The following is a 141,565-nucleotide window of genomic DNA, read 5'->3' as shown; positions in this document are numbered from 1 at the left end:
ATCCTCAGAAATATTGAGAGAAAAAAAAACCTTAGTCCTAAAATCATGAAAATCCCAATCCGTGGGGTGGGGGTGTGGGGGGGGGGGGGGGAGTATACCTATAACGGTAATAAAAAAAAAATTCCCTACCAAATTATATCTTTTTTAAAATCATGAAATTCCTAATCCGGGGGGGGGGGGGGTGTTAGTATGCCTATCACTCCAACTTCTCAGTCTATCAAGGTTAATGAAGGAACAATTATATTTCCTGCGAAAAAAGTGGGGGGACTGAACCCTCTATTCTGCTATGTGCCTAATGGATACGTCTAACTTTGCAAAAAAAGTGGGGGGGGGGGGCTTAGCCACCCCCAGCCCCCCCCCCCCCCCGGTTCCGACGCCTATGATCGCTCACATTTCGGTGATCTATTGGGGGGGTGGGGGGTGTGGGATGTTCTGAAATCGACAAACAGGAATTCATTCTTTACAATCTATTTTCCATCTTTTTATAAACTTACCAAAAAAAAAACAGCATCACGTTGCAGAAAAACATTAAGGAATAAAGAATATTTCTTTGAGTATTATGAGGTGATCAAATACGGTCAGGCGTGCTCAAATCCCATAAGGCACGAAGGGCTTTATGATAAATCGATCACACCCGATTGTATTTGATCACCTCATAATACTCAAAGAATGATTCCTTATGAAGTTATCACTTATATTTACTTAATTTTTAGCAATTGTACTATTTAGTTTTAAATTGTTATTGATGAACTGTATTGGACTATATATAAAATTGATGAGTAGTGTTATCACAGACAAATGCACTGGAGCATGTAAATAAATGATGTATTTGGAATAAAAAAAAAATAACCAGTAAAACGAATTTTTGTTTTGAAAGGCATAACTAAAGATAGGTTTTATTTGCGAAGGTTTGCTCAGTGCCTGTGTACTATCATGTGTACTATCATGCTGTGTGTACTGACTGTAGAGATCATTTCTCCATACAAGTAAAGCCTTCCATACGTTTCCATCTGATTCAATTTATATGAATACAGTGTAGTCGTTTAATTTGTTCTTTAATGAATATTCTTTTGGGGGTTTTTTCTTGTTTTTTTTTTAGGGGGGGGGGGGGGGGTGAGGGGTTGATTGCCAGTAAAATATAAGTATGTATTTTTTTTTTGTTTTTTTTGTTTTCACATTGAGCAGCTCTGATAGATTACTCGCAAAACTAACGGCTTGTGTATTCAGATTCTCTTTAAAAAAACAGCCAACCCTCCTTTATTTCTAACCATTTACATGTATATACTAAATATAATGGCAATTATTCTTATTGCACATATCTGATAAACTAGGATAAGACATGTTACATGTATATTCATTTTTAATTTGATGTAATCAGTTAACAAATGGGAGTGTTAAACCCCGTGAATTCGTTTTTTCATTAAGGAAATGATATATAACAAATTTTTAAAGGTACAACATGTAGGCATAAATGTAAAATCACAATTACTATTTGTGTATATGGACAGGGTAAAAATACAGCCGATCATAAGACTGTTGAATACTGTGCATACACCCAACGAATTGATCTTTATGTATTATAACTTCAATATCATCAGGCCCCGGGGCCTAAAAGTTAGACGAGCTCACTTTTGATCTTAGTTTCACTTTTACAAAAGGAATAAAAGGAATAAATAAAAAGGAATAATACAATTGGAAAAGTGAGACTGAGAACAAAAATGAGCTTGTTTAAGTTGTATGGCCCCCAGGCCTGGAATATCTTCCTTGACTTAATTTACAATGTACATGTAGTTCAGGAGTTTGACATATGATTGTAAAGCAATGCATGTAGAATATACCGGTACGGTTAAAGTGAAAAGCCATGGACGAGCAATTTGATTTGTTTTAAATTGTAATTCCTTTATCGGATAAGTTTACAATTTTAAAATTAGGAAAATGACACTGAATTCATTTTACATGTACAATTGTTATAATCGTGTTGACTGTAACTATATTTTACTGTACTTAAATGTACATATCCAGATGTGTATGTCCTAAGCCATTCCTTACTCCTGTTTAGGCTTTTTACATACAGATTCAAGATCAGGATAACTTTAATTAACAGTAAAGAGAATTTCGAAGGAAAAATCATACTTTAATTTTTTTAAAAATTATAATAATACTATTTACATGTATAGTAACAAATAAGCAGTAGAATACCTTAGTTTGTGCTTTATTCAGATCTCAGAGAATATCAAGTGTTCTTTTCTACATAAAAAAACTATACATGAAAAATCTTGCACAATATAAAAAAAATACTAGTAAATGGATGGAATAATTTATCACATATAAATAACTGAACAACCACGAATTTAATTCGCAGAAAAAAATCCTTTAATAGGCATTGTAGTCAAATGTGTCCTGTGTTTTGTTACTGTGCACTTCCTTATTCTGCGAAGTTTTGTCTTTCAGTTTCGCCTGGAGAAGAACGTGTTCCACCACTCCGATTCGGATTTCCATCTGGACGTTTTCCTTCCGGAGGTTCTGGATGGCTTGTTTGATCTTCACCAGCGGAGCTCCGTCTGTCATGCTGCTCCCACGGTCCTCCATTTCCATCTTGACGCGCTCCAGTTCCTCCGTCACGTCGGCCAGCATGCGAGATCGTTCCGTCACGCCTCCACTTGCCTGGCGGTATCTGTAACACAGTGTTACATTTTTTTAAATTAAAATATTTGTGTTTTTTTGGGAACTCATTTATTACTCATTCCAATTATTCACTCACATAAATGTACGTTCCAATTTTAACAGGTTTTTCAAATTTCTTTTCTTTTTAAAAACTAAAATATGTTTGTATCCTGTTTAGATACAAAAGTAATCATGACATACCAAACTTTTTCAACCTTGTACCGTACTACAAAAACATAGTTATGGTTATCTATTTCTCTCAGAAAATATGTGACATTACATGTACATATAGTTGCATAGATGTTGACTGTGACATGGAACATTATACTTCTCAATGTCTATGTATTCAAAAGGATAAAAAAAAAATAATCACTGCCAGGAATCAATTACAAATTAGAAGGAATGTCAAAAATATTATATATATAATATCTAACTTAACTATAAATTTGTCTTATGATTAAATAAAACCAGGCTTGATAGGCATCTACTAATGTTTCATTCATCTATTACAAGAATAAATGCCAATTTCAAAAGCAGGTGAACTGGATAAAATAGCCATGATAAACAATGAATATATATACTTTATCTATTTAAGATTAACACTGAAAAATCCTCACCTTTCTTTTGTTTCTGAGAGCTGATCCTGAGCAGCACGGTATTCTGATAGCAAATGTTCCAGTTGGTTATTGATGTATTTCTCTCGACTTCCAATTTTTTCTAGAGTGCGGCTAATTTCGTCATGGAGTTTGTCAAGGTAGGATTTAGTTTCCGTCAGCGAGGATTCGATGCCATCCTTGTGCTGATGCATCTGTTCAACATGATCTCGCCAGTCTTTGTTATCTTTCCTGATTGTCACTTTAAGCTGGGGTAAGACTCGTTCTACTTCTAGCTTCCAAGCTGCCGCATCGGTTGTTGATTCCATTATTTCTTCTGGTTTGGAATGTTCCACTTGTTGATTCTTCTGGCTGAGTCTTTTCAGTCCTTCCAAATCCAATATTTGTTCTTCTTCTTCAAACTCTTCCTCCTCCATTTCGTTCTGAAAAATGGACTTTTCCACTTCATTCAGGGTCAGCTCTGCATCATCTTCGACAACATTTTCCTCTTCGAGTTCTTCCTGTGGATAATCAGGTTTGTCCCAGTGAAACCCAGAAGACTTTAAAGCCTCATCTGCAAGTTTATCAAGCACATAAATACAGTGTTCACCGCAGCCTTGCTTTAGTTTTGATGGCGGAAAGTCCACCGAATGGCCAAAGTGACGAAGCTCTTCCAAGATACTGGATATGGTAGCATTGGGGTCATCGTATTCCTGAGGTTGTTCAAAATTCCGCCCTGCTTTTTGAAGAAGCCATGCACATATAGATGTGAACATAAAGAACTGTTCGCCGGGGTTTGTTGGGATGGCAAAATAGTGTCTCGAAATGGGTTTCATTTTCATCTTCATTTGGAATTGTCGTTCGTAATCGAGTAGCCTAAGTTTGTCCAAGATCTCCTCCATGATAACAAATGGCATATAAACAAGACCAGGACCCCCATCCTCCACATCTTCTCCACGGCGTTTGTCTTCTGACATTTTCTTAGCTCAAACAAGATTCGCGTCGACGGTCGTTAACAAATATTTCATCAAAATCGCGGATGTACGCATTATTCACGTTGGAATTCTCATATCATTAAACGCTTTATTGATCTAGAAATTGCACTCAGTTTGCATTAACTCGTACGAAAGATTTTATTTATGTTAGGTTGTACTGTGTGTATAATAGAGCATATAATAATCATTGCATGGCACCCGATGTTAGATATTTTCTGAAAAACACATAATAAAATATATACCCTGTACGTTTATTAGGTAGACGGTATAATGAGAAACATAATCGTATATTGAGAGTATAATGAAAAAAAAAATATAACGTCATGTGCCCGTAAATATGTTTAAATTCTGGATAATTTTTGAAACAGTTAATGTGATTACCCTAAAAATTGTATCATGCTTCACTCAGCACGTCACAATTTCACAATTTCATCCGGCAGTTCTTTGTAGCGCAGTGTATACAGCTTCATTCAACTGACCCGCAGGTCTGAGTTCGAATACAGCAGGAAAAAATGATTAATTTTAAAAGTTGCCCCCCCCCCCCCCCATTTTTTTTTTTTTTTTTTTTTTTTTACATTTTCTGACATTCTACCGCTAAAATAACGGCTAATGCCAGAACAATCATTATCCGTTACATTATGAACTTTGATATGGGCTGGTATATGCGTAACTTGTAACCCAAATGTGTGAAGGACCCTTAAAAATACGGACTTTAATCAAGCCCCTAAGCATAGCAGTAAAAACAGATATAAGAGTACATGTAATTATGTAGCCACGGTGTTTGAGTGAATTCATTTTTTGTGGACTAATGGATATAATGTATTATTTTGCTCATTTTTTTTTTGTGGGTGGAGGGTTAGTGCGGGCGTTTTTTGTTGTTGTTGTTTTTTGGTTTTTTTTTTGGGGGGGGGGGGGGGTAGTTTTATGGGTTGTTTCATTTTTGGGGCTTGTTTGTTTGCATAGTCTATTATTTTTATTTATTTGGTTTTTTTAGCTAGTTTTTGTTTTTGGTATGGGTGGCTGTTTTTTTTTCCTGGAGGTGGGGGGGGGGGGGGGCTTAAAATGCTAACTTGAATGGTCGCAATTTAATTGTTCTTACAAATTAATAGCAAGAAGCTAATATAGAGCTCACAATGCTCTGATATTTACTCGTTATGTTAATAATTTGGTCAAAAATACTTACGAAAGTCACAAGTTTCAAATTGAGAACATGAATATCGTTAGTATGCATCTATAGGTCCTAGAGGTGTGGGTTATCAACGGAAATTTTCAGCAAGCTTTGCATATGGTGCTTCATTAAATTGGAATGATAAATTTTAATTAATCCCTATAATTTTACATTGTACATGTACATCCACATAATACTGAGTCACATAAAGAACGCATATTGAGAAGTTTTAGTATACATATCCGAATTAATGTTTACTGAAAAACTCAAGAGATTATAATTCTAGAAAGCATTCATATAAACGGCTTCCATATTCATGTTCAAATTTCTAAAAATAGGTTCGGTGACAATTGAATATACATGCTTGTATATCATTTACTATTGCATATGCACAGTGCATGTCTTCGAGTGCAATGTTATGATTAATCTCATGCGCGCATGATGAGTTGTAAGGGGATTAAGATGAAATCTACTGATGCATTGCAAATTCCTTCTATAACGTCAACAGGGAATTTGATCAGTCAACATGTGTGCGTATACATGTTATTGTATATCAGGTACATTTGACACTTGAAAATATGTGTAATGAAGATAATAGGGCGTTAAAAAATTTACTAGTCATAATTTCACGTCTTTCATGTTGAACTATAATTATACAGACTCCTTTATAAAAAGAGAAGAATAACATGTATAATGTTTGCAAGTTTGAAATGTACTTATAATTTACATGTGACGGTCGACTGGTCAGACCAGTGAGTATTTAGCACCTGACTATAGAGATTCACGGACCGAGGTTCGAATTATTATTTTTCCCTTCGCCTTAATTAATAATCAATGACCAATTTAATTATATTACTTTTTTTTTTAAATCTAAAACTTTCCATGCAATCAATTCATGAGGCATTATGTGCAATCTGGATATATATCTAGCATGCATTTGCACGCATATGTTTGCAAAGAAGTTAAAGATCGACCGTTTTTATGTTCATAAGGCCATTCGCATTGCATAGGCGTCGGAACCGGGGGGGGGGGGGGAGGCTTTTTTTGGCCAAGTTATACATAACCATTACCAAAGTCTTTTTTTTCTCACTTTTAGCATGTCAAGATATTTGATAAGTCTAGCCCTCCAACCCCCCCCCCCATCTTCAATTTGCTTCTGATGCCACTGCATTGTACTTGTATAGTATACAATAACATGCATGTATAACTATATATAGTAGAACTCAACTTTTAAAGTATAATTCGACTTTGAAATTCGGGTTCCACCACCTGCTAATCTCTCTCTCTCTCTCTCTCTCTCTCTCTCTCTCTCTCTCTCTGTATAATTGCACATGTATAATTCTAAAGTCTACACAAAGCTTCAGATTATAAAGTCGCGTCAGTTCATTCACAAACTTTGGTCGACAACCTTTCCACAGTTCCACATGACTCCGGCGGATCTCCCATTGGCCCACGATACAACAAATAATCTCAACGACCTACAATCGCGCTACCTCTCATAACGACAAAATTCGTTATTGCAGATGAATAAGTTTAACATACATATAATTGCATAATGTTACGTTGTCCCAAATATACTGAGTATATAGATAGATCTAAGCCTGAATCGGAACAGCTATACAGTCTGCCTGTCTGTTTGATATAGAGCTCCAAACTTTGTTATCAGTTAGATATCAAAACGCTCTGGATAATTGTGCACTTGTTCCTTCCTGTTATACCCTCCATTTCAGAAGGAATCGCTCGGAAAGATAATTTTCTACACGTGCTTTTAAAACGCAAGCTCTTTTTTATTATAAGTGGAGAAGAAAAAAAACCATTGGGTGTTTTTGAAATCTCACGAAGTGCATGTAAGATAAGGGTGTTTCTGTAGATTTAGAATTAGATATTTTTACGATTCATAAAGCTTTTGAATGAGCGAACATTCCATGCATCGATTTTTAACTTTCACTGCAATATTTTTGCCAGAATTTGGATCCGCCATTTTGGCGGGAACGAGTGATCTTTTACGACTTTTATCAGTGCAAAAATTGTGTCTGTTCAATATAAGCCGCCCATCGTTTTTGAAAAAAAATTAAAAAGAGCAATCTGAGATGAAATGATGAAGTTTTCTTTTCCTCGAAACAATAACGCCACATAAAATATTTTCGGTTAGGAGATAAAGCTTCATAGGGGGCGCTATCAAACGGTGAAGGAAAGGCATTTTGTCGGTAATGTGTTTTTCCACATCACAACAAGGAAGAATAAACCGGAATTCATTTGCCACAATGCGTTGAAATCCGATGTCACTAATCCGTTCGTCAGTTTGTACGAGGTATGCTTATTTATTCAAATCAAATCCCACTTAATATTGAATCGACATAACTTCGAAAACTACATATTGTAACCTACTTTCACTTTCACAATGGTTTATTTAATATTTTTGCAGTTTTTCTTGTCCCACATTTCATTGAATGACTGACGTGTCTAACGAAAGTAGTTGTGTATATTTTACTATTGAGTTATTACATACTATTTTAGACATAGTGATATTGTGTTTAATGGTACTAATAAGTAATTTAAAAAGTGAAAGTTGACTGAGGTTAACTCTTCTTCCAGTGTTACTGTCTTCATAGGCGTGACGAAAATCTACTTCGTTATCCGTGGGAATAAATTAATGTCATTTTGATTTACGATGTTGACAAATTTTCTACCTGTGTTGGTTTTGTTGCAATGTTTTGTTTGATATTTTTGTGTATGGGTGATGATAGCTAGTGTGTGCACATGAAATCATTCTGAGCATTTTTTTTTCTATAGATCTAGTTCTTTTTTATAAATAGAGATTTAAACTTTACATTTTAAAGTGGATCACTAGTCAAAAGGTAAAATGTTATGCATAAGAAAGCTTTTTAAAAAAATGTGACTTGATCTTTTGACTCTTAGTCGAAACAGTTAGGGGCATTATATAGAACACTGGGGGTTGTTGTAAATCTAAGAGCATGCAAAAAGTAGAGTATTGTTTTTTTATTCACTCTGAATTACATAACCAATCTATTTTTATTTTTATTGTTTGTTGTTGATGGTTTATTTCTAGTTCAACTTATACTGAGCTTGCACTTATTCAGAGTGTGCAAAAAATCAACATTGAAACATTTTCCAAACCCACTGGCATCTGCTAATATTTATTGACGTTACATGAGGCCCTGATAGTAAGATTGAAGTTTAGGACCCTGTAAAAACTGGACACTGAATATGCTATAGCCACATACAGTCAATAAATTTACAAGTTATGCCATCATCCCAACATCGTGGGTCTTAAATGAGGCCACTTGTGGCTGAAAAACAAGAGGGATAAGGACCCCTGATGTTGTGACGATGAAGTTAGAAGGAAAATCATCATAACTTTAGCAGAACTAATTGCTATTTTTTTGCCCAAATTATGCTTTATTAGTCTAAATATAATATCAATATTTCTGGATTTATTGATTGTTTAAAATTAAGCAATATGAGCTGTATTATTTAGAATTTTATATTGCTGCAAAAACCTGCTGGTATGATAAGTCTGCGTATAGCTTAAACTTTTATGATAAATAAGACTTGAAAAAACATTTTTTTTTTGTCAGAAGAAAGATCTCTCTTCTAAGGAATATATAGCAGATTAATTTTGTACAGCCTGTGTCAGGACGACAATAATTCAATTTTGCTCCAATTAAGGCTTCTCAATGGCTTCTCCCACAAAAATATGACAAACAGAAATTTAAAAGCCATGATATTTTTTGTCATTTTTGTAGAAAATAACATTTTCGTTAAAAAAAAAAAATCAACACGAAAATTGCAGTTCATATTGCTTTAAAGGGTTTTTATGGAAAAAAAATTAAATCTTGTAGTACAATCACAGTATTTGACGTATTATACTACATTTATATATTTATAGTTTCCTTCCCCTTTAATAACTCAAAATTGAAATGTAACTTAATGATAATACTAATAATCGATTGTCATTTGTGCCTCAAAGACTTTGCCGTTAGTAAATTCTTACAGTATGAAGTTTATGCATGCAGTTTCTTATTTTACTTGTGTCAACAGTATACAGTTGTTGACTGGGGTCGAGGGCAACAGTTGATCTGTCGGACCGCCTCGCAAACTGTTGCCAGCAGCCTTCGGCCTTGGGCAGTTTGCGAGCTGATCCGACAGATCAACTGTTGCCCGAGACACAGTCAACAACTGTTTTGTTATACCCCTTCTAATCAACAACACGTTTTCGCGGATTGTGATGTCACCAGTCAACAGTCCTTTTTAACAGTCGATTTTAACAGTTCCAATCTAACAGTTCCAGTCCAACAGTCAAAGTGCTGGCCTTTTTTTTTCGTATAGAGTTATATAGTAACTGTTTTTCAGGGGTATAACAATACTTTTTGCTATTTGCCTTCAGATTTTGCAGAAAAGATTTTTTTTAAGAATTAAAATGTATGTACTATGCATTATTTGAATGTGAAAATAATTTTCATAATTACAGACAACCCCATTATTTACAAATTTATACAGTCTCAGACATGTGTATAAAGCTCTGGAATCATCGATCCAAATGTACTGCTTAGAATGAGATATATATATAGAACATGATAATAATTATCTTCAAGATGCTTTTTCCTGTGAATTAAGGAAGATTAATAAACAATTATAATATTTACATCTAGCAAGTATTATTCCCTCTATTTCTTACGGAAACTTATAGTTAATTCATAGCTCTATAGAAACAGCCAGACTGAAATCTACACACCCCATTTATCGATTGGTCAAAATCTACAGTGGCTGAAACTGACAAGAAAATGACAGGACAGATATCGACACGCCCTGTTTATCGATTGGTCCAAACCTATAGCGACCGAGGAAAAATCACGGACTGCACGAAATAATCATGACGATGTCAGACTCAAAGTCTCACAGGAGGCGATTTGGCTGTTTCTTTTAGCTAACTTACTCACATACATCAACAGTAATTTAGTGAATTTTACGTACTTTTCCTAATCAATTTATCGATTAGCTTAAAGAAAGATGTTAACATAAACAATGAAATGCTTTCTTTGATGATTCATTCGGGTTATGAAGGTAGTGATCATTGCAGAAAAAATGTACATAACCCGCTAACGCGGGTCATGTATTTTTTCTGCAATGTCACTATACCTTCATATCCTGAATGAATCACCAAAGAAAGCATTTAATTGTTGAAATAATCACCAGCCATATGTGTTAAAAATGCAAACTTTTGTACTATATGTATATTTAATATATGCATAATATGTACAAACTTGCTATAGGTTAAATAATTCTTGGAGATCATCATCAGGTTTATTTTTTTCTTCCCCTATAGTTTTCATCTTTGTCAACTGCTTTCTTAATTGTGGAAAATAGGCTTATGTTTAGCAGTTTTGCTTGTAATGGAAGATATACATGTACATAGTACATTCACAGGCACCTGATTTTTTATCAATCATTCACCTATTACATGGAAGTCAAATATTAAAAAATTCTACATCTACTATAAATAAAAATATCTGATAGTGTATTTATATATAGTAGGGGTAGAATTTTTCAATATTTGACTTGTTAAGCGACTGATTGATAAAAATTCAGGTGCCTGTGGTATATTCTAGGGGACGTTAAAAAGAGTGTGTGTGACAAAATGATCCTTGTTTACATTGCAGACAATATAATTGTTGATAGCAGTAATTATCTGAGCCAAAATGGAATTGCATTTCCAATTAAATTTGAACTTGTTTTCAATTGTTTTTAAATAAGTAAATGATAAAAATATGAAAATGTTACAATGTACTTTAATGTACGTTATAAACACTGTTCTCATGGAAAAAGTTGTTCGAGAAGGTCACCTCATTATTCCGTATTGTGCATTAGATACTAAGGATATTAATATTTTGGAAATGATTTATACACTGTAATACGACATGATATTGATCAATTAATTGCTTTTCTCAAAGGAAAACTGGAATAAAGCTAGGCCACCTGTCATTAATAAGTGTCCGCTTTTAACACTGCCATGAGGTGGCCACTTAAAAACAGGTTTGACTGTACATGTATTTCTGGGTAAAAAAAATAATACATACACTGTATATAATTAACAAAATATTTCGATAAAGGAAAATTACCATGAAGGAAGATACTTATACAGGAATGTTATTAAAAAAAGGAATTTAACAAATTTTTCCTGGAAGGGATATGCTATGATTTCAAATATATAAGGAATAAGGAATCATTCTTTGAGTATTATGAGGTGATAATTTCGGTCGGGGCGTGATCAAATCTAATAAAGCCCGAAGGGCTTTATGATAGATTTGATCACGCCCCGACCGAAATTATCACCGCCTAATATTCAAAGAATGATTCCTTATTACTTATATTTATATAATTTTAAGCCATCATAAGATTAAATATATACATATGAATTAGCAAACCCCGCTGGCGCCTCAATTTGGCGTAATTTGTATTATGGAATTTATAGTACAAAATCGATACGTAGTGTTATCACAGGCAAAGACACTGGAAAATGTAAATATACAAGGATATTTTTTGATGTAAATTAAAAAAAAAAATAAAGATGCAAATAAATGTTAAATTTATTTTTTAAAGGGAACTGTATGTGAAACCACACACATTCTTTAAATTGTACTGACATTTTAAATTGTATTTTTGTTGTTGATGATAACCACGAAATAAAATTTGATTTTTGCCTGACAATATTAAGAGACATGATTATAGGGGTGTATGAATTTAAAAAGTAATGTATCAATTTCATATTCTATTCTATCCCAAGCAAAAGAAAAAAAAAAGGAAAAAAATTCCCCTTCCCCTTCTTAAAAAACAGAACTTTGTTTGAAATGTAATTCCTTCTCAAACTAAGTTGACAGTGACACAGTGGTTTTTTGATTGGATCTAGATCAGTGCAGCGAAAAAAAAAAATCAATACTGGTTGTTATGAAAGGTAAACTAATCCTCTAAAAAGACCCCCTTTTCCCCCTTATTTTAGTCAGGTTTAGGTTATCCATCATTCTAATGTTGTCATGCAGGAACCAGTATCTCTGTTTTGAGTGACCTCTGTCATCTTGAGAAAAAATGACCCCTCTGGTTTGAGTGTATTTAGGTAGCCTAGCCGGATTATTCAAAGTCACTTTTCTTACATCGATTTACTTTAATACACATGTATATAAACATACTGTATGCAGGGTTGTTTTTGCCCCATGTTTTTTTTGTTGTTGGCCTTACTACACTTGTGAACATATATTTTTGCCCCGTCTTGAATTCGCCCAGACAATGGGACATATGAGAGAAACACTCTCTAATATTAAAACAGCACTTGAATTAATTCTCCCGGTCTAAAATTTGCCCGCCGACCAGGAGGACGAAAGAGGTGAAAATAAGATGGGGGGTGAATATTGCTTTGTACACAGTTTATATTCATCTTGTAAATTTAACTGTTTATTAAAGTACTGTAATACGTACGTCTTGATGTGAAACTTCCTTTTTTTTTGAGCCTGAACTTGCTTGACCCAGGGTTGTCTCTAAGACCCAGGAGGCGGGGAATTCCCCCGCCTATCATGCCTTAATTACCCGGCTATTATTGCATTTCAAACACAATGTAGCTATCAGGAAGACCCCGAAACCCCCTGCTACTTTTTCATTTCCTCCTTCTACTTCAATTTTTAGAGACAACCCTGTCTTGACCTTTATTTGTCAATCAGGAAGACAGAAGAATAAATATGACTCGAGATTATGCATGTAGTTTTATCACCAGCTGCAGACCTCATCATGACATGATATCATCAAGGAAATTGGTTAACTCCTGTTGCTTTTCACAGATACTTCAAATCTTTTTAAAAACTGTTGAAAAGCTCTTACTATATGTGATGAGCCTGAGATGTCTTTTTAATGTGAGAAAAAAAAGTTACTGCTTCTTTATATTGGAACAATGTAGTTCTGATACGATGAAATTTGACAATTAGGTAGATAAATGTCAGAACATCATCAACTTACTGCTTAAATATCACCTACCCTTAACATCCCTCTCCCCGCCAAGAAAAGGAATAACACCCCCCCCCCCCCCCCCCCTGGAAAAAAGGGACCCATATCACAAAATGGAAAGAAAAACAAAACACCTGTGCAATATCCAATTTAGATGAAAAAGATTGTATTTGAACATGTTGAAAGATGGGGGCAACTGTTACAATATTTGAAAAAAAGAAGATCTCTTTGATTTACTTGGTATTGTGGAAAAAACATTTATATGCAAACTTTCAATAGAAATCGAAAATATTTCATCTAAAAATTTTTTTAGGGTGGACAGGATTAAATTGTCTCTAAAAATTGAAGTAGAAGGAAGGAAGAAGTGAAAAAGTAGAAGGGGGTCTGGGGTCTTGCTTATAGCTACATTGTGTTTGAAATGCAATAATAGCCGAGTAATTAAAGGCATTATAGGCGGGGGAACCCCCCCCCCCCCCCCCCCCCGGGTCTTAGATTCAACCCTGGGTGGAATATGGTTTCATGCTCCTGATTTTTGCAGATATACATATATATATATATATAAATTATTTGTCAAAATTATGTATATATAATTTCAAATTTGTGTTCAATACGAAAAAGGTGTATTGGGGAGGGGCTGGTGGGAGTATTATAATGAAATTAAGTTGGTCTTCAAATAAACATTCAAGATTACCGGAGAATCAAATGTATTTCATTTTCTTGTTTGCAGATAAAAATCAGAAGACAAATTGAAGCAGTTAAATGTAGTTTGACTGGGGGGGGGGGTTAGGGTTTTTATGTCTTATTTATTAAATGGCAAATTCACTTACAGTAATTGCCTATTCTCTAAAGGTTAAAACCTCCACAAGTTACCTGTATCTGTGTTACTATTAATACATAGAAGTATATATTGTACATTATCAGCATGTACAATCCATTCTGTTGTGGAATGCAAAGTTAATGTGTGTGTAACTAGGTTGCATACCACCTCATGTGAAGCTCCATGCATAGTTAATAGGAAAATTGACATAATTGTGTTTGCGTAAAAATATTTTTGATCATGAGAAATGTGTTTCACTAATGTGCTACATTAGGTGCAGATCTCAGGCTAGACTGTATGATGTATGGCTATGATGTATGTGATCATGACTTTTACATACAAGTACTTATAATGCTCTGTGAATTATTTTGATATACAAAAACTTGATTTTATTTTGTTTATTAGAAATGATATAGATTATAGAAGTGATAGTTGAAGTACCTGTAACATTATTACATGTATTTCAAGGGCAATAAGATGATACAGGAAGTGCTTTATTTTGAAAAAAAAAATAACTGGAGGAAACTGATCCATTTCTCTTGAATATTTGAAAATTTTCTTCCGTAAAGTAATTTTTAAAAAAATTTAAAAAAAAAAAATTGTATTAAGCATTGCAAATCTTAGAGAAATGTAAGGATGAGCATGTTGAGTGTTCCTAATTGTTTGATGAAAATTTCTCTTCAAAGTCAAAATGTTTTGATGCAATTTTTGATGAAAAAGATTTATCTTTAAACAAAAATTTACAAGAATTTGTAAATGATATTATCTAAACTGAGCCAGCGTGGCAAATCCCTTGGTAATGTTTGAAAAAGTTTTTCCTTTAGAATGTTAGAGAAGGGTGGGGGAAGGGGGTTAGAATATTTAAATAGATTGATCTATCACCTTGGTAACTACTATAAATTGCATGTGCTTTAATATGATCGAGTCTGTTGCACTTCATGAACTTGAAGGTTAAAACTTATAGATTTAATAGTATAAAAATGCAAAAATATTTTAATGATTAAGTTAAAAATTGTTCTTCGAATCTAAGGCACTGGACTTGAAATCATCACACCTTTGGGATATATGATACCTATTTACAAATTAAAAAGCAGCTTTATAAAAAATAATTGTCTACGTTACTTACCGGTATATATGTAATGTTGCAAACGTTAATAAAACTGAGTAGCGTGTACATGCATATATGTAATGTGGATATATATATAATGTGACTCACTGCCTAATAAGACATTTCATTATTGAGAATTAAATAACAGATACTGTTTTGCTGTTCTGGAGAAGGTAGTAGCTTGGGTATGGTCCATTGAATTTTCGCAGGCATTTGATATTCCAGCGATAATCACTTTAAGCCATTGTATAGGAAGTGTCTATACGAGGGTTGAGTGACCCTATAAATAAGTGTCACAACTGTTGACTCACTGGAAAAAGCCTACTTGTGTTGTTTATAAAAGGAATTTAAAAAAAAAAAAAAAAGAGAAGGTGCGCAGCATGCAGACTTAATAACAATCTGTGTCATGTGTTTAAGTGGATAGGACCTTACACACGCGTGTGTCAAACGGGAGACAAATGTACGAGTGTACGTAAGTATTATGATTACATTGGGCTATAAATTCATTCTCTCTACCTCTCTCTCATATATTATCTTAACTAACAAACCATGACCATGCAAATGTTTTGTTAACTTGTTTTAGTTAAAGGAACGGAAATTGTCACTGACTGAGGGAAAAAAAAAAAACCTTGTGTGTTTATGCAAGGACCAGCCCTGTACAAGTGTAATACTCAAAACTATCCGAAATATTTAAATTGCACCAGTAAATAATGTCAACAAGAGTAGTCTAGTTTACCATATTTACCAACTGTTCTCTGAACCATGGCCATTCAAAAACCGCCCTCTCTCTCTCTCTCTCTCTCTTTCTCTCTCTCTCTTTTTCTTTCTCTCTCTACCAAACACTGCCAACTGTAAGTCAACAAATTCTGGTTCTCATATACCCCTTCCCCAGTCTGCAGTTGTACCCTTATAGTGTCTAGCCTCCCCCTGAATGTTTTAAGCATTACATAAAATGCATATTTTGTCTGTGATATTTAAAATCTACAAGAATGTAATATTTTTCATCCTACTTTCATAAGCGGAACACTGCAGTTCACCTCCTAATTTTACTGAATTATTTTGGTTGACCCCTCCCCAAGTAAACAAGGAAGACATATTATATTCCATCCTTGCTCCTTCCATACACCAGAACATGTGGAATGCTGCATTTTCCCTTCCAAGTTGATCAACCCCTCCCCAAGTCTCAAACACTGTACAGCTTTATTAATTTATTTATCAGTTATTTCGACTAAGAGGATATGAGCCAGAAATATTCTTTAAAAAATGATATTGTTCTGTTTTCTCTGAATTAAAGTACATTGGGGAAGGGCGTTGAAAGTTTAGGGGGAAAAGTAGAGGTGGTTACAGGTGGTGGTGGTTACAGATGGTGGTGATTACAGGTGGTGGGGGTAGAAGGAGGGGGGGGGGGGTTAGTCGCTAGATTCTTACTGATCATTTGGAGCTTTCAGCCAGTGCATAAATTTATATATAGTCACTATTAGTCAGTTTAGAAGATTTCAGTCACACTGGATATTTGTGACTGACTTAAAAATTACTTAACCAAAGCAAATCATTAACAAAGCACTAGCTTAGATCTAAGAATTTGTTGGGACCCAGACCATTGGTGGGACCATCTATTATTTTGAGTGCTGCCTTGAAGAATGGAGATGGAAATTAATTAAAGAAGAAAAATTAGGTTTTGATATTTAAAAACTAGGTGCCTCTTAGTGGATCATGCCTGTATTCCAGTTTTCTGTTTTTTAACAGCTGAAACATGTATGAAAAAATTCAAGTTCATAAAAAACAGTTTTAAATGGAAGGATTGACCTTGGGGGGAAAAAATCAGCCAGAGAAAATACCAGTGTGTGTATTCCATTGTGTCAAATGTCTATCTCTGTCTTAATGGCATTTATATGGTTTAAATTGATTTACTATTTTATCACCAGAACTCTACACCTGGGTCCTGATACATTAAGATAATGCTTGGTAGATTTGAGGGGATTTCAGAAGTTAATTTTCTGACTTCCACATGTTTGAAGTGTCTTTGATAAGTTTCTGGGTTGTTTTTTTTGTGTGTGTTTTTTTTAAGGTAGGCTGAAGGTGTTCAGGGAAGAAGAGGGTGGGTTTAAATGAGAAGGGGGGGGGGGTGCTATTTTTATTGTTAACTCATTGTGGTTATAATGATTTGAATATTTTATAAACTAAATATATATAATGTATGAATGCATTAATGCAAACTACATAGGCACTTGATACTCGTGAAACTGCATGCAGTTACATAACACAGCTGCAACACTTAAGATTTTACGAGTGTCATTATATCTCTTACTGAGCCTCGTTGTTTACAGAAAATAGACTCATATATATTTCAGTGAGAGTATCACCTTTATATGCATACGTTAAAGCTGGTAACGGAAGTCACACTGTCAGTTTAACATATGTGATGGGTCATGAAAAAGGAGGAAGTTTGGAAATACATGTATTATGCTCCATTATTTTTTTCTTTAAAATTGCTAAGAAAACGTTTGGTTTATAGAAAATTTTGTTATGTACCGACCGTCTTTCAAGTTTCTTTGACCCTCAGCCTCAAAGTATTTTTTTGTATCATGAGTTAATGTTATTTGTCCCTTAAACTTTATAAATGAAATAAAATAAAAAGAAATTTATTGATAGTATCCATGCATTTTACAAAGTTCTTGCAAACGTACTTGTCCATAATATAAACAATTATGGAATGAATATGCAAGTTGAGATCAAATCTTAATTAATATAAAAAAGAATTTACTGGTGCATCAGTGGCTTGAACTCTTTTACCGATATGTAGTAGTTCTCCATGAAACCACTAAGCCAAGCATTTCATTAAGGTCTTCCGTTTCCAACGGAAGACCTTATAGTGATTGTAATGTTTCTTATTAGGGTCTTCCGTTTCCAACGGAAGACCCTCTTGTTATTCTATTGTTTCTTTTTATTAAGGTCTTCCGTTTCCAACGGAAGACCTTATTGTTTTTCTTCGGTTTTTTTTTCTCATTCTTCTCCTTTTTTTTTCTTACCGATTTTGTGTCAGCGATTACTCGGAAACTGTTTGTTTGATTTTGATAAAATTTTCAGATCTTATTGATATTAGTTTAAACTTGATCGGAAATTTTTTTGGTTGGTGACGTCATTTCCGTTTTTGAAATATCGACGTTTTCTTGATTTTCAGAGGGACGGCTTGTCCAAGAGAGTTATCAAAAACTACAAGAGATATTTAGTTCAAAATTTCAGGAATGATAGACAAAAGATTGTAGATATGTAATAAGGCATTAATCACTTTCAGGCACAAAAGGCGCTAAAGCTCGGTAGGGCTCGAAAAATGAGATTAAAAAAGCGTTGTGATTTTGCCTGGTTTTCTTTGATTATCTTTTTTCTCACAAATATTTTGTTAAGACATATAGAAGAAAAAAAATTCATATTTACAAGATCTTTTGTTTGACACCTAAAAAAGGGGGCTGGCCCCTCAAATTAAGGGCCTAGAACCCTTCAAAGTTTTCACTTTATAACTCAAAATTGGTTTAGATTTCGATATGGCTGTCGCTGCAAAAGTTGTTCATTATGATCTTATTAATGTCGTAACAATAATATTTTGTTCGGGTATTGCGTAATATGAGTGAAAAAAGCCAGACTTGTTACCATGTATATGTGTTTTATTTGGCAAATAAACGGGGTATTTGTGCGTATAACTGACATAAAGGGTACTAGTTTACATACGGAAACATTTTAGTTATTTTCCAGTGAAACACATTATGGATAAAAGAACTGTTTGTATGCAATTCATTTGAGTCGCATTTAAAATCTAGCTGTATTCCGAGCTGTGTATGTGAACAGTTACGTATCCACCATTGCCTGCAGCCGAGGAAGTAGGTCACGACTGGACTAGCGAGCGGGTCTGCCGTTATCAAATACACAAGATTTGCGTCTTGCTGTAATGCACACATGGGTTTTTACATGTATATGTAGCTGCAAACACGAAACTTCCGATTTTAGTGATTTTAATAGTAAATAAAAAAAGATTATACCTTTACCTACTACCACAGACAGTGTACTAGCTTAAATTCGGAAAGTATTGAAACAGTTTAATTCTTTTCTAGGAAAACACATTATGGGTAAAAGAATTACTTCTATGCAATGTATTTGAGTCGCATTTAAAATCTAGCTAGCTGTATTCCGAGCTTCATGTATGTAAACAATTATACGTATCCGATCCTTGCCCGCGGCCGAGGAAATGGGTCGCGGCTGGACTAGCGAGCGGTCTACCGTTATCCGATACACAAGATATGTGCCTTGCTGTAATGCACACACGGGTTTATTTATTTTGCTGCAAAAACAAAGAATTCAGATTTAAACGATATTAAAGAGTAAATAGAAAAAGATTATACCATTACCTACGAAGTATTGCTGTTTTGCTCTCGTAATTAAAAAAAAATAGATTGTATGACTGTCATTGAAAAAATGGCGTTCTTTGTGATCTTGTCTATGTCATGAAATAGTTTTATTATTGGAAAATAAAATTTATTTATCAAACCGCTAACATTTCAAACTCACCACGTTGAGTGTATATTTTCATAACACGGGCCGTGGAGAAGCCGCGCTAGAGGACAGCCGATTCGCAGTAGGACACATGCTTCTCGTGTTTATACGTTATCACACATTTCAATGCTCATTGATTCGTTGTTATTTTCATTTCCAATGATATCGGTTAACGATGCATCAAACCATTGATTTAAATCATAGTTCGTGAAATAAAGGAAAAAACTGCCATCAATGAATATAATACGTTTTACAGTCGTACGATTTGAAATGTAAATAAATTCACCTGTGTCTATTTGTGACATTTTGCTACTGAGAATTAAATGCATTAAACTTCCAATTTCAACAAAATATAGGCGATATTCACATAAGTATATGTAATCTATGATAATGTGATTCTTCATTTGTCTAACAAAGTATTAGAATTTTTTATGAGTTATGAGAGAGAGAGAGAGAGAGAGAGAGAGAGAGAGAGAGAGAGAGTTAAGCAGGGTGTAGTAAGTAAAAGTTGAAATATATTTAAAAAGCGTTCGAGATAAGGCAGCTTAAGAAGTACAATGTTACATGCTTGAGGTAGGTGCGGGCACGATAAAACTAACCATTTTTAAAGAAGCTGAATTATTATTTACATTCAGGCCGTAAAATAATCAGGGTCACAATATTGGTATAACCTCTTCTCAATGGTGGTCAGATTCATTAAAAAGCATACCCATTGCTGATTTTATTAATTTTTTGTACATGTGCATTCATTGTAAATATTTTGATTGTATTCGGACAGTTGAAAATCGAGTAGAGAACACATGGTTAAAAATACTACTATAGAATTGGCTTTAAAATTTGCATATTCAAGCTTAAACTTAAATAGTTAATACATAGATTATATATATATTAATAAAAACGTCTGTATGCTGTATTATGTATTTGCTGTTTGATTAGGACTATTTTTCCCAAAAAAAGAAGCGGTCGGCAATCGCGTAATTTTTTAACGTTCCGTAAAGTACAACACCTGATTGGAGTTCATGCTTATATATATATATTTTTAAAAATGTTTACGTTTAACTGAGCGAAATTGTAGATGTCATGGAGTCAATAAGCAAATCAAATTCGCCAATCAGGCAATAGCAGTTATCTAATGCCTATGATTGATAATTTTACAAGGTAAATTAATACAAGTAAATATGAATTTTAAAGCACTCCCTGCTCCCCTGTTAAAAAAATCCCGTTACCTGCTTTCTTTTATTAACGATTTTTGTGCAACATTTATTCGGAAATGGCTCAAATTTTGTTACACGGGCCCGATAAAAAGATGAAAGGATGACCCCTAAAATTTCTTTCCCAAATATTTCAAGAACGGTCTTTAATTTCAAACACCGGTTGAATAACATATAACTTATTTTGTACAAATTTTATGTGCATGAATGACAATGTTCCTGTAACTTAACAAAAAATGACACTTTTTGAAATCTATAAGTTTCTGAATTCATCATTAAAATTATTAATGTTAGACGGCCCATGCAGCAAGTTTTTCTAGTCGAGTCTTTCGTTCAACAGCGAATCGATTGTGAACATTTCAGCGGGGTTTACAACAAGAGGGTGAAACGACCACGAATTTTGACAGGTTTGGCTAAAAAGAGTTAAAAAGAGATGGATACAAAACACAGGTGCGATTATATCTTGTAGGAGATAAAAAATGATTAATTTATGTTTGCCAAAAATACAAATTTTTATCATTAGAATACTTTAACATATATATCCGCCGAATATTTCCATTTCTCATTATTGTTTGGTGCCTGATTTGAAATAACGTTTCGAGGTATAATAAGTTTAGAAATTTCTTTAAGCTGCATGTTCCGATTTGTCGGCCATTACATTATCAAATAATTTTCCTTGCAAACCAAATGAATGATCTTACAAAGTTATAGATGTATTTACACGGAATTGCTCTCCCTTCAACGTTAGAAATATTCAAAGTAAATAAAAATAAATTTTGGACACCCCAAAACCCAAAATACATCATTGGAATCTTTAAAAAAGAAAACCGTTGGGTTTCATCCTTCGAATGATTGGGTTTATTCATCCTGCATGTTTTGCAATGATTATAAACAACGTAAACATAAAAAGTATCAATGAACAAATGTACACTGCTTTATTTTTGTTTAAATAGTCATGCTGGATATTTCATATGTTATAATAGATTACAAAATGTAATAAAAAAAAGACAGATGTCAAAGTCGTAATACAATCATACTAGCTTCGACGTAAGGGGCCAGTTTACACACGAGGCGAAATAACGCAAAACCCTTTTATGTCGATTATTTTGTGGATATACACCAAAAATTGTCTAATCCGGCGGAGGGTAGTTCTGAAAAAAATGACCGGATTAGGCAACATCCTTTTTAGAAGACATTGTTGCAAATTAATTTAAGTATTTAATGAAGTAGGTCCTGATCGTGTATTCTTGTAAAAATTTAAATTGTTCTGAAATATTTTAGATTTCATCGATCTTATTTATACGGTACCAATTTTCATTGAAATTTTTTTTTTGAAACAATAAATTCATAACGGAATACATACGATTGAAATACTTTTTGAATCAAATCATTGTTATTGATAATTTTTCAAACATCCAATCTACCTGCAAAGTGCATGCTTAACCGTAAATTGTTAAACAAAACATTAAAAAGTCAACAGGTGGCTGAAACACCTGATGGCGAGAACTGTTATGATGCGGGGAAACAATGGATAAATATTAATATGATGAGAATTTTATTTAAAAAAAATTGAGCATTTTGACAGAATAATATGCAACTCTGTATGGATAGCCATACAACGGGAATAACAAACAATATCGGCAGTCTTACTCTCACAGTATCCTGAATCACGGCCTGAAAAAATGGGGTGAACTTTAATATAATTATCTAATTTTTGCAATTCATAACAAGACTTTACGGTATTAACTAAAATGAGTTGCTAGTTTTGATCTATATTTACAGTTATTTAAATCAATAGCAACGACAGAAAAATTGGTCGATAATTGAGCATTTGAAATATCTCGCAGAAGGCCGACCGATCGATAAGTAGACGGACTACGGGAGATAACTCTCACTAATTATAAGCAGTATGTTTTTTCATTTCGCCGGTTTACAGAATAGACAGGATCCGGATTGCACAGTTTTTTAAAACAAAAATGATTAGAAAATGTCAAGGGGCTGAATAATGTCGCCAGATTGGGCAGCATGCCGTAATACACAACATCCGGATTTAACGAGTTTTAACATGTACATAATTTTTTCATTGAAATATGGCTTAATTGATCGGGAAAACTACTGCAACGTTTATTATTGCACACATACTTAGCATAACCATCGTTTAAAAGCGTACAATTATTTTATTGAAAATTGGACCAAGCAGCTTTAACATGAAGATTTACATGTGTAAGACACTTTATTTGTCATATGCATGATCATGTGCATTAATTATGTTCAATACCCGCTTATTCTCCAAAATGATCTACAATTCCATTCACAACTATGGTCATTCAAAATCACATGAATTAATCAAAATTTTTAATTTTGTGTCGATCTCAACTGTTATGTATCCAAGAAATCTATTGATTTTATCATGTGTTACGTAATTATGTACTAACGTTTTTAGGGGGCATTCACAGGATCGAAAACAGATATCCTATGGAGATTAATAATGGGGAATGTTTACATCTTTTCTCAATTCGGAAGTCTCACGGAATATCCAGCACAATTTTTCTACGATGTCATCCGGGCTTTATAGTGGCTGATGCAATGCAAAATCCCCGTGGACATTCTTTTTTAGCCGTGTATTGAAACCTGACAAGCTAAAAGGGGGCGTTACAAAAGGGAAATTTTTCCTACTATCGAATGAACCTCGTCTTAATCAAGAAATATTTACAAATATCGAATAATTTGAGAAAATGTGTGGCAAAAATATCTTGGGACTATGGTGGCATAGATCTGCCACCACTTGTCAGATAATTATGTCGACTTGTCAGATCTTGATGTCGACTTGTTAGATAATTATGTTCACTTGTAAGTTCTTTAAGTCAACCTGTCACTTATTCACGTGTTTAAGAATTCAACACTTTAACCTTTCCACGCCCAATTTGTGTCATCCATTTGAAATAATATTTTCTGACAAGTCGACATAATCATCTTTTAAGTCGATATAATTATTTGACAAGTCGACATAATTATCTGACAAGTCGACATAATTATTTGACAAGACGACAAAACATCAGACAAGACAACATCATTATCTGACAAGTCGACATACAATATGAATGATAATATTGTTTAAACTAGTGGCCATATTATTTTTTCTGTCAGATAATAATGTTAACTTGTCAGATCTTTATGTCGACTTGACAGATAATTATGTTAACTTGTCAGATCTTTATGTCGACTTGTCAGATGATTATGTAAACTTTTCAGATATTTATTTCGACTTATATGAAATAATGATGACAAGTAAATGGCAGTTAGTGGCACTAACACTCTTTTACAAAAAATATTGAGTTTCTAGTCAATATGGTTATTTTCTGACAAGTCAACATAAAGATCTGACAAGTTGACATAAATATCTGACAAGTCGACATTATCATATGAGAAGTTAACATAATTATCTGACAATTGGTGGCAGATCTATGCCACCATATGGGACAGACTTTATGTGTAATACGTTTACATATCCCAACAATATAATGATTTTCTCATGCGTTATTTAACTAGGGATATTAGGGGCCAGAGGTAAAATAATTTAATCTTTTCTATTTCAATTGGAAGAAATGCTATTTAAAAAAGCAACGTAAGAGAACTTATAAAAAACATTACACGAAAGCATTAGTACTTCACCACTATTTCCATATCATGTTTTGTTGTCGAAAATTAAAGTCGATGACGTCATTTCACCTTCTAAAAATCGGACGGAAGACCTCCTCGTTGCTCGCAACGAGATCGTGTCTAGTTATTATTATTATTCTTTTTCTTTTCTTCTGACTCCTTTTTTGCTTCATAACTCAAAAGGTTTTAAACCGATTTTGATGAAATTTTCAGAGATTTTTGCAAGTTGGCGTCCCTCAAAAATGTAAAAGTTTAAAAGAGAACGTCACCTCCGTTTTGACGTGACGTCATTTTTAAAAATTTCAAAAAGTCATTTTGTCCCGGACTTTTCTCAAAAACGCTTTAAGATAGAGGCTTGAAATTTTCAATGGTTATGATTTGGTCGATTTACCTCTGTAATAAGGCTCAAAATGAAAATCTGTCACTTCCGGTCGAAACCGGAAGTGAAACAAATTTTTCGAAAAAATGAATTTTCTGATCAAATCAAAAATAAATATGTTTTTTGTAGAGCTTATTAAGCTGAATCTAACACTGAAAGTCGTTTTAAAATCGGACGATGCATTAAAGAGATATCGGGGTTTAAAAATTGATTTTTCCGGAAATTTTGATTCCCCGTCCTTGGTTTAAAAAATAGCATAATGTTTATCGTAAAGTTAACTCGTACCAAAATTAATTGTTAAGTCGTACTTAAACACATTCGGATTTTTTTTCTTAAGTCGTTCTTAAAATCAAAAAGGTTTTTGTTAATTCGTACTTAAGATCATTCGGATTTGTTAAGTCGTACCAGGAATAATTCGATTTTTTTCATCTTTTTCTTTTTATTACTCTTGTTATTGGTTTAAGAGCTCTGCTTCTTACAGGAACTTCCAGCTTTACTTCTGACATTAACGGAAGACCCACTCGTTGCTTTGCAACGAGCTTTGCTCTAGTTATTATTATTATTATTTTTTTTTGTCCGTTTTTTGTCCACAAGATTTCTCAGAGATGGCTGGATGGATTTTCTTGAAATTTTCAGGACTGACAGAAAATTATAATATCTCCAGGCGTTTTTTTCATTTTTTCAAAATTCACTTCCTGTCGTCCGTTTCCTGTCCCGCGACAAAAAGCTATGGACAATGAGATCTCAGAAAGGATAAAGACTTGAACCTCCAAACTTTGAGGGATGATAGACCTATAGTTGTAGATGTGTTTAAACTATTTTGTTTTGTTCGTCGTAACTTCCGGTCGTCACCGGAAGCTCTTCAAAAATTATGCTTTTACGCATTTAATATATTTCTCGGAGAATTGAAATATAAGTATAAATGCTTACATATGTCATCTATCCGATGATTAATAAACATAAAAATTCTACTTCCGGTGAGATATCTCAAATATCTCATGAAGCCTTTTTTAAAGTAAATGTTTGAACCCGGAGATCTCAGAAACTGTAAGTGATCAAAACACGAAACTTACAGGGATGATAGACATTTGATAGAAGATGTGTTTAACCGTTTTTATTTGGTCGACCGTCACTTCCGGTCCACACAGGAAGAGTTCAAACAAATCAAGTTTTTTAAAAGTTTAACTCGATTTTTCAGAGATGCATGGATGAATTTTCTTGAAATTTATAGGACTGATAGAGAACGAAAATATCTCTAGGCATTTTTTTCATTTTTTCAAAATTCCCTTCCTGTCGTCCGTTTCCTGTCCCGCGACAAAAAGCTATGGACAATGAGATCTCAGAAAGGATAAAGACTTGAACCTCCAAACTTTGAGGGATGATAGACCTATAGTTGTAGATGTGTTTAAACTATTTTGTTTTGTTCGTCGTAACTTCCGGTCGTCACCGGAAGCTCTTCAAAAATTTTACTTTTACGCATTTAATATATTTCTCGGAGAATTGAAATATAAGTATAAATGCTTACATATGTCATCTATCCGATGATTAATAAACATAAAAATTCTACTTCCGGTGAGATATCTCAAATATCTCATGAAGCCTTTTTTAAAGTAAATGTTTGAACCCCGAAATCTCAGAAACTGTAAGTGATCAAAACACGAAACTTACAGGGATGATAGACATTTGATAGAAGATGTGTTTAACCGTTTTTATTTGGTCGACCGTCACTTCCGGTCCAAACAGGAAGAGTTCAAACAAATCAAGTTTTTTAAAAGTTTAACTCGATTTTTCAGAGATGCATGGATGGATTTTCTTGAAATTTATAGGACTGATAGAGAACGAAAATATCTCTAGGCATTTTTTTCATTTTTTCAAAATTCCCTTCCTGTCGTCCGTTTCCTGTCCCGCGATAAAAAGCTATGGACAATGAGATCTCAGAAACGATAAAGACTTGAACATCCAAACTTTGAGGGATGATAGACCTATAGCTGTAGATGTGTTTAAACTATTTTGTTTTGTTCGTCGTAACTTCCGGTCGTCACCGGAAGCACTTCAAAAATTATGTTTTTACGCATTTTATTTGTTTAACACTGAAATGATATAAAGGTATAAACGCTTTCATATGTCATCTATCCGATGATTAATAAACAAAAAAAATTACTTCCGGTGAGATATCTCAAATATCTCAGGTAGTCTTTTTAAAACAAATATTATGACAGCGAAGTATCATAAACTGTAAGTGACCAAGACACAAAACTTACACGGATGATAGACATTTGATAGAAGATGTGTTTAACCGTTTTTATTTTGTCGACCGTCACTTCCGGTCCACACCGGAAGAGTTCAAACAATTCATGTTGTTCAAGAGATTTGCTGCTTCTGTTTGACAAAGTAAGACAAATTGATAGTCAATTAAGTCCTGTTGTCTAATGGTTATGAAATACTGAGAGAAGCAATGTCTTACAGTTAAATTGATACATGTATATCAAAACGGAAGACCTTTTTGTTGCTTTTGCAACAAGAGTCTAGTTTAATAACTAATCGTAATATTACGGTAACACTAGAAGACATATTAAATTTGTTTATATAAAAGGCAGATGTATATTAAGCGGTGCGTCTTTTTACCCCAATGAACCCCAATGAACCCCAATGATACCCCAATGAACCCCAATGTTACCCCAATGTTACCCCAATGATACCCAAATACACGTAATGATACCCCTATGATACCAAATGATATCCCAATGATACCCTAATGAACTTTGAAATATTGATACCCCAATGAAACTAAATGTGTGCATAGTTAAAAGATCTTCCGCGCAAGCATGTGAATAAACACCGGACATGTATATAATTAATATCAAGGGTTTTTTTTTCCTTTTTGTTTTTGTTCATTTTTGACCGAAAGTTTTTTTAATTCTTTTTTTAAAAACTATTCTTTAAAATTAAAATAAAAAATCCAAACCATGGTTGAATATTTAGAGGAGCTGGCAGGGTTTTAAACACTGAAATGGATGATATATACAATTTGTTCCAATGTCAAATTTCTCTATAATTATTTATTACTGTCCCAAATAAGAATTTAAAGCAATTGGGGAGCAAAATTAAAAAGCAATTGGGGAGAGAGGGGGTTATCTCATTCAACTTTCCTTTTTCTGCATTCATCATTTATTCGTGAAGACGTAGAACACAATCCGTTCATTGTTTACAACTAAAGTATAAGTATTAACTACCAATCTGACGTGCATCTTCCCAATTCAAGGGTTTCTGATCCGCAAAGCTTCTCAAAAATCGGTTTATATATAGCGGAGCGGATCAGAAACTCTTGAATTGGGAAGATGTCTGTCATGGTATAAAAATGAAATTATTAAACGCTAGCGTATGCGTGTTTATTTGCATCAGATTTGCTTGATCCAAAGTATCAGTCCAATTGTTAACTCGCCTTAAACATCCGCGTTCATGAAAATTTATACACACCCCACCGACAATCTTCAATTGTTATTACGCACCCCTTTCCACAAAGCATTGGCTATTATGATGTACAGTTCGGTATGCGACGTTCAACTCCGATCTCCGACTGTATGTCGTCAAATTTTTTTAAGGTCAAGATCTAGTAAATGAAAGGTGCCTACAGGTTTATGAAATTCAAGATATAAATTCTTTTAATGATGCTTCATAACAATATCTTTGTTTCATAGGGTGTACCGGGGCTTAGATTTTTGGTAAGCGCAATAAACATCTTGTTTTAAACAACCATTTTCTATGAAGTATGAAGGATAAAAGCAACATATCTAGGAGTTTTGTCCATTTATATATAGAATGCCTACAGTCTCTCCAAAAACGGCATTGAACAAGCTCTTGACCTCCTCTTTAAAATGATGTCAAATTGAATATAGGTACCGGGATTACTTCCATGGCCGGGCGGATCCAGGATTTGAAGATTAAAAACTTGAACATCCCCTTTCTAAGTGCCCGTACACTTACAGTTAATGTTATAAGAAATCAAATAATATATGTTATTTTACAATTTTTGCGACTACCTTTTGACCAAGTTTCACTGATGTTTGAGTTGAAATAGGAATATGGTACAAATATATTTACCAAGCAATAGAAATCTGACAACGACTTTACATTGAATTTGACGTCAAGGCGGCGCAGCGAATATACTTCAAACTGGTTGAAATATCAGAAGAAGACCTTTTAAGGCCAAGCAATTGCTTAAACAAAAACTATACGATGACAAGGGATAGAGAGCTTCAGTTCTTCATATTTTTTTTTCCTGATGGTTTTAATAGAATTAAAACAAAGGGACTAAATATCAAGCATTTTTACACGATAACTTTTGTCAACAGTTTTAAAATAATTGCATGTATGTACAAAATGACTGAAGGAGACATTTACAGTAATTTTACTTTTGTTTAAAAATAACCCGAAATTTTTTCCACAAAAATTCAAGAATGAGAGAAAATGTAAATGATGACATCTTGAAATGAAAACAAAAGATGAGAAATAAAGAACAAGTCTTCTTTCTGTTCGTTTGTAAGGTGTTTAAAACACAGGAGCAATGAGAAGCGTTAAAATGACGTTGCGAAAAATTTGCAGAACTTGCGCCGGGTCACTGGTCCAAGGCACGTTGAACAGCTAACTAGGGATGATCTTATCATGCCGTAGACAGAAAACTTTTCACATCAATAAACTTTATCCTTATTTCGATTTTTGTGAAATTTCAAGGGTTAATCTTTGTTCCTAAACGAATAAGAGAACATGTCTCAATAATTACTGAAAAACCCTCGTATATAAAGCACTAAAAATGGCTAGCGACACGAAAAATTGAAATTGTGAAAATCCGCGTTGTTAGCCATTTTCAGTGCTCTATTTATTCAATTTACTGGCTAAGTATCTATACATAAGACCCGACACGTTAAAGGTGCCTTGTGTTATTCATATTGGGGATATGTTTTGTATAATTTAATACATCTATACAATGTACTTTGATCATGTTTGATTTTTTTTACGAAACTTGAGGTACTGCGAGCAAGCTCACAAATGAAAATATCAAAACTGAAGTCTTTCTCTAATGGAAAAGAATCGATACGTCTTTTTTTCTTAAAGTTATGTTGAACTAGCACAAATGACCAAAGCTCACATCAGGACATAATTACAGGTCACAATCTCTGAGTCAAATTTTAGCTTAAAATATTCTAATCATTTCCCATTACAAGATATGGCCCTATCGGTGAAAAAACGGCACGTAGTTGAAATTTCATTTGTGTAACATGTTGTTACATAAAATTCATTAAGTGTATCAATTATGAACATACTTAGTATCATTTGGGTATTTCAAAGTTCATTGGGGTATCATTGAGGTTCATTGGGGTATCATTGGGGTATCATTGGGGTTCATTGGGGTATCATTGGGGTTCATTGGGGTATCATTGGGGTTCATTGGGGTAAAAAGACGCACCCTATATTAAGTGCAATTTTAAAAAAAATCTGCTTAATTTAGAGTTATTGAGCATGACTGAGGATCGGAGATCGTTGAAAAGTAGTAATTATACTTACAGAATTAGAAAAAAAATTGATGTAATGATAAATAGATACTATTTCAATGAAAATGTTAAAATAATGATTTTCATTGCAGTTGTTTGTCCATGAATGTGTTAACTAAAAATTTGTTATGGTGGGTTTGGGTGTAGGAGCCTTAATGATTTGGTTGGGAATCATGTGTAGTTCCAACAGTTTCAGCTATTGTATGTGTCAATGAAAGGTCATTGGATCAAGAAAGAAGGAAGTCTAGAACGGACACTTTACTTTAAGACACATTTTTTTTTTATGGCTTAATTGCTGACAGTGTCATCTTCTTAAAGCATCTGTAAGGAGATTAAATTACCAAGAAAACTGGGTGGTTTTCCTTCCGTGTTAGCCAGTAAAGATGAATGCTTTGGGTGGTAATGTTTTGCATATAATGTTTAGCATAAATGTAAGTGTTAAGAAGTATCCTGTTTCTTAATAATTAAAGTGTCATACTTCATGTAATTTCTGAAAAAAAGGGGGAAAAGAACCCCCAAGAAAATGGGCATTTGACTTACAGTAGCTCTATATATAGACATCAACAGTAGCAGGACATATAGACATCAACAGGAAGTTAAATGTCATTGTGTATTTGAGTGGAGCTTGGTTGTTATTAGCATAGATTAACGGTACTTATATATACCTATTTATTATAACTAAGAAAACAGCAACTCTGTAACAATTAACACTAATATTTCTTGAAGATATAATTATTTTTGAGCTTTAAAGGAATCATTGGTTTTTAACCGGGTTTTCCGAAGGAAAAATCCGGTTATTAAAATGGTGAAAATGGCGAGCGGGCGGCTGCCAAAAGGGTACCCTCATTGTACGGATAACTCCTCCTACAGTTTTCAAGATATGAATAAATATTGTACATATATCAGAGGTATGCATATTGCTAGGATTTTGATTTCCAATAATTTATGAAAAAAATACCAGCTTTTGAACTTAGCCATTTTGGGGCAAAATATTGCATATAGGCCATTAGAGTACCCTCATTGTACAGATAACTCCTCCTACAGTTTTCAAGATAGGAAGTTGTTCTTTTGCAGATCAATTGTACATATATCAGAGGTGTGCATATTGCTAGGATTTTGATTTCCGATTATTAATGAAAAAATTACCAGCTCTTGAACTTCGTCATTTTTGGGCAAAATATTGCATATATAGGGTACACCATTTCACTGAATATGGGTTGACATGGATTATGGATACAGTTCACATAAAAGAAAACCCGGTTTGCTGTCACATTGACAGCTTTTCATTTGTTGAGTTTTAAGGGCATTTTATTTATATCATATGACACTCATAGGTAAGTTTTATTGTCATCAAGTTAATGCATGTATGTGAAGTGTATACAAAGTGGAATTTGTTATTTAGTCCCCATTAGATATGCTAATTGTCACATGACTTTCCGGACCAATCAGATAACAGGTAAAAATTAAAAGATGAACTTGATTCTCATCTGCAACATGCATGTGTTAAAACAAGTCCATGAATAAATTCATTAATTATTTCATTTTTTTCTTGTAGACTGTGAAAACTGAGAAATTCAAATTGGACATCAAGTAAGCACAATAATGGCTTGAGAACTCTGGATACCAGTGAGGAAAAATCTGACTATTTAAGGGGGCTGGATCCAAACCATCGGTAAACAACCAGACATGGAAGCTTCTGTGATAATCCAAATCCTCTGTACACTATGGTTCTGTTTAACCATTTTAACTGAAGGACAAATCAGTGGGAAGTTAGAGACTCAGTTTAAAAATCCTTTAGGAAACTTTCCTCTACTCAACATTGAGATTGATCACCAAACTGGTAATGTCTTTGTGAGTGGTATGAATGTTCTCTACAGGTTTAGTATGGATGGTACCAAACTGATTCAGAAGGTGGCCAAAAAAACTGGTCCAGAAGCCAACTGCTTGACACCTGAAGATAAGGAGTACTGTAAGGACTACAATACAGTGATGGTTGTGACACCTAATAGTTTGATAACCTGTGGTACATTGAGAGGTGGACTTTGTTTAACACGTGATAAAGAGTCTCTAAACATTACCATCACTTCCCCAAGTATCCGTTTAGTATCAAATGAGCAGGCCTCAGCCGTGGGAATCTTCCTAAAAATTAGAGACAGGAGTTCATCTGGAAGTTTTGAAAACATTGTTTTGTTTGCAAAACAATACACAACTTTACCACTCGGTGAATCCACTTTTGGTACAGTAGCCATATTCTCAGCTTTACCAGACCTTTCAGCTGTCAATATAGGTTCTTCTAAATTTGGAAAAATATTTGATATGATATTGAAAACACCAAGGAATGTTGTAATGGACTATAGAGTGGTGATTGAAAATGACAAGTTTGTTTTTCTTCTGGTGAATCAGGATTCACAATCAAAGCTTGTTAAAATCTGTAAGTCCATAGATATTGCACCGGTAGATCCAAAGAAAGTGTATGAAGATATTCCTATATCTTGTAATTCAGAAGGGACAAACTTGACTCATGTCAAGCATGGAACCTTTATTTCTGCTTCTGGAAAGAAATACCTAGTTGGACTTTTTTCAAGTTTGAACCCTACATTGTCTGCAGTGTGTGTTTTTGAAGAAAATGAGATTTATCAAAGGTTTTTGACATCAAGAAAACACCGATATGGGTGTCCAGAGCATAATCTTCCAAAAAAGGATAGGATATTTCTTGGGGATAAAGGAGAACAACTAAAATGTGCCAACACTACAGTTGATAAAAACAATCAGGTATGTATTATATGCTCTCAAACTAAACAAGCATTCTGAGAGTATTGCATAAGCAATACAAGTCCCCTACCGGTTTGTAGAAATTTGTGAAAACGATGCACTGTTATGCAGAATATCACTCTTACCGTCTTCTGTACCCTGAATCAACAGACCAACCCGATAACAAACCTGATTGTAATAATACAAAAAACCCTGTTGATTGAATTTACAACACAATGCTTGACACTATTTTACAGAACTTATTTGTTTGTTAGAAACAATAAAAGGAATGGTCCAAGTAATGCAGCTGAGGATATTATTACAGACTACATACTTTCCTGGTTTATTCAATACACACCGAACCCAATAACGAACCCAAACATTAAATCAAAGTACTGAAAGACAGGGTCTTTAAAGTGAATTCATGTTTTCCTCGAATACAAATCTATGTTAAAATTCGGCTTTTTTGCAATTGCCTGATACTTAGTCAAAGTTTTACTGAATCCTGGCCGGGACTGTCCTTCATAATATAAGAAAATTGACACAACGGTATTTTATTTGAAATAAGACCCCAAGGAATTTTTTTTATAAAAACTACAACTAACCGATAAAATTAAAACAACTATATCAAGGTAGATAATTTAAATCATTTGATTTATTTAATTTTGTGATCATAGGGAAAATCCACAAGTCGGACGGTATCCGTTATACAAGGTCTATGAAAACTCGAAAACTCTCAAACTGCTGAATTACCGAACAAAGTTAACTATTTCTTTTTACAATAAAATTATTCCAAGTTCTATAACGTCATGGTCGCCATTTTGATTTTTTAGAAAGACTTCTCTGACACAATTTTTCTTGCAGCGATTCATGAAAAATAAATAGTTAAAAATAAATCCGTTTGCCACTTACTTCTTTTTTGTGTAAACTCGTGCATCATCCACACGAATTGCAATTCAACCATTCCTTTCATTAAAAATCATACTCTGAATTCAGTCAAAATGATAAAACTAGAAAATAAAGACCGAAAGTGAATGAATCACATCGAATGATAGAGACATTAACTGATAAATGTACATAGATAAGCCAATTAAAGGACTGGTTAGAAAAAATAAATAGAATGTCCAGATCAGTCACTTAGTGCTAACGTTACGTAGGAGAGAAGATGTCATGCCTAAGAAACATAAATCACACGGCGCTTATATGTTTTATCGACAATTGATAAAGCAATGTTTATTGTATGATGATTGTAAATTATTAATGTTAGCTATTTATTCAGAATTATTTGATTTTAGAATTTCTAATTTATGCAAAGTTGACGCCTTTAACAGAAAAATTAACAAATGTTGTAGGGCATTGTCATTTCAGGGATCTGTGGCCTTTCAATACACGCTCGTCTATTAAGCGCAAAATTTCATGCGTGTCTTGGAAAAAATTAACTTAATTTCGAAAGCGATTTAATTTGATTTTTTTCGAAGAGCTACAATAAAGGATTTGTAATTCAGATTTTAAAACTACGATATAAACTATGAGTTTTTCTCTTCTTGAGATAAGTACTATTTCCATTTACATGTATTACCACACTGTAAATTAAAAATTTAAAACATGCATTATCTCTGAATTCATATGTGTAATATTGGTGTGAGATATTTACCGATTGGAGAAAGATCAACTGTTGATAGATATCAAAATATTGATGAAGATTTTTTTAAAATCATGAATGTGACTGAATTTGTCCATTATAAAGTATAGGGAAAAAAGTGTAAACTTATGTCTTATAACATTAAAAAAAAATTTCATACATGTATATATTCCAAATAAGCCGGACAATATGAACATTAATTAACATTTAACTTGGTTCTTTAAACGATAAGATTGTATTTATTGTTTGATGTATTAGTCATCCAAAATGTATAATCTATATAGATTCATACAATGCATTGTTTAAAATTTAAATTCAGTTTAATTAACTTATTAAGGAAAGAGTCAATGGACGAAAAGGCAAATTCAGATTTGTTTTTATTTTCTATGTACAAAATTCCTTAAAAAGTGAATAGCAGTCATACCGCAAGTTGAATAGACTGGAAGCCAATGAAACGCCTATTTAATATGTAAGATATCAGTGTATAACCCGTCCAGATTTTAACTTCGGTAGTATTAAGAGGATAGATTGCTAAAATAGAATTCACAACTTTTGAAAAATAGCACATTGCGTTTGGGAACATAATGAGCTCGTCCACCAACTAAATCGTCAACGGTGTTGTGCATTCAGTTACGTAACTCATAACATTCCACAAATCGCTACAACTATTAAATCTGAGCAAGAATATTTTGATCAATAAAACTATTTGTGTTTTCTTTACATAATTTGATTTATACATAGAGGACTTCAAAAGATTTACTGCGTGTTTTTATAATATATATTTACTGAAATGCATGAAAATTTTCTGCACTTATTTCTTACGCGTAGACTAAATTCATGTGTTCTGTGCGTGCCTTCCGGTTTGAGACTTTGGCTGACAGTAAACCAATAGACCAATAAATTGGAATATAAAAAATTAATTTTCACGAAAATATGTCAACCAAAAGTGTAAACTTGATCTGTAGTTTGACATTTTGAAGCTGTTAAGCAAATTTCATATTATTCCTCAAACGCATAAAGAAAAAAAGTGTGGAAAACTGACGTGGGACAGACAGACAGACAGACGCAGAGGAAAGCCAGGGGTGAACAATTACCGACGCCCGGGGCTACCGATTTTAGAGGTCGGGCTAGCAGAAATCTTCACTGTGGTAGCCCTTCGGGCTAGTAAATAAGAACGATGATAAACGAAATCAGACTTTCGTAAGTGTCATTATAACGTCGACTGATTTTATGTACGACTTAACTGTTATGCAAAATCAAGATCTCTCATTCGCTTTAATGTATGTGCATTGTGCGTACTAATCGCTGGTCCGCATGACAATGACGCTTTGTTTCAAACATGGAGAAGTACCTGACGATAAGTAAGCGTAAACGTTTGTTTGATCGCCTTGATGACACAGAAACTACTGAAAAACAAATTGATTAAAAATAAAATAACAGTAACTATATATATTGTTTGCATTATTATCTATTTGACATTGTTTACAGTTTTAATTCAACTGATATGAAGAAAATGTTGGGCTAGTAAGTTTTAACTTTGGGCTAGTAACTTTGCTACTGCCAGTAGCCCCTGGGCTAGTAGCCAATTTTTGTAATTGCACACCCCTGGGAAAGCTATAATCCCCTCCGGTGAAAACTGGAAGGGGACTAATAACTAGAGCTGCAATGCATAGTGATGCAATTAGACCACTGATAAAATTCATTGTTTAGCAAAGTGATTGATTAAAAATAAACATAAGAATTAATATTTTTGGTACATTTTAAGCTCACCGATACAAAGTCAGGGGAGCTTATGCTATACCCCTGGCGATTTTGTTTTTGTTGCAGGTCCTGTATCTAAATAATTGCTTCACCAAACTTGGCAATGCATGGATGATGCACCTGGACTTACATGTACTTTTGGACTTGAAAGACTTGGATGCTGAATCTGGGCCCTTAATTTCAGATGCTGGAGGAGGTTAAGGTTTCTGGAGCAGGTTAATGTTTTTGGTGCAGGTGCCCTCTGATGATGATATCTTAGTTACTACTGGTCGTAACTTTATCAAACTTGCATGGATTGTGCGTCTTATGATACTGATGCACCAGACAGGCTTAAATGCTGAATCTGAGCTATAGGTTTCAGATGCTTGAGGAGGTTAAGGTTTTTAGAGCTGGTTAAAGTTTTTGGAGCAGGTGCCCTCTGATGATTTAATCTTAATTATTACTGGTTCTAACTTCATTAAACTTGCATGGATTATGTGTCTTATGATACTGATGCACCAGACAGGCTTGAATGCTGAATCTGAGCCATACAGGGTTCGCTACTAACTTTTTTATGCATTAGTCCAGCTGCATTAAAGCCTGTTTATTTTAACTTGTCAGTTGGCAATTTTATTTGCATGTCAAAAATAACTAATAATGCATTACCCTATTTGCCTTATATAATACCGTAATGTCTTGTGTATAATACGCATTTGTGTATAATACGCACCCCCAAAATTGACCAAAAAATGGCGAAAAAACAGCAGGTCCTATGTATAACACGCACCCAAAAAATGGCGAAATCAATGGCCGCCATTTCCCCCAAAACTATTGATGTTACATGTTAATTTTATAATCCATGCGCAATTTCTTTAATTTTGTGATCAATTTTCAATTTATTCTCTCAAACCATTATCATACAATGGTACATGAGGTACAATAACATATTTGCATTAAATTGTGATGTCAAGGGTCTAATAAATTATATATAAATTATAATACAACATAGTATTACATTGTGATTGGAACATAGCACAGACAATGAAAATTGACGGCCGCCATTTCCCCAAATAACTATCAATGTTTAATGATAATTTTATATCCCAAGCGTAAGTAGTGTAATTTCGTGATCGGATCATGGCCTTAGCGATATTAGAGTAAAAGTTCTTACAATTTTACTTTAAAAGAACGGCATGATTTACATGGGCGGTATCAAATATCATTTGACACTTCGTAAAGAGTTTCTTACACAACATCGGAGAAGTAGAGGATCATCATACGTAGAGAAGAACGGCAACCGAGCTTAGTGCTTAAAAGTAATAATGTTTACAGATATAAACCAAAAAAACTTCAAAAGAAATGATTTCATTGATTAAATATAGTCAAACCCTTTGATTGTTGTTTAAATAAACATTGTGAAGAAACGTATGTATGTCGTATATCGTCATTATCAAGTCGTACAAATGATCGATGTAATAATTTTAGCAGTGTCTAATATAATGTAAAGCAATAATGTTTAACTGCATAACTGGACACAAAGTAATTAAGTTTAATAAAATCAGAGTAATTGCTTATCTACATGCACTTGAAAACACCCAATGAAGTCCGACACGAGACAGGTGCATGCCTCTGACACCGGAAATTGTTAAACAAACATTGACCACGCGCCGAGTCAACAGGTGGCTGGTTAGGTAATGGGGAATTCACTGGAGATATTTAAACTTGTTTGATGCAAGAAATAGTGTTAAAGAGGATAAATATCTCAATACTTGAAAAAAAAACTAAGAATAAGGTATTTCTGATGCAGTAAATTTAGTATACACTCATTCAATTTGCATAACACGCTATATCGGCAGTCACTGTAACTCCCGTGGTATCAAGAATAACGGCTTGAAGAAATTGGGTACAATTTTTGTCCTATGTACAACACGCACCCCCACTTTTGATCAAATTTTGGCTGAAAAAAAGTGCGTGTTATACACGCGACATTACGGTATGCACTTTTTAAACAGAATTTGTGAGAAAGGGGTGCATAATATATACCATAATGTTTTTCTTACAGGTGTTGCACTGGTTTATTTGCATTGTAGTCATACATAAGAATGAGCTGCGTATTCAGTATTTCTGTATACATGGAGTATACCACCCATTACAGATGTTAAAAATAGATCTGGGCTATGAGCTACGTTGTTCTTTTCATTGTCTAAGTTCTTTAAAAATCCATTTAAAATCATAAACAATTTTCAACAAATGTTTTAAACACAATTCAGCTAAATTAAACATCTCACAGAGGATTCGTTTTACTTTTTAGCTCACCGTGACGAAGTCAACGGGAGCTTATGCTATACCCACTGTGTCAGTGTCGGCTTCTGAACCTGGTTAAAGTTTTAGTTGCATGCCCTGTATCTAAGCTATTACTTGTCCATCTATCTTCACCAAACTTGCATGGATGATGCATCTGGACTTACTTGTAGAATGCTGAATTTGGGTCCTAAATTTCAGATGCTGGAGGAGGTTAAGGTTTTTGGAGCAGGTTAAAGTTTTTGTTGCAGGTGCCCTTTGATGATGATATCTTAGTTACTACTTGTCCTACCTTCACCAGTCGTGCACGGATTATGTGTCTTATGATACTGATGCACCAGACAGGCTTGAATGCTGAATCTGAGCCATAGGTATTGGATACTGAGGAGGTTAAGGTTTTTAGAGCTGGTTAAAGTTTTTTAAACAGGTGCCGTCTGATGATTATGTCTTAGTTACTACTGGTCCTAACTTCATCTAACTTGCGCGGATGGTGCGTCTTATTATACTGTTGCACCAGACAGGCTTGAATGCTGAATCTGAGCCATAGGTTTCTGATGCTGGAGGAGGTCAAGTTTTTAAGAGCTTGTTAAAGTTTTTGAAACAGGTGCCCTCCTCTGATGATATCTAAGTTACTACTGGTCCTAACTTCACCAAACTTGTATGGATGGTGCGTCTTATGAGCTGACAGCTCAAGTGAGCTATTCTGATCGCATTTTGTCCATCGTCCGTCTGTCTGTCCGTCCGTCTGTCCATCTGTAAACATTTTTACATTTTAAACTTCTTCTCTAAAACCACTTATCCAATTTCAACCAAATTTGGCAAATGCGTTGACATTTTCACCTTTGACGGTGGTTTTAGCTTGTTTTGATTTTCGTTTCGTTTTCATAAATTATGGTTTATAACTTAGGGGAACTATCGCCTGTATTTTGTAATTTTTACGTATCAATCAAATATAGACATCAGAAAGTAAGACAGCTGACTGTTACTTGCAGAAAATAAGATACATTAACAGGTACGGTACTTTAACAACTAAAATACAAATTCTAATGATAATACGGTATGGTCTTTGCGTAATAGCTGATTACTGCAATGTATTTTAGGCTAGTAAGTATTTTCTTGTCTATTCAGTCTAAACGGAGACTAATATAGCTGATGGAAATACTTAGTGTGTGTACATGTAGCAGAAACATAAATAATTGTTAGCTTGAAATATACAGAGAAACATCTTCTCAAAAATCAATCGGCCAGAAAAGCTGTAACTTTTGTGGAAGCATCCTCAAGTAGTGTAGATTCAAGCTTGTCCAAACCATGATCCCCGGGGGTACGGTGGGGCTCCTATGAGGGATCAAATTTTTAGATACAAATGTATAGGGAAAAATCATTAAAACTTTCTTTGCAAAAACCAGTTAGCCAGAAAAGCTGGAACTGTGGAAGCATCTCCAGGTAGTGTAGATTCAAATTTGTTCAAATCACGATCCCGGGGGGTAAGGTGGAGTCACAATGGGGGGTCGAAATACATAGTGAAAAATCTTTAAAAAAATTCCTTCTCAAAAACCAATTGGCCAGAAAAGCTGTAACTTGTGTGGAAGCATCCTCAGGTAGTGTAGATTTTAAAGTTGTGAAAATCATGACCCCTGGGGGTAGGGTTGGGCCACAATGGGGGCTTGATGAAGCTTTATATCCCATATATAAACAATTATTAAGGATCTTTTTGAGAACTGCAATACTCATCATGTGACATGACTATAAAATCATCCTGTTAGAAAAAGGACATGATTATAAACATAAGAATATCCAGGGGGAAAATGGATTTTATTGTCCCCCGCCGCAACGCGGTGCGGGGACATAGAAATGCCAGGCGTCCGTCCGTCCGTGGGTTTGTGTGTCCGTGGGTCCGTGTGTCCGTGCGTCCGTCCGTCACACTTTTTGTAAGCGCTCTCATGCCTACAAATTTTGAAGGATTTTCATTAAATTTATACCAAATGTTTATACCACTTATACCTTGGTCAAGTTCGAAAATCAGCATTGGTCGATACTTTTTGTTGGAGTTATGGGACTTCGACCACAATAATGACTCAGTTTTATCCAAAAATTGACCTTGTATTGAGCGCTCTCATGCCCACAAATTTTGACGGATTTTCATAAAATTTATACCAAATGTTTATACCACTAATACCTTGGTCAAGTTCGAAAATCAGCATTGGTCGATACTTTTTGTTGGAGTTATGGGACTTTGACCACAATAATGACTCAGTTTTATCCAAAAATTGACCTTGTATTGAGCGCTCTCATGCCTACAAATTTTGACGGATTTTCATAAAATTTATACCAAATGTTTATACCATTAATATCTTGGTCAAGTTCGAAAATCAGCATTGGTCAATACTTTTTGTTGGAGTTATGGGACTTTGACCACAATAATGACTCCGTTTTATCCAAAAATTGACCTTGTAAGCGCTCTCATGCCTACAAATTTTGACGGATTTTCATTAAATTTATACCAAATGTTTATACCACTAATACCTTGGTCAAGTTTGAAAATCAGCATTGGTCCATTCTTTTTGTTGCAGTTATGGGACTTTGACCACAATAATGACTCAGTTTTATCCAAAAGTTGACTTTGTAAGCGCTCTCATGCCTACAAATTTTGACAGATTTTCATAAAATTTATACCAAATGTTTATATCACTAATACCTTGGTCAAGTTCCTAAATAGCCTTGGTCGATAGACTTGATACTAGTATACTGCTTGACCGGCGGGGGACCCAGGAATTCTATTCTTGTTTATACAGGAATAACATGTATTATTGTACATTGTCTGTATTATGACTTCATTAAGCTGATTTCATACCTATTGTTCCTCAGGTGAGCGATGTGGCCCATGGGCCTCTTGTTTCAAACCATGATTTCCGGGGATAGGGTGGGGCCACCATGGGGGTCAAATTATGGTGGTGCGTATAATTCGGTATTATCTCTACGTAATAGTTGATTAATGCAACATGTTCTATTAAGATGTTTAGCAACTTCAATCTAAACGGAGATTATTCTCGCTGCTAGAAATATATAACTAAAGTATATATATATATGAAGAAAAATAAATTGAGTTTTCTCTTTGTATTAGTGCAGTTTTCTCTTGTTTTAGGTGTTTACAAATTCCTATAATTTTACTAACCTGAGAGTCAAGCTTAAAGTTATCAGCAAGATACAGAGCTTTGCGCAGAATGCTACTATATGTTTGTACACAAAGCTGAGGTCATGCTTTAGTTTGTTTATATTTTAAATGCAGCTGTGCTGAATAGGAAATACAAAGATTAAAATTCTTAAGTTGAATGTAATAAACTCATGTGAACAAAAACATGACTCAAACCAAGCTATGTCTCTTGCTTATGATTCTACAATTGACACTGAAATTTGGGTTTATCAATAGAAATGTCTTGCTAAAAGGATGATATGCTGTAATAACTTTCTGTTGCCCCTTCTTCAATAATGAATTGCATAAAATCTACACAAATTTTTGATAGTTTTTCAAACACAAGTAAATGAAAACAATGCCTTTTAAACAGTTTCCATAGGCCTGACACATTATTATTATGAGGATAAAAGCATTATCGGTGTTCTTAATAAATTATTGCAATGGAAAATCATCTTTGTTTGTACGCATTTGTTGTTTTTTAATAAAGATGAAAATAATGGAAGGGCCTTAAATGGTACAATAGAGCGACATGCCTGCCAATACATTAATTTGAATTATAGCTCTTTAACATATGTGACAACATTTTCAGTTAAGTTTATTTTCTTCAATCAAGTGAGTAAGGATATGAAAGGTCATACAAAATGAATTCATGCCTGGTAAATGACAATCGTCTATAATGGAGAAGGCCAATTAAATTTTTCAATATTTTCAATTTGAGGAATTGAGCGCATTCATTCTGGTGCATTGAGGTACACTTTTCTTCTTTCACATATAGAATTTTTTAAAATACAATAAGTAGCAAGTAGTGGAGGGAGAAAATGTACCTTTATGCTCATGAAGGTAAATATGTCAAAGATTAAGTATATGCAAAAATAAGTGAAAATTTGGATATTCATTTTTGGTTAATCTACCGAGGGGCCACATGGCACAATATCCTTTGAACGCCCATTTAAAGCCAGTGTTGCTCAGGTGAGCGATGTGGCCCATTGGGCCTCTTGTTTGGAACAGGTCACATGTTTTTATACATAATAGCTTGCATAGTTGATTTAAATATATTATAATAAATGAAACACAGAGGTACAGTACAGGCAACGCGGATCCCGTATTGGCCCGCGTTACCGTCACGGTATTTTTATCGTTCCAGCGATACACCATCGCGGTTTTTGATCGCTGTATGGATTGCGACCGTGATGACACCCCAACGGTGTTATTTACCGTTATTCCTGCTGCTGCTTGTTGTTGTTACTTTACCTGTACTGTACATTACAGGCAAAGCAGGTCGCGTAAATCCACGTCAAATATGCGACTTCAGATTTAAGCATAACAGCTGCATTGTAGATAAATTGTGGTCCATATTATTATAAAATTAATAAATTATAATTATGAAATAGAATTTAATGAAATCGGAAAGTACATTCTAATTACAACATAACATGATTATTATGCTGTTAAATTTTGTGATGTGTAAATAAGAACACATATCTTTGTATTTGACGTGCTTTTTTCAGTTATTATTTCTATTAGTTGATAATCCTGTTTGTAAACAATCTTAAAATTAAATATTTTCATAAGATGAACTCGTATCAATGCAGAGCAATTTCATCTTCTCATTTTATAAGTTGACACGCATAGCGCCGTAAACTGTCAATACATGACTTGTGTATGTTTTAAATTGAGAAATGAACAAATCTCGGGAATCAACTAAGAAATCTATTTTTCCATTCAATAAAAAAATTATCATTCATATATAAAGTTGGTGCTGCGTTCAAGCACATGGAATCATAACGTGTATCAGTATGCGTTTCCTGTGTATACACATAAAGTTTAAGTCACGCTCATTTTCTGAGTATGCATGTAGTGATTAACAAACTCAGGGTAGAAAAACGACATGCCCTTGAGGGTTTTCACACCTATTCACGTCAAAAGAAAAAGTCTATATCGCGCACGGCTTCGTCTAATCGCACAACACCTTACGAGAGAGAGAGAGAGAGAGAGAGAGAGAGAGAGAGACGTTTAGGCGTAATTTAACGTACACTTATGTGAAATATACTAATATCCAATACTAAATATTCATAAAATTAGTATTCATAAAAGAATATGGTACACTGTGATTGAATCCATCATGCAATTTCAGATTTGAGTCCACGTGCTGCACCTGTCAATCAAATCCACCTGCTAGCTCTACCACGTGTTTCCTCCATGATAAAGTTTCATTCTATTAGTTTTATTTTTAATCAAGAAAATAAGAAGTATGTCTAACAGTTAAGTTTTTTTACAATGTTCGTGATGCATGATATACTGTGTTTGGAAAGTTTAATTCGTTGTGTTTTTTCTTTATCTCTCGTTTAGTTTATAATGGAGGTTTTTTGCGGGAAGGAACATCTTCAAAACGTTTAGCGGTTAAAGAACGCAGTAACATGAATCAATTATTTGATATAACTATTAGTAAAATTGTTTGATATGCATGTAGAATTCTTCTTGGTCAATCGTTACACAGATTATCTACCTGCCTCATTCCTGTGTATTCTGTGCGTTCAAGCATAGAGTGATTTCCTGTCAGTGCGACGGTTTCACACCATTGTGTAAAACAATTGGGACTTAAGTCAAATAAAGTTAACTTTGACAGTCATAAAGCGGTGGGGGGGGGGGGGGGGGGGGGTTATTAGGTTACGATAACGGGAAACGAGTTTATATATTTGTAGTAGCTTAATATTCAATAAGATTACATGTACATGCCCACATAAAATGATATCAATACATTTACTGAAATGTTTAAATGATTTTTTTATTGGCATGAAATGCAAAACTTTCAAAACATGTTCTTAATTTCCTTAAAATGTGTAAGAACATAAGAACGGTTTAACAACATTTCCTTCTCAAATTTTTTTCTAGTTATTCTGTTGAGAGAGAGAGAGAGAGAGAGAGAGAGAGAGAGAGAGAGGGGCTCGGTCGCGAGCGAACGCTAACCTCCGTCACGGCAGGTAGTTGGTACACCATCACGACACCATGACAAGGGATACCCACAATATCTTTTGATTACATAATTTTATGCAACTCTGGGTATCTCTAAGGCTCCTTACTCTCTCAGTCAGACTGAGTCTTGAAGAACACACGGCTTCGCACTTAAAGATTGTCGTCGCAAACGCAACGCACTAGAAAGTGGGAATCCTCGCGCAATGACAAACGACGAGCCAAACATGTACTTAAAGTAACGCAACACAAATTCACTAAAACGTGAATTCACAAAAAATGTACTTTACACGTAGTAGACCTTGTAAGAAATGAACGCAACATGCTAAAAATACCGGGTTGGTAATTTTATAGGAAGCCCTAATTTTTAATCACTTGCTCATCATTAGCTGACACGAATGGACTTCAAAACAAACAATACAAATGTAGGGGGACCAATTAATTGTTAAGAAAACACAATCACACTGCGTACACATTTATAATTTTATTGGCAATTAAAATCATTTCATGATAATTTTTAATTTAACGACCTTCTTAAAATATGATAATGGATTCGAAAATATTTTATTTGCAATTGCTGCAGAAGTATAAAATTAAATACTTTTATAATTCATTTAATAGCTATCATGAAATAAAAGAAATAGTAAAAAAGACTTCAAGTATTTCGATTATAATCTCTGTCAAAATCTTGTTTAATATCATCATTAAATATAAAGAAACATGCAATTTATTTATCATTTGAGTAGATAACTCCCGCTTGTATACGATACTTTTTCATCGATAATTTTACCGTGGCGGGGACAGGTAGATGATGAGTTTACCGTGATGGGAACGCGGTATACCTGTCTCACCTGGCCGATCACCTCAATGTGTTTATACCGTGACGGGGCGCGGGAAACACGGGATCCGCGTTGCCTGTACTGTAGCTTCAGATGCAGAACCTGATCTCCATTATCAAGGATGCTAAACAAATCTCCTACCTCACTCAAACCTGCTGGATAGATAGATGTGGTTGTTGTAAAATGATACAACATGATTCCTATGATATAGTATTGTATGATATGAAACACTATTGTTTGATGTGATACAATATAATATCATTTATTATACTTTCATGTTAAATACTGAAATCTGATTGGATTAGACGCAGTTGGTAATCCGTTCTATTAGCCTCAGCATTAGCAACACACTTGGCAACGGGTAACACAAGGAACTGTTACATGCGTGTAAATTATGTGCCTACGGTTCGCTGTAGAATTCACCTCATAACTATATAAATGCAGTAAAATTTTCTTTAAAATTAAGACATTCAGTATAATAAATAAATAGTGCCTGTTTGGGAGGGTAACTGTTGAAATTGACACCCAACGAAAACCATTGTCAACCTCTGCTTTGTGTCGGTTGACAATGGTTGTCTCGGGGTGTTACCCTCCCAAACAGGCACTGTTTATATAGTATTATACTAGTATCACATGAAAATGCCAATATTTACACCAAAGCTTGTACTGGTGTCATATAGTTTTTTGATACCGTAAAATATTCAACACAAAATAACATAATAGCAATGAAAATCAGAGGCACCTGGGGGCTTCAATAATAGCAGCCATATTTTTAACCCCTTATCCAATGAGAATTTGAAAGAGGAGGGAGGTTTAATATATTGAGGCCAAAGTATTTTGAACCCCCTCTTGAATAGAAATAAGAGGGGGTTTCAATACTGTATATCTGGTAATTTTCGCAGTCATCTAATCTTCGCTTTTTTTGCAATGTCTTTTAAAATTGTTTAGTACGCGGAAATAATAATCTGTATTATTTTCTAGACCTGTATTGTCATAAAAACTATAGACAAAACTGTTTTTGAATCGCAAAAAAAGGGATACTGTAAACAAACTTTTATTCGCGTACGAGAAATTTTTGCGAGGTTAGAGAGAGCCTTGTTGTCGCAAATATTCTCGCTGTGAACCAATCCTTTTTCTATAGTTTTTATGACAATACAGGTCAGGAATTGATCGCAAACCACTTTATTGGCAGTTAAATGGGAAATAAAGATTGGTTTATGGTATACGGTATATCATGGTCATAATATTTTGAACCCGACCTCTTATTGCAAATGTAAATTAAGGGGGGGGGGGGGGGGGGGGGGGGGGCGGCCCCGGCTCAATAAATCACGGCCATAATATATTGAGGCCTGAGGGTTCAATATTTTATGGGGGTTCAATGTTTCACAGCGATATTTTGAATCCAGGTTCAGTACATTGCTGGGTTCAAAATATTATATAACACCAGGGTATATATAGTGAGGATTCTAAATAGTTTAAATAGTTAACACCTGATACCTACTTAAAGGGGCATGGTCACGATTTTGGTCAAAAATTATTTTTTCGATTTTAATGTTTAGAGTGCATTCCTAAAGCATTGCAAATAATAAAAACATAAAAATAAAATTTGACCAAAATCGTAACCATGCCCCTTTAAACCCCAATAGTTTAAAGATTAACATAGAAATATATAGGAAAAAATCTCAAGAACTACAATTTTTAGCTCACCTGAGCCAAAGGCTCAAGTGAGCTTTTCTGATCACAATTTGTCCGTTGTCTGTCGTTGTCGTCGTCGTTGTCATCGTCGTCGTTAACTTTTCACATTTTCATCTTCTTCTCAAGAACCACTGGGCAGATTTGAACCAAATTTGGCACAAAGCACCACTAGGTGAAGGGGATTCAAGTTTGTTCAAATGAAGTGCCACGCCCTCTTTAAAGGGGAGATAATTGAGAATTATTGAAAATTTGTTGGTATTTTTCAAAAATCTTCTTCTCAAAAACTATTTGGCCTGAAAAGCTTAAACTTGTGTGGAGGCATCGTCAGGTAGTGTAGATTCAAGTTTGTTCAAATCATGGTCCCCGGGGGTAGGGAGGGGCCACAAGAGGGGGATCAAGTTTTTCATAGGAATATATAGAGAAAATCTTTAAAAATCTTCTTCTCAAAAACTATCAGGCCAGTAAATCTCAAATTAAAATGGAAGCATCCTCAGGTAGTGTAGATTCAAGTTTGTTCAAATCATGGTCCCCGGGGTTAGGGTGGGGCCACAATTGTGGGATCAAGTTTTAAATAGGAATATATAGAGAAAATCTTTAAAAGTCTTCTTCTCAAAACTATTAGGCCTGAAAAGCTCAAATTAAAATGGAAGCATCCTCAGGTAGTGTAGATTCAAGTTTGTTCAAATTATGATCCCCGGGGGTAGGGTGGGGCCACAATTTGGGGATCAAGTTTTACATAGGAATATATACAGAAAATCTTTAAAAAAATTTTTCTCAAAAATTATTAGGCCAGGAAAGCTCAACTTTGAGTGGAAGCATCCTCAGATAGTGTAGATTCAAGTTTGTTCAAATCATGGTCCCTGGGGGTAGGGTGGGGCCACAATTGTTGGATAAATTTTTATATAGGAATATATAGAGAAAATCTTTAAAAAAAATTCTTTTAAAAACTTTTTGGCCAAGAAAGCTCAAATTGGCGTGTAACCATCCTCAGATAATGTAGATTCAAGTTTGTTCAAATCATGGTCCCTGGGGGTAGGGCTGGGCCACAATGGGGGATAAATTTTTATATATGTATAGAGAAAAAGTCTTCTTCTCAAAACTATTAGGCCAGGAAAGCCCAAATTTGAGTGGAGGATCCCCAGGTCATAAAGATTCAAGTTTGTTTATTAATAGTCCAGGGGTAGGGTGAGGCCACAATGGGGGATGAATTTTTACTTAGGAATATATAGAGAAAATCTTTAAAAATCTTCTTTTTAAAGACTATTTGGCCAGAAAAGCTTAAGCTTATGTATAGAGGCATCCACAGGTAGTGTAAATTCAAGTTTGCAAAATCACAGTCCCTAGTGGTAGGGCGGGACCGTGATGGCGATTTGAATTTTTACATAGGAATATATAGAGAAAATCTTTAAAAATATTCTGGGGAAGTTTTCGGTCCAAAACTCAGTACTTAGTGTGAAAGCACAGGTTATGCAGATTTAAGTTTGATGAAACCATTATTCCCTAGAGAAAAGTGGGGCCACGAAATGGGGAGGGGGGGGGGGGTATATAGGAATAGAGAAAAATCTTCTTACAGGTACAACAACAAAAGGGGCTTGGTATTTACCAAAAAGCAAGATCTACTGTACTCAGTTGTCAAGATATTTTGATACTGCAATGGTAATTTGATCAGAATTAAGGCAATTGTTGCTCAGGTGAGCGATGTGGCCCCTGGGCCTCTTGTTCAGATTACTATGCAAACATCCTCAGGTAGTGTAGATTCTAAATTGTTAAAACCAGTAGAGGTTCAAAGTTCTAATACTTGGGCCCCAAGAGGGGTTCAAATTCAACATAAAAGTATGTTACTGTTTAAAAATCTTTGAATGTACGAAAATTTTTGTTTAACAATGATTCAGAACCCCAGGTCGGGGCCAATATAGCCAAGAATTGAAAATGTATTAAATCTTAAATCTTTTTCTCTTCTTCCATAGCAGAGGAAGATAAACTAAATGTATGACTATGATGCTTTTGAAGCCTGTTACATAAATTTACAAATTAAGTTCAGACTTTTTATTGGAAGGGGGGGGGGGAATGAAGCAATGAAAAATAAAAAAAGCATTTACCCATAGCCATGTTTTACTGTTAGTATTATAAATGATTAATACTTAAGTATTGTGAGTGCCTGTGAACGTACAGAGAGCTCATGCAAAAATGGGAATCAAAAGTAGAACTTATCAGGGACTATATCCTTCTGTGATCCTTTACGCTTAAAATAAAATAGTAATCTATATTTATATTATCAATTTACACTTCATATGTTAATATATTTTATTTTTGTTTTGTTTTGTAGTCTATTCCAGGATTGTATGATGCTTTTAACAAAGGAGATTATTGTAATAATATAACAGGGAGCGTATCTCAGTTTGGTATTATTGTTGGACTGTTGCCACTAGAAGGTACTGCAATATACTCTACCAAGTCTCATCGAGTCACAGTTGTTGGAAGTGCAACTATTAATAACCTGATAACACTTTATATTGGTACGGACAATGGACATGTTATTCAGGTAAGGCAGAACTATATGAACATGCAGTGCATCTTTGTATTTGTTATTTGATGATGAAACAATTGTCACATATCATCTATTATCAGTAGTTCTGAGACCTATGATGCTAATAAACAATTATCATACTAATATATCATACAATATAGTATCATATGTTATAATATTTTGTATTATTATTTGATATTATATTGTATCATATGATACTATATTATTTTATTTGATGTATTATGTGATCAAATACAATAATTTATTATATAAGACAATACGATACCATTTATATTTAATGATACAATATCATATTTTTATACAATGTCTTATATGTAAAAATATCTTATTGTTTCATTATATAATACAGTATTATATTTTATTGTATATTTCATTTTACACAATAATATATAGTATCACTGGATGTAATATTTTGTATTACTGGATTGATCAATATTGATTAATATTTTATCTCATACGTGTGGTGTATATTACCCATGAGATAAACCTTTGCTATATCAAATGGGTGATGCTATATTAAATACTTCCGTTACGAACTATTTTTGACACAGCCCCTCGCTTCAACGCTTCAGTGACCTATTTTCGAAGATTTGCAAGTACTTTCAACATAACTATATCTACTACAAAAATTGTCATTTTTTTGGTCAATGATTTAGATTACAAATATGAAGGAAAACACATAACTGCGTAGCACAGGTGTCGAAACTGGCGGCGGGGGGGGGGGGGGGGGGGGTCTTAGCACCCCCCGCCCCCCACTTTTTTGCAAAGTTATACATAACCGTAACTAAATGATCCTTTTTTCTTGTATGTCCAGATTTTATTTATAAGTTTAGCCCCCTTCCAACTTTCAATTTGCTTTGTGTAGTTTATAAAACTGCAAATTACATTAACTATCAGGGAGTTCATCCTCACAACGCGATGAAGGTTGTGTTCATGATACTTCATATACAAGAACTTACCGAAATAATGTTTTAAAAGACTTTTATTCCACCACCAGTAAGCATCCTTATCTACTAGTTTCAATTTCGAATCATTATGCTTGTGTTTCTTTTGTAAAACATCAACAACTGTTCCTCGTTCGAGTCAATTCAAACTAACGAGCATTCCCAACTTTGTGTATGTCAACAACCTTGACTATTCAAATCTTCTGTACAGTATTTCCATTTAGCCTAATCAAGTGAATAAGCACTAAGAAAAATTATTTAAATCTAAAAAAATATTTCAAAGTTTATTTCAGTGAAACTTTACATCAAAACAGTTAGATTTATTTCAGAAATGACGTACTAAATTGTATTGCGCAAGGTCACAATAACCGCATAACACAACCTTGCATCATCGTATATTCATTGAAAAAAATCAATTCGGGTCATATAAGGGGCTGTCTCAAAAGCTTCATAATATAAATCAAATTGTATGAGATAAATAGAACATTTATAATTGTGTGATTTTATATTTGCTTTATCCAACTCGTTGAAATGGTTATATTCGCTCGGCAAGCCTCGCGAATATATACACCTTTTCAACTCGTTGGATAAAGCAAATATAAAATCACACAATATAGATATCCTCTATATATTATACAATACTGTATGAAATTAACATATGATGATCAAACAATTTTTGAGTCGGCTTGCTTCGCGAGCAAGTCCTTGTTATCATGGCCGTTTCTGCGAATATTTTGCACTACATTATTCATGCCCTAATGAAAGTAGTGCATGCATTAACCTCTTTTGTTTGCGTGATTGTTAATTTGAAATGGTTAAACGATCTCAATTATCTTTTTTTACACCTATATTTTTAAAGTTTTTCTTGATGTTTAAAAAATAAAACAAATCAAAGTAGTTTTTGTTCAATCGCCACCCATGAATTCGACAAGTTACACAGGGAAAACCTTGTTCCATATTAAGCGTAAAATCTATTTTTAGAAAAACCCAGCCCGCAAAGCGAGAAGACCCTTTCTGTCATTGGATCTCGTGGAGTGGATTTTGAGCCCAAGCGTGAAGTGATAATGAGCGATATAATGCAAATAGCTCTTATTTTTTCGTCATTGAATATACTGGTCCTTTGTCTCTATCCTACAATATTATGCATTGCCAGTCTGGCAGGCATTGCCAGTCTAACATTGAAACGTCAACAGCATTCAAGATTGTAGCTGCTACGTAGAGCTACATAGTTGAACGATAAGCTTGCCTAGCCGCTACATAAGGCTACGTAGTTGAACGATAAGCTAGCCTACCGCTACGTAGATATTCGTAGCCTAAATATTTTATGCTAAGCATCAAATTCAAGATGCCCACTTAGTTACCACTTTATAACGAACATGAAATCTATTCATTTAGTGATATTTTTTCGTCTTTTAAGTTATGATAAATTTAAATATGTATATTTCGGCTTGAAATTAACAAATTATGTCGATGTAGTTAGCCTTTAGTTGAATATTTCCAACTTCAAATCTAAGACCTAGCAGTCCGTTCAACAGAGCTAGATATCTCAGACCTAGCAGCTAGGCAAGCTGCTACGATCTTGAATGCAGCCCTGAACAACGTGTTGAATCAAGGTACTGAAAGTACTGAGACGAGTTGATGATTCAGGAATCAGACATTTATTGACCCTTTTCTGCTTTCAACATGCAGAATTTGAAATAATCATGAATTACATATTAATAGAAGTTTCTTATTATCACTGGCTACAACATATCAAAGTTAAAAAAAATCATGAATCGTGAAAGGTAAATTTTTGAATTAAAAGGATATCTAAATATTATTATCATATAATTTAATATGATAAAGCTGGTCTCATAAAGATGATGTCTGCCACAATGAGCCCTGTAATCTTTGTTCACCTATGTTTAATTTATTTACAAAAGAAAGAATTTCTTTTATGTATTAATAACAATGTAATAAAAACAAATACATCAAAATATTGACAACATGTTCACAGCGAGTCGAATCTTAGGCCCTTCAGGCCTTTGATTAACATATTATTTTTGATAATGATCTTGTGTCAAACCACACCACAATATCCATGAATATCCATGATCATTAACTATGATTGCATATAATATGATAAAGTTGGTCTCATTAAAGGTGATGCCTAATAAAGGTGATGCCTCATCTCGGTGAGCTTTGTAATCTGTGATTTCCTATGTTTGTATTATTTTGCAGGTTTTCTATGACCCAGTGAAAGATAAAACAATTGAGCTTCAGCAATTTAAAGTTGACAGTTCTAAGATACGGGCCATTAGAAATCTGAATGAAGAGATGTACATCATGTCTCAAAACAAGGTTTTTATATTATTTGTTGTGCGTGTCTCTTTAAAAGGAAATGTTTTATTTTGACACCTTGCAAATATTGCTTTATTCAACTGAATTGCTGTTAAATTATCATGATTATATTGACTTTTAAAACTAGATGCTGTCAGTAGACAATAAACCTGCACCAAGTGTTTACCCCTAAATAACTACGGAAATATACTGTGGTTTCATCAATATTCGTTGAATACCAATTTTCGTGGATTTTGTTGTTAAGTTGATCCATGAAAATTAAATGTTCATTGAAACCCAATTTCTATTAACATTTTGTATTGAAAGGGTCATTGGCCACGAATTTACGTATCCTTGAAACTGTGATTTTCACTTTATCCACGAAAATTGATACCCTTGAATATTAATGAATCCACAGTATTGGGTTGATCAATCTCATAGACGACTCGGCTTCGCCTCGCCATCTATGAAATTGATCAACCCAATATATTTCCGTAGTGAGTCAGTAACTAACCTAATAAGTATAATAAAATGATGATAGGGATACTATAGGTATTTTTAAAGAATTTTTTGATGTTGTTTCTTGTTTTTTAAAATTATTTTTTAAAAGACAGCTATTAACAAATTGAGAGAAATTTTTTGTCATATGATGGATATTTCCTTCAGACACATAAAAAAAAAAATAACACTTCTTAACATTCAAAAATGTTATTATTGCAATTTTATTTAGTATTTCCCCAAAACATAATTTTTCATATTTTCTTACTCTGTTGACAAATCATCTAAAGAAGTTGCTTAATGTTATAAGAAAATGTATTTTAATAAATGTGACAACAAAAATTGAATGAAAATCATTCCAAATAAACACAAAAAATATTTTAAATTTTATTTGGTATGAAAGTTCCTAAGGTAAGGGTTATCGTTCCTAAGTCCCAAGGCCCAAACACCTTGGGAACTTTTCATTTCTTAGTTGAAGAAAATTTCCTCAATATGATAAATACATACATATTTCATTATAGGCCTTGCCCTGTATAAGTGAATATATGCAAAACTAAGTCAAATAAATAAAGGGGAAAATTGACTAGGCTAATAGGATTTATGTATCCCAACCTGAGAGAAATTCAAAGCTAACCTCTCATCCCCTTAAGGTGTTGATTTTAATGTGCATTAAAGTATTGCGACGTTTTTCTCTTAAGGCCCCAAGAGTCAACGCTAAGGGATCTCCTTGCTCCAGCGTCACAAACTTTTGTGGGTCCTGTGTTTTACTTTAAGAACCAGTAGATCTTGATAAATCTATCAAAGACGAACACAAGTTTCTGTTGAATCAAGTGTATTATACAAACAAGTTGTAAATGTACATCAACTGCCTCTTTCTCCTAGCTCTCTTCCTTCTGGCTCTGGCTGATCTCCCTCACATTCTCTCTCTCCCCCTTTTATACTCTGCCCAGAGACCAATGCTAACAATGTTAGGGCATTAGGGCAGCAGGCTCCGGTACTGAGGCCTGCTACACCATTAGGGCATTAGGGCAGCAGGCTCCAGTATTAGGGCCCTCTACACCATTAGGGCACCTGTTAGGGCAGCAGGCTCCAGTATCAGGGTCTACTGCACTATCAGGGCACTATAATTAGGGCACCAATTATACAACAAATTACTTAACAGTAGTTATTTATAAAACAGGAATACATAAAACAAAAACACTACATTATATTATAAATATTTTCACCGGTTTAGAATTTTCTTTCACAGTATTCAACCAAAAAATACATTTCAGAAAAATTTGGAAATTTATTGTTAATAACTGGAATCGAACTCACGACCTACAGGTTTGTAGTGAACCCACTAACCCACTGCACCACGTTGTAACATCGATGACAGTAAAGAAACTACCGTAATCTGGTGAATATAATACACACTTTTTTCCCAGGATTTTTTACTGTGAGAAAGGGATTCTGCCGTATTATTTATGCTGTTCACAGACAGGACTGATACCCCTCTATACATTGTAACATTATATAAATAGTGCCTGTTTAGGGGGGTAACAGTTGAAATTGACACCCCGAGAAAACCATTGTCAACCGACGCGAAGCGGAGGTTGACAATGGTTTTCGAGGGGTGTCAATTTCAACTGTTTTCCTCCCAAACAGGAACCAATTATTTTGTTATACTTAATGTTTTAATTTTTAAGAAAATTTTACAGCTTTTATATAGGAATAACGTGAATTCTACAGCGAACCGTACGCGCATAGTTTTCGCGCATGTAACAATTTTTAATGTTACCCGTTGCTAAGTGCGTTGCTTACGCTGAGGGTAATAGAACGGATTATGAACTGCATCTGAACCAATCAGATTTCAGTATTTAACATGAAAGTATAACAATAATCATTATCACATTTATATTATTATTTAACCCTTAGGAAATGATTGTCATAGCGTGTAATTAAAGAAAATGTATACGTAAAGTATGTTTATAAATAAACTGTTTCAAAATGGCCTTTCAAAATTAATTTGAACTGCCCATTCTTGATCTCCGTGTATGCCGCCATTACAGCTGTTATTAATAGAATACGGGCTTGGAGGGCCACGTGCCATTTGTAACCAATCTTTGAAAACAGTTACACATCATTTGGCTCATTTTTAATCATTTGCATGTAATGCTAATTGTTTTATTGCAAATAATTATAAATATAAATAATTCTATAACCTATTCCGTTAATTGAAGCCATTGAAACAGTTGTGCTCCCCCACCGCTAACGCTTGACACCTTGGGTATCTCAGACACTCCCCTTAGGCTATGTGTACTATACACAACACAACTATTTGTGCACATATTTCATTATGTTCCAGGCCTCTAATTGATCACTTTGATCGGAATCATTTAAGAATTTAATTAGGTCCGTAATCTCCATACCTGTACATCGTCCATTTTTCACTACACAGGAGTTGTAATGACTAAACAATTATATAACGCTTGTTTAACATGTTAAAATTAGTTGATTTTATTTATGGTAGAATATTTAATACTAGGTCTATTTAAAACATTGATTATGAAATTAAGATATTACCGCGATGTATTAGTAACAATAAATCCGTATCTAAAAAAATATTGTGTTTTTCTTATTTCCGGTAGTGTATTCCCGCAATGAAGTTGAGTGTGCATACAAAGTATAACTGCTTTGTTGATACTCAAGATCACCGTTTGGGCAATTTTTTTGATGCGTATTAAACATCCCAACAAGCTTTTTTTCACCACTTTCAGGCCCAAAGTGGGGGGTGCGTATTGTACACTACTGCATATTATATTCACCGGATTATGTTTTTTAAAAAATTATACTTGATTTTATTTTGATAAATAATACCACACAACGTGTAGGTGTCACATACTACATTAATTTTCCTATTATCAAATTAAATCTATTCATTTAACAAATTTTTCACAAGAGCGGTCCCCATACAATTCGCCTTATTTTAAATCAGCCAGTACCGGAATTGCATGCTTCCAGATTTACTTTTTTGCGTACTGCGTCATCAAAAGTGGTGTATAGAGCCACCTTAAAGCTGTTATTTACCTAATAAAATAGTGCAAGAGGTTTTGAAGAATAGGTCATAAAAGAACATGCATGTTACAAATATTTTAATAACTGATCTTTGTCTGAAGTTATGTACAAAACACAGGTCTGCAGGTCTCATTAGCGATTAATAGTTTTACCCAGCTCTTCGGTTAAATGGGTTTCACATGGTGTATACATACATGCATGTATGTGTTTTCCATATGCAGAAAAGGATTAGTTAACATGCATAAACATTTCTTTTGTGATGATCAGCTAAAGGTGATTCATATTGTGCTCTATTTGGATTATCATTATGATGTTGACCAATGTACGTACTCATGATACATACATGTATAGTAGCACAATATTATGAGACACTGGTATGTACATAAGTATTACTTTCACTTTCTAAATAAGTGATCTCCCTTTGCCAGCATACTGTATCATCATCTTTTAATATTTGAATTAGCTTATCATCGTTACCTATCCTATTGCATTTGTAAATTAAGTTTCTGTCATTTTAATTGTAAAAGTTTTTTTCATTTGTCAGACTTACACTATTGAGTTCACCCCATATTGACCCTGTAACAATTTTGAATCATATTAATTTTGTGTATTACATGTAAGTAAGTGTAGTAACTTATCATTTTTAGCTGGGCTCAGCTGAAAGCAGAGTCCTGGCTGTAGGCAGGTAAATCGCCAATGTTACTATAAATAGCACAACTTCAAAAGTAAACAAAAAACCAAACACCGTCAAAGTAAAAGCTTCTGCTATACCAAATAGTTACACAAAGAGCCACGTTTTGTAAAAAGTGTTGGCATTTTGCTTCTTTTTTTTAAATTTCAAGAGAGTTGTTTATCTTTTTTAGTTTTCTTATTAATAACGTGTTAAAAACAAGACTATGCATTTTGGACACATACAATGCGCATATGAATTTCCATGAACTACTTTGCTAGGCGTTGAAGAAATGGGGATTGAATATAATATAACGCTTGTTGCAAAATTCAAGGCAGCAACTGTTGAACGTTTTTCTACTAGACATACAAAATTTGGTCGCTCTGATGCTTTGCCGACATTAAAAGCATGAATGAGAGAGAGAGAGAGAGAGAGAGAGAGAGAGAGAGAGAGAGAAATTTTCAGTCTTTACTACACAATATGCATAAAGAGACACCAAAAGAGCCCGGCTTTCAGTACTTCAGTACTTTGAGGAAGGAAGGAGTCTTTCTTTCTTAATGTATTATAATGCATCAAATACAATGTAGGTCATGACCCTATGAGATTGTTCTGACCCCATGGAACAGAAAAATTCTAACGTCATTATGATGCATCAAATGGTGTAAAGTACTTTTGAGATCCTCACTCCTAAACTATATAATTTATTCATGCTCTTTGTGTCATTGCGCATCAAATTGTATATAGGTTAAAATTATGCCCCCCCCCTTGGAGACACCCTGATATTCTAGAACTAGAAATAATAAAGTATTCATATGTAGTGTTTAATCCATGTGGGTAGCCTATTGATGACACTGCTTTGCCCCAAATAGGCGAATACACATGCATATAACATTTTTTTAATAAATCCTAAAAATTAAATTAAGCATTTTCCAAAATGTTAATGTGCATTAGGAGAGAAAAAGCAATCAAGAAATGATTTAAAATTTGCCACTGTACACATGTAAGAATGTAAGAAGACTGAATCTTAAGAACCATGTTTGATTGGGGGGGGGGGATGGATGTAGGGTATAAACATTTAGAATTTGCATCATTTATCTATATACAACTTTATTAAGATAATAAACTCGAATTTTTGGGATTTAATACCGATAAATCGGAAGAGTACCGTCTTTTGTTTTATATATTTTAAACATCATTGGCTTGAAGATTACCAATTTGAATTTATATTTTCTCCACTAAGCTTTGCTAATTTATAATCAACGAAAACTCCTCAAAAAATCCAGAAAATCATCTAGATTTTTTGGATTTTACAATCGTGCGCATGCGCATTACATTTACTCTAATGGGATCTTTATTTCCACAATATCATATTTGCATGAAAAAACTCAGAAACGATAATACAAATAAGTGTAAATTTTCATTGGAAATTTGCCACACTCACACACACACACACACACACACACACACACACACACATATATATATAAATATATATATATATGATTTTCTTATGAGAGAAATTATACATAGAAATTTAGTACATGTACTTACTTTAATTTTGTCTTTGTGATGGCAAAAAAATATTTGATTCCATGCAAAAAATTCATATTTATTTATATTTCTTATGAGAGTGAAGATAGAATGTTTTATTGTTAAAATGATAAATGTCTTACGGACCCGGTTTAACGATAGAATGTGTTCCATGTATTGTCTCTGTAGCAAAGAAAATATGTGTAAGTTGGTGAAAAAGTGTTTAATTCTTCCAATATATTGATTAAATTTTTAGATGAAAGGTATTTACAGTCTCAAAAACATTTATTATGATTAATTTTCAATGTAACTTCAATGTAATCTTCAATGCAACTTCATTAATTTTTCTAAAAAATCGTTTTGGAGCGATTCTGCAATTTTCTGCTGCATTACTGGTATATGGAAGGCATTCTAACACACACACACACACACACACACACACACACACACACACACACACATATATATATAAATATATATATGATTTTCTTATGAGAGAAATTATACATAGAAATTTAGTACATGTACTTACTTTAATTTTGTCTTTGTGATGGCAAAAAAATATTTGATTCCATGCAAAAAATTCATATTTATTTATATTTCTTATGAGAGTGAAGATAGAATGTTTTATTGTTAAAATGATAAATGTCTTACGGACCCGGTTTAACGATAGAATGTGTTCCATGTATTGTCTCTGTAGCAAAGAAAATATGTGTAAGTTGGTGAAAAAGTGTTTAATTCTTCCAATATATTGATTAAATTTTTAGATGAAAGGTATTTACAGTCTCAAAAACATTTATTATGATTAATTTTCAATGTAACTTCAATGTAATCTTCAATGCAACTTCATTAATTTTTCTAAAAAATCGTTTTGGAGCGATTCTGCAATTTTCTGCTGCATTACTGGTATATGGGAGGCATTCTAACTGTGGTGAGGGCCATTCCCAAGACACAGTTAGATTATTCTAACTAAGGAAAGTGTAGTGAAATTAAAAGCATTATTGTAGGCTTAAAGCTTTGTTACATAAATGTCAACAATACTGTGTGTCGATGTATCTATTTCGTAAATGTCCAATATGTAATGTCAACCCGTGCACGCATGGGTCAAAAGGGAGGTGGGGGGAGGGGGGCAAGTATACCTTTCTCATCTTTTCAAGGTAAATTTAGGAACAATTATCTTTGCTGTGAGACAAAGTGGGGGGACTTAACCCTCTATGATGCTATGTGCCTAATGGTTAGGTCTATATTGCAAAAAAAAGTGTGGGTGCACACCCTTTTGATAATAATATAGGGTTTTATAATCATATATTGACTGTTATTGGCAATATATATATAGGGTTTATTAGATCTGACCCCTGAGGTCATCCCCAAGAATTGGAAATTACCATCTATCTCTGAAACTGTTAAAGTCATGACCCCTAAACCATATATATTCTTGTTCCTTATGTCAAGGGTCAGCAAATGTTATGTAGGTCATGGGCCCTGTGGGTGGTCCTGACCCCCTCGAACAGCAAGTCTCTTAATATCTTCAAAACAGTTGAGATCCCCACCCTTAAACCATATATATTCTTGTTCCTTGTGTCAAGGGGCATCAAACAGTATGTAGGTCATGGGCCCCGGGGTGGTCATGAACCCCTTTGAACAGGAAGTGCACAGATATCTCGAAAACAGTTCAGATTCCCACCCCTTAACCATATATATTCTTGTTCTGAAGGGCATCAAACGGTATGTAGGTGGCCCTGGGGTTAAATTTAATTTTTCAAAACCTTAATGCACATCTAAAGAACAGTCCCTATGATATCCCAAGACATGATGTGTCTATCCATTAAATCATAAGAGGAGTTCTGGGATCTATGTTTTTTTTGAGTGATAAATGTCAGTTTTCTGCTACTATTTGACTCCCTGGATGAAATTTAAATTTTTAAAACCTTAATGCTCATCTATAGAACAGTCCCTATCATATCCCAAGACATGATTTGTCTATCCATTAAATCATAAGAGGAGTTCTGGGATCTATGTTTTTTTTTTGGAGTGATAAACCTCAATTTTCTCCTACTATTTGACTCCCAGGATGAAATTTAAATTTTGTAAACCTTAATGCTTATCTATAGGACAACCCCAATTATATACCAGGAGATGACGTAGCTACTCCAAAAGTTGTAAGAGAAGTTCAGGGAACCATACTATTTTTGCAAAAAAACTTCATTTTTGGCTGCCCACTGATCCCCTTAATAAAAGATAAATTTCTGGAACCTGATCACACTTCAAAATGACACCCCCAATCATTCTCTAGATCATTTGGCTACTGCAAAAAATGTTGTCGTTTTTTAAAACAGTTTTTATTGTAAAAATCATTTTTCAGCCATTAGATGACCCCCAGGACAAAATTCAAAATTCCAAAACCTTATTGCGCATCTGTAGAATACCCTAAAACATATTCCAAGAGATAATTTGTCTACTGTTGAAGATATAGGAGGAGTTCGAGAAAAAACGTCATTTTTTACCAATTATTTGACCCCCACTTTTGAAACCTTTTTACAAAACAACATGACACCCCAATTAAACTCCAAGAGTTTAGTTTGCTGGTTTATAAGATGTAAGAGCAGTTTGAGAAAGTAAAACGTGACAGACGGACGGATGGAACAGGGTTACAAGAATATACCCGAACTTTCTTTAGATAGTGCGGGAATAATAATAATTTTTTTTTATAATACATGATTGTATTATGTATTAGGTTTTCAAAATTTCTTCATTGCCTAATATTTGACATAAAGCTATTTACATCCAACTTAAAATCTGTACACCCATCTATTGTTGTTTTGTTTTCAGATCGTGAAATTGATTCAGGAGACCCAGTGTGGAGAGTACTCTGACAACTGTCAGCAATGTATGGACGTCAGAGACGCTAACTGTGGGTGGTGTGTGACCAGCAATAGGTATATACATGTACTATCAAGATTTTGGGGGGAAGGAATGAAAAATAGTCCTGCATACAGTAGATTGATCTTGCTAAGTAAGAGTATTGTAATGATATGTAAAATAGTCCTTCAGTTTCATGACTTGGTGGTTTTGTTTTATGTAGATGTACCACAAAAATGGAATGTGCAAGTGTTGGTACTGATTACTGGCTTCCATCTGTGAAAAACCAATGTCTGAGTCTGGAGTTTAAGGATTATCCATCAGGATATGCTTACAAACTGGATCAAACCACGGTATGAACATTAAGAAATATTAGAATGTTTGAAAGTCCACCCGAATATGAACTTGGTTGGTCACGTGATCAAATCCTTTGAAGCCAGAAGGTCTTCTTAGAAGATTTGATGACGTACAAGCCAAGTTCATATCCCTTTGAACATTTTAACATTGCTGTTTATTACTTAAATTTATGTTTGAGTAAGCAAATTGTTTAGAGTTATTAACATAACCATGTTTTTATATTCACAATAATGCAATCGTACAACGATAAGCATGTTCGTTAATCATTGTGACATCATTAAAAAGTTAACACAAAAATAAACATTTTTGCTATTCTATAAGTTCATGTTAGGAAACATATTTGAATACTCTTTAAGGGCAGGCATGGGGGATGGGGGTGGGTACAGTGCAGTCTCAGTTATCGGGATGCATTTGTTCCCATGTCAAATCGTCCGGATAGGTGAAGCATCCAGATATATGATATGTGTCTATTGTTCTCACAAATGATAAAGTATTTGATTGTAATGAGAGTTAATACTGTTTTGTTTGCCTTTAATACAAAGTAGCAACAAATTAAAATTGTCTGTTAAAATTCATATTTTTATACAATTACCGGTAAGAAACATGGCTTAATATCGTTACTTTATGAGGAAAAATATTAATCGGACTATAATTTTAATAATGACTGAATATATCTAAACTCGTGTGATAGGTGCTTATTTACATGTACATTATGTAACATTTTTGCCTTAATGAGTTCGTATAAGATAGGATGAATTCAATCTGATCTTTTACAATTAAATTCTGGTAGCAAATTTATGCTTGGTAAACCTGGTAGAGGTTATTTTGAAAGATATCAACAAGCGTCACTTGCTAGATTTTATAATAAATTCCCCGAAATTCAAATAAAGTTCAATTATAGTAAATTTTCCTTTAAGTATAATTTCATAAAATACACAAATTCAATTACCTTGCCATATTGGGCTCGTCTGGTTACGACTTTGTAAAACACTGTCTGGTAACAACTTCTAAATAATCTGACTTCTAAACCTAAAAAAAAAACAACTCAACTGACTAACTCCAAAACTAAACTAAACTAAACTCAATGTCTTAAATGCTCACGTTTATATATGAGTCAAACAACCTAACGTGAGGTTGCGCAACCCATTCGATTGACTTATTCCAGGTAAAAGCTACACATGAGTTCCTGCAACCGGAAGAATGAGAATATGAAAGTACAAAACATACGATAAACATGGGATGTATTGCAAGGTTAACTATGATATACAACAGATAATAAATACATTTTAGACATATACAGACCCTGAAACGTACTACTACCCCACACGCTCGCTACACGCTCGCGAAACGGTTCACACGAAACGCTGAACGGTTTACACGAAACGCTGCACGCTTTGCCCGAAACGCTAAACGATTTACACGAAACGCTGAACGGTTTACACGAAACGATTTTCGCACGAAACGATTTGCTCGCTTTTCACACGCTTTGGACACGCTTTTATCCTGATCGATTTTCGTTTCCGTCGGGACTTCTCGGATTTTTACCCTGACTCTGTTAGTAAGAATTAAGTTTAAAGAAAACACGAAATAATAGAAATACTGATATTAGAAACATATAGGTACATAAGTATTGAATTGATTAATTAAATTGATTTGGTACTAAAATTCAAAGCAAATAAATATTTGTTCACAGAATTAGCAAAAATACTACTTCTATAAATATATCTATTGGTTAAAAAGAAATAATCATGATTCTTATTAGAGCCGTAAATAATAAAAAATCAAGAAAAACAGTTACCGAAACTCAATATTCAATACCAAAAATAAAATCCGTATGATTACAAACTGAAATCGGTTTTTCAGTCTTCGACAAGATGTGTTTTTTTCTTCTCACATTAGTATTTCTATTGGTTTCAGACAATACGATGTAAAAATACTAACAGTAAATAAACCCATGATTATTTACATTGATAATTTTGAAAGTTATGTAAAATTAAATTTGTCACAAAAGTTAGAAAAAAATGCTATAAAACAACCGATTGATTTATTTCTTGTGTCGTATCATTCGGGTAAATAAATGTCACAGACAAAAATCCATCGATTAAACAATAAAGAATGTTGTCATTACTATTTTGGATTTCGGAAAGAACAAAAAATAAAAATGATTTAAATTTTTAACTCAATATTCGTATACATAACCGGCGCCCCACATAACGGCGTAAAGAGTATCTATCATAATTCTTTGAATTAAGTACCATGCATATAGATTCTCATAAGAATTAATTGTATGTGTACATTTTAGGCAAATTCCAGTGTGTTACATGTAATTACTTCTAAGATTTGTTGTTTTCCGGTATAAGTGTTTAAATAATTAAGATAACTGTGGAAATATTTTTAATCGGGATTCCCGCATTTTATAGATATGAACAGTATATTTTTTTCTTTTTATGTTTATATTTAATTTTGTTCAAATAAATGTTAAATAATATATCATTTAAATTGTGTGCATCATTGAATACTAATTCTGACTACCTTGAAGTCATTAAATTTCTATTGGCTATTGACAAAAAAAGAGACGCGTGACCATCCAATGAAAACGAATACACAGAGTTTGATTGACAGGTTCAGCCAAAAGCAGGTCTTACCCGATGTCCGAGGTCATTGTGTGCTTGTTGTACACAGCCAAATAGTCTCAGTACATTGTAACTAGTCTTCTTTTAATACGAGTACCTTTCTTTTGTTTGTTAAAAATTAATTCAATTTGTAAAAAGATAAATATATCATTTCTTAAAGATTTTTCATGAGTATACCTACAAAGAGAATTTTGCTAATCACAAACAGTTTAAAGTAATGTAAAACACGGGCGTTGTTTTGAAACAATTAAATTGTCAGAGAGTTCCGAATGAAATCTGATGAACGTTTCACACGATTCTCGCACGCTTTCCTCGAAACGATTTACACGCTTTAACCGAAACGCTGCACGGTTTACACGAAACGCTTCACGATTCACACGAAACGCTAAACGGTTTACACGAAACGCTAAACGGTTTACACGAAACGTTTCTCGCACGAAAGTCGCACGCTTTTTTGGTGTAGTAGTACGTTTCAGGGTCTGTAATAATGAGGAACAATGCTTCCGGTTGTTACTAATATACAATAATGAATATGAAATGCATTTTATAAATACAAATAAACAATCATACATCAAAAATTGTTACAATTATATATTTTTTACTTTACATTCCACAACATGCCAATTTCCGCAATAGTTGATGATTTATTTTAAAAAATTATTTTTCAATCATCATTAAAGTTATTTGTTACTTGCTGGAAAATTGCAAGATCCACAAATGCACTTATGATGGGTTAACACGCTTTCATTTTGTTTTCTTGTCTACTTCCTGCTTAATCCAACAAAGCATTCATGAGACAATTTGTTTAAGATAAATTCTTTGATTTGATTGACCACCAAAATATGTAAAACTTTCCAGTTTTTTAAAAATTAATTTTGCTAATTCATCTTTTGGAAAAAGGATGCTTTAAAAAGGGATGACACTTGACAGGTATACAGGTAAAGATACCCAAGCCATGTACAGTGATCCATCACTAATCTTGTCTAACTATAAGCACTGTCAGTAGTTTGAGAGTTAGAGTGTTTATACAAACTACTCATGAGGGTCTAACACCTGAAAAGGTGTAAAACTCAATTGACGGACGTAAAATTTCTGTAGTATTAAAATTTTACAGTCCGCCTAAATAAAACAAAATTGATAGTTGAACTGTGTTTTTGTGGTAAAAACAGGCCGTCCATATCCGGAATGCGGAATCCCAGATAAATGAGATATAATAACGTATGATAAATCTGTTCGCATATAAAATCATCCGTAAACTGATGTGTCCGGATATTTTGCTTTCATGCATAACATTGGTACAAACTAACTTCATCCCTTTGTAATTCAATTTTCTATTACACGTAATAAAAGCAGAAAATAAAACCCATTATTTTAAAAAATGATGTTAATGTGTGTCATATTTTGAGGCATGTTCAGTTATGTTTTACGTTAAAGATGAATAATTATTTTTTTAGCTAATTTCATGCTATATTTAACTAGAATTGCATTATAAACTGATGTTTAGTCATTCTAATAAATGATATCTTTTTATGCAGAAGCCAGTAACATTGTCTGTGACTTTTGTGCCACCACTTGAAACTAATGAAAACATGACATGCAGACTTGGTAATACATCGATACAACAAGATATTACACCTGGTTGGATTAATTGTACAATACCGGAAGAAACTAACAGTGGCAGAACAGAAAGGATATCATGTAATGTATCAGCAATTCAATACAGTAACTTAAGATTCTAAACTTTATATAAATATAAATAATTATTATTTGCTAAAAATTGCAAGAAGCACAACTCTTGGACTTTAAAATCAGCTTGCTATACCTGTATATTCATTATAGTATAATGAATATACAGATATTATCCAAATTCGTTATAACCATAATATTTTGCAAAGATTTCTTAAGAATTTTACTGGGGACTCAAAAAAACGTCGCTATATCCGAGAATTCGTTCTATCTGTGTTCGTACTAAACGAGTTTTACTGTAGTGCCGTTGATCAATTATCAATTGCAATGTTCAGGCTCTTCGATTTCTTTGCTTCACTGATAGATATTTTTTTATGATAAACAGTAATGTAATTGTAATGTAATTCAATTTGTTAATTGTAAAGTTTATTTAGATATTTTTATTGGAAGTTGATTTTAATTAACTCTCCTATGCAGTTGCTCTGGTAAACCAGAAGTAAAATAGTGTTTGGACCTAACCACAAATCATCAAGATTTAGTACTTGAAGATAATCATTAAGCTCAATGTAATTTATTCAGAAGCATTGAATTTTAATGAAACTAATTTTAATATAAATACCTTGAAAATATTCAGATTTTTTATGGTACAAACAATTTTTTAAATTTTTTCTAGTGGTATGTATTCATACAACAGAGTTCTATAAGACTGATTACCAAATATTTAAGCGCCATTTCTACAGCAGTAGCTAGCGTTTGGAATCAAGGGCAGAGTATCCAATCTCAAAATAGAACCAGTACTGGGGTAGACTATACTTAAATTATTAGTCCCCTACCGGTTTCACCGGTGGGGACTATAGCTTTCCTCTACATCTGTCAGTCCATCTGTCCGTCTGTCTGTCCGTCTGTCCATCCGTCCGTCCGTCTGTCTGTCCATCTGTTTGTCCCATTTCAGTTTTCCACACTTTTTTTCTTTATGCATTTGAGGAATAATATGAAACTTGCTGAACAGCTTCAAAATGTCAAACTACAGATCAAGTTTACACTTTTGTAGCGTCTGATTGACATATTTTCAAGAAAATTATTTTTTTAAATTCCAATTTTTTAATGTTCGGGTTAGTTATCGGGTTCGGTGTGTATTGAATAAACGAGGCCAGTATGTAGTCAGTAATAATATCGTTCGTTACTTGTACCATTCCTTTTATCATTTCTAACAAACAAATAAATTCTGTAAAATAGTGAAAAGCATTGTGTTGTAAATTTAATCGGCAGGGTTTTTTTGTATTATTACAATCGGGTTTGTTTTTGGGTTGGGCTGTTTAAGTGTTTGGTTTGATTCGGGGTACAGAAGACGGTAAGAAATGATATTGTGAATAACAGTGCATTGTTTTCACAAATTTTTACCAGCGAATACAGAATAGACTTGGCGAGATGAAATAAAGAGTATTATTTTACCTATTTTGTACAGTATTTAATTTCTATATCAACTATATAGTTTTAATTTCCTCTGTTCTTTTATCTCTGATTAAAGCATGACATCTCGTTAACAATAGCTCTGAAATAGTTGTGTGTTTGGAAGCTTTCATAGAATAATACAAACCGGTAGGGGACGTGTATTGCTTATGCAATACTCTCAGAATGCTTGTTATTATTTCTTTGTTAAAAAATTGCCTGGATAGTATTTTCAAGAAATATTTTGAGTACCGGTTCTGATACCTGCCATTGTAGAGTTTGATGGCCTTACACAACATGAATTACTTGATTCATCCGTTTTTTTCCTCCTATAGCTCGGAATTCTTGCTGAAAAAACCTGAGAATTCATATCCGTATAAAAATGTTTGAAATTATTCAAATACAGCTAAGAAACTACTTGTCATGTGAAATTATGTATTGTTGATTTTAAAATGAATGATAATCAATAAAATCAACTAACGTCAGTACTTCAGTACTTTGAAACTTCATGAATCATGAATTTGTATCATGAACTTCTTTAGCGAAAGCCATTGCATGTGAATATCTTGTATCATGAACTCTTTAACCATAAGCCACTGCATGTAGGAAAAATAAGATTTTAGTAATCGGACAATTTACAATTTTTATTATTATTTTACAGAATACAAAACTTCAAAATACATGGCTAGAATTACAGTCAATTTGTAACCAAACTGACACGTACCCAAACAGACTTGTAATCAAATTGTTGAGTAAAAAATGACTTCAGTTATTAAATTATGCCGGCCTTCAAAGAGTAAGAAGAAATTATAAATTTGAAAATTCAATTTATTCGTTTTTAGCTCACCTGAGCTGAAAGCTCAAGTGAGCTATTCTGATCACATTATGTCCGTCGTCCGTCTGTCCGTCCATCCGTCTGTCTGTCTGTCTGTCTGTCTGTCTGTCCGTCTGTAAACTTTTTACATTTTGAACTTCTTCTCTAAAACTGCTTATCCAATTTCAACCAAATTTGGCACAAAGCATCCTTATGGGAGGGCGAATATAAATTGCAGAAATAAAAGTCTGATCTGTATTCAAAGTGGAGAAAACTTTGAAACTGTAGAAAAAGGGGGGTGTATTTTTAAAAATCTTCTTCTCAAGAACTACTGAGTCCAATTCAACGTAGTTTAGCATAAATTATCCTTATGGGAAGGAAAATATAAATTTCAAAAATTAAGGGCTAATTCTGTTTCAAATCTGAGTTATTACAAAAATAATAATAAAGGAAAGGCGTGTTTCAATCAGTTTAATAGCTTCGGATTTGGCATCCGGTAAAATGGGTAGGCAAGACTTGGCCTGGGCAAAACAAAAGATTGACAGTTATAAATCTGCCAATCTCATTAAAATTTCAGGATATTTGATGGACCAGTATATTTGCATTCGCTGTAAATATTGCTGCAAAATAATGCGTATTTGGAATTGACGATTGCCGATCTGCCCCGGCTTTTATTTTGCCACGGCCCGGGTTTGCATACCCATTTTACCAAGACTCGTATTCCATACTTCTAAAAGGAGGTTCTTTGTTTAAAGCAGCCATGACATTATACGAAAAAGGGTCGATCTGACTAGTATGATGAATTTGCTTGTTGTGCTACAGTTCGCGTATGAAGGGAAATTTTGAAACATGCAAGATATATTGGTGCCGATTTTGTGAAGTAAATTGAGGCTAGATATTTTAATGCGTTGACAGTTTTCACACATGACGTTGGTGTTAGCTTGTTCTGATCTCGTTTCGTTTTCATTATTTATGCTTAGAACTATCGTCTGTATTTCGTGATTTTTACGTATCAAATCAAACAGAGACTTCGGTAAATCAAACAGTTAACTGTTTACCTGCGCAAATTAAGCAAAATCTGATGTATCAAAAAAGTACTGAAATACAATTCATTCTATTGGTAATTCGGCATTATCTTTTGCGTATGGGTAGATTAATGCAATAGGTTTTGTTGAGATGCTCGGCATTTTCACGAGTTTATTCAGTTTAAATAGAGTTTGATATCACTGACGGAAATATGTAGGTATATACATGTATATATATGATTCATTTCGAAAAAATTAATTGTGTCCTTTATTTGTTATAGTGCATGTTTCTTGTGTTTAATTGTTTACAATTTCTATTTACTAACCATATTTGAGTGTTAAGCTTCGAATTATAAGCAAGATACAGAGATTTGCTCACAATGCTATGATTGTACACAGATCTTAAACACTAAAGATTAAAAAAGTAAAAATTTTGTCAATATTTATTAAGAAAATTTTTGAAGTCTGTTCTTCCAGAAACCAACTTAAACAGCTTATTGTATTGTAAACTTAACCTTTTTTCGTCATCATTACTCTTACTGTACATGTGATCCTTGACTCTGTTTGTGTACATTTGTAGAAACTGATTTTGAACCTCAATTACCAGTGAACTGGTCTTGAGTGAATAAAAAAATTGAAAATCTTAGGCCATTCTTTTTTTCGATTTTAAATGCTGAATAGCAAATACCAAGTTAAAAATCTTAAGCTGAATGTAATAAACTCATGTGAACAAAATATGACAAACCTAGGCGAACTGTGAGCTCTGTATCTTGCTTATAATCCTACGATTGACGCTGAAATTTTGGTTGAACATTAGAAATTCTATATGAATTGGAGTATGTTAAATACTTGTACAAACAAAATAAAAGAATGATATTCTGTATATACCTACTCTCTGGGGCCCCCTCTTTATACAATAAATAATGTGAAATCTACATCAATTTTGATAGTTTTTCAGACACGAGTAAATAAAAACGACATCTTTAAAACAGTTTCCATAGTTCTGACACATTTCTGTTGCGGGGATAAAGTAATTATCGCTATTCCTAAGAAAATATCACAGCGGAAAATTATCCTGGTTTGTACGCGAAGTAAGTAACAGTTATTTAATTATAATGGAGAAGACAAATAAAATTTTTGAATGTTTTTAATTTGAGGAATTGAGCACATTGAGGTACAATTTTCTTCTTCACATCTATAAATGTAGGATTTTTTAAATAAAAAACAATAACTATTATATATTTTTTAAAAATGCAATAACTAGTACAGAGTTGATAAAAAAAATGTACGTATATGCTCTCATATATTTTGATCGCTTTACAAAGTGTGGGGGGGGGGGGGGGGGAGGGGGGGGGGGCAGAAAGAAAATATAGGGAATTGGAAGTTAACAACTTAACAGTATACCCCTACGAAATGTTTAGTTTTATATCTTGCGTAGGATTTTCTTATTCCGGTAAAAAATAGTATTTCATGAAGGTACAATGTCAAAGATTACGTGTATGCAAAAATAAGTGTAAAATTCGAATACTTTACAATATTTATTTTTTGTTATTCTACCGAGGGACCATATGCCACAATATCTTTTGAACGCCCATTGTTGCTCAGGTGAGTGATGTGGCCCCATGGGCCTCTTGTTTATAGAAAAGATGGCATGTAAACAGAAATTTCCTATCAAATGTTGATATAGGGACCTTTTTGGCAAACTTATAGGAAATTACATTATATTATCAAACATACTGCATTCATTTAATATCTCATCATTTCTTAATTATTGTTATAATATCAAAACCTAACCTTTACAAATTACTTTTTTTTTAGTATCATTGTTTACGACCAGCCAATGGATTATTGGTCTGTTTGGGTACGCGTCGGTTTGGGTACGACTTCACTTGACTCCCATTGCTGCATGTACTTTATTTTGAAATCATTTCTGTTACTGTACCTGTTATTATTGGCTAAACTGAGAGTTTGGGTTTATAGCACGCGACCGTTTGAGATATTTTTAATTCAGTCATCTGTTTCAAATAAAGAAAAGTAAGTTTGCTTGACAACTTTCTTGAATATGTTTTAAACATGAGCTTAAACAATCATTGTTCATTGCTATAAATTTACATCTTTGCACTTGCAGCAGTTGGGGATGTGACGTGATATTTAAGATTAAAAATATAAGAATATAACCTCTTTGTGATACGTTATTGTATCCCTTCTTTATAGTGTTCTGATGGGGCCACTTTGACCTTCGCCTTTAGGTCGAGGAGCGAGACTGCGAAGTTGCGAAGGCGAGAGTGCGACGGCGAAGGAGCGAAAGTGCGAAGATGCAACGGCGAAGATGCGAAGGCGAAAGTGAGAAGTTGCGAAGGCGAAGAAGCAATACTACTATCACTCCTTCGCCATCGCAACTTCGCACTCTCACCTTCGCATCTTCGCGCTTTCGCCTTTGCCTTTTTATTAGCTTTCATTTAAAGACAATTTTAGCTGTATAAAGAACATCTGAGGCAGACGATGAACTTTTTAGAATTTATTTTCAACAGCCTGCGCGGATCCATATCTTTTTCTAAAGGGGGGGGGGGGGGGGTTTCGATGGATAATTATATTTGTCGGGGGGGGGGGGGGGGGGGGGATCTGGGACATATTTTGGAGAGTGTATTATATATAATTAATAAAATTAAATTTTCAGGGGGATGGGATCTGGACCCTCTCTCCCCCTTTACTGCATGTGTGAAGTTATTAATATTGAATTTTCCGGGGGGGGGGGGGGGGGGGGCGGGGGGGGGGGAATGTTATTAGAATGTTACTGTGTTTGATCCACAGTAAACAGACAGCTGGTAAGTGACAGGAGTCTGGAAGTGCAGATGTATACATTATGGCGGACATTACATTTTATGTGGAGTATATAATGATTAGGCATAGCCAGCACTGGTAAACATTTATGTCACATATACACATTAAAATATTCATAGTAAGCACAATGGCATAGCGCATGCATACCAATAATGGATTTATCAGAAAACCTTGGCGAGTACGGTGCCTGCATCAAATTCTATGTAATCGACCGAGATTTTCTGAATGCTATCAAAAAAGGCGAAAGTGCGAAGTTGCAAAGGCGAGAGTGCGAAGGCGAAGGAGCGATAGTAGTATCGCTCCTTCACCTTTGGACTTTCGCCATTGCATCTTCGCGCTTCTTTTTCGCTCTTTAGCCGTCGCACTCTCACACTTTCGCCTTCGCAACTTCGCACTCTTGCATCTGCGACTTTAAGGCGAAAGTGCAAAGGTCGAAATGGCCCCATCGGAACACCATACTTCTTTGATTTGGCTTAAAATATCGATACATACAACTTGTATTTAAACAAAAGGAATTCACTAAATTCTGAGAGATTCATAGCTCAATTAAACGTCTGATTGCAAAATTATGTACTCAATAGTCTACGATTTGTGTATTACAGTACAATAACAAACGAAGAATTTTGTGAGTTCTGTTTATGTATCGTAATCCCAACAACCTTTAGTCTGACCCCACAAAAGGCATAATTCAAATTTCATTTTACAGAGAATAAAATCAACATGTAAAGGGATTTTACCACGTTATCATCATGAGATTGATAACTGGTACAGTAAATTGCTAAAACTTGGTAAACTAGGGGCTTGCTAAAAAGCAGAAAAACAAGATGTTTTTGGTTGTAAATAAAGATTTAATCTAATAGATGGATGAATAAGCTAGGAGTTCATCATTTAAAGTATATCAATTTTTATCAAAAAATACCCAGAAATAAGAAAATATGAAAAGAAAACTTTAATTTTAGCGATAACTTGTACTGTGCCAGTGGGACCCTGCTCTGCGAACACTCTATAATGATCAGTCTATATTCCATCCTTCCATCCTTCTGTCCATCTGTCCATCCGAGATCTCTCTTCTCTCCCCTTGGTCCAATATTGCTTTTACTTCACTCACAAGAGTGCCTATGGTCAAAGGGTGTGCAGTGACCTTGAATGAAGTTTAAGGGTCAAGATCATATCAGACAATGCTAAAATCCGTTTTAAGAGCATGTACTCAACTCTTAGTCCTATCTGGCTCAAATATTTTACGTAAACATAGTTTATCAGCCAAAACAATTTTGTAAAGCTTTTTTTCTTTAAACCAGCAAGAACAAGTTTTTTTCAATATTTGCCCTAAAATCCAAAAGTTGATTAAATACCATAAAAATGCACATGTACCATCTTGAACATAAATATATATATATATGTGTTTATAAAAAGTACAATGTTATGCACTTTTATCTTGTTTCAAAAAATTATTAGGACTTCAACATTTTGGCATATTGCTAAGATTTGGTAAAAAAATGATGAAAAATGGCACATTTTTTTATAGTTTTTTTTTAAAGAAAAATGTGTCTGCAGTCATCGCCCACAACAAAATTAATATATTTTATGTAATATCACATGATAAAGTTACAATGTAAGTTTCATAATGGGCGACAGCTGCGGACATAATTTGCTAATCAAAAAACCTCTAGGGAACTGATGTCTTCTGCTCATCAGTTTTATGAAAATGACGGGAAAATGCATGGTTTAATTATGACGTCACAATCAACCTTGTGAAAGTCTAATCATGTAATTATATATAGATTTTAATTTATGATTATTCTTGTGTAAATAAATGTTACATTTCAATTGTTTGTGATATTTTTAAAATTCACTATGAAACAGGGCAAAATATGACTGACCTGTACCTTGTTCTTTGCAATTTCAATCATAAGTATAAAACATCAGAAAGTTTACCATGTACATTTTTTTCAATACTTCATATTCTAGACCAAGAGGGAGATATTCCACTCCAGATCTTGCTGAACAGAAATGTCATAGCAGAAATAAAAATACTGTTCTACAGATGTTCTAATTTTACCAGGTATGACTGGAGTCTTTTGTAGATACGATAACTGTTATGATTTTTATGGCACAGTTGAAAAGATTGTAATGTAAGTGGAAAAAGATCAAAGATTTCTTTAATGTCATAGAATTGATATTATAACATCCTATGAATGGACTTTGTTTTAGTACATACTAGATGATATCCCGGGCAAGCGTTGGAATTAACTCATATTCACATTAATTTGACTAGACTTCGCACGGGTTAACATTGTATATGATACAGAGGGTTCCACTTAATCTGATAGTCTGTTTGTCAGGCAAAAATTATCAGATTAACAGATTATTTGATTAACCAGTTAAGCATTTCATAAAGGAAATCATGAAATATAAACAACCTATATGTGCATTATTTTCAACCACACTTCTATTTTAACGATTTATTGTAATAAATATCATAATGAAATAATTACCTGGTATTTTTATTGGCTTTTTTAATCGCTATGCAATAAAATTTAACACCATGACAATCTCTTTTTTCGATTGACCTCCTTCACAACAACTATTTTTTTGGAAACACTGAATTTCAGCACTACATAAATCATTGTTTCAACTTTTTAGTTGTGGAAAATGCATTGAGCAAGAAAGAACAGATTGTTACTGGTGTACAGAAGAGGCTACCTGTAACAGAGCCGCGGGTAATTGCGGTAATTATGTAAGTAAAACAATTTTAAAAAAAACTTTTTCCAGGCACATATTATCATTGTGAAATTGCCTTCAAATTGGGGGTACATCTTTGAAAAAATTTCAAATATACTATATATGCCAAACGAGTTGGGATAAGTGATATTTTTGACAATTTGTTTTTATCATGCTATGACCTATGATTCTTTTCTTTAAAAAAACCCAAAACATTTCCCATCATACCTTTAGTCATTGAGTTATTTAGACCCTGCTCTGCCTGCACACTATGGTGATAAATATGTCAACCTATCCAAGATCACATGCTTAGGGCATTTTCTTTTTCTTTTGGCCATTTATCTGGATCATATTTCACCCACACAAAGGTCAAGGTCAAACCTAAAAATAAAAGGGGGAGAGCTAATTGTACATATAAATGGATCTGATGTATATGTTGCAGATACAGTGTACTATAACACATCAGTTCTCAGAGGTCATGGTCAAAAGTCAAGGTCAAAGGTCACACACCCAAAACAAAAGGGGAGTGTATTACATATGTGTTTGGGATATCAATGTAAACGTGAATTACCACTAGAAGGGGACATTGGATCCTTTTGAAAGGAGTAGCCATAACGATCACTTCATACACAAAGGGCAATAACTTTGTAGGTTCTGGGTGTAATCAGGCCAAGGGTCATTAGGTCCCATAACTTTTAATGATTAATCATGTAAAGAAAAAATGTTTCAATATATCTTCAAATAAAAAAGCTGTCCTGGAAATAGGGCTAAGAGTTTACCTTGAAAAACTTTCGAAATCTAAGGGTATGGTAAATGCAGACCTAAGTATAAAATCCATATCCAGACCATAAACTCTTTCTCTCACAGTGAATGACCCAATCTCACTTCTACCTCATTCAGGTAAAGCCTTTGGTATTCTGTGATCTTATACAATATTTCTAGGTCCAAAGTTTAAGGTTATATCAGACCTCTGTAATAAAATTAAGAAAATCTTGTTTAGACCATATACCTTGTTTAGACCTCGCTTGACCACTCTCTCATCTTTGTCATACATAACTTAAAAGTACTGTTTGGTAAAGGGTGTTCTGTGACAAGGTCAGATCTCATAAAATTCCATGTTTGAACCATAATTTCTCTCACTTTAGCGCAGTCCTCTTTGACTTTACCAAATTACTGCCAGTACTGCCCTGTACAGAAGGGGTCTGATTCACTTTGAATTGAGTTTCTGTGTCAGATGTCTGGGTAAAATTCTTGCCTGGACCATATTTTTCTTCTCTTTGCCATATTTTCATAGTCCTTCACAATTACCAGTATATTTTTTATGCCTGATCTTTAACTGAATTATTAAGTCAGAGGTCAAGGTCAAAGCAAAATCCTCTTATATGCTTCCCATCCTAGTGTCCTTTATTAAAGCTAATCCATCATAATTAGATGGTACTATCTCATTGATGACTAGTTTTATTTGTGATTTTTTGCAGAAAAAAGCCATTTATAAACCACAAACTCCGGTATGTATAAATTTAAAATGAATAAAAATACAAACACATGCTTCTGTTTGAATATTATTCCTAAACAAACGGTGGCATAGAATTTTAGAGAGAAAATAAACCTTTGCTCCATTTTTAGGTTTCTGATTGCCCTCAAATTTTAAGCCAGACTGTGTTGATTCCATCTGGACGGTCAAGGACTTTAGAATTCAGGGGCAAGAATCTTTCAGTGCCTGAAAATGTAAGATTTTTTTTATTTTTCTCACATTGCTTTGTGCCTGAAAACAATTGTGGTAATGATATTCAAGCTGGCTTGTAAAAGATTTTTACTGTGCATGTATATACTGTATACAGGGTATTATGCCCTGTGTAATATAAATTTGCCCTTTTACAATTACAATTAGTTTCGCCTAGTCTTGAATTCGCCCAGACACAGTAACTGTTGTGTTTGAAGAAAGAGAATTTGAGACATTAGAACTCGCCCAGTCTTAAATTCACCTGCTGACAACGAGGGCGAAAGGGGCGAAAATAAAACAGGGTCGAATATTTTCTTGTATGTATACATTATTCTTTGCACATTTACATGTTAAGTCAGGTTTTGGGGGGATAAGAAAAATCCAGAGTAATTAAGAAAATTAGAAACTAACCTTTTTTTGCAACGACTTCATTGATTGGGGGATCAAGTTTTACAAAGGAATATATAGAGAACATTTTTAAAAATATTCTGGGAAAGTTTTCGGTCCAAAACTCAGTACTTAGTGTGAAAGCACAGGTTATGCAGATTTATGTTTGATGAAACCATGATTCCCTAGAGAAAAGTGGGGCCACGAAATGGGAGGGGGGGGGGTGGGTATATAGGAATAGAGAAAAATCTTCTTACAGTTACAACAACAAAAGGGGCTTGGTATTTACCGAAAAATAAGAGTTGAGTAAAATTGGCAGATTTTCAATTTTTTTTAGCAAGATCTACTGTACTCAGTTGTCAGGATATGTCAGGATATTTTGATACTGTAATGCTAATTTGATCAGAATTAAGGCAATTGTTGCTCAGGTGAGCGATGTGGGCCCTGGGCCTCTTGTTTTGTATAAGTACTTGCTTTAATTCGTTTAAAGTCTTGACAATGTTGCATATGAGACTTGTCTCATAAAACAATGGTATCCAAGATAGAGTTAAAATTGGAATATCATTTTAAAATAGGTGGAAATCAATAAAATACCACTTTTCATGGATTTCTTTGTCAAGTAGATCGATGACAATGATGTTCATTGAAGTGCAATATTTACTAACATTTTGGGTCATTAGGATCATGGGCAGTGATTTTACGTATCCTTGAAACTGATTTTTATGAAATCCACAAAAATTGATACTCACAAATACATGTATTATTGAAACCACAATATAATTATGTAAGACATTCATGGTTCATAGCAAAGGCCAGTATTAATTACTTGTAAATGTTGCAATGTGAACAAACATTATAGATGATCAAAACTTGTTATATTTGAAAAATTGGAGAAAGAGGAGGGAATAATAGATATTTTTGTTTAAATGCATACAGTTTACGTACCAGTGTTGCATTGATGGTTCAGACGACACTTTTAAAGGGGAGAAGATACGAGGAACAAACAACATACGATGTTTGGATATAAAGGTAGGATACTTAAGTACTGTATATCAAATTATTCTTTAGTTGATGTATATTATTACTCTCGTATAAAAGTGATAATTCATTTTTTAGCTCACCGAGACGAAGTCAGGGGGAGCTTATGCTATACCCTCCGCGTCGGCGTCCGGACCTGGTTAAAGTTTTTGTTGCAGGTCCTGTATCTAAGCTATTACTTGTCCTATCTTCACCAAACTTGCATGGATGATGCATCTGGACCTACTTATGGACTTGAAAGACTTGGATGCTGAATCTGAGTCCTAAATTTCAGATGCTGGAGGAGGTTAAGGTTGTTGGACCAGGTTAAAGTTTTTGTTGCAGGTGTCCTTTGATAGCAATATCTAAGTTACTGCAGGTCCGTACTTCACCAAACTTGCATGGATGGTGTGTCTTATGATACTGATGCACCAGACATGCTTGAGTGCTGAATCTGAGCTATAGGTTTCGGATGCTGGAGGAGGTTAAGGTTTTTGGAGCAGATTAAAGTTTTTGTTGCAGGTGCCCTTTGATAGCAATATCTAAGTTACTACTGGTCCATACTTCACCAAACTTGCATTGATGGTGTGTCTTATGATACTGATGCACCAGGCAGGCTTGGGTGCTGAATCTGAGCTATAAGCTGCAGATGCTGAAGGAGGTTAAGGTTTTTAGAGCTGGTTAAAGTTTTTGTTGCATGATTATATCTTAGTTACTACTTGTTCTAACTTCACCAGACTTCCATGGATGGTGCGTCTTATGATACTGATGCACCAGACAGGCTTGAATGCTGAATCTGAGCCATAGGTTTCGGATGCTGGAGGAGGTTAAGGTTTTTAGAGCTGGTTAAAGTTTTTGAAACAGGTGCCCTCTGATGTTTATATCTTAGTTATTACTTGTCCTAACTTCACCAAACTTGAATGGATGGTGCGTCTTATGATACTGATGCACCTGACAGGCTTGAATGCTGAGTCTGAGCCATAGGTTTAAGATGCTGGATATGGTTAAGTTTTTTGGAATAGGTCACATGTTTAATAGATAATAGTACTTTTTCAAACTTGCATAGTTGATTAAACTGTAATATGAATGAATCACAGAGGGAGCTTCAGATGCAGAGCTTGATCTCCATTATCAAGGATGCTAAAAAATATATCTTAGTTATTACAGGTCCTAACTTCACCAAACTTGAATGTATGGTGTGTCTTATGATACAGATGCACCTGACAGGCATGGATGTTGAATCTGAGCCAAAGGTTGCGGATGCTGGAGCAGGTTAAGGTTTTAATTGCTAGTGCCCTCTGATGATGATATCTTAGTTATTACTAGTCTGAACTTCACCAAACTTGCATGGAGATGCGTCTTATGTATACTGATGCACCTGACAGGCTTGAATGCTGAATCTAAGCCATATGTTTCGGATGCTGGATGAGGTTTAGTTTTTTTGGAACAGGTCACATGTTTTATAGATGATAGCTTGCATAGTTGATTTAACTATATTATAAATGAAACGCAGAGGTTGCTTCAGATGCAGAGCCTGATCTCAATTATCAAGGATGCTAAAGAAATCTCCTACCTCACTCAAACTTGCCCAATAGATAGATGTGTTTTTTGATAAATGATATAACATGATTCCTATGATATAGTATTGTATGGTATGAAACAATATTGTTTAATATGATACAATATAATATCATATGTAATATTATAAAAAGTTATATGATACGATATGATATTGTCTCAATTTTTTGATATTTTATGTTATGATATTGTATCCTGATATCGTTATATATAATATTGTATATTATGATACAATATTGTATAATATTATATTGTATTATGAATTTATTATTTTATCACATGATACTATTACATAAGATATTGCAAAATATAATATTGTATCCTATGATACAATATTGTATATTCTATAATATTGTATCATACGATATTGTATAATATGATATTAGTTTCTGTTATATAGAATTATATCACATGAAATTGTATAGTATGATACTATAATATTATATAATATCATATCATACGATATTGTATAATATGATATTGGTTTATAATATGATATATTATCACATGAAATTGTATTGTATGATATTGTAAAATATATTATTGTATCATATGATACAATATGTATAATATAATATTGTATGATATAATATTTTACTTTATTACATAATATTGTATCATTTGATATGATACAATGTTGTATCAAATTATATTGTATCATATGATACAATATCATATTATGTATCAAAAATGATACAGTATGGCATACAATATCATACTATATTATACAATATAATATCATATGTTTCAATGTTATGATGTATTATGTAATATGATATTGTTATATAATACTAAATTGTTTTATATATTATGATATTGTATTATGTGATCAAATACAATAACGTATAACAAAACAATGTCATATCATACGTTACAATATCATATCTCATCATTGTTTATTATGGTATGTTATTGTATTATATGATATATGTTGTAAATATGATAGGATGCAATACTTAATTTTATATTATTGTATTGATTAAGGTATGAACATATGATTATCATACAATTTTTTAACAGATGATATACGATATTGTGTCAAAACAGAATCCATGAATATCCAAGATCATAAAGTATGATTTTCATTTAATATGATAAAGGTGGTCTCATTAAAGTGAAGTCTCATAAGGGTGATGTCTCGTCTCGGTGAGCTTTGTAATCTGTGATTACCTATGTTTAAAAAATGATGAGATTTAACATATAATAAATGTTCTGCTATGTGAGTTATTCAGGCATTATATATATATATATATATATATATATATATATATATATATATATATATATATATATATATATATATATATATATATATATATATATATATATATAGACACACACACACACACACACAAATTCAAAATGTCCATTTTCACAAAATACACTTAGAGAAATCAACTACATAATTTTGGTCAATTAGAAACATTTTTAATTAATGTATTTGCAATCTTGAGAATTTTTTTGTTCACAGACGAAGAAGGAAGGCTTCAAAAGTGTGGAAATCAAATATGGGCCAAGCGGGAATGTTTCTTTGGAAGTTTTTGATGGAGTTGTTGCTCTGTATGGTGAGTTATTGGAGAAAAGCACTCAGTTTGCAAATACTGAATACAATGGTAATACAAGGGGATATTTAAAGCCCATATATATTCAAACGTTTTTTTTAGCATTCAAATTTCTTTAATAAATTTGATATTAATATAACCAAGTCTCACTTTTTAGCAAACAAAAAGGAACTTTAATTATTATATGTAGATGATTTAATTTATAGTATTATTTAAAAAAAACCAGCAGTTACAAATTTTGTAATAAATGGCTATTGAATATCCTTGTGAACAAAGAAAAATCAATAAAAATAAATGGCATAGAGATAAAGTGTATTACAAATGTAACAAAAACATTAAAAAAATTTCAATATATAATCTTCTTCAGATCTTATCCTTTCGAAGTGGCAAGCAAGATTGCAATTGTGTAATAATAAAGTTATGAAATTCTCATTCAAAGTAAACAAAACATTTTATATTAAGAAACCCACCCATTAAAGTTTTTTCTCCATCTCGTTGATCATTCATTTAACCAATCGTTACTTATGATTGATAAATGTGGGTTGTACTGTCAACATCAAGAGTTGAAAATGGAATTTAAAAAAATTGGATCAGAGAAGAAAGTTTTAGAACCATGAAAATTTGCAGTTTGATCAATCAGAGCCTTAATTGAAAGGCTACCTAATATTTTACTCATAGGCTATTTTTAACAGCAAAATATTTAACTAAAAAAGCATAAACTTTCAAGTTTATTTGTTTATAAATTTAGTATCTAATGATTTCATTCCTTATGATTTATTTTTCTGTACAGTTATTTAGTGTAGAAAGCATAGCAATTACCAATGAAATAAATTGCCTAAAATTAAAATGTAACACTGTCTTTTAAGCTATTTTTGTTGTGACTTAAGGCACCACTCTAAATGATACAAATTAATATTTCGCTTTATACTGATACAAAGTCAGGGGGAACTTAAGCTATACCTCTGGCGTCGGCGTCGGCGTCCGGACCTGGTTAAGATTTTTGTTGCAGGTCCTGTATCTATGTTATAACTTGTCCTATCTTCACCAAACTTGCATGGATGATGCACTTGGACCTACTTAAAATGGACTTGAAAGACTTGGATGCTGAATCTGGGCCATGAATTTCAGATACTGGAGGAGGTTAAGGTTTTGGGAGCAGGTTGAAGTGTTTGGTGCAGGTGCCCTTTTACTGGTTCTAACTTCACTCAACTAGCTGCCAGGCATGGATTGTGCATTTATGGGTTTTAGCTGTTTAAAGTTTTAAGTTTTAAGAGCAGGTGCCCTTTGGTAGACAAGTCTTAGTTATTATTGGTTCAGTCTTTATCAAATTTGAATAGATGATGCATCTTGTGATTCTGGTGCACTCCACAGGCAAGGATGCTGAATCCAAGCCATAAGTATCAGATGCTGGAGGAAGTCTACTTTTTAGCTCACCGAGACGAAGTCAAGGGGAGCTTATGCTCTACCCTGGCGTCGGCGTCCGGACATGGTTAAAGTTTTTGTTGCATGTCCTGTATCTAAGCTATCACTTGTTCTATCTTCACCGAGGTGAGCTTATGCTATATCCCCGGCGTCGGCGTCCGGACCTGGTTAAAGTTTTTGTTGCAGGTCCTGTATCTAAGCTATTACTTGTCCTATCTTCACCAAACTTGCATGGATGATGCATCTGGACCTACTATTGGACTTGAAAGACTTGGATGCTGAATTTGGCTCCTAATTTTCAGATGTTGAAGGACTTTAATGTTTTTGGAGCAATATCTAAGTTACTCCTAGTCCTAACTTCACCAAACTTGCATGGATGGTGTGTCTTATAATACTGATGCACCAGACAGGCTTGAATGCTGAATCTGAGCTATAGGTTTCGGATGCTGGACGTGGTTAAAGTTTTAAGAGCTGGTTAAAGTTTTTGTTGCAGGTGCCCTCTGGTGATGATATCTTAGCTATTACAGTACCCGCAACGTTATTCTTTACAATCCTATCCTATCGTATCGTGCGTGTTTACTGTTCTATCATGTGTTAATCCTATCCTATCGTGCGTTAATCCTATCAGGATTATCGTTTAATTTTAACAGTTTTTCCGTTTATCCTATCGTGTTAATCGTTTTATGCCTGTATATAAGCAAGTACAGTCATTTCAAAGTTACGAGTGAATCAGTGCGCCGTATACGGACATTTATCGAACAAAAAATGTAAATTCCTCTCCAGCGTTCTATCCTGAATTCTCAATTCTTTAGATCAAATTAACCAGTAGTACATGTAAATCATATCTGTAAGCAATGGAAGTGAAAAATGATTGTAAACTAAGTTCTAAGGAACAAGGTAACATATTTTCCTGTATATGGAATATATTAAATCGTACACGGACTGTAAACCTGTGTAAACATTAACTTGTGTGTAACATAATTCGTTTTGCACGCATTATTGTTTATAGGAACAAAAGTAATTATTATATAAGTAATATTTACTTAAAACAAAATTATTAATTTAATTGAACCCGCTATTAATTTTCCGTGTGATATTTGATCTCGGGCTAAAATGTTCCCGGCGATAGGCTAGGGTGTGCGGTAATGAAAGCAATGTCAACAATTTTTACGCGGATTTTTTTTAACGTGTGGGCAATATAATCTTTTTTTAATGCCTCATTTTTTATACAGAAATAAATGGTTTTTTTTGAAAGATTTTATATTTATTTTGAGCAAGAGTTGTATTTTCATTGAGTCCGCTATTTCCGTGATACTAGTATTTGCTCTCGGGCTAAAATGCGCGGCGATCGGCTGGGTTGTTCATTATTGAAAACAATGTTAACAATACAAATAATTGATCATTTCAGCTCATTATATTTGTTAAAAAAAATTTAACTGGTCATTTTAATACATTATATAAATGATGCAGCGATTATAACAAAGGGGCATTTGTTGATAACAGGAAATGTCATGTATATCTTGATTCAAATATCTTGATTGATATCTTTCTCAAATCTCGTAGATCGTTAAACGCAGTCATACGTTTATCATGAACATCGTTCATCCTTTCCTATCGTGTATCAATCCTATCATATCGTGCGTGAATCCTATCCTATCGTTTATCTTTTAAAAAATAACGTTGCGGGAATTATACTACTGGTCCTTACTTCACCAAACTTGCATGGTTGGTGCGTCTTATGATACTGATGCACCTGACAGCCTGAATGCTGAATCTGAGCCAAAGGTTTCGGATGCTGGAGGAGGTTAAGGTTTTTGGAGCTGGTTAAAGTTTTTTGAACAGGTGTCCTCTGATGATTATATCTTAGTTACTACTGGTCCAAACTTTATCAAACTTGTGTGGATGGTGCGTCTTATTATACTGATGCACCTGACAGGCTTGAATGCTGAATCTGAGCCATAGGTTTCGGATGCTGGAGGAGGTTAAGGTTTTACGAGCAGGTTAAAGTTTTTGTTGCAGGTGCCCTTTGATAGCAATATCTAAGTTACTGCTGGTCCGTACTTCACCAAACTTGCATGGATGGTGTGTCTTATGATACTGATGCACCAGACAGGCTTGAATGCTGAGTCTGAGCCATAGGTTATGGATGCTGGATAAGGTTAAGTTTTTTTTAACAGGTCACATTTTACATAGATAATAGTACTATTTTAAACATGCATAGTTGATTTAATATAATATGAATGAATCGCAGAGGAAGCCTCAGATGCAGAGCTTGATCTCCATTATCAAGTATGCTAAAAAAATATATCATAGTTATTCGAGTCCTAACTTTACCAAACTTATGATACAGATGCACAGAACAGGCATGGATGCTGAATCTGAGCCATAGGTTGCGGATGCTGGAGGAGGTTTAGGTTTTAATTACTGGTGCCCTCTGATGATGATATCTTAGTTATTACTTGTCCTAACTACACCAGACTTCCATGGATGGTGCGTCTTATGATACTGATGCACCTGACAGGCTTGAATGCTGAGTCTGAGGTTCCAGATGCTGGATATGGTTAAGTTTTTTGGAACAGGTCACATGTTTAATAGATAATAGTACTATTTCAAACTTGCATAGTTGATTAAACTGTAATATGAATGAATCACAGAGGAAGCTTAAGATGCAGAGCTTGATTTCCATTATTAAGGATGCTAAAAAATATATATTAGTTATTACAGGTCCTAACTTCACCAAATTTGAATGGATGGTGTGTCTTATGATACAGATGCACCTGACAGGCATGGATGTTGAATCTGAACAATAGGTTGCGGATGCTGGAGCAGGTTAAAGTTTTAATTGCTAGTGCCCTCTTATGATGATATCTTAGTTATTACTGGTCTGAACTTCACCAAACTTGCATGGAGATGCGTCTTATGTATACTGATGCACCTGACAGGCTTGAATGCTGAATCTGAGCCATAGGTTTCGGATGCTGGATGAGGTTTAGTTTTTTTTGCATAGTTGATTTAACTATATTATAATGAATGAAATGCAGAGGTTGTTTAGATGCAGAGCCTGATCTCCATTATCAAGGATGCTAAAGAAATCTCCTACCTCACTTAAACCTTCTTGGTAGAAAGATGTGGCTGTTGTTAAATGATATAACATGATTCCTCTGATAAAGTAGTGTATGATATGAAACACTATTGTTTAATATTGTATAATATGATTTTGGTTTCTGTAATATACAATTATATCTCGTGAAATTGTATTATATGATATTTTAATATTTTATATTATCGTATCATACGATATTATATAAATAGTGCCTGTTTGGGAGGGTAACAGTTGAAATTGACACCCCGAGAAAACCATTGTCAACCGACGCGAAGTGGAGGTTGACGATGGTTTTCGAGGGGTGTCAATTTCAACTGTTATCCTCCCAAACAGGCACTATTTATTTTGTTATACTGAATGTCTTTTTTAAAATTTTTAAGAAAATTTTACTGCTTTTATATAGGAATAACGTGAATTCTACAGCGAACCGTACGCGTATAATTTTCGCGCATGTAACATTTTTTAATGTTACCCGTTGCCAAGTGCGTTGCTAACGCTGAGGGTAATAGTAAATATTATTAACTGCGTCTTAACCAATCAGATTTCAGTATTTAACATGAAAGTATAACAATGTATTATATATAATGATGTTGTACATGTATTATGTGATCAAATACAATAAGGTTTAACACAATACAATGTCATTTCATAGGTTACAATATCATCATTGTTTATTACAGTATTTTATTGTATTATATGATATATATTGTAAGTATGATAGGATGCAATATTTAATTTTATATTATTGTATTGAATATTATATGAATATATGATTATCATACAATTTTTAACAGATGATATATGATTTTGTGTTAAAACAGAATCCATAGATATCCAAGATCATAAATTGTGAGGTTCATATAATGATAAAGGTGGTCTCATAAAGGTGATGCCTCATTAGGGTCATGCCTCGTCTCGGTGAGCTTTGTAACCTGTGATAACCTTTGTTTTAAAACAGGTCACATGTTTAATAGATAATACTACATATCATACTTGCATGGTTGATTTAACTAAAATATAAAGGAATAGCAGATGTAGCTTCAGATACAGCACCTGGTCTTCATTAGCACGGATGCTAAAAAAAACTCCTTCCTTACTCAAACTTGCTTGATAGATGATGATATGTTAACATGATTTCTATAATACAGTATTGTATGACACACTATGTATTATGTGATACAATATTACATCATATAGTATTATATTGTAAAAAAAAAATTATATGATACATGTAGTATATCAAGCTTTTTGTATTTTATGATATGATATTGTTATATATAATGTAATTGTGTATTATAATACAATATTATATTATATGATATTGCATTATAATAATATAAATATTTAATTTTATCTCATGACATTGTATCATATCATATAATACAATGTTGTATCAAATTACATTGTATCATATGATACAATATTATTCTATGTATTTTACATGATGGAATATCGTGATATTTTATTGTCATAGGATACAATTTTTTATTTCATATGATATATGATACAATATCATGTCATATGATATCATATATTAACATGATGTAATACTATATCGTACAATATACTATCATATATTACAGTATTGTGGTGCATTATTTTATATTATGTTGTATAATATGATATTATATTATGTTATGTGCTCTACTGTGTGATCAATTACAATACAACACTGTATCATATTTTATGATACAATAACATATATTGAGACATTATCTCAATTAACAATATCATATTGTTTCATTATATAATGATGTAAAATATTGTATCATATGATATATTATATGACAAAATAGTGTATAGTATCAAAGGATGCAATATCATATTTTAATATAATACTGTTTTGAGTTATATTGTATCTTACAATACTGTGTGAATTAACATATGATTATCAAACAATTTTTTAAACATATGATATACAATATTGTGTCAAACCACACTACAGTATCCACAATCATCAACTTTGATTTTCATATAATATGATAAAGGTGGTCTCATAAAGGTGATGCCTTGTCTCGGTGAGCTTTGTAATCTGTGATTACCTATGTTTTAAGGTAATAAAATAGCCTGTTTCAACCATGCTTTGATAACATTATGGTAATTTGAAAAATAGATTTAACATTTTTGAAATTTTTCATATAATTATGTCATTGCAAATAGCTGTAGAATTTCTACCGCCTGTTTTGTAGCATACAAATGTGAGTCACTTTCTTCATACCGAGAGGACTGTAGCACCTGCCACTTCCTGAATCAATCCAAGGGATACGAGTGTCAGTGGTGCCAAAATACAGGCTGTGTGGATGTAGATAATAACCAGTGCAGCCAGGCAGACACCTGTGGTGGACCTATAGTTACCAAAGTGAGGATTTTTCTTAACTTTTTACTAAAAATGGAATCATATTGATCTTAGTGTGTTTGCTTCTCTGTTCACCTTCACCTTTCACAAAACCTTCACCTTATGCTCAGCGTTTGTTCAGTGTTCACTTATCGTTCAGTCAGATAATTTTATATTTAGGCTGGTAACAATCATACATGTAGTTTATTTTTTATTTTTTCCTGATTACTGATGAAACACAATGTTGAATAACTCCAGAGGCACTTCAAAAAAATCGTTTATCTTGCGTTTACATAGTGTTCACATATCATTCACCATTCATAAGCGTTCACCAAATTCTGTTCAGCGTGCCCTCATCGTTCACCCAGAGTGCGCTCACCGTTAACTCACTGTTCAAGTGGGAAAGAAGAACGTTTCAGGGACTGTAGCCTTGGATTCATCTTCGAAAATTACCTTTACCAGCTGTTAAATATTTTGAAATTTGCAGAATCTTAATGATAAAGTTGGAAGACTCTTGGCATAATTCTAAAATTTGGTTCAAATGCTCGAATTTATGCCCATTACTTAAAAAAAAATTATGAAATTAAAAATTTCCAATATTTTAGTCATTTATAGCTACCGGTATAGCTATAAGTATCAATTGCTGTGATTGATACTAAATTTCAAGGTTATATTAAGAAAACTTACCATAGTTCCTGCATTTTCAATGTGCTTTATTGATTTTATGAAGTGAAATATGTTTGCTTTATTTCAGATTTCTCCAACAGATGGTCCTCCAGAAGGAGGGACAGAGGTCACTATAGAGGGATTCAACTTTGGAATTAAGTCAACTGTAACAGTTACGATCGCTGGGGTGCAATGTAAAAATGTTACATTTGTGGATCGGAAGTATGTGAAATACCATGCAGAAATCACCAAAGTCAGAAATTAGTTAATATATAAAGTTTAATATATTAAATATACCGGTATATATGCTACTTTATTCTGAAGAACTTTGATAGTTTACATTATTTTTCAATTTCACTTCTTACAGAAATGATTTACATGTAATATTTTTCTATTTTGATCTAAAAAAAATTAAGCAATTACATGTAATATCATTATAGAATGCTGAAAAGAATTTTACTTTTTTTTATGGATAAAATATACAGTGCGACAGGAATGACTTGTAACTTTGAAATAAATTTACATATTAATGTGGAATTATCAATGTTAGTGGCTTTCATTGGTAACACACACCAATTCAGATAGGATTAACGCAAGATAAAACAGTATGCACACACGATATGATAGGATTGATACACGATAGGAAAGGATAGATACATGATACAATATGATAGGATTGTGAAAAAATATTGTTGTAGGTATTGTTTGTTTTGTTGGGTTGTTTAGTACTTTATTTTTGTTCATACAACTTCCCATGGTGATTCATACATGCTATCAAAGTGAAAAGCATTGTATACAATTTTTGTAACTCATGTCTGGATTGTTAAATGGAAGTATCCGCACAATACATATTTGGATCCATCCATCATGGATATGGATCAATCGTCATAAACAATGATGTCTTTGTCAAATGCTCCAGTGATTTAAGAAATAAATAGCAAGTTAAAAAGTTCACCATGATATGAACCTGGTTGGTTACGTGATTAAATCCTTTGAAGCCTGAAGAGAAGATTTGATCATGTACCAACCAAGTTCATATTTGTGAACTTTTTTACATTGCTGTTTATTACCTTTATTTACAATTAAAAAAGGCAAATTGAAATTTTTAATTAACAGAATTGTTAAAATTACCCAGATTTTAGGTTTACAACAATCCATGCGATAAGCATGTGTCATGATCATTGTGACGTCATGAAAAAAGTTTATACTGAATTGAAGGTTTTTGCTATTCTTTAGGTTCATATAAGGAAACATATTTGCAAATATAAATATATTGTTTTAAACTACACTTTATAAAAAATATATAAAGCAGCACAACAAAATATTTAGTTATTTCGTTGATGAAATTTATACAACACAGCATAAAATATATATAAAAAAGCAAAAACAGATGATCAAGTTATACAGTTACTTCAAGTACAGTGAAATCATTAGAATTCATGGGTATAGTCCTCACCCACAAATTTACAAAGTGCTGAAGATTACTAATCATAAAAGATTTAGTTTTCCACTGAAACTGAAAACTAATGCATCAGCGAAATTACATCCCCACAAATTAGCAAAAAACCCGTAATTCATGAAAAATGGCCCTCATGAAATTATCACATTCTACAGTAAACAGAGATGAACACCTAGTTATCAATATATCACATGTATCTATGGCAGGATGAGATGCATCACACTAAGCAAATCTTTTGCTTCCACGGAGAAGTCTGAGGAAAGTGGACAGGTGGTTGTGATGGTGGATGGCATGAACTCGTCAGAAGACATTCAGTTTACTTACAAGGTAATAAATATTCAATTTCTGTTTAAAACAGGCAAATGGTTCAATGACCAAGTAAAAAAAATTAAGAAAAATAGCTACATGTATGAATTGTTTGCTGATTGTTATAATAGGAAGGCCAACAAATAAATTTTGTAGAATTTATTGATAAGGATGTTAATTTGGTCAAAAGGACTATATACGGTTTGAGCCTAAAATGGCCCCCTAAAATGAACATTGTCATTTTACTGTAATTCTTTATTTCATTTGTACAAATATACATTTGAAGTTTTTTCATAATTTTCATTTTGATTTTAGTGCCCACAATTTAAAAATATGACATCATAAAGTTTACCTTTTCCCGCCATTTTCTCATTTTTAGCATAAAACGGCTTGTTTTGAAGCAGTTTTTCTTTAAGGAAACATTGAGCGACTGCTTGAACAAACATAATATTTTCAACAAAGACGTATCTCCCCAGTATTTATAATTGACAAAAAGTTCGTTCTTGTTCAAAGAGGAGCTCTATATTTCCCATTCGAAAAAAGATAAGAAAAATGTCAATTTTTGACTGATTTTGATTGAATTATGAAAGTTGCGTCACTTCTGACGTCATATACTGCCAGTGAGTGCATAACAATCAAATAAATAGGCAAAAAACATATTTTATGTCAACTCTTTTATAAAATAACACAACAAATTAATGTACCTGAATCACTTTAAAAATAGCGAATTATTGGGGCCAAATTTGACTAATATAATATATAGTTCTTTCTGTACTTTATGATATAAAACTAAAAGGAATTTATTCAAATTATGAATAAATTAAGAGTTTTCAATCAAATTGGCCTTTTCTAAATTATCTTTATATCACATTTACAAACAGTCTAAATTCAAAGGTACACTTTTTTGAAATGTTGGTTGATTTTTCACTTAACTTGGTTTAACAAGGGATTTACTACGAAATGCGAATGTTTCTTGATAAAAGTAGCAACAGGATTGCACAGTAAAAAAAAAAAAGAAGAATTCAAAATGGGGAGTCAAAGTTTAACATAGGAATATATAGAGTAAATCTTTAAAAACCTTTTTCTCAAAAACTAATCAGCCAGGAAAGCTGAAACTTGTGTGGAAGCATCCTCAGATAGTATATATTCAAAATTGTGAAAATCATATCCCCCGGGGGTAGGGTGGGGCCACAATGAGGAGGGGGGGGTTGAAGTTTTACATAGGAATTTTTAGAGTAAATCTTTAAAAATCTTCTTCTCAGAAACTAATTATCCAGGAAAGCTGAAACTTGTGTGGAAGCATCCTCAGATAGTGTAAATTCAAAGTTGTGAAAATCATGATCCCCGGGGGTTGGGTGGGGCCACATTGGGGGGGGGGGTGTTAAAGTTTTACATAGGAACATATAGAGTAAATCTTTAAAAATCTTCTTCTCAAAAACTAATCAGCCAGGAAAGCTGAAACTTGTGTAGAAGTATCCTCAGGTAGTTTAGATTCAAAGTTGTGAAATAATGACACCCCGGATGTAGGGAGGGGCCACAATGGGGGTGGTCAAAGCTTTACATAGGAATATGTAGAGTAAATCTTTAAAAATCTTCTTTCTGAAACTAATTAGCCAGATGATTCTTTATAATTGTTAAGACTGGCCCCACGACAATTCTTCGGCCTCACAAGAAGGTTCAGAGTTTGATGTAGGTTTATATCCCATGTATAAACAATTGTTAAGGATCTTTTTGAGAACTGCAATACTCAACATGTGATATGACTATAAAATCATCCTGTTAGAAAAGGGACTAATGATTATAAACATAAGAATATCCAGGGGGAAATGGATTTTACTTATACATGATCTATATGTATTATTGTACATTGTCCAGATAGTTTGTATTATGACTTCAGTAAGCTGATTTTATCATTGATACCTATTTTTCCTCAGGTGAGCGATGTGGCCCATGGGCCTCTTGTTAAACAGTCCCATCTAGTTTGAGATATCAAAGTTTTACTGTATGTCAGTCTGTGTTCTGATTGGTCATTATAGGTTCCAAAGATAACAGATATCAAACCAAAACAAGGTATCTTGTCTGGAGGAAGGACCATTCATTTAAGTGGAACCAATCTAAACATTGGCAATATGAAGTATGCAGTGGAGTTGATCAATGTAGACAAAAACAAACCACAATTACCTATAGGATGTACCATGTAAGTGTGCACTTAAATAATTTGATCAATTTACTTCACTTTCTGTGTTCTTAAATCCAGTAGTTGGACCTAGTATGAAGAGAAGGACAGGGGATATATCTTGTAATTTCAAAAAAGTTTATATTTTCACATTGTATAAATTTAAATGATTGAAAATATATATGCAGTGAACATATGTCATCTGCAGAATCAAAGGATTGCCAGGTAGAGGGGACATAACCTGTAAACCAAAAATGGCAGTGGACGTAGGGAAGTATAAAGTGAATGTTACCTTTGACACCAATACAGAAGTGGATAGTAGCCTCCAGTTTGAATATCTACCAGACCCAGTCATTAAAGCAACTGAGCCTGCAGAGCTGAAATCAATCAGCAGGTACATATTTAAAATTTGAAAGAACTGAACAGCGATAAGTAAGTTTGTTGTCAAGTTGTGTGGAATATTTTCATTTAAAACTAATTATCCAGTTAATTATTTGTCATAAAATATGTTATTTCATTGTCCAATCTTAGATCAAAACTCAGTAAATGCCTGCTTCATAAAAAGTAACAATCACTATATGAGATTTAAATTGGACACTCTAGCTGTCACTCTTGTTTTAAAACAATGTGATATACTAAGGTCCAGCTTTCAGTACTCTTAATCCTCTGATTCATCAAAGATAGCGCTTTGACTAAGCATCTAGTGGCGTAATAGATTTGGTTACACGACATTAAGCATTTAGCATAATTTTATAAACAATTACCTAAAAATTGGGATTGGGGCTGTAGTGAATGCCTGGGAAGAGGTGAAAAAATTTAACATAAAAGAGCAAATGTTTAGTACTGAAGAATTGTCACCCTCGTAAACATGCCTTAATTTAGGGTTTACCCTGGTTATTTTTCTCAAATAAAAATAGAAATAAAACTAGATCGTTCTCGTTGCGAGCAACGAATGGGTCTTCCGTCCGATTTTTGAATAAATGAGATAAAATCCTTCACTTTTAAGACTAAATTGTTAATCAACGCAAAAAAAATTAAGAAAAAAATTTTCGGCACCTGAAGTTTGAACCCGGGTCGCCTGGGCACATGTCCACGACTCTAACGACCTAGCTACTCAGACTCTCGCTTCAGGACTTTGATACCTAATATCTCGGGAACACATCAATCGATTTCAAAACAAATTACATATTCTGATTCAGTAAAAGAGTCTCTATCAACCCATTAGAAAAATATATTAAAAGCAAAAAGTTGAAAAAATCGATTTTTTATATTTCCTTCCGGTGACGACCGGAAGTGACGGCGGACGTTTTTATGACCATGTTGCAACAGGTAAAAGTGATGTCTATCTTCACTGAAAATTTCAGCCCTATATCTTTATTCGTTTTTAGATCTCTAGCCGACAAAATTGACTTTTAAAAATCGTAAACGGACGATAACTTCCGACCGGAAGTGATTATCAAGAAATCGAAACGGCGGTACAAACTTCAGATGCCGACACATCATCCCTTAAAATTTGAAGAAAATCGAATGAGCCATCTTCGAGATATCGCCTGCACAAAATTTGTAAGACAAAAAAAGAATAAAAAGAATAATAAGACTAGACACGATCTCGTTGCGAGCAACGAGGAGGTCTTCCGTGCGATATTTTGAAGGTTATATGACCTTGACTATGATATTTGACCCTTTATCTCCTTATTGGGGCAACAAAAAAAAATTGATGGTTGAATTTTATTAGGAACATCATTCTCAGCATTTTATTCTATATTGATTTTCAAAATAATTTTTTTAAAAATATTTGTTCTGTTTGAGGTATGTTATCAAAGTTTGGTACTTCTGGCCCCTTTAAACCCATTAAAACCCCTTAATACGGAACACATGATAAAATAATTATAATATGTTGTTAAATAAATGTGAGATGAACATTTTTGCTTCCTAAACATATAACAAAACATTTTTCAGTAAAGTGCTATGGAAGAAAGACTTTAGAGCCCTTTTGGTCCCTAAATTGAAGGACCAGCCCCTTTTTCTTGGCATCATACGAAAGTTCTTTTGATATTAAACATATTTTGTTCAACAAGTGTTTAGAAATTCTTTGCTGTTTTTGAGCTATCTGGGATATGACGTTTTAGGGACCGACCCCTAATCTCCTTATTGGGGCCAGATAACGAAAATTTTATGATTGAATATTGTTTAAAACATCATTCTAAACATCTTTTATTCTATATTGCTTTTTAAAATATTTGTCCTTTTTGAGATATATTCGATCGAAGTTTTGGACTTTTGGCCCCTTAAAACCCTTAATTACGTAACGCATAATAACATTTTTATAATGTATAGTTTAATTAGTAAAAGATGAACATTTTTGCTTCTTAAACATATGACAAAATATTTCTCAGTAAAGTGCTATGGAAGACAGACTTTAGAGCCCTTTTGGCCCCTAAATTGAAGGGCCAGCCCCTTTTTCTTGGCATCATACGAAAGTTCTTTTGATATTAAACATATTTTGTACAACAAGTGTTTAGAAATTCTTTGCCGTTTTTGAGCTATCTGGGATATGATATTTAAGGGGCCGACCCCTCATCTCCTTATTGGGGCCAGATAACGAAAATTTTTGTGATTGAATATTGTTTAAAACATCATTCTAAGCATCTTTTATTCTATATTGCTTTTAAAAATATTTGTCCTTTTTGAGATATATTCGATCGAAGTTTTGGATTTTTGGCCCCTTAAAACCCCTAATTACGTAACGCATAATAAAAAATTTATAATGTATAGTTTTATTAGTAAATAATGAACATTTTTGCTTCTTAAACATATTACAAAATATTTCTCAGTAAAGTGCCATAGGAGAAAGACTTTAGAGCCCTTTTGGCCCCTTATTTAAGGGACCAGCCCCTTTTTCTTGTTATCAAACGGAAGATCCTGTAAATATAAATTTTATTTGCTCTATATGTTATGGTAAAATATTTTCAGGAAAGGAGATAAAGAACGAAAACCATTAAAAATTACGTCGTTTTTTTAAACTCGATTTTCGGGCCCAGGCGAGCTTCGACGCCTTTGAAGCCAGACAACCACAAATGCCTTTAAACACAACTACAATCTTTTGTCTACAATCCCTGAAAATTTAAATTCAATATCTTTTTTCGTTTAGGAGGAGATAGCAGGACAAAATGGCCCTCTAAAAATCACTAAAACGTCAATATCTCCCGAACGGAAATGACGTCATTAAAATAAAAAATTATATATAAGGTTTTTATCAATATCTACAAGATCTGAAATTTTCACGAAAATCGGTGAAGTCGTTTTCAAAAAATCGCTTGTACAAAAAAGCGTAAGAAAAAAAAAAAAACTAGAGCAAAGCTCGTTGCAAAGCAACGAGTGGGTCTTCCGTTAATGTCGGAAGTAAAGCTGGTAGTTCCTGTAAGAAGCAGACCTCTTAAACCAATAATAAGAGTAACTAAAATAAAAAGATGAAAAAAATTGAATTATTCCTGGTACGACATAACAAAATCCGAATGATTTTAAGTACGACTTAATTAAAACCTTTTTGATTTCAAGAACGACTTAACAAAAAAAATCCGAATGTGTTCAAGTACGACTTAATAATTATTTTTGGTACGAGTTAGTTTTACTTTAAACATAACGCTATTTTTTAAACCAAGGACGCGGAATAAAAATTTCCGGAAAAATCAATTTTTAAACCCCGATATCTCTGTAATGCATCGTCCGACTTAAAAACGGGTTTTGGTTTTAAATTAAACTTAATAATAGCTTCTTTGCTACTTTATGATTAATATCAAATTATTGGTCAGAAAAGAGTTATTATGAAATGACTTAGCAGACCTTCTGGCCCCTAATTTGAGGGGCCAGCCCCTTTTTCTTAATATCAAATAAAAGGTCTCGCTAATATAAAAATATTTTGTTCTACAAGTGTTCATGAATTTTAAACCGTTCTCAAGATATATGTACAAATGCGTTTTAGGGGCCGACCCTTTAACCCCTTACCGGGGCTACTAACAACAAAATTTTTGGTATCATATTGTTCAAAACATTATTGTGAAGAACTTTTGTTCTACATTGCTTTAAAAAATATTTCTCCTTTTTCAGATATAAATGATCAGAGTTTTGAGTTCTGGCCCCTTGAAACCCCTAGTTACGTAATATATGACTTAGGTATGGTAATGTATAGATGAACAGCTGTACAATGAACATGTTTGCTTCTATAATTAATAACAAAATATTGTTCAGTAAAGAGGTATTGTAAGAAGACATTAGAGCCCTCTTGGCCCCTAATTTGAGGGACCAGCCCCTTTTTCTTGACCTCAAATGAAAGGTCTTGTAAATATAAACATATTTTGTTTAATAAGTGTTCACAAAATGTTTACCGTTCTTGAGATATCTGTACAAATGTGTTTAAGGGGCCGACCCTTTAACTCCTAAATGGGGTCATAAACAAAAACATTAAGGTAGCATATTGTACAAAACATTATTTTGAACAACTTTTGTTCTACATTGCTTTTTAAAATATTTCTCCTTTTTCAGATATTAATCATCAAAGATTTGAACTTCTGGCCCCTTGAAACCCCTAACTACGCAATATATGACTTACGTATGGGACTGTATAGATAAACAGCTGTACAATGAACATTTTTGCTTCTATAATTGGTAACAAATTATTGTTCACTAAAAAATTATTGCAAATAGACTTTAGAGCCCTCTTGGCCCCTAATTTGAGGGGCCAGCCCCTTTTTCTTGATATCAAATGAAAGCCCGTTCAAATTGAAACAGCTTTTGCATTACATGTTTTAACAAAATATTTATACGTCAAAAGATATTCCGGAAAATGTGCGAAAATGTTGTGAAAAAATTTGGTGCTAATTTTCAGGTTCAGGCGAGCTTCTAGGCCTTGCGCATTTTTCGCAATTTGAAGCATGGAGGGAAATCTACAGACATTCATCTACAATCCCTGCAAATTTCAAGGTTTTATCATGATTAGTTTCAGAGGAGATGCGTGGACAAAATGACCCTTAAAAATTTACAAAATCGTCCATATCTGAAACCGGAAGTGACGTAATCATTTGAAATTTTAATAATTTGTAGCGACATTGATGCTTTATAACTCCTAAAAGTTTGGTGTAAATCGGTTGAATAGTTTTTGAGAAAAAACGATCCAAAAAAGTCAGAAAAAGAAAAAAAAGTATAACTAGAGCAAAGCTCGTTGCAAAGCAACGAGTGGGTCTTTCGTTAATGTCGGAAGTAAAGCTGGAAGTTCCTGTAAGAAGCAGAGCTCTTGAACCAATAACAAGAGTAACTAAAATAAAAAGATGAAAAATCGAATTATTCCTTGTACGACTTAACAAATACCGAATGATTTTAAGTACGATTTAACAAAACCCTTCCCGATTTCAAGAACGACTAAACAAAAAAAATCCGAATGTGTTCAAGTACGACTTAACAATTATTTTTGGTACGAGTTAATTTTACTTTGAACATTAAGCTATTTTTTAAACCAAGGACGCGGAAACAAAATTTCCGGAAAAATCAATTTTAAAACCCCGATATCTCTTTAATGCATTGTCCGATTTTAAAACGGATTTCAGTGTTAGATTCAGCTTGATAAGCTCTATAAAACACATATTCATTTTTGATTTGATCAGAAAATTCATTTTTTCGAAAAATTTGTTTTACTTCCGGATTCCACCGGAAGTGACGGATTTCTATTTCCAGCCTTATTGCACATGTAAATTGCCAAATTCATAACCACAGAAAATTTCAAGACTCTATCTTAAAGCGTTTTTGAGAAATGTTGGGGACAGAATGACTTTTTTTAAAGTTTAAAAATGACGTAACGTCAAAACGGAAGTGACGTTGTTATGGAAACTTTAAAATCTTTGAGGCATTATAATTTCACATAATCCCTGAAAGTTTCCTTTAAATAAGTTGAAAACTTTTTGAGTTATAAAGCCGAAAAGGAGTCAGAAAAAAAAGAAAAAGAAAAAAAATAATAATAAAAAGAAACCGAAGAATAACAAGAGGGTCTTCCGTTGGAAACGGAAGACCCTAATAATAAAGAAAAAGAAACCGTAGAATAACAGAAGGGTTTTCCGTTGAAAACGGAAAACCCTAATAAAAGGGAAAAAGAAACAAAGCAATAACAATAAGGTCTTCCGTTGGAAACGGAAGACCTTAAAAAGTGAAAAAGAAACAATAGAATAATAGTAGGGTCTTCCGCTGAAGACGGAAGACCCTAATGATTCTTCATCAATTAAGATACAAATCACGTGATGCTGCCATTTTAATGTTTTCTGGTTAACGTTGCATTAAACCCTGATGTTGCAAGGAACAAACAGTAAAGATATAATGATATAATACATGTATAATAATCGGTTATTTTACAAATTTTTAAAATGATCTGTTTAATTAGTAATAAAAATTTGGTATAACCTATCAGTTTTTTGAAAACAAACATTGGGCACAAGCTTGTTCTAACACCATTTTTCACTACGATATGCAAAATGTATGAGAAAATGGTTCCAGAGCAACATGTTGCTCACTACCTTCTACTAGCTATTGAATTTGAAGAAAATTTGAGGATTATTTTTTCACGTTTTTTTGGTTGTTGAGAAAAGCAGGAAATGGCCCATTTCAGTGACTTCATTATATTAAGCATGAGAAGTGGATGAAGTTATCAAACTTCAAGATTGCTCTGACATTTTTATTAGATTTATTTAAAATTTCTGCATATGATCAGGAAAGATGCAAGACCTTATTAAATATAGTCTTTCTGAAAAGTGTACCCATAATCAAATTTTTTCTCAGTCATGTAGAGAAACAAAATTTGAATTTATGAGTAAAATGTAAATTAATTTTTTTTTCTTAGTGGAGGAACAAATTTCAATGTGATTGGTGAAGGATTTACTGCCATTGATAGTCTAACAGTGGGAGTTGAGGACAGTGAGGTAAGATTGATGTGGAATTGTTGTATTTTAGGGAGCCAGTTTTCATAAGTAAATTATCGGGTCTGTGACTATATAGAATTTTTGCTCTAAGGCAATTTCATTGCTGAAAATTGATTCGTCTAAATTATTAATTTTTTTTTTGTATCTTACAGGAAAGAGACTCAACATGCAGAATTCTCACCCTAACTAAACTTGAATGCAAATATCCAAGAAACAGAGAAAGCGAAAAGCGACGGAAAAAGAGAGCTGCTAGCTCCAATATTGTCATCTACCTTGATGGATTTTTCCATAAATTCACTTCTAGTGTATTGTATGTGGATGACCCTCTGTTTGTAGCTTTCAATGGTAATACAACATACAACTTTGATCCAAGTGCTGAAGAATCAATCACATTAGTGGTAAGGTTTCAATGTGTCAGCTGTTTTTTCAATGCTGAGGAAATGTTAAAAACTGTATACAGGATAATTTTAACCCCATGTAATTTTCCCCATTGTACACTTGCAAACACTTTTGCCCCATCTTGATTTTTCCCAGACACAGTTGTGTTTAAAGAGAGATGATTTGCGACATTGGAATTCACCCATTCTTAAATTAAGCCACTGACAATGAGTGTGGAAGGGGTGAAAATAAAATGGGGCAAATATTTCCCTGTGTACAGTTGTCATATTAATATTCATAATGAATTTTCCACAAATTTCATTTTTTTTCTATTAAATCCTTTTGAGAATGTTATCGCAAATCTTACATGAAAGTATTCGCTATGACTGATGTAGCCTTGTTTTGAGTTATCACTCACAGCGAATACACCCGTGTAAGATTTGCGATAAATAATCATTTGAAGTATCAAGTCATAGAATACCATTTTTACCTAAATTTTCAGTTGAAACAAGGATGCTGATATATTTTGTCTGAGATTTATAGACCTGTTCATTCTGAAAAGAAAAATTGTACTTTAAAATAATGTTTGTTTTACTTCTGTTTATGATATGCAATTGGAAACAAGTTTCATTAATTTTTATCAAATGTCTCCATGAATATTTGATCCAGTCAGTATTTGAGTCAACAGATTGTGCTGCCTCTTGTAGGGTAAGGGTTTAGCCACTGTAACAAAGAAGCAGGATTATCAGGTGCTTGTCGGCTCTGGAGAATGCGCCATTACTAGCTTAAATGAAACAGAACTAATTTGTCGACCCCCCAATAAAGAACCATCACCGAGGTTCAATGAAGAAAAGTTATTCATCAGGGTAAGCTCAGAATTGAACAAATTTTAATTTCACTGTAATTTTTCTTTCCTAATCTTGATAATGAAAAAATAAAATCCTTCCTGATGCATTATGTTAGAAATTTTTACATGCCTGAGAAACTAAAGAACATTGAGTTTTGGCTATTATTAATAGTTATTTTTTTAATTTATTTGGTGTTAAGGTAAAAGTTGGTAATGTAAACAAAATTTTTGGAGTAATGGAGTATTATTAATAGTTATTTTTCAATTTATTTGGCCTTTAGGTAAAAGTTGGTAACGCAAACAAAATTGTTGGAGTAATGGAGTATCATTAATAGTTATTTTTCAATTTATTTGGCGTTTAGGTAAAAGTTGGTAAAGCAAACAAAATTGTTGGAGTAATGGAATATCATTAATAGTTATTTTTCAATTTATTTGGCGTTTAGGTAAAAGATGGTAACGTAAACAAAATTGTTTGAGTAATGGAATATTATTAATAGTTATTTTTTAATTTATTTGGCGTTTAGGTAAAAGTTGGTAACGCAAACCAAATTGTTGGAGTAATGGAGTACGCGACCGAAACTCAAATCACCATCATCATCATTGTGGTGCTTGTTGTCTTGTTAATCGGCATTGTGGTCTTTGCCGTTCTGATGCTGCGGAGAAATCGTGTAAGGAATGCGAGGAAAATTGAAAAGTTCATGACGGAGATGCACGAATTGGAGCAGAATACTATGAGGATCAACCAAGAGGGTTAGTGATCTTCACTGTAAAGTAAAACATGGAAAAAGCAAATACCCTTATAATGAATTGATGCTTATAATGAAGTGACTTTCATTACCAGTGACATGTTGTAAACATTAACTTGACAAATATAACGAAATACGCTTATAACAAAGCAAAATTGCCCATCATTGGCACTTCAGTATAAGCGTGTTGAAAAATTGCTGGGTTGCTATCTAGAGACATGTTGTCATTTTATCTACCACACGTCTACCGAAGTAAAACGAAGTTTCCATGTTACTAATTGTTTTGTTTTTTTTCCCCTGCAGAGTTTGCAGAGATGCAGCTGAATATTACAGACATAAAGCGTGACCTAGTGTCCACAGGAATCCCCTATCACTCGTACCAAAGTTACACCCAATACATCCTGTTCCCAAAGGAGGTGGAAGCTGCCACCATTGCGTCTCTGTTGGAGCACTCAGGGGTCTGTATTCATATGATCCTCTGCTTTCATGCTTCCCATGCATAATTCCTATTATTCATTTTTAATTTAAAATCCCCCACACCAAACAATGAAAGATGCTAAAAGCATTTGTCTTTGTATCACCTAGTTATAAAATTTGAAAATGAGAAAATTGATCTTAAATCTTTCTTAGGGTGAAACTTCTTTGTCCCTGATTTAGAATCAGATCTGGAGCATGTTAATTAGTAAATTTTATTTTTATTTAACAGTTTTCCAGTAAGAATGCTGAAAAGGCTATGGACCAGTTTGACAAACTGATGTCCAACAAGTACTTTGTTAAATCTCTTATTGGGACCCTTGAAAAACAGAGGAAGATCACATTAAGTGACAAGTGAGTCTATCTAACCTTTATTTAAGCTTCTAACAACAAGTTAATAGATCTGACCTTGACATGGATTTCTAAAATGACCTTTAACAGAACTCCTGTTATGTATGTAAGTAATTTTAGTTATATTTTCATGTCAGATTATAAATTGCTTCAATAGAAACTAATTGATTTTTCTTCACACTCCAGGGCTCAATTTGCTGCCAACTTCAGTGTAATTATGATGGGGAAGATGAGAGATTTCTTCGAGTATGTTATCTATTTTATCAATTTGTTCAAACAAAATTTCATTCTGCTTAATTGGTGATACTTGTTCTCTACAGGAACAGGTACATGTATTCATGTAAATATATTTATCTTTCAGGATTGTAAACTGCTTGTTATCAACTCTGGTGGATTCTGCCAACAAAAAACAACACAAAACTCTCTTTAACAGGTACTGTCTTTCTTCATCATTGACTAATGTTCTGTAGTCAAATGCTTACATTGTCTTTGTACAAAATTCATATTCCCTTGATTAAAATATCTGGTGCCTTTGACATTTAGGTTATTTGGCAAGTGCAGTTTTAAAAAGTACCTTAAAATATATTTATTCCGTGTGTTAGTTGCAGTGTAATGGGAAATGAGTTCAACATTGCCAACATTATAAAATTACACGTTGTGGAGAATTACATGAGTAAAAAAGGCTAGATTGTTGTGACCATTACAAGATTATATTGATCCCCTCAAACAGAATATTATATTATATTATATTGATATAACAAAATATTCAAACTTGGGGCTTATGTGTGCAGATTTTTTCTTTTAAAGTAAATGATAGTGTATATAGTTAACAAATTATGTTTATAAATTTAATGGAAATCTAATGGCCAATTTGTTGATCACCCAGCTTCCTCAAACGAGTGTTTATGTTTATATCTATTGCAGATTTGAGTCCATTTCTCTGAGATTACTATCCCACTGGCTCTCTGTTTCCCTCTATCCATATCTGAAGGTAACACTCTAGAAACTTGTCATTCCTTAGCATCATCAATATTTGCATTACTTTTATAAATATTACCTGAAAATATTGCTGATTTATAAGAATAAAAAGTAAATGATTTAAAAAGAAACGATGATTCAAGATTTAAATATTACAGGTGCCAAACGTTTGTTGTAATTTTTGTTAAGTTCACAATTGTCAGAAAGATTTATTAAATGCAAGATATCAACATCCAAGGGGGTTGCTCCTGGGAACATTGATAATTATTGTTCAAACAGGCCGGATAGGGAGATGAGGATTGACATCTAAAATGTTCTTTTCCAGTTACTGTAAAACCTTTTTTATTCGAGTTTCGTGGAATGTAATTTCTCGTTGGCAGTTGTTTTTCGTAAATAAGATATTAAACAAATGCTTGTAAATACACTCGTAGGGATGTAAATTCATGGGCAAATGTTACCCACGAAAGCCATGAACATTGCTTCCCCATGAACAATGATGATTCCACACTATTTGAAAAATTTAAAAGTTAGAAATTTATATCATTTGAAATTAATTTTTTGAACAGGAGGGAGGTGGCTCCTCTCTGTTTATGTTGTACAAGTCAACCCAGACGGTGGTGGAGAAACGCCCCGTGGACGAGGTGACCGGGGAGGCCAAGAATACCCTGTCTGAGGACAACTTCCTGAGGGAGAAGATTGACTGTCTGACTATGGTGGGTCTGATTGAATCAAATATGGGTTTTTAGCTCACCGAGACGAAGTCAAGGAGAGCTTATGCTATACCCTCGGCGTCGGCGTCGGCGTCCAGACCTGGTTAAAGTTTTTGTTGCAGGTCCTGTATCTAAGCTATTACTTGTCCTATCTTCACCAAACTTGCATGGATGATGCATCTGGACCTACTTATGGACTTGAAAGACTTGGATGCTGAATCTGGGTCCTAAATTTCAGATGCTGGAGGAGGTTAAGGTTGTTGGACCAGGTTAAAGTTTTTGTTGCAGGTGCCCTTTGATAGCAGTATCTTAGTTACTGCTGGTCTGTACTTCACCAAACTTGCATGGGTGGTGTGCCTTATGATACTGATGCACCAGACAGGCTTGAGTGCTGAATCTGAGCTATAGGTTTCGGATGCTGGAGGAGGTTAAGGTTTTTGGAGCAGGTTAAAGTTTTTATTGCGGGTGGCCATTGATAGCAATATCTAAGTTACTACTGGTCCTTACTTCACCAAACTTGTATGGATGATGCGTCTTATGATACTGATGCACCTGACAAGCTTGAATGCTGAATCTGAGCAATAGGTTTCGGATGCTGGAAGAGGTTAAGGTTTTTAGAGCTGGTTAAGTTTTTGTTGCAGGTGCCCTCTGATGATTATATCTTAGTTACTACTGGTCCTAACTTCACCAAACTTGTATGGATGGTGCGTCTTATGATACTGATGCACCTGACAAGCTTGAATGCTGAATCTGAGCAATAGGTTTCGGATGCTGGAGGAGGTTAAGGTTTTAAGAGCTGGTTAGATAAAGTTTTTGAAACAGGTGCCCTCTGATGATGATATCTTATTTATACTTGTCCTTACTTCACCAGACTTCCATGGATGGTGTGTCTTATGATACTGATGCACCTGACAGGCTTGAATGCATAGTCTGGTTTCGGATGCTGGATAAAGTTAAGTTCTTAGGAACAGGTCACATGTTTAATAGATGATTGTACTATTTCAAACTTGCATAGTTGATTTAACTGTAATATGAATGAATCGCAGAGGTAGCTTCAGATGCAGAGCTTGATCTCCATTATCAAGGATGCTAAAAAATAAATCTTAGTTATTACTGGCCCTAACTTCACCAAACTTGAATGGATGGTGTGTCTTATGAAACAGATGCACCTGACAGGCATGGATGCTGAATCTGAGCCATAGGTTGCGGATGCTGGAGGAAGTTAAGGTTTTAATTGCTAGTGCCCTCTGATGATGACATCTTAGTTATTACTGGTCCAAACTTCACCAAAATTGCATGGATGATGCGTCTTATGATACAAATGCACCTGATGGGCTTGAATGCTGAATCTGAGCCATAGGTTTCGGATGCTGGATGAGGTTTAGTTTTTTGGAACAGGTCACATGTTTTATAGATGATAGCTTGCATAGTTGATTTAACTTTATTATAAATTAAATGCAGAGGTTGCTTCAGAAGCAGAGCCTGATCTCCATTATCAAGGATGCTTATGAAATCTCCTACCTCACTCAAACGATAGATAGATAGATGTGTTTGTTGATAAATGATATAACATGATTCCTATGATAAAGTATTGTATGATATGAAACAATATTGTTTGATATGATACAATATGATATCATATGTTATATTATAAAAAGTTATACGATACGATATGATATTGTATCAATTTTTTTGATATTTTATGATATGCTTATGTATCATGATATTGTTATGTATAGTATTGTATATTATGATACAATATTGTATAATATTATATTGTATTTTTAATTTATTATTTTATCACATGATACAATTACATAAGATATTGCAAAAAATTATATTGTATCCTATGATACAATATTGTATATTCTATAATATTGTATCATACAATATTGTATAATATGATATTGGTTTCAGTAATATAGAATTATATGACATGAAATTGTATTATATGATATTGTAATATTATATAATATTGTATCATACGATATTGTATGATATGATATTGGTTTATATGATATATTATCATATCACATGAAATTGTATTATATGATATTGTAATATATTTTATTGTGTCATATGATGTAATATGTATAATATAATAATGTATTTTATAATATTTTACCATATCACATAATATTGTATCATTTGATAAGATACAATGTTGGAATCAAATTATATTGTATTATATGATATAATATCATATAATGTATCAAGTATGTTTCAGTGTCATTCAATACAATATCATTCTATATTATACAATATGATATCATATTTCAGTGTTATGATGTATTATGTAATATGATATTGTAATATGATACTATGTTGTATTATATTTTATGATATTGTATTATGTGATCAAATACAATAAGGTATAACACAATACAATGTCATATCATACGTTACAATATCAAATCTCATTATTGTTTATTACGGTATTTTATTTATTATATGATATATATTATATTAGAAATATGACATGATGCAATGTTTAATTTTAAATCATTGTATTGATTAACATATGAACATATGATTATCATAAAAAAATTTATCAGATGTTATACGATATTTTGTCAAAACAGAATCCATGAATATCCAAGATCATAAAGTATGATTTTCATATAAAATGATAAAGGTGGTCTTATGAAGGTGATGTTCCATAAGGGTGATGCTCCGTCTTGGTGAGCTTAGTAATCTATGATTACCTATGTTTGTATGTACCGGTATGTCTCTATTTTTATGGCGTCGAGCAAAGCTCGAAAGCCATCTAGGGATCGTACGTCCGGAAGTTGCAAATTTTAAGGAGCCAAACAAATCAAATGAGTGCAAAGTTTTCTTAAGTGTTTGAAGAAAAATAGATGACATACTTCATCGAGCAGAACTGTACGTCAACAAAACAAGTTGGCAGATACGAAATGGTTGATGTCTCTGAAAATGTTCATATTTTATTGTAAACAATATGACTGGGTTTCAGCGGATGCATACACTTGCACCGAGACACATGCGATTGTTAGGCCTACATACTCACTTTGGTTATGAAATATACCAGCCTGCAAAACAGATTATTTTGTATCCATATCACCCCTGCGAATGTTATTGTCATTTAAATTTTAGACCACATGGTTTTATTTGACCCTTTCTGTTTTGCAGTAAAAATCGTGCCTCATGTTTATAGTCTATTGTGGAGAATCAGGTATTTGTAGTCAAATATAATTTCTAGAGGTTTATTGATTTTAAACTTTATCTTTATTAATTGGTGGATAAAATGTGTTCTAGAAATAAACAAGACAATACAAAAAATAGTTTTTTTTGGTGTTGCGACAATTAACATGCGTAGTAGAGATCCCCTCTAAGAATTAACTTTCGATCCGCGCCTGACCTATATAGTAATAATGTCAATAGTGAAACAGACTGTACTATTTTATGCAGAATGTTCCTTTAAAATGGCTTGACACACTAAGTTTTTATGCAAAACATTCACCCATTAATTTTGTTTTTGGTATTGCACACCACAAGCATCAAACATGGCCATAGGCCTAATTTTAATAAGCAACCTTATGTTTATATTATTAACCACTCTACACATGGTTGAACATGAACGATAATTCTGTTCTGAATATCATTGTTTAATTCAAAAATCCGCTAGATGGTGAAATAAGACATACATCTTAAAAGATGTTGATGTTTTAACATAAATCAAAGTAGAATACGGTATGAAAATCGACCAGTACTTACGTATTTTGAGAATATTATCCGAACACTTATACTTCCCCTCGAAATTTCACAGGAACTGAACAAATCTCGGTGAAGTCTCCTGAACTTTCATTCGAGCACCTCTGGATTTATTACATACTTAGCAACGATAAAGAAAACATTCCGAACACATTCGCAGGGGTGCATATCCAATATTGACAATGCACAAATGTTTGATCTTTTAGAAACAAAACTTCCTACATTGAGCGATAAGTATATCTACAACCAAAAGTTATTTTAAACCAACCTGTGAACTACTTTCACTTTGTAAACAACGTGAATGGGTGCTTTCTTTTATCTACCTCTGATCTTTTCGGACCGTGTCATTTGGACCCATATGAATTTTAAATCAAATTGATAATAAGAGACAGAGTGTTTATCAGCAGTATATACAATATATAGAATTAAACACAATCATAATTTTAATATTTAATTCTATATGAATAGAGAGAAAAAAATCTAAAAAAAAAATTAAGCCTAAGATATTTCTAAACTTAAATTTTTAATTAACATTCAAAACTTTTTAAAAATTATGTGAGTCAATTTGTTATGAATTGTGAATTAATTAGTTATGTGATGAAAAACATAATTATTTTTTTGGAAAGTTGACTAATGCATTTGTCTTTATATTTGTTTTTAAAAAGTAAGTATATTTGATACCAATTTCTAAATGAATGGTCAATAACCAAATCAGAATGATTTTTGAAAATATAAAAAAAAAATCACACTTAATTTTAATATTTCTATTATTTTAGTTGACTGCATAAAATCTATATCAAATTTCATTTTGTTAAACTGACCGTCTAACTTAATTTTTATAAAATTAATCTCCAGCAAAAAAAAAAAAAAAGTTGGTCTCATGTTAAGTACACACATTACTAAGAGTTACAGAATCATACTTTGTTTTAAGGATTTTTTTATAAATCTACCGTACCTAAGTGTACATTGATCAATGAAGAAGAACCATAAATAACACAAATAAAAAAAAATATGCATTTTTGTAATAGTGGAGATTATTTTGACTTTTAAAAAAAAATATTTAGGTTTTTATTCTTCAAATTAACTTTAACTCGACGCCATAGTGGCCCTTCAGGCCTTTGATTTCTCTCTTACTTTTAGTTTCTGTCTCTAAGTCTTTTTCTGTCTATCTCTTATTTTCTTATTTATCATTTTAAATTTTTGTGTTATGATGATAATAAAAAAAATTTTGTTCATCATTTACTGTGTTTTGCTTACTGTAGATTCCTAATTAAACATGTGGAATTAATATCAGGGTAAAATCGTGAGAAGCTTCTTTCGCAGATTTTGAAATCTACCCATTATTTTCTGAGAGTTTAAAATTATAAGATATGTGGATAAAAGTTCTGTGTTCAAAATTTTATATTCTCGCGATTTCACTCAAAACAGCAGGATTGTGGAATTAAGTACTCCAGTAATATAGGAATTTACAGTATCATTCAGTCTGTTTTTCTATCTTTGCCTCTCATTTTCTTATTTTTGGTAGAGCTTTTACAACCCGCAATAAAATTATTTGTTAGATTTATGTTCAATTTTAGGGTGTAACTTTCTTTTTCAGTTCATTGAACATAGTGAAGTATCCTTATAACCAAATGTGTAAAGAAAGATGATTGTTTATTTATATTTAAATTTATTGCAGTGTTTTACTGCAAGCTAGAACATAAGGCTGAAGAGTTAATTATTTGTAGAATATCATTTTTTTGTGTTTGAAACAGAAACTTGAAATTGACTTGAATGGCAATGGAAACTTATACACCTGTGAGGTTCTGGACTGTGACACAATAAATCAAGTCAAGAGCAAGTGTCTGTACCAAATCTACAAGAACAAACCAGCTTCAGAAATGCCCTCCACAGACGAAGTTGACTTAGGTAGGCAAAGATCTGTTCAAAATAATCTGGGCAGAATGGTTGTTTTTAGAAATGATCCATAATATTCAGAATTTCTTGTTATTTTGCTTTGTGAATTACTGACATGTGAGCCACTTTGTCAAAAACTACTGCACTTGTAACAGTTGAAAAAAATTGTTGTGTTTTTTTTTTAAATTGTAGATAAATATGTATCATTTCACATTATTTGTCCACATGCAGATAAAATGAAAGATCATGTGGAAAAAAGAAATTTGTATCACTCTTTGCAATGTATTATGAAATAACATGGTTTCACTTTATACATGTAAATATATCAAGCAATTCTTTATGAAAAATCAAAATCTTTGCATTTCAAGAATGGATGGCTGGAAAAAGTGGTCGTCTGACCTTGAGCAATATTGACCAAACGAGTGAGAGGGGTGATGGTATGGTGCGTCGCAATACCCTCAAACACTATCACGTGCTAGATAACAGTCGCATGGCGCTGCTGTACAAGTTCTCACCTGATGTTGAACATGATGATGAAGATGATACCTATGGTAATACATGTATATGAGTATATAAAAAAATTATTTAGTATCCTGGTCAGGGCACCAGTTTCTTTCTTACTTCTGTATACATAATCAGATTTTAATATTTGCAACTGAAAACATAACAGTGAATATTTTAGCAAAATTGTAAAGCATGAAAACATCACATGGTAATCTTGTTGTTTGTAACATTCTAATTACTTAAAGTTTGTAATGTAAAGTTGCTGAGTGACAGAATACATTTACATTAATAGCCTAGGTCATTGACTTCTAAGATTAGAAATCCTGTTATCAAGCTGAAAGTACAAATTGTTGCGGCAATTTGTTTTCAGAACATAAACAACAGTCAATCTTAGTTGGGCTGTTAAATATCTGACCCTTTAATGATTTATCATATTTATGATATCAATATTTATAGGTATTTACACAAAACTCAGTTTATTCACCAGTAATGGCTCAATGTGACATTTCATGACAATGTTTTCAATGCACATTAATTGAGCCTGGATATAAGACCTCAGGATCATGAAGCAATCTTAGACTTAAGTCAAAAATTGTATACTCTCTTAATGTCTCTAGATTGAAAACACTGACAAAATGGAAATGTTACTAAAATTGGATTGATATAAATTTGTTAATTACAAATTTTGATCGTCATTTTATTATAAACAAAAATTTTATCGCTGACTGAAATTTTGTCTTAAGTCAGAAATTCCTTCATGATCCTGAGGCCTGTTCTTTGAGTACCGGTACTTTGATTGTCATTAAAAGTTTAACTTTGGTAACGTAGATATTTTTTTCTTTGTCTTTGACAGTTAACCAGCGATCCCCTTCTGATGTTGACATAACCATTCCTCCCAATGTCCAGCTGATTCAGTCTGTGTCTTCGACAGGAAGTCTGGAAAACCTCAGACAATGGCATTTGGTAAAATTAACATCAAAATTATTTAACTTTCAAAATAAAAAAAGCTCAGTTGATATACGGTATATCCAGTAATTTTCGCGATGCTTTAATTTTCTCTTTTAAGATCTCTTTTAACACAAATAATTGAATATGCAGAAATTATATCTCATATCATTTTCTATAAGAAACTCTTTAAATCACAAAAAATAACTGACGCAAATTAAAAATGTATCAGATTTTCAAGTTTTGTGACACACGAAAAAAAATCCGGATGTATGGTATTGGTCCATTTTTTTAACATCTGAAAAAAACCTTAACTTTACACTATCCATATTATTTATTAATTGGCATGCCTTTTTAACCAATCAGAAGTGTTGATTGTTGATATATGTATTTACTAAGATCGACACTTAAAGAAGGCATTTTCATTCTACATTGTGATGTGTAGGTAAAAAATATTGAAGAAGAGGATTCTCATGAGAAGCCCTCCAAACTCAAGGACATCGGGAAGACAAGTCACATCACCAATCTTATGCACACCAAGGTAGATACCTTCCTTTGGAAGGTGGAAATCCGGGCTCTAAAACTTCCTCAATTCATTCAGAAAAAAAATCTCAAACTAAAAAAATCTGTATTCATTTCTGAAAATGTTTTTAATATAATGTTTTTGTTCATTTACTGTGGACTTCAAAAATCATTGAAAAAAAAAGGGTTACAAAACTCTTTCTTACTTACGGTATATAATCCAAGGGACATAACACTTTTAATAATAGTGTCTTCTTTGTCAAATGTAGTCAAATTAAAATATTTACATTTGCAAATATGCTTCCTTTTATGAACCTATAGAATAGAAAAAACGTTTAATTTTGTGTAAATTTTTCAATGAAGTCACAATGATTACCCTCATGCTTGTAGCTTGACAGTTGCATTATTGTAAACATAAAACATGTTGGTTTTTTTTATAATTACTAAATGATTTGCCTTTTTCAAATGTAAACATAAGTAATAGATAGCATGTTTAAATATTCACCATTTTATGAACTTAGTTGGTATCATATGGATCAAATCTTCTGAGAAGCCCTGCAGGTTTCACAGGATTTGATCACGTGACCAACCAAGTTCATATTCCAATGAACTTTTTAATTTGCCATTTCTTCAATGTCAGAGTTAGAGGTCATGTCAATTTTAGTCAAAACATTCATTTAAGTTGAAATTAAATATCAAGTATTGTTAATTCTTTAATACATGTACAGTGTATCTTAAAAATTCCATGTTAAAATATTGCAGAGGCTTAATCAAAGTCCGCCCATCAAAGTCAAACTCAGTTTCCCCCCAAAAAATGTTTCAGGAATATGATAATGATAAAAAATTAGATTCTTCTGAAAGACTTGACAAGTAATCTGTCCAAATTGAATAAATTATTACGAAGAAGTCTGTTTCTGTTTTCTGCTTCACCAAAATTACCAAAACAAGTTTCTCTATGAAAATTGACTCTCAATCTGTTGCTTTGATTAATTTTCTTCAAATGGTTTCGCAAGAAATGTTTTGATCTAACTTATTGCTTTAATTCTGCTTGGGATTTTCAGCTAGTTTTACAGGACAATATTAAGGAAGTTTTTGACAGCGTGCTGAATCATGAGACGGTCCCTCTAGTGGTGCATTACCTATTTGGCGTATTGGAAAATCTGGCTAATAAGAACAGTGTTGAACCAGACACTTTACTTTGTTGGAAGAGTGAAAGGTAGAATAACACTAGAAAATTCTCAGAACAGGGCATGGTTATGGTTGATCTTAACAAATTTTTGTGTGGGTCTAATACAGCGATGAATTTTCATTCATTCTTCTTTTCTTTTCTTTTTTTAAAATAAATGGCATAAAATTGTTTTGGCTAACAAGATGTTAAAGATATTTGTAGGGAAAATAAACAAATCATGAATATGATATAGGCAGGATTTTTTGGTAGGGTGTATTTTTAACTGGACTTTTCATGCAACAAATTTTTTCTTTCTCTAAAACCTGTATAGATTACTTGTAGGTCAGAGAAAAAACAAAGATCTTTGTCTTTTTCTCCCAATATATCCTGTAAATGCCATGCAGTTAATTACCCCTCAGCTTCTATAGATTTTGATGTATTCACAACACATAAGTATATCTTTCATTTCATTATTTTCTTAGTACCTGTTGCAATTTTTGTAAGCTTTGTTTATGTAGTACCAGCTAGATTATTTGGGTTTTTTTTCGCTAGTATTCCAGAGAGTTTGTAAAAAGATTATTTAGGATATAGGATTTTTGGGATATATGCCAGGCAGCAACTATGAAGAATTTGATACATTTTGGAGATTTCGTAACATTTACAATTTTATATGTGAGCAAAACATGCCAGTCAAAATAAGTTAAATTTAGTTTTGATACTAAAGATTCCTAATTAAACGGGAGGAATTAATATCAGTGTGAAATCGTGAGAGGCAACACTCATGGAATTTAAAATCTCGCATTTATTTTTTGGACAGTTTTGGAATACTGAAAATTATGGCAAAAAATCTGTCCTTTGATTTTTTAATCTCACGATTTGATATAAAACAGCAGAATCGCGGAATTAATTACTCGCGCAAAATGAGATTTATATAGAGTAAAATGTCATACTAAGGGTAAGAACGTATCCGCCAAGACTCTACACAAAGATTGGTTTTCAGTTGCATGAGTATTATTTTTTTCCATAAGATATTGTTTAAGTGCACTAACATGGAAATTTAGTTCCTGACTAACTTCTAACTATTCATTTCACTACTAATTTTTTGTAACATGTTTATGCATTCAATGTTTTTTATGAATCAATACTTAAAGCATGTGGTCTTTTTTTTTTTTTTTTTTTTTTTTATAAAGCATGCATTCTTCATATTTTTTAAGAAAAACAAATTTAAAGACGATTAACAATTAAGACAATATCTCTAATAGAAATTATCATCTAATCTTATCATTGTAGAAAAAAAACATTGAAAATATTGATATGGCAATTGCCGTGTGTAAAAAACAAATCAAAAAAAGTGTAACGTTTTAGTACGGTATATTAATTTTTTTCTAAATATTTTTCATTCCTTTTATTGATAGTAAATTGTTAGAATGTGGTTTATTTGGGAATTAAGTTATGTTGGAATGTGGTACGGGGCTTGGAATGAAGAACTATCTAGTGTGAATGTGACCAGTATCACTCTACCATTGTGTTTGTAAAGCATGCTTCACTGCTAGGCTTAGTAGTCAGATTTCTCTGATATATTCAAATATGGAATGCCACCACTGTGATTAGTTGCTGTGGTAGATGTTGCCATGGTAACACTGTCTCTGTTACCTCCCCCTGTCTGGATGTTTTGATTACACACTGGATTGTATTGCAATATTTGTGCATCTAAAGGGAAGTATGAACGTCATCATAATCACTGATCTGCAATCTCTCTCTCTCTCTCTCTCTCTCTCTCTCTCTCTCTCTTCTCTCTCATTTCTTCCTGTGAAAAGTGTTTACTTGTTAAATCAAACCATATAAATTTTTGTTCAGTTGTGTATAGTTTAGTTATTGTGTGTATGGTTTTTTTCTTGTTTTTGTTTCAAAGCACTATATTTGACTTATTTGGGAACTTATTCTTATAGGGTGGTACCCATCATTGCTTAATCCATTATTTAGAAAAATATAATTATTATACAGATAATTCTGACTATGTTAACTATCCCTTTATGTTGCTGCATTGTTTAAACTTTGCCTTTTGCTTCTAACTATACATATATATAAACTTGTATTTACACCTGTAGTTTATTTTTTATAAGCTTTTAAATTTTTTCTCTTCACATTCTTACTCTTCCTATAAGTATAGCCCTATATTAAATTTATGTTTGAACACCAATATTATTTGATAGAGAGAACTGTTACTGCCAGATGGTATAAGCTATTACAGCTTGTACCCCCCTCTTTATTTAACTATACCAGTTATGGAATATATTACTAATAAAAAAGAATCCGTCTGTCAGTATTTGGATCTTTATTAGGGTCTTCCGTTTCCAACGGAAGACCCTATTGTTTTTGTTAGGTTTCTTTTTCTCTATTTTTCACTATACTTATTATACTTTTTTTTCTTAACATTTTTCTTAAAACTCAAATATCTCGAATATGCTACAACGGATTTTATGACTTTTTTTTTAATAATACAAAATATCAAGATCTTTTATCACGAACATATTTGCTGATGACGTCACTTCCGGTCGGCCGTTATGTTCGTTTTTCTTTTTTTCAAAAGTGATCTTGTGCTCCCTTTTTTTATAATACAATTAAAGATAGAACATTGAAATTTTCAGTAATAACATTTTTGAATTTATAGTGCCAATCAGGTAAAATCATGATCGTCTGTCACTTCCGGTCCGCTCAAACAGTATTTTTAGAAAATCGTGTTTTAAACATTTTTCAAATTAAAAAATTTACGATTTCTTTTCATCAGAATGTGTTTTAAACTTAATCAAATCTTAATATGAGCAGTTCGTCCGTCACCTCCGGTCGTCACCGGAAATGATTCCAAAATTGGATTTTTCAAGCATATACGTTTTGTAGACATTTTTGTTCTGAATACAAAACTAAAACTAAAAATCGTTTTAAAATTGGACAACGCATTGCAGAGATATTACAGTTTTAAAATGACCTTTTCCGGAAATCTCAATATTGCAGTGTAGGTCCAAAAATTAGTTTAAAAGGAAGTTGATATAGTAACTCGTACCAAATGTTAACATTTTGATTTAACCATATCATTTATTCATAATCAAACGGAAGACCCACTCGTTGCTTGCAACGAGATCGTATCTACTTTATAATTACATTGGTGTCTTGGCCACAGAATGATATATATATTTAAGTTACACCTTTCCACTTGCATGAAGCTAATTCAAAGACCACACCCTTATGTTCTGGATTAAAAAGCTTATAACCTAATACCAGTAGAGCTACCAAAGTAAAAAAACTCCAAAATGTCCTCTAGTTTTGCAAACATTCTATTCTTATGAACAGCAGTTTTTGCTCCTTTGGCATTTATTGAGTTTTTATCTAATGTTCTATAAGAAACTTTTTTAACTGCACAATTAAAAAAATAATTACAAATTTTTGATACCTGGAAAAGATCATGTACAAAATGCAAGCAAAGTAATTGCAGTTTATTGCCTTCACTGAAAACTGCTGCTATTAACTTAATGTCTGCAATCAGATATTGAAAATCTACAAATAGATTTTTGTGCATTTTTTTAAAGCATCATACACTTGTACATGTATGCTTCATTTATTTTATCATTTCCTTTCTAGTTTATATCAGCTTTACATTAATGTGATATATTTTTTGTCTAATGTGTTGAATTGTTATAAACTTATATGCAGATCAATAGAACTAGTAATGTCTTCTAATTAATGAAGGAATTAAATGAAAGGTGAAATCAATTGACGTCAAAATAATGCCTAGGAATAGGAATTGTTTCAAAATTTAAAGTTTAATCTCTGCAGACATTATCATTTTGTACCATGATATGTTTAGAGATGTTGAACTCTTGGCAAGAAGCAGTTTCCTCTTCTTTTGTTTTGGAGAAAACAAAACTGTTAGGCCATCAATTGCTCCAAATTAAATTAACGACCTATCTTGTTGGTCAATCTTGCTTTGTCACTCTAGGTTTTGAACTAATATTAAAGAAATTGCTTTTACAAAAACCATTCTATTATTGTATGATGTATTATCCAGATGGTAAATCAAATACTTTGTATTACTCTTAAAAAATGAAGTTATATTATGGATCAGAAATTGCTGAGTTTTCCTTTCCAAGGTGCAAATATAACTTAATATATGAATTTATTCAAAAGTCTGTACTCTGATTCAGCAGATGCTTAATATTAATATCCCCAATGAACCTAATATTTTTAAAGTTCATATGCATGAAAAAGTTGCAAAGAAATGGACAACTGCTAGCTGGGCATTAGTTTGTAACACTCACTTGTTTTCCTGCTTAGCTACGCCATGAGGGTTTGGGCCACCCTTCTGGTCCGTCCTGAGTTCCTGTTTGACATCCAGAAAGCCCGGCACGTGGAGCCATGTCTTAATGTGATTAAGCAGGTCTTCATTGATTGCTTCCATTCCACCAAGATCAGCAAGGTCAGGCAAATGTTTCTATTCATAGGGGAAAAACTATGTTCATTCAGTTTTAATTCAATCAATTCTATGTCCATATGCTTTAGATTGTTGCATTGCTTTATACATGGCAATTTCTGTTTTCTAAGATTATTGATATAAATGTACTGAATTAAACTTTGATATTCAAAGATAATGTGAACAATGAAATTTTGTAAATCATCTGAAATTAAAAGTTGGAAATCGAAACATTATCTTTGTAGCGACTATGTTTTGAATTGTGTAACTATTCATTTGCTTTTCTTTCCAGGATTCATCCTTGCAAAAACTTCTGTTTGCCCAAGAAGTTCCACACTACCAGAAAAAGACAGAACAGTTCTACAAGGCCCTGGGCAACAAAGCTGCTATAACAGATGCTGATTTCTGGAGTGAGATGTCTCGCCTCAGTTTGGTGAGTTTAACTATATGTTAAAGGACAAAATCTTTTCGGAAACAAACGTTATGGCATCTTTTAACACAATAGTCAGTTCGTATATAACACCTCTCGACAACTGGTTTGCTGGGATTTTCTATGCTTTAAACTATCCCCTCCCAACTTTTGTTTCAGACGATAATTTAAACCACAGATTTTGTACCTCCTTTTCTAAAGCTACTAGATTGGTTATGAAGAATTAATCTTTGTTTAAAATTGCGAGATGCACCTATAGTGGAATTTAAGATTCTTCTGACTATTATGAACTGTATGAAGATTATAATTAGAGTATGGAATATGCAATTTGATATTCATGTGATTTATTATTTTTAGTTTAAAAAAATTAATTACTGTTGTTTGTTATAGTTACAACAGGAGCATCTGAAGTTCTCGAAGTCTGCTGCTCTCGTAAAACTGTATAGATTTGTCAATCAGTATGTGGAAGAGGTAAGATGTTTTAAATTCAAATACAAAACAATGCAGTGAATCCACTACGTATATATCATCTTTTCAAGTCGAGTTTAGTCAGAAAACTTGCCAATGGGTAGAAAGGGAACATTTCCAAATGGTTGCACAATTATAGATCGCACATTGACGATTTCTTTTACAACAAAACGCATACATGTATTTTATTGTAAACAGGGAAATATTTGCCCCATTTTATTTCCGCCCTTGAGTTCAGTGGGTGGATTAAAGACTTGATGAGTTTTTTTAAATAACTTTTGATTAGAAAGAGTATCTATTTTCAATTATGTCTGGGCGAATTCAAGATGGGGCCAAACACATACAAGTGTAGAAAGCGTGTATGCATAAATCATACAGCTCGGCGTAGAATTCATGTCACTCCTAAAGAATTCAGATAATATGCATCGGAAATAATGCAAACAAATAATAAAAATAAAAGCAGTTAAGTTTTCTTTAAAATAAAGACATTTAGTTTAAAATAGTGCCTGTTTTTGAGAGAAACAGTTGAAATTGACACCCCTTAAATTCCATTGTCAACATCCGATTCGCATCGGTTGACAGTAGTTTTCTCGGGATGTCAATTTAAACTGTTACCCTCCCAAACAGGCACTATTAATGTACTAGCATTAGCTAAAACTTTTTTAGCTAAATCTTTCAAAAGTTAAGAGATAAGTGGATCAGAAACTTTCGAATTAAGAAGTTGCCTACAATTCAATAAATCTTTTTCGATATGAACAGACTTTTAAAAATAGGTGAAATTGGTGAGCTGAAACATTAAATTACAACTGCTATATTGTTCTTTCAGATCATCGAAGATTTGGATGCAGGAGATGAAACCAGTGATCTTCTGTTTGGTTCAAAACTGGATGATATAGTCCGTTTAATGGAGACTGATTCCTGACTATATGATAGATAAAAAAAGTCATAGATTTTACATCATGCTTTGGACTCTTTTGTAGCTCATTTACCTTTTTAGCGCTGTACACAGCTGATTAACACATAGCCTTGTTATGTTTTATTATTTAAATGTTTAGGGTATCTATATAAATTTGTGTGTGTATATATGAGCATGTTGATGCATGAACTTAGTCTAAACCAAAGGCAAATCACAAACCAGAAACAATCAAGAAGTTGACAAGTGTTTTATGTACAGATGATTTTCATGTGTATAGATGTGAGTAATATGCATGTGCTTATGGTGTATTTACACTTTAAAATTTATTTACTTTCACTTTAGAAGCTTGTTTCTCTTGTCCATATGACCAATTCTAATGAAGAGCTTACTGTATAGAAATGAGTCAGTTTTACTGTACTCTTTTAAAAGTTAAGAACTTTTTATTATGGCTTTTTTAAGCTGATCAAAAGATCATGTTAAATTGTTTTAGTCCTTTTTTGTACAAAGTTCTTCAGAAGTTAAAGTAACATGACATACATGTGTAATTTAAAGTTGAAGGATATTATATTAACTTTTGGAGGGGGTCTCTCTGCTATATGCAGGGAAATATTCGCCCCAATTTTATTTTCACCCCCTTTTGTCTTCATCCAATTTAAGACTTGTCGAATTCAAAACATTTTTTACCAGGAAATAACGGTGTTGATTGAATATAGTAATAATTTCAAACCGTATTAGGGCGATTTCAAGACGAGGTGATACCAATTGGAAGTTTAGAAAGGACAAGGAACAAGAAGCGAAAATAACCCTGTAGGCAGTAGACGTTTTATTGGCAGATATTGATTATCATTATATCTTAGTGTGTAAAGTGATTGTTTTTGTTGGCAGATATAAAAAAAAAAATACTTGTATTGACATCGTGTAAAAAAAATTATTATATATTACTAGTATTCATTTATGCAAAGTTATCCATATGGCTTCAAAAATCAAAGATTGGTGAAAATGTGAGGTTGTCAAAATGCAATGCTGTATGTTGTACATTTATTTTTTGATTTGACATGCTTATCCAATAACTGTATATCTTTGTTGAACTTTTCTTAAAAGCATTTTATTTACTAGTCTAGAATTGTTTGATATTAATTGTCATGAAGAATTAAAAAAAAATAGAATATCTATACTTTATTAAGATACACATGTTACCATTTATGTTTTTGAAATCTATTAGTATATGCATGTTAATTAAATCCAGTGGTTGTTCATTGCCAAAGGTTCACTCCAGTTTTCCAATAGATTACTGCCTTCTGTGTGTGAAATGCACTTTGTATATATGAATTATGCCTATATAACATAGTGCCTTTTTATGATGTGACAAGCTTTGAATTCATTTTATGGAAAGATACCAGAAGGGTTCACAAATAATAGGTTCATATATATTAATGAGCTCTCTCTATATGATATTTACGGCTTATTACAGTTTCATTTTTTATTCGAATTCGCTGGCATCTGCAGAGCTTTTTGGACTTAAAATAAGCATGCTTCGAATCGTGAGATAAGGAATTCTGTGTAAAATACAAAGTTTACTGTTCTTTGGCCATTTTGAAACAACCCCCCCCCCCCAATTTATATCATCAATATATAAAAAATCTTGCTTGGCAAGCCTAGAAGAACAAATCTTACCATTTACAATATATGTGTAATAAGATTTGTTTAGATACATGAAAAGATTTGTTTTTTTGTATATTCTTCATTTAGTTTATTTTTTTTTTCATATAATATGATTTTACATAGCTTGGAAAGAAAGTATAGCAAAACCAAACAAGGAAAAATGAAAGAAAAATTTTAAACATGCTTTATGTATCCAACTGCGTTGGCATCTTATTCTATCTAGAGAGATTTTGTTGCTATGTAATTTTTCAATCTCAATCAAGTTGTTTTGTATGGTTTTTTTTAACCTGAAATATCATATAGATCTTCATGCATGTTTTCAATAATGCATTATAAAATTTTGTTATCTCACCTGACATTTAATTACATGCATAAATCAAATGATTTTTGTAGTTGTTTAGGCGGATGTTGACCTTTGTATTGAATTTCACAAACGCCACTTTAATAGAGATGAAAGCCTTCTTTTCTTTACATATAGTCTGTGAACAAGAAACTCATCAGAAAACTTGTTGATTTGATGACTAGATTTATTGTTTTACAATTGTTAATTGCATACCTGTTTTACATATGAATTATTTTAAAATATGAATAAGACCTGGCAAAAACTATAATTTTTTTCTCTACGTCTACATGCAGTGTAATGTGATGTGAAATTGATATTGGAGCTTTTATTACCGTATTTATATATATACGCAGTTCTGTGGTTTCATCATAATGAAAACCAATTTTGTATATTACGTTGTTGAGCGGGCCAACAGATTCAAATGTTCAAGCATTATGAATAACTAGAACAGTTCGTTAACGAATATATGAACCCTCGAAATTCGCTTGCTTTTTAAAGTCCGCTAAAATTGATGCCAACGAAAAGTGATGATACCACAGTATAGAGAAAGTCATTCGCTAGAACATGACGCCATCAGTACAAATCAAAATAAACTTTATACATTTCAAGAAGTACAACTTTTAGAAAACAGGAATTATGAACACTGTCAACAGACAACACAAGTACTTTTTAATGAGTTTCGGGAAATTTTAGAAACCTTTTTAGCTGAACAACATTTGTCCATATTTTGCTCAAGGTGCAATTATCTTTTAAGGGGTCAGTACAATGATCAATGATGTACAACTCGTTTTAGTGGGTGTTCGAATGGTTTGATAATGAACATGATGTAGATATACTTAATACATGATGATCATTTTTTATGGTTACTCATGCATGTCCAGTTGTAAAACCAGTCATTCCATTTATTAACTGATGTCCATGTCTATTCTCGCATTGCTTAAAATATATTATACGAACTAGAAGTCACTTACTTGAAATAAAAGAAGTATTTTCTTTTCATTTCTCTGTAGTTTTATGGTCGTTGTCAGTTATGTGTCTTATACTGAAACCTGCAGTTAACGACTTTCACATCAGGAAAAGCTATCCCCCTTTCACAGTTGTTGGTCATACCAGATACGTAAATAACATGTTATGTATGTCTCTGGACATACTTGGGTTATTCGGAGTAAACCATAGTGTATCCCCTGCACTAAGATTACCACCAATGTTTTGGTGCAATGTCTATCAAATAAAAAATTATATAATGTTTATTTTCATCCTAATTGTAATATTTCCCATGAGAACATGATAAATTGCCCCGCCCCCCCCCCCCCCCCCTTCCCCTTCCTAAGAAATAAAAAGAGGCCGAAAAGGCGGATACCATGAAAAAATGGAAACACCGACATAGAGGTTTAATTTTCAACAATGGTGAAAGACGGCTGAAACGCCAGTGATTTTCAACTTTTCCAATCTTTACACAGAAAAAAATCTTAGATAAAAGGACATATTGTGTAGTCAAAATTGATAATTCATAGACTTCAATAATGGAAGAGTAAATTTTTTTCTGTATTTTTATGTGAGAAGTGTATATTTTACCCGGCTGCCCATGGGGGAAAACATAACATCATCCAACATGCAGTCTGATTAAAAGGCAAATGATCCTACCAACAAATGTTGAAATAGAGGCCAAAACACAAACATTTACAAGCTTTGTTCTATATATTTGACAAAAAATCAGCTATGGTTTCTGTAATTGATTTGAAATATCAATGTACATGTTAAAAGACTTCATAACACGATCGCTGATATGACCTAACTGAATGGTGGAACTACTGGGAGAGATAAACCGATATTCTGCACTTTAATTCTGACAGTCTGGTATTTAGTATAGACCAACCGAGTGTCTTTGCTTGTTTTATAGTTATGATAGTTATGCACATGACAATCTGGACAAATTAACTAGATTTTAGTAAGGCTCAAAAATGGACAATTTTGACATGGAAGAGTCGGATGCTTTCTTTAACTCTTGCCGCACGAGGGCGCTTCACGATTTTAATGACGTTTTGGAGCAATCGTTAGAGTTGTCCAAGGATGTTCTAGATGCGTTGGTTGAGAATCAGTTGATTTCTAACCATGTCAAGGATATGCTAAGTGGGGTAAGAATTTGATTCAGCACCGAGTCGAGTTCATGATTTAACAAAAATCTAAGTCTATGGATAAATTGTATGTAAATGTATTAAACTGCGCTACTTAACTACAATCAGTGACTCCAATCAGTGATAGGGGTGACTCAAATCAGTTTCGTGTACGGCAACATTCGATTTTAATTTTATTTCTAACATATTCAGATGTAAATATCATATCAATATTAAAGTAATGGCGGGTAATTCTTGCGCAAAGGGTAAATGCATAGAACAACGAATCTACTAAACCAATTTTGTTGAGGGGGGGGGTGTTTTGTTTATTATTATTTTGTTTTATTTTGGGTTCTTAGATTAACTTTATCTCATCTTAAAAACAATATAGTCGGAAACCCACGGTCAGTTTCAATCTCGCAGACGCTTAATATGTCCATGAACCATCTTGCTAATTTTTTCTCGTTTTCATGAATTTTTATAACTTTTTTTAGTAACCCTTTTTGAAGGAAATCTCATCAACTGTGTGTGTATGTGCAACTGTTTACTATAAAAGGGAAACTTTAAAAAAAGACTGAATACCTCCATAACATATTTGATCTTTGTTTTTATGTCTCCAAAACCTGTAAAGGTGATTTTAGGATAGGCAATGATACGTATTCATAATTGCAAAAAATAACAACATGAACTGATATAATGGGTTGGTAATCGTGTGCGAGTCTGCTCATGTGTTTTTACTGATGAAAAACACTGGTTTACATGTACATGCAAATTATTTAGCATATATAACTTCGAACTTCCACTGTAAAATATATAATTTCAATCAACCTACATGTATTATACCCAAAGTCGGCAGAACGTTTTTACAGTTTCCGTTTCATGTTTCATTTCCAAAGCCATCTCTGGACAACGAGGCCAAAGTTCAAGGCGTTTTGTTCAACATTAAAAAGAGTGTGACAGAGGACAAGTTTAATAGGTTCCTCAGCGTCATCGAGAACACAGGGCTGAGACACGTCGCGAAGGCAATATGGAGAAGTTACTCCGAGAGAGCCAACGTGTACGAGCCTAAACTGAAACATGGTATGTAACAGGAATATGTACATAAAACCATGGGTTACATAGGCATTTGACATTGTATTCAATTTTTTTTCTTTGGTATGAAAAATCCTGACAAGCAAACAAAAAAACCAACAACAAAAAAAAAAAAACAAAGGATGAAAACATCTAAAATACTTTTGGCACATTAGTGTACTGTTTATCATATTGCGTTTCAACGATGGCATGCATGTTATGCGCGGATCTAAGGGGTCAGACCCCCCCCCCCCCCACACACACACACACACTTTCTAAATTTACATTGAAAACCAAAATAGGCTTCGTACACCCTGGCAAACAAAAATTTTCTTCCGACCCCATTGAAGTTTTTTTTGGGATCCGCGTATGCATGTTGTGTACATTATATGCATGTGGGTATAATAAAACACGGACGCATGGCGTCGCGCGACTGAAACAAGAAAACCTGCACCCCTTTCCTTAATCAAATACAAAAAAAAACCTTACCTTTCACTTAAAGATTATTTACTCCAGTTTATATAAAGCTGAACAGCTACCTTCTTCATAACTATTCGGTCTTTTTCTTTCGATGCATCACCGAAAACTGTATTGCATATTGTAAACAAATTTTGCAGCAGACGAAAATAAGTCACATGATCAAGTGCTCATGACGTTTCCGGAAAAAGATAAGTTACAAGATCAACTAAAGAGAGCTTACACCCCACCCCCACAATTCCTTAACAATAATAAGTTATAAGTTGGGAAAATAAATACCTGCAGATCTTCTTACATTTAAAAAATCAAATGTATGCCTTACTATAAAATTTATTGCATTTTCTGGGGTGGAGGGGGGGGGGGGGGGGGTCATGGCGTTATACTTCATTAGTTCTACTTCATTTTAAGATACTGGTACGTTTTGGATTTAATATTTAATTAAGAAAAGCAAAATTTGATTCATAATCCTTGACATTTTACTATTTAAGAAATTATAGGTTCATCAAATCTTTTAATCATTAGTTGCTACCGTTATCATTTAATAGATCTCAAAAGAAAGATGGCTTGTTTAAAAGACATTAATTATTATTGTGTGTTTTTTACAGTGGGATGTCAAACAGAAATTCACATTCAAACAAAACTTCCGATAAGGGAGCGCCAGAAACTCTGCCGAATCTACGACAAACTCCAGAAGGGGCTTAAAAGCAAACCTCGACGAATTTACTTCGAAGAACCTCGACCGGACGAGAATTCGATACGTATAGAAGATGTGGACCGGGAGATTGATAAACTCTTGGAACTGTTCCACGAGCAAATTCGTTACATAGGGAAGTTTTGTGACAAGCTGGGCCTCGAAGGTAAAGAATTACCGACGATTGGACAAGAGATAGAAAAACTGGTGGAGAAATGTAAAGGACTCGAAAACAAAGTGAACAGCATGTCTGTAGATAAACTATTCAACGAGTATCTAAATAACGAGGGATCGAGCACAAGCGAGTCGTCATTCTCCAGTGCAATCCAACGACCGAGAATTTCAGGAAACTTTCGGACGAGTTCACCGTTTATGACGTCAGATCTGCACAGACAACATGGTTCTCACGAACACGCGCGACTGAAACGAAAAGACAGTACTAAGCCAGGGAAAAATCAGCTCGAGGTCAAACAAGAGGACGAAAACAACGATTATTTTCTATCTGTTCATCCGAAACTTTCGCCACTAACACCTCGAAAGAACGGGATCCGCGCCAATACGACAAAGACAAGCGTCATCATGCAGTCGCATTTCGATCTGTATGAACGTCTGCTTCTTCAGCCGACCGCAAAAGACAATGCCCCGACTTCGTCTCGTGTTATTTATACTTCTAACAATTTTGTTGCGAAAAGTGTGGAACCGAATCCCATTCAAAATGTTGCGCATACACACGAAGTATTTGACAATGCAAAATCTAGGGTTCCTTCAAACTCTAAAATTCTGGCTACGAAAAAAGAATTGAATCGTATAACAATAAGCAAAGGAGTGCATGCGCACGAAGAGAATGGGAAAGTTGAGTTTTCGAAAACTTCTAATTCAAAGGCGCGTAAGCAAATGACAAGAATGAATTTTCGCCGTTCATCACAACAATATTAATTCAAATTTGCTGCATTGTAATGCTTTATTTTCTACTTTATGTTTCACATGACTGTAGCATTTTTGTTAAATATTTCATTGAATTAAAATGCATTGCTTTTTATAGCTCTTTGTTTTTATAGAGCAGTGGGGTTTTTAAATCACTTTAAACCTGTCAAGGTGTAATTGGCATAGATGCAAGGTTTATAAAGTCTGTATACAAGTACATGTATATTGATTTTATGAGATAAGATATTAATAAGATATCACGTAAGACAAAGAGACTGTCAAGCTATCTATATTTAGACTGCTTTGAGGGGCTTTAATCATCGGTGTGTTTTGATAATTGCATGTGTCTGACCTAGTCTACAAAAGAAAATAGAGCAAAGAAGGATATGTGTACAAATGTGTAGGATGAAGGTGCACAATGTTGAAAGGCACAACTATTAAAACATATTAAATATACACCTGGAAATCATTGGTTTATGATTCAACTTTGCAAAAATCGAGTTAATTTTAACAAACATCAAGGTCATGCCATGTTGTAAATTTTGAATTTACGTAGTGGCAGTAGATACAAAATTTACAACATGACAGTCATTATTTTTTTTCATGACTTAGGAAAACCCCTCTTCGCTAGCCAAGGGTTTTCGGCCCACTCCGTTCCCCATAAATGGGGAGCGAAGTCCATGGATCGAAAACCCTTGGCTAGCGAAGATGAGGAAAACCTTATTTAGCTTTAATTATACAATGTGTAAGCGTTCATATTGTACATACTTCAGTACATGTATACAAACAGGGTCCAAATCTAACAATAACTGAATATCATTTTTGCTTTTATTGCGTTGAATTTTTAGGGTAGATCTTTTATTCATAATGCAATGTACACTGTATATATGTATGTAGTTTCTAAGGACATGAAAGCGCTAGGCTCGCCATATGATTGCTAGCAACTACGTTAGTCTTTTTCGCTGGAATACGCATACTCGACTCCATAGTAAGGGATTCTGGGAATACTGTACTACTGTAGATAAACTGTACCCTTTGAATTTCGTTTAATCAGCTTCACATGAAGTTTTGTGTTTTATTGTAAAATGTCAAAAAGTAACAGTAGCTTAGGTGTTATAATGCAAATTTATTTTCAATATTATAATAAATTATAGCTAGCTTTATCTTAAAGTCCTTCAAGCTCGGAAAACAACTTCGGATATGTTTTCCGAGCTCGCCGGATAGGCCCGAGAAGATACGATTGCTACAAAACAGTACCAATGGTTCTTAAAAATTTTCACATAGAAATTGAAATTACAGTAGATACATAATGATTAAGGCACAGTCAATGAGCTATGTCATTGCCGATGTGAAGCTCACTCTAGATTCACTATTCTAAATTGAAACCCCACTCCAGCACAGTTCCAGTACACCACTGTGCCTTCCTATTGTTAATTAATCGATTCAGAAATTTAAACCAATGTTTTAGAAATTTGCTTTTGTGTTTTATGATGGCTACAGCGCTAGCTCACTAATCTTTTTAAAAAGATAAGCTTGTAGATAATTAAGATACTCAAAGTTTCATTCGACACTAAGACAGGTACAACAGTCTTCCGAAGATCTTATGTTCAAAGGCGATAGGAAAGGTTCAAAATTTTAATAACATCCTTGGGTATATCTCCCCCCCCCCTTTTCCCCAAGATTGCAATTTTCCTGCTTTCAACATACAAGGAAATCCCGTTCGTGTCTGACTTTAAAAACCTAATCGGGATGTATGTTCAAATTAACGGCAAATTATGTTATTTTAAAAAGGAATATAAAGTTTGATTTCTATAAAAGAATTTCAGTACTTCGATTTTTTGGTCAAAATGTAACAAGATTAATTTTTAAACGGCTTGGATTTATTAACCTTTGTTGGAGAAAAAAAAGATTTTTAGTTATTGTTTTATGAGTTAGTAGCAGTGCTTCACACTAGGTAAGTTGCTTGTCATGCATTATCTCATTTTAAGGAAATATTACAAAGTATAGAGAAGAACTATCCTGTGTAAACTATTAAAATAGAGATAATGGGCCTTCGAAAAGGTTTCTTCCTTATTGCAAATTTATGAATTAATCACGTTTAGAAAGTGACTTGAAAAAATGTATGTTTATACATGAACATTACAGTAAACACAATCTTTTCCTTATAGTAATTGTTTATTTTTTTCTTCATTAACTAACCGCCATGTGGTTCATACCAGGTCTTGATAATACATTTGACTAATGTCTGACCGCCATGAAGTACCTCAGCCAAGTTTTGCGCTCGTCAGTGCCCTGTTCATGTTTTATCAGGTTGTAACGCCCCCTCCCTCTCCCCTTATTCTGTAAACAGTTGAGATTATTTAAACCACTTACCTTGATATTTTTTTCTCTATTTAAAAGAAAACTTTGAAAAAAAAATTTCTTATCTATAAAAACGAATCAAAGATATACTTTACAAATCTTTGCCAAAAATAAACTCTTCCATACATTATTGTATTGGGCCTCTATCACTTTTTCCTATTTTAAGGGTGAAAATACCTTGTCAAAAATACGACCATGCGCAAGACTGAAAAACACAAAAATCACGTGTCTGATATTGCCTTAATCCAGTTATTACAAAATGTCACATGTTTTTCAAAGTGGGAGAAATAGATGACACTACAAAAATAAATACCATCCTCATTCTTCGATAAGAGCTTAGAGCTAAGTGGTTCATCAGAAGTGTGGTGAAATCGCATAGGGCTATTTCAACACAGTGATTAACAGAATCGTTCTTTACATTATTTTAGCTGCGTCGAAATTGTCTTTATAAGAATCACAGGATTGAAAGGCAACATAGTTTGACCATGCAGATGCATCGATTTGTTTTACTGAGTGCGATAATTCTCCTTCAGTGTTGTTGGGGAGTTTTTTCTATAAGCCTTGTAAAGGAGTCATCGTTTAAGTTTAAAGGTTTGTGCTTTAATATTGTAATACATGTATATTAATATTATAATCATACATATACTGTAAAATTGTATCGAACGACATGTCTATTTATAGAATTGTTAAAACCCCAAGAGTGCTTGAAAATGTTCAGAATTAAGAGATAACAATGTTATAACGATTTTCAGTCTTTGTCATGTATAAATAATTTACTTCCTTTTAAAGCTTGCCGACTTGCAAACAAGGTAACCACATCGTGTTTACGGTGTACATGTGAGGTATAATTAAGTGGCGGATTTGAGCGGGGTAGCCAATGAGAAGGGGTATTAATCGCCAATATTTGTCGCCCACAACCATTCATATAGAACAAATATTTCATTAATTGATTAGTTTTTTTAAAAAATCAATTACTTTTCCTCTAAGAGACTTGGTATAGTTATAACGGCGAAGGAAAATAAATTGATATGCACTTAATTTTATTTATCAACAATTAAAATGATATGACCAACGAATGTCCGCACGAAAGCTTACCCATTTACCTATAGTTATACCTCAAGTAACATGCATGCAAGTATTTATTTCATTATTTATTTTGTTTGTTAATCCATATATATAAAGACTGTGGACATGTGCGATCAAAAGGATTCATGAAAAATGGAACATACACGTTATGGATGAACGACACCACACCTTTCAAGGTGAGACCATAAATGAAAATCTATTCAAAATTCATAAAAATGCACCATACGTACATGTAGTTCATTTTTATGCAATCACTGGAAAGCTGCAATCGCGTCCCACATACAAATAACAAGCAAATTACTCGTGCTGTGAAAAAAAAAATTCCGAAAAATTGAAGATCAAATAAAAGACTAAAGTTTTTTCACGGACTCTCTTTTAATAGGTCCATTGTGAACATGGAGCTAGTACCTCCTATACAATGATTCTTCGCCGACAAGACGGATCTCTCAGCTTCTACCAACCCTTTTATTACTACCAGAACGGGTTCGGTCATCCACAGTATGAATACTGGGCGGGACTAAATGCAATTTATTACTTGACCTACACTGGTAAGTCAAGTGAGAGCGGTGAAGGTTATATAGGATTTTCCAAAATATAAAATCAAAAATATCATGAATTATAAATTCATGTAAATCATAACTGTTACATTAAAAGTTTAAAATTTATCAATTTAAAATTAACTATAACAGTTTTGTAAGACAAGTTTGATAAGAGGGATGCAAGTGATGGAGGTGAGAGGAGAGAAATGGAAATAAAATAATTCAATAAAATCAAAGTTACGTGTACATGAGTGTGGTACATGACTAATGGGAGCGGTTTTTCTAAGACTTTATCACGTACAATTCAAATAATCATTCCTTGTTCTTTAACCTTAAAAAATACTGAGAGTTAGTGCGCATGGTACGGGACATCTGTCACGATATTAATTTGGATAAAAGTACATTGTAATTCAAATACTTTCACCGGTTTAGAATTTTCCAATTTTACAATATTTATCCTAAAAATAGCTTTCCAAACTATTGGAAAGGTAAAAATTGTAAAACCCACAGCGGGATTCAAACTCATGACTTACAGATCCATAATAAACCCTCTAACGCACTACTCTACGCTGTTAGGTGACAATATATTGGGAAAGAAGCTACTTAATATATAATTACACTTTATTTTATTGTTTATTTCGATAAACAATACGTCAGAACATGGAAATGCCCCATACCACCTTTGAAGAAATGACATCATAAAGGGGAAGGGCACTGCTGAAAACCTTTCACAATGTGTTAAATATTAATGAAATTTATGGCCCCCCTTTTTTATCTCCAAGGCAACACTGTCCTGACAATCAACATGCAGGATTGGCATGGGAACAACCGGAACGTGCGCTACAGCCATTTCTCTGTCTCTCCCGCGCCTTACTTCCAGTTGAACATTTTCGGGTTCCAGGGGGATGTTCCGGATGATTTGTCTCATAACAACAGGGCGAATTTCGCTACCTACGACAGGCCTGACCCTAACCAGTGCGCAGCCCACCAGGGAGGCGGTTGGTGGTACAACTACTGCACCTTCGCCCTGCCCACCGGGCGGTACTATCACGGGGGACCCTACACCCCCACCGGCGGATATTACGATGGCATATATTGGAAGGACTGGCTAGGATATGGATATTCTCTCAAATTCATATCCATGACCCTTTCAAATGCCTAGAGGAAAAAAACATATATTGGAAGGACTGGCTAGGATATGGATATTCTCTCAAATACATATCCATGACCCTTTCAAATGCCTATAACAAAAACACTCACAATGTAGAATACAGATTGTCGTTAGTAATAGTAAAAGGTAGAATGTTTGAACATGATGAAAGTATGAATGCCGAGAGTCCGTGATATCTGTAATACAAGAATAATACAGTGGACTTTGTGTGTTTTTTTTTTATTTTGTCATTACTTCTATTTTAGAACAATAAAATGGTAATGTAGATATATTTTATAACTCACTTATTGGCAAAAGAGATGTATATATTCGTTCTCTTCATCTACTCCATCAACATGTAGAAATGGATTGCTCATTGTTCATTTGTTGTACATTTGAAATCTGTCAAACATTATTCATTTGTCTCAATTTTGTCACCGTTGATAAAATAAAAGTGTTCTTGTATAAATACTACATGACTATTATATTCAACAACTGTTTATTGTGAAAAATGAATGAATTTGCCCTTTTAACTTGTACTGAATAAAGTTTAAATTACATGTACTATAAACTGAAAGCTTTGTAATAATTATTTTTCCATTAAATTTATTAATATCACAACATGCAGACTTTTGTTGTGTAATTCCTTTAGATGAGTTGCTCGGTTTTTGGGTCTATTTTGTTAGTTTTGTTTTGCCTTTTTTTTGGGGGGGGGGGGGTTGGGTTGTTTCACAACAATCAAAACCGACCCCATACCCTAGAGAATGGACACCCCGTTCCGATAGAAAGTTCTATAAAATTGTTAATTTAATTACACGCCCGTTCAAATGTCAATGAATGTTATCATTGTAATTAAAAATGACTGTACGTGTTAAAAATTATAATCGAACTCAAATAGATATACGATGCGGAAAAAGTGGAATTCAAACAATTTTATGTGCTTGAGGCTTCAAAGTTTGCCTCACCTTGTTTTCTATTAAAATAAGAGAACTTTTCAACACTAGTTTCCGTGTGGGGCTAATCGCAGAATGATAATTTTTGGTTTTGAAGTGAAGCCTTAACTAGTTGGAAACGTTATCAATGTTCAAAGTCAACAATTGTTTTGAAGTTACAATAACACTTAAACGTTTTTATCAAGAGCAGGCAGATGCAAAAGGTAGGTTATTGAAATTCCACCTAGTCCAATGTCGTATAAAAATAAACACACTGTGTTTTCCGGTTGCGTTTTTAATCTGTTGTTCATGCATATGGAAGTGAGAGGCGTGAACCCATGCACTCAATGGTCAATATGGATCCATTTTTTACAAGAGTTTGGACTTTGGGTAGTTGTGTCAAACAGCAATGTTACGGAGGCCTGTCTGTTTCATTGCTGGCCATTCAGCCATGGCTCTTTAAAATCGTCAAGCTTTTAAGCTAAGCCTATATGCAATCTATGCACATTTCACTCAAAATCAGCGTCATTTTTAACTTGTTTTCTGCCAGAAAAAGATAGTTCCATTCTACTCAAAGTCCAAAGTCTTATTAAAATGGTTCTAAAAAGTAATGAATCCGCAATGTAAACCAAATGGAACGTTCATTGAAAGGATAGTAGCTATCCAAATTATTTAAAAGATGTACCTAAATTGACAATAAATAATTACAGCTCATTTTTACAACATGCTTTTTGAAAATATCGATACAATTAGGGTACTGACACACGTAAATGTATCAAATACACCTGCTAGCATGGGTATAATCAAGTTTTACGTGTTCTCCCGAGGTGGGGGCGGGGGTTCACTTTGTGTATCGGTAGTAAACCATTTGTGTGTCAAAATTTTAGCTTTAGGGTCAGTGAAAATTATGGAGGTGTTGTCTCGCTAGCTGCTCTATAGCTACATTGTAAATCTATTACACCCTGCAGGCGGCTACATGTCTCATGGAAGAGGTATCTTTACAAAGAAATAATAATCTTGGCAGAGATTTAGTTTTGGTGAAGGCGTCAGCCAAAATCTTAAGCCGAGCAATTCTCTACCAAGATTATACAAACAAAATCTATAATACAATTACAAGTACTGGTATAATATTGTAAGAATGAACAGATATCCGCTTTTCAAATGCATCACTGAAAACAAAAGTGCAAATGAAAGAAAAGATTTATTATTTTCGTAAATTTAAACAGAAAACAATAAAATGACTTAGTTTTCAAATTGTACATCATGCATACATAATTTATGAATAGCTGACCATCAGCCAGAGAAAAGGAAAGATAATTAAAGTACAAATTAATATAAGACAATAGATAAGTATTAAACCTATACTGAAGTATGATTAAAAATGCTAACTTATCCATCACAATATCATGTGGTATACATGTCATCATAAAAATGAAACTGCATATTGAATCATGTGCGGTATTACAAACTGAATGATGTATAAGAGACAGAAGATTATAAGAGACAATCATTGAATGGAATCTTTATGAAGCAATTAATGTTCATACACCGTAAAGATATGTACATGCAACTAAACAGGCACAAAAACTTTTTCAATTCAACATTAAATACTAATTTATTGATCTTTGGCTACTTATTTCATATATAATTTCAGAATGCCTGTAGATTTATTATTATAAATGTTGTAACATATTTGTTTACTCAGTAAATATTTCACTAGATGCATGTAACCTATAAATGTAATGCAATCTTCAATTGGTTCATTGGTTAATTTACTGGACAAAAAAAAGTCTGAAAACATATGAAACAGATACTGTTTAATCTGAAATGTACATAAACATTTAATTGTTGAACATTTTATCATAAAGGTGGCAATATTTTTAATTATCTATATTGTGCATTTCGTTCATAATTTCCCTGATATAAATTAAGGATAATATTTAATGCAATCCGGTGGAGAAACATTAAACCAGGTAAGCAAAATACTAGTAATTATACAAAAATGAAAATATGATCATGCGGCAAGACCGAAAAACACAAAAATCACGTGTCTGATATTGCCTGAATCCAGTTATTACAAAAAGTCACATGTTTTTCAGCATTATAAATACCATCTTTATTCTTCTTGGTTCATCAGAGGTGTGGTGAAATCGCATATTGCTATATCAATACAGTGATTTCAGAATCTTTCTTCACATTATTTTAGCAGCGTCGAAATTATCTTGTCAGAATTACAGGAGTGGAAGGCCGCAGAGTTTGACCATGTCGATGCAACAATTTGTTTTGCTAAGTGCGATAATTCTCTTTCAGTGTTGTTGGGGAGTTTTTTCTATAAGCCTGGTGAAGGAGTCATTGTTTAAATTTAAGGGTTTGTGTTTCTATATTGTAATACATGTATACTATAAAATTGTATCATATATATATATATATATATAGAGAGAGAGAGAGAGAGAGAGAGAGAGAGAGAGAGATTTAAAATATAAAAATTTTATAACAATTTCAGTCTTTGTCATGTATAAAAAATTTTCTTCCTTTCAAAGCTTGCAAACGTGCAAACAAGGTAACCGCACATCGTGTTTACGGTGTACATGTGAGGTATAATTTAGCGGCGGATTTAAGCGGGTGGCCAATGAAGGGGTATTAATCAGCAATATTTGTTACCCACAACCATGCATAGAGAATAAACATTTTATTACTTGATTAATTTAAAAAAATATACATATTAATTATTTTTCCTTCAAGAGACTGGGTATAGTCATAACGGCTCTCCGAAGCAAAATAAATTGATACACACTTAATGTTATTATTAATTAACAATTAAAATGATATCAACGAATGTCCGCAAGCAAGCATACTCATTAACCTAAAGTTTTACCTCAAGTAACATGCATGCAAGTATTTCTTTCATTATTTATTTTGTTTTCTAATTCATATAAAGACTGTGGACATGTGCGATCGAAAGGATTCATGAAAAATGGAACATACACTTTATGGTTGAACGACACTACCCCTTTCAAGGTGAGACCACATATGAAAATCTATCTTAAATTCATAATAATGCACCATACGTACATGTACACTGTAGTTCATTTTCATGCAATCATTGGAAAGTCCTACATACAAATAACAATCAATCAAACAATCCATGCGAGACTGACTGAGATTTCCCGATGATGATGATGATGATGATGATGATGTGCAAATATGAATGTATATTGTATGTTGAAGTTTCCATGAGCAGGCCCAAGGAACATTTCCTCTATAAAATTACTCGTGTGTAAAGTTTTTGCTGAGAAAAAAAAATCCGAAAAATAAATACGAAATAAAAGGCTGAAGCTTTTTCACGGACTCTTTTTTTTGTAGGTCCATTGTAAACATGGAGTCAGTACCTCCTACACAATGATTCTCCGCCGACAAGGCGGATATCTCAGCTTTTATCGGTCATTTCTAGAATATTGCCGCGGATTCGGTCATCCACAGTATGAATACTGGGCGGGACTGAAGGCAATTTATTACCTGACCTTAACTGGTAAGTTTAAACGGGAGCGGTAAAAGTTATTTTACATTTATAAGAACGATGCACATTTATGAAAGTGTAATTAGAGCGAATTGCAAGTCTAATTCATGTGAAAGGGTAGTTAGCTTAATATCATTTGTGCAAGTTTAAAGGTATACATGTACATGTATATGTGGCGTATTTTTAGTGAATAACAATAATAAGATGTGATTATTTGCTTCATTTCTTTACTTTAAGATACGATTTTCTCAAAATTTACGCTGTATAAGTCAATGGCATAACAAAGATACAAGATATAAAAAAAATATTTACTGGCATGGAAAAATAATAAGAGAGATTTGAATAACCTCGCCTTAAATGGGTCATGTGACATCTATCTCGATCAACAACAATGGCGACGACGAAAAAGATATATACCGTTAAGTTTGACAGATATGGCAATGAAATAAAAAGAGACAGACTGACAAGGGTACGTACAAAGGAATGAATTTCATTGGAGATCATATAGATTGATGGAATAGGAATTAAAGCCGAAATAAACTTAATTTTTCATCATGAAGTTATAGGGGTTTTGCTAGTCTGGTTCATGCTCGATATGTGCCGTGTCTTTACTATAAAGTTATAAACCACAGGTGGATTTCGTTTAGATGAATTTTTGAATATATAATAAATAAAAACTCCCAGTACATGCATCCCCCAGGGATAAGGGGTATTTACTCCGTTCACCGTGTCGATATGATGTTAAAATCGTGTTTCATCTTAAGTTTATTACACATATTTAACAGTTAATATCGTTCTACATTCATGACTATCAGAATATTAATGCTTCGAGTATTATCTGATATTATAAGAATTATCTTATTTAAGGCATGAAACACATGATTCAAATTTGTGAACAATTAAACTGTTCTTTCATGCTAAGTTTTCCCGCACTCATGCGTAGTGGCATTATAAATGGCGGATAACATTTATATTCATCAGACGTGTAGCAAAGTTTAGAGATATATAACTACGAGGGTCAATCAAAAAATACGAAGACTTTTGTCATAGCTATGTTACTTAACGTCATATCATTACTAAATTTGGTAGACATAATTTAGCAATAGTTTTAGACAATTTGCAAGAAAAAAAGTAAATAAATTTCTTTATTTGTAAGAATCATTTAGAATTTAATCCTGCAAAAATGAGGTCACGGCGCACGGTCAAAATTTGTGTTATGTCAACAATAAACCAAATAATGTTGAAAGTATTATCTCTATAAACTTGGCTTAAAACCAAATTATATTAAAACTTCAAATTTAGTATAGTCATGGTATTATATGTACCAAATAATGACAGGGTATATTGTTTTGTTGAACAGATATTAGCAACTAAAGTCAGATAGTCCTCTTTAGAATTGACTAAAAACATCGACGTCACCTGACGTCACGGCGCAACGAGAAGCACAAATAAAATGGATTTAACTCAGGAAAAAGCCGATACAAGCTGTGAAAATGCTCAATGGTGCCAAAAATAAGTCAACAATTATTTGCAAGTTTGTGTTTAACTGTAATAAATTTTGTGGGGGTGGTGGTCATTGTATTTTGAATATGAAACAGTCCGAAAGAGAGTAGAATATCTGTAAATATTTGGTCTTAAAAGAAGTAACGTCAACCAACGTTCAGGGCTATCCTTACTGTAAACTAAGATATACACGGTTAGAAAATGAAAACATTGAAGAACTAACTTATGATTCTCGAGCAAATGTGTGCAAATAAGATGTTAAGTGGTTCTGTGCCATTTTAAATTGTAAGAAGAAAGGCACAAGAGACTAAGCGTGATATATAGATGGAGTATATCTATAAACTGTGCGTGTTTAATTTTGACGTCATGTTTTGAACGTTACCGTGCGCCGTGGTGACAAAACATGTTGTTTTAAAAAGGGGTAACAAAAATACCGTTTCATCAAATGGACTAAAACTTCGCATATCAATAACATAAGTGTTGGTGCACAGATAAATCTGTTAAGTATGACTTTGATGAAAAATATACGATAGACAGCCACATTGTCTTCGTATTTTTTGATTGACCCTCGTAATTAGACAGAACATGTTTTGTGGGCCTAGAGTTTGTGAAATGTCTATTTATAAGATGAGATTTATAAGCATGATGTACATTTTTACTCAAACTCAGTCAACAATTTTACTCCAAATACGTACGCCACATATCTCTTTGAAAAATGCTGAGAGTAAGTGCGCATGCTTAAACAAAATGACATTATAAAGGGGAACGGCGCCTCTGAAAACCTTTCACAATGTGTTAAAGGGGCATCGTCACAATTTGGGTCAAATTCTATTTTTCTGTTTTTATTATTTACAATTTCTAATGATCATATTAACTTGGAGAGTCAGTCTTTAAGTCTTAAGCAAGATACAGAGCTCACAAATCTGTAAATCATGTAAACAAGGCTCGTGCCCTGTTTTTGTTTACATAGGTTCAATACACCAATAAAAAAATCTTTTTCAAGCTGAATGTTCTATCTTCTTATTCATTTAAAGCCCAAATAAAAAGTTCCTAATGTTTAACACATTCATTTTAGGTCTAGAATTGCAATTTTAACCTCAACCTTCAAAATGTAAACAAAAGCAAACAACTCAACAAATGACCCTCAGATTTTGGTTTGCCTATTAAGAATGCCTCGCTAAAACATTTTAAACATTAAAATCGGATAAATAATTTTTGACCAAAATAATGACCCATGCCCCTTTAATGAAATTTATGTTCCCTCATTTTTTAATCTCCAAGGAAACACTGTCCTAACAATCAACGTGCAGGATTGGCATGGGAACAACCGGAGCGTGCGCTACGGCCATTTCTCCGTCTCTCCAGCGCCTTACTTCCAATTGAACATTTACGGGTTCCAGGGGAATGTTCCGGATGACCTGTCTCATAACAACGGGATGAATTTCGCTACCTACGACAGGCCTGACCCTAACCAGTGCGCAGCCCACCAGGGAGGCGGTTGGTGGTACAACTACTGCACCTTCGCCCTGCCCACCGGGCAGTACTATCACGGGGGACCCTACACCCCCACTGGCGGGTACTACGATGGCATATATTGGAAGGACTGGCTAGGATATGGATATTCTCTCAAATTCTTATCCATGACCCTTTCAAATGCCTAGAACAAAAACAATCACAATGTAGTATACAGATTGTCGTTAGTAATAGTAAAGGGTAGAATGTCTGAACATGATGAATGTATGAATGCCGCGAGTCCGTGATATCTGTAATACAAGAATAATACAGTGGACTTTGTGTTTCTTTTTTTTTTAATTTTGTCATTACTTCTATTTTAGAACAATAAATTGGTAATGTAGATATATTTTATAACTCACTTATTGGCAAAAGAGATGTATATATTCGTTCTCTTCATCTACTCCATCAACATGTAGAAATGGTTTGCTCATTGTTAATTTGTTGTACATTTGAAATCTGTCAAACATTATTCATTTGTCTCAATTTTGTCACCGTTGATAAAATAAAAGTGTTCTTGTATAAATACTACATGACTATTATATTCAACAACTGTTTATTGTGAAAAATGAATGAATTTGCCCTTTTAACTTGTACTGAATAAAGTTTAAATTACATGTACTTTAAACTTAAAGCTTTGTAATAATTATTTTTCCATTAAATTTATTAATATCACAACATGCATACTTTTGTTGTGTAATTCCTTTAGATGAGTTGCTCGGTTTTTGGGTCTATTTTGTTTGTTTTGTTTTGCCTTTTTTTTTAGGGGGGGGGGGGGTTTCACTTCAATCAAAACCGACCCCATACCCTAGAGAATGTAAACCCTGTTCCGATAGAAAGTTCTATAAAATTGTTAATTTAATTACACGCCCGTTCAAATGTCAATGAATGTTATCATTGTAATTAAAAATGACTGTACGTGTTAAAAATTATAATCGAACTCAAATAGATATACGATGCGGAAAAAGTGAAATTCAAACAATTTTATGTGCTTGAGGCTTCAAAGTTTGCCTCACCTTGTTTTCTATTAAAATAAAGAGAACTTTTCAACACTAGTTTCCGTGTGGGGCTAATCGCAGAATGATAATTTTTTGGTTTTGAAGTGAAGCCTTAACTAGTTGGAAACGTTATCAATGTTCAAAGTCAACAATTGTTTTGAAGTTACAATAACACTTAAACGTATTTATCAAGAGCAGGCAGATGCAAAAGGTGCGTTATTGAAACTCCACCTAGTCCAATGTCGGATAAAAATAAACACACTGTGTTTTTCGGTTGCGTTTTTAATCTGTTGTTCATGCATATGGAAGTGAAGTGGCGTGAACCCATGCACTCAATGGTCAATATGGATCCATTTTTAACAATAGTTTGGACTTTGGGTAGTTGTGTCAAACAGCAATGTTACGTAGGCCTGTCTGTTTCATTGCTGGCCACTCAGCCATGGCTCTTTCAAATCGTCAAGCTTTTAAGCTAAGCCTATATGCAATCTGTGCATATTTCACTCAAAATCAGCGTCATTTTTAACTTGTTTTCTGCCAGAAAAAGATAGTTTCATTCTACTCAAAGTCCAAAGTCTTATTAAAATGGTTCTAAAAAGTAATGAATCCGCCATGTAAACCAAGTGGAACGTTCATTGAAAGGAAAGAAGCTACCACAATTATTAAAAAGATGTACCTAAATTG

The 141,565-nt window shown here is 33.3% G+C and overlaps 4 protein-coding genes across 4 annotated transcripts; 3 read left to right on the top strand and 1 right to left on the bottom strand.

The window, feature by feature from the left end:
* Nucleotides 1–2,196: 2,196 nt before the first annotated feature.
* On the bottom strand, nucleotides 2,197–4,295 carry LOC128157934 (intraflagellar transport protein 57 homolog). Its single transcript, XM_052820609.1, has 2 exons — nucleotides 3,282–4,295; nucleotides 2,197–2,674 (listed from the first exon to the last, which is right to left on the bottom strand). Exons 1-2 carry the CDS (start codon nucleotides 4,232–4,234, stop codon nucleotides 2,374–2,376), a joined length of 1,254 nt encoding a protein of 417 aa, XP_052676569.1. The 5' UTR covers nucleotides 4,235–4,295; the 3' UTR covers nucleotides 2,197–2,373.
* Nucleotides 4,296–32,329: 28,034 nt separating this feature from the next.
* LOC128157927 (plexin-A4-like) lies at nucleotides 32,330–123,008 on the top strand. The gene is made up of 36 exons (XM_052820599.1): nucleotides 32,330–33,471; nucleotides 50,157–50,372; nucleotides 53,543–53,662; nucleotides 62,226–62,332; nucleotides 62,479–62,608; nucleotides 66,781–66,943; nucleotides 75,029–75,122; nucleotides 75,704–75,797; nucleotides 77,260–77,289; nucleotides 77,408–77,509; nucleotides 78,828–78,920; nucleotides 81,958–82,051; nucleotides 88,763–88,932; nucleotides 89,663–89,796; nucleotides 91,240–91,360; nucleotides 93,376–93,536; nucleotides 93,724–93,909; nucleotides 100,396–100,474; nucleotides 100,627–100,872; nucleotides 101,560–101,718; nucleotides 102,224–102,449; nucleotides 102,749–102,903; nucleotides 103,152–103,273; nucleotides 103,457–103,516; nucleotides 103,632–103,703; nucleotides 104,195–104,261; nucleotides 104,815–104,961; nucleotides 110,445–110,598; nucleotides 110,955–111,137; nucleotides 111,944–112,053; nucleotides 112,481–112,576; nucleotides 113,619–113,773; nucleotides 118,055–118,196; nucleotides 118,483–118,623; nucleotides 119,011–119,091; nucleotides 119,915–123,008. The coding sequence occupies exons 1-36, from the start codon at nucleotides 32,386–32,388 to the stop codon at nucleotides 120,008–120,010; spliced, it is 5,592 nt and encodes a 1,863-aa protein (XP_052676559.1). The 5' UTR covers nucleotides 32,330–32,385; the 3' UTR covers nucleotides 120,011–123,008.
* Nucleotides 123,009–123,839: 831 nt separating this feature from the next.
* LOC128157946 (uncharacterized) lies at nucleotides 123,840–133,051 on the top strand. Its single transcript, XM_052820623.1, has 7 exons — nucleotides 123,840–124,144; nucleotides 125,020–125,203; nucleotides 126,277–127,019; nucleotides 127,899–128,031; nucleotides 130,830–130,909; nucleotides 131,116–131,281; nucleotides 132,055–133,051. The coding sequence occupies exons 1-7, from the start codon at nucleotides 123,971–123,973 to the stop codon at nucleotides 132,432–132,434; spliced, it is 1,860 nt and encodes a 619-aa protein (XP_052676583.1). The 5' UTR covers nucleotides 123,840–123,970; the 3' UTR covers nucleotides 132,435–133,051.
* A 3,192-nt stretch (nucleotides 133,052–136,243) lies between these two features.
* On the top strand, nucleotides 136,244–140,558 carry LOC128157942 (angiopoietin-related protein 6-like). The gene is made up of 3 exons (XM_052820620.1): nucleotides 136,244–136,372; nucleotides 136,718–136,883; nucleotides 139,656–140,558. Exons 1-3 carry the CDS (start codon nucleotides 136,244–136,246, stop codon nucleotides 140,033–140,035), a joined length of 675 nt encoding a protein of 224 aa, XP_052676580.1. The 3' UTR covers nucleotides 140,036–140,558.
* The last annotated feature ends 1,007 nt before the right edge of the window (nucleotides 140,559–141,565 follow it).

Source organism: Crassostrea angulata, chromosome 8 (genome assembly GCF_025612915.1).
Source record: "Crassostrea angulata isolate pt1a10 chromosome 8, ASM2561291v2, whole genome shotgun sequence".
NCBI lineage: Eukaryota > Metazoa > Mollusca > Bivalvia > Ostreida > Ostreidae > Magallana > Magallana angulata.
This window is presented reverse-complemented; position numbering and strand designations above follow the sequence as displayed.

Coding starts and splice junctions, on each gene's coding strand:
- LOC128157927 (XM_052820599.1), top strand. CDS start 32,386: ATGGAAGCTTCTGTGATAATCCAAATCCTCTGTACACTATGGTTCTGT. Junction 75,123..75,703: donor AGATGTTCTAATTTTACCAG/GTATGACTGGAG, acceptor TCAACTTTTTAG/TTGTGGAAAATGCATTGAGC. Junction 111,138..111,943: donor TGATGAAGATGATACCTATG/GTAATACATGTA, acceptor TGTCTTTGACAG/TTAACCAGCGATCCCCTTCT.
- LOC128157934 (XM_052820609.1), bottom strand. CDS start 4,234: ATGTCAGAAGACAAACGCCGTGGAGAAGATGTGGAGGATGGGGGTCCT. Junction 2,675..3,281: donor CTCTCAGAAACAAAAGAAAG/GTGAGGATTTTT, acceptor ACTGTGTTACAG/ATACCGCCAGGCAAGTGGAG.
- LOC128157946 (XM_052820623.1), top strand. CDS start 123,971: ATGGACAATTTTGACATGGAAGAGTCGGATGCTTTCTTTAACTCTTGC. Junction 128,032..130,829: donor TAGCTTTAATTATACAATGT/GTAAGCGTTCAT, acceptor ATATATATAAAG/ACTGTGGACATGTGCGATCA. Junction 130,910..131,115: donor ACGACACCACACCTTTCAAG/GTGAGACCATAA, acceptor CTCTTTTAATAG/GTCCATTGTGAACATGGAGC.
- LOC128157942 (XM_052820620.1), top strand. CDS start 136,244: ATGCAAGTATTTCTTTCATTATTTATTTTGTTTTCTAATTCATATAAA. Junction 136,373..136,717: donor ACGACACTACCCCTTTCAAG/GTGAGACCACAT, acceptor TTTTTTTTGTAG/GTCCATTGTAAACATGGAGT. Junction 136,884..139,655: donor TTATTACCTGACCTTAACTG/GTAAGTTTAAAC, acceptor TTAATCTCCAAG/GAAACACTGTCCTAACAATC.